The sequence below is a fragment of the Sorghum bicolor genome, chromosome 1 (genome assembly GCF_000003195.3).
Source record: "Sorghum bicolor cultivar BTx623 chromosome 1, Sorghum_bicolor_NCBIv3, whole genome shotgun sequence".
Taxonomy (NCBI): Eukaryota; Viridiplantae; Streptophyta; class Magnoliopsida; order Poales; family Poaceae; genus Sorghum; species Sorghum bicolor.
The window spans coordinates 75,657,607-75,795,180 of record NC_012870.2 but is presented as its reverse complement, the minus strand read 5'-3'; the positions used below and the strand labels follow the sequence as shown (position 1 = coordinate 75,795,180).

At 45.0% G+C, this 137,574-nt stretch overlaps 19 protein-coding genes and 1 non-coding gene across 27 annotated transcripts in view; 11 read left to right on the top strand and 9 right to left on the bottom strand.

Annotated features, from left to right (window-relative positions):
* Window positions 1–304, top strand: part of LOC8082112 — a 534-nt gene extending 230 nt beyond the window's left edge. The window contains exon 1 of the mRNA XM_002468374.2: window positions 1–304. This exon is cut by the window's left edge and continues 230 nt beyond it. Coding sequence (XP_002468419.1) covers window positions 1–155 — 155 coding nt within the window. The 3' untranslated portion in view covers window positions 156–304.
* LOC8059806 (putative MO25-like protein At5g47540) lies at window positions 526–4,277 on the bottom strand. The gene is made up of 11 exons (XM_002465734.2): window positions 3,786–4,277; window positions 2,786–2,953; window positions 2,560–2,678; window positions 2,227–2,301; window positions 2,014–2,107; window positions 1,784–1,843; window positions 1,545–1,616; window positions 1,298–1,396; window positions 1,073–1,117; window positions 891–996; window positions 526–819 (listed from the first exon to the last, which is right to left on the bottom strand). Exons 1-11 carry the CDS (start codon window positions 3,975–3,977, stop codon window positions 746–748), a joined length of 1,104 nt encoding a protein of 367 aa, XP_002465779.1. The 5' UTR covers window positions 3,978–4,277; the 3' UTR covers window positions 526–745.
* On the bottom strand, window positions 24,051–24,659 carry LOC110432682 (ethylene-responsive transcription factor 1-like). Its single transcript, XM_021453464.1, has one exon. The coding sequence runs from the start codon at window positions 24,657–24,659 to the stop codon at window positions 24,051–24,053; it is 609 nt and encodes a 202-aa protein (XP_021309139.1).
* On the bottom strand, window positions 25,184–25,720 carry LOC8082109 (arp2/3 complex-activating protein rickA). Its single transcript, XM_002465732.1, has one exon. It carries the CDS (start codon window positions 25,718–25,720, stop codon window positions 25,184–25,186), a length of 537 nt encoding a protein of 178 aa, XP_002465777.1.
* LOC8082035 (rust resistance kinase Lr10) lies at window positions 33,665–35,161 on the bottom strand. The gene is made up of 2 exons (XM_002465730.2): window positions 35,076–35,161; window positions 33,665–34,988 (listed from the first exon to the last, which is right to left on the bottom strand). Exons 1-2 carry the CDS (start codon window positions 35,092–35,094, stop codon window positions 33,748–33,750), a joined length of 1,260 nt encoding a protein of 419 aa, XP_002465775.1. The 5' UTR covers window positions 35,095–35,161; the 3' UTR covers window positions 33,665–33,747.
* Window positions 36,356–37,010, bottom strand: LOC8082034 (cysteine proteinase inhibitor 5). The gene has a single exon (XM_002465729.2). It carries the CDS (start codon window positions 36,958–36,960, stop codon window positions 36,598–36,600), a length of 363 nt encoding a protein of 120 aa, XP_002465774.1. The 5' UTR covers window positions 36,961–37,010; the 3' UTR covers window positions 36,356–36,597.
* On the bottom strand, window positions 41,712–42,970 carry LOC8082033. Its single transcript, XM_021451848.1, has one exon. It carries the CDS (start codon window positions 42,858–42,860, stop codon window positions 42,477–42,479), a length of 384 nt encoding a protein of 127 aa, XP_021307523.1. The 5' UTR covers window positions 42,861–42,970; the 3' UTR covers window positions 41,712–42,476.
* Window positions 50,667–55,967, top strand: LOC8059804 (E3 ubiquitin ligase BIG BROTHER). Its single transcript, XM_002468372.2, has 8 exons — window positions 50,667–50,912; window positions 51,562–51,723; window positions 51,984–52,218; window positions 53,126–53,163; window positions 53,666–53,710; window positions 54,650–54,777; window positions 55,432–55,540; window positions 55,627–55,967. Exons 2-8 carry the CDS (start codon window positions 51,583–51,585, stop codon window positions 55,678–55,680), a joined length of 750 nt encoding a protein of 249 aa, XP_002468417.2. The 5' UTR covers window positions 50,667–50,912; window positions 51,562–51,582; the 3' UTR covers window positions 55,681–55,967.
* On the top strand, window positions 57,495–61,874 carry LOC8059803 (polyadenylate-binding protein RBP47B'). Its single transcript, XM_002468371.2, has 8 exons — window positions 57,495–57,743; window positions 58,874–59,357; window positions 59,449–59,525; window positions 59,611–59,741; window positions 60,135–60,231; window positions 60,647–60,793; window positions 61,282–61,382; window positions 61,468–61,874. The coding sequence occupies exons 1-8, from the start codon at window positions 57,624–57,626 to the stop codon at window positions 61,556–61,558; spliced, it is 1,248 nt and encodes a 415-aa protein (XP_002468416.1). The 5' UTR covers window positions 57,495–57,623; the 3' UTR covers window positions 61,559–61,874.
* On the top strand, window positions 62,593–65,556 carry LOC8082032. Its single transcript, XM_002468370.2, has 7 exons — window positions 62,593–62,962; window positions 63,220–63,275; window positions 63,361–63,431; window positions 63,522–63,950; window positions 64,034–64,153; window positions 64,255–64,438; window positions 65,146–65,556. Exons 1-7 carry the CDS (start codon window positions 62,800–62,802, stop codon window positions 65,302–65,304), a joined length of 1,182 nt encoding a protein of 393 aa, XP_002468415.2. The 5' UTR covers window positions 62,593–62,799; the 3' UTR covers window positions 65,305–65,556.
* Window positions 67,854–73,100, top strand: LOC110432361. Of its 2 annotated transcripts, XM_021452601.1 has the most exons (14): window positions 67,854–68,540; window positions 68,623–68,716; window positions 69,727–69,913; window positions 70,001–70,259; window positions 70,372–70,584; window positions 70,664–70,750; window positions 70,857–70,991; window positions 71,060–71,173; window positions 71,279–71,526; window positions 71,606–71,686; window positions 71,774–72,005; window positions 72,108–72,206; window positions 72,286–72,474; window positions 72,720–73,100. In XM_021452601.1, exons 1-14 carry the CDS (start codon window positions 68,223–68,225, stop codon window positions 72,813–72,815), a joined length of 2,352 nt encoding a protein of 783 aa, XP_021308276.1. In that variant the 5' UTR covers window positions 67,854–68,222; the 3' UTR covers window positions 72,816–73,100. The 2 variants fall into 2 exon arrangements, with proteins under 2 accessions (XP_021308276.1, XP_021308279.1); XM_021452604.1 differs by lacking the exon at window positions 72,720–73,100 and having other exon boundaries at window positions 72,160–72,206; window positions 72,286–72,427.
* On the top strand, window positions 74,593–75,629 carry LOC110432669 (dehydration-responsive element-binding protein 2E-like). The gene has a single exon (XM_021453453.1). The coding sequence runs from the start codon at window positions 74,679–74,681 to the stop codon at window positions 75,627–75,629; it is 951 nt and encodes a 316-aa protein (XP_021309128.1). The 5' UTR covers window positions 74,593–74,678.
* LOC8059802 (adenylosuccinate synthetase 1, chloroplastic) lies at window positions 75,983–79,195 on the bottom strand. The gene is made up of 4 exons (XM_002465726.2): window positions 78,852–79,195; window positions 77,179–77,871; window positions 76,785–77,096; window positions 75,983–76,558 (listed from the first exon to the last, which is right to left on the bottom strand). Exons 1-4 carry the CDS (start codon window positions 79,146–79,148, stop codon window positions 76,388–76,390), a joined length of 1,473 nt encoding a protein of 490 aa, XP_002465771.2. The 5' UTR covers window positions 79,149–79,195; the 3' UTR covers window positions 75,983–76,387.
* On the top strand, window positions 83,861–87,038 carry LOC8059801 (replication factor C subunit 2). Its single transcript, XM_002468369.2, has 12 exons — window positions 83,861–84,022; window positions 84,130–84,208; window positions 84,317–84,396; window positions 84,747–84,866; window positions 84,951–85,020; window positions 85,101–85,174; window positions 85,255–85,375; window positions 85,518–85,580; window positions 85,664–85,723; window positions 86,093–86,218; window positions 86,316–86,399; window positions 86,679–87,038. Exons 1-12 carry the CDS (start codon window positions 83,979–83,981, stop codon window positions 86,775–86,777), a joined length of 1,020 nt encoding a protein of 339 aa, XP_002468414.1. The 5' UTR covers window positions 83,861–83,978; the 3' UTR covers window positions 86,778–87,038.
* TRNAR-UCG lies at window positions 87,442–87,515 on the bottom strand. The gene has a single exon. It is a non-coding gene; the product is annotated as a tRNA-Arg (tRNA).
* Window positions 88,324–94,355, top strand: LOC8059800 (tRNA-specific 2-thiouridylase MnmA). The gene is made up of 10 exons (XM_002468368.2): window positions 88,324–88,743; window positions 88,840–88,914; window positions 89,042–89,095; window positions 89,236–89,314; window positions 89,422–89,549; window positions 89,737–89,820; window positions 89,911–89,994; window positions 90,080–90,231; window positions 90,442–90,592; window positions 93,717–94,355. Exons 1-10 carry the CDS (start codon window positions 88,402–88,404, stop codon window positions 94,035–94,037), a joined length of 1,470 nt encoding a protein of 489 aa, XP_002468413.1. The 5' UTR covers window positions 88,324–88,401; the 3' UTR covers window positions 94,038–94,355.
* LOC8082031 (phosphatidylinositol/phosphatidylcholine transfer protein SFH13) lies at window positions 97,298–104,842 on the top strand. Of its 6 annotated transcripts, none has more exons than XR_002447510.1 (16): window positions 97,299–97,662; window positions 99,357–99,401; window positions 99,495–99,816; window positions 99,935–100,034; window positions 100,424–100,690; window positions 100,833–100,910; window positions 100,986–101,087; window positions 101,171–101,220; window positions 101,321–101,420; window positions 101,862–101,960; window positions 102,094–102,207; window positions 102,312–102,486; window positions 102,964–103,346; window positions 103,728–103,802; window positions 103,894–104,252; window positions 104,340–104,842. XR_002447510.1 is itself a non-coding variant. In XM_021447393.1 (15 exons), the coding sequence occupies exons 2-15, from the start codon at window positions 99,395–99,397 to the stop codon at window positions 103,912–103,914; spliced, it is 1,887 nt and encodes a 628-aa protein (XP_021303068.1). In that variant the 5' UTR covers window positions 97,298–97,662; window positions 99,357–99,394; the 3' UTR covers window positions 103,915–104,322. The 6 variants fall into 6 exon arrangements, 3 of the variants coding, with proteins under 3 accessions (XP_021303068.1, XP_002468412.2, XP_021303064.1); XR_002447511.1 differs by having other exon boundaries at window positions 103,894–104,263; XR_002447508.1 differs by having other exon boundaries at window positions 103,894–104,274.
* LOC8059799 (nuclear transcription factor Y subunit A-7) lies at window positions 112,340–115,687 on the bottom strand. 2 transcript variants are annotated; one of them, XM_002465725.2, is made up of 7 exons: window positions 115,439–115,687; window positions 114,469–114,512; window positions 114,201–114,338; window positions 113,925–114,037; window positions 113,745–113,813; window positions 113,143–113,313; window positions 112,340–112,939 (listed from the first exon to the last, which is right to left on the bottom strand). In XM_002465725.2, the coding sequence occupies exons 2-7, from the start codon at window positions 114,473–114,475 to the stop codon at window positions 112,706–112,708; spliced, it is 732 nt and encodes a 243-aa protein (XP_002465770.1). In that variant the 5' UTR covers window positions 114,476–114,512; window positions 115,439–115,687; the 3' UTR covers window positions 112,340–112,705. The 2 variants fall into 2 exon arrangements, with proteins under 2 accessions (XP_002465770.1, XP_021307263.1); XM_021451588.1 differs by lacking the exon at window positions 114,469–114,512.
* On the top strand, window positions 121,103–121,868 carry LOC110431802. Its single transcript, XM_021451415.1, has 2 exons — window positions 121,103–121,629; window positions 121,737–121,868. Exons 1-2 carry the CDS (start codon window positions 121,158–121,160, stop codon window positions 121,781–121,783), a joined length of 519 nt encoding a protein of 172 aa, XP_021307090.1. The 5' UTR covers window positions 121,103–121,157; the 3' UTR covers window positions 121,784–121,868.
* Window positions 130,735–132,942, top strand: LOC8059798 (solute carrier family 25 member 44). The gene has a single exon (XM_002468366.2). It carries the CDS (start codon window positions 131,555–131,557, stop codon window positions 132,560–132,562), a length of 1,008 nt encoding a protein of 335 aa, XP_002468411.1. The 5' UTR covers window positions 130,735–131,554; the 3' UTR covers window positions 132,563–132,942.

Below are 137,574 nucleotides of genomic sequence, written 5' to 3'. Positions count from 1 at the left end.
GGAGGAATTTTGGGGCCGTGGCCAAGGTGTGGAGCTCGTGGGTGGAGTCCGCCACCACCGCCGCGTCCGGGGTGAGGGTCAGCGTCGCGGCGGTGCACCTGGAGCCCAAGACCGCGCTCGCCCTGGCCGCCGCCGCCGGCCTCTTCTCCGCCTAGTGCTCTAGTAGTGTCGGCTGCTTCCATTGTCTTTCCTAATCGAGTCCTGCACCGGCACCATACTATGCTGGTGTAATCTGTACAGTCGTCAGTCGCTGCGCCTGCGCCGTAATCTGCAACAGAATTACTATTCATATTTGCTCCAGAAACTCCATGGATCTGCTGCATATCCTCGATTGTTTTCCTCAAAAAACTTATGCACTCGACTGTTTTCTTTGTCGTGGAGACGATTTGTATGCCTAGACGGAAAACAACGAGCGCGTTTGTTTGGTCACGAGTACACGACATGAGACTATGAGAGTATCCATCCACTCCACACACACACACTGACACACACACACACACACACACACACACACAGAGTAGTACATGGCACAGGATACTCGACTGGTAAATGTCGCTACTACGGTAAGAAGACAACAGCCTGTCATCAGCACTGCAGCACGCTGCGCGCTCACTTGTGGCGCGGCGCCGCGGCGGCCCAAATTAAAGAAACCAATGAGCCGGCACCGGCTTATGGAACACAAAAAGAAAAACACACACGGAGACAGACACTTAGCTAGCTACTGCACTTTTTATGTCGACGCCTACTAATTTTCAGCGCCAGCTAGCGCTAGGATCTTCGAGATGACCGTAGCTTTATCGGCCTCGAACTTCTTATCGTCTGAACAGTGAGTATAATTGGAGTTTGGTCTTTGGAATATATATATAGAATAATTTTGGTCAACTTGTTACCTTTCTCCACGGTGGTGAAGTCTTTCAAGAACCTCAGGAGCTTGCTTCTGTTGGTGCGCAGTATGCTGGTGATCTCAGGTGGCTGCTCCTTGTTAGCGACGAACAGCTGCACAGACGACGACATTTTCTCTTTATTATTTCATTCACATATTCAATCAGGCAGGGGACTTTGACTGACGTACCTTGAAGACATGGAAAGCCTCTACCTGAATAGCTATGCTGTCATCCTGAAACGTATGACAGACAAATAAGTATAAGATAAGCGTATATATGAGATTCAAAGTCTGAATACCGGAAGACCGCATTCGACCTGGCACACAAAATTAAAGTACTAATAATGCTAATGGCGGCTGAGCATGATTATAGTTGGGCATTTCAGTTAAAATCTAGGGAAAAAATCATCTTACCCTTAGAAGGTTCATATGAATCATGAGGTGCTCTTTCGAACTAACATAGCGCATCATCACTGCACTGTTTGACCTTTCCAAAAGAATGTCTCGCAAGAGCTGAGAGATCATTTCCACATAGGACAAATAGGATAAGATCAAATGTCATTCGTCAATATGAGTGCTGATTGAATGTACGTGATTGCAAGGAAACTCCAAAGTAAATAGACATAATAATGCTAAACAACGAGAAGGGAAAGGAACGTACTTGAACAGCTTGCCTTCGGATGAAGTAGTTGGAAGCAGATAATATCAGCTTCGAGTTGAATTCTGCAAAGAACTGATACATGCAGAGCTGACAGTTAGAGATTACAATCATCTGTGCCGCAAATAAAGTTACAGAGGTATATATTGATCATTGTAACCTGCAAGTGACATTGTTATACGCCATTTTTTATGTTTATATGCAAACAAATACAAAATCATAAATATTAGTTTTGCACTTGCCCAATCATAATTCTTGGAAAAGAACTCAGCAACAGTTGATTTATGTCGTGTCATGAGCTCCTGTTAAATAAATTAAAGAACAAAAACTATCACCCATCAATGCCAGCAAAATTTAACATAAATATAATAATATATAGGGATATACTTTATAACGGTTCACAATTATCAGTGGAAGCAAAGTATATAACTACAATGTTATCTTTTAACTGTGAAGACATGCATATACTTACCTTAAAAGTTTTAAACACATCGGATTGTATATTGAAGTCTGGAAACTGTATATGATCAAAGAATGTCCTCAAGTGTGGACATTCCAATACGTACCTACAAAACAATCACTGATTACGCTAAACAAAAGATTTTAACATACGAGTTTGATGCAGCAAATATCATTACCCTTTTTTCAATCATGGTAGATGACAAAGATTAATTATTGCACATACCTTGCAGCAACTTGGTGGCGTATGCAGTCTCTCAATAGAGTACTATAATGTATTGCGATGTCCAAGTTTTCGTACCTTCAAGTTGGTGGAACTAATATCATGTTATTCCAAAAAAATGTTACGTACTCACAGATTTCAATCAATTTTCAGATAGTCTCTAAATGAAGAATAGAAACTGTACCCATTTGATATTAGAAGATTATATATTTATTATGGTTTGAATACTATAGTTGTATACCGTATACGTGCACATGCACATAAAAATAACTTAAGGCCATCTATGTGAAATAACTTAAGGCCATAGAGATGATCATGAGTCGACTAGATACTTACCCAGACATCAAAATTTCCAAAAGATCCAAGTTAGCTTCCAAGTAATCAGAGGCAACCAATCTTGAATCAACCTTTTGCCTTTGCAAATTTGCAATCACTTGAGTGACATCCTTTTGTGTCTGAGGAAAAGTTATAGGTATTTTAGAAGTGGTGGTTTTTACTAGAACAAAACGTGATTAGAAGGATTTTCTTTTTTTTTTTTCAAAATGTATACATATTGACGTACATCCAAGTTCACGTATTGAAGGCAAACAATAAATTGACGGAAGGTGTCTGTGTTCTTCTTGAAGAACTCCTTAGTCAATTGCTTGCAAGCTTCTTCACAAGGATCGTCTTCACCATTGCCATAGAGAATGCCTTTCATCTCTTTGATCCCTTTGCTTAGTTCTAACATCTGCAAGCCAATCATGTGGATTTCATTGCTACTTCAACAATTTGAGAATCAAACTAAAGGTCATTTTTTAAAACTTCTATTTCTGCTTATTTAAACTAACAAGAGACAAACCAAAAGCAAAATTAAAGATCCTATTAGTTGCGCTTAAATGTGAGGTTGAACCCCCTACGTACAATCATCCTCGGGCAATTTCAGAAGATGCATTACGACAAATATCTTGCATACAGCATAGATAATTTAGTTATTTGATCTCTATACACGAAGTTATATGCTACTTGATGTATGTCCTTTCATAACATTTTTATAAGTATATACGGTATATGACAAAACATTTATGGTTTTTCACAGCGACAAAAATATTAAAAATAAATATGGACTTTACCATCTATTAATTGTCAGTAACATATTCAGGTTGCTATAGTTCTATAAAGCCAAAGCAACCATGAGGTATATATATACGTCTTGTGCTGAAAAAAAGGTAATAATTGCACCGAAAAATCTCCTCATATGTAATTGCAGGAAGGGAACTGATGCTACAATGCAGTGACACAGACACCGGCGTCAAAAGATCATGCACTATATATAAACGGAAATAAGAACAGAAACGGACAAATCTATTCATAAAGCAAGAACAAATGAAACGATGTGAATACATATCTATCCCTAACAAGCATCAATACAGTTTTAATAAGTTGTATAATAAACGTTGGTTAGCAATAAATCGCTTGACTAGTAAGCAGAAAATTAAATTAAATAACAAAGTATATATGTGTACATACACGGATGTGATAGATAAGCATGCAATCAGCAGGAATTCTCAAAGGCGTGTTACCCTGTGCTCAAGCTTGGCGTCGCGCCTGCCGCCGGCACAGCCGTCCTTGTTGTTGAGGACGTAGGTGACCAGGTACCTGACGTGCTGCACCACCTCCGCGGGGGTCCTGGGCTTGGAGCGGAACAGCCCCCGGTGGCCGGCCCCATCCTCGGCCACCGCCGCTCCCACGCACGGCCACAGGCATCCCGTCATCTCGATCGACCAACAACCACTTGTCTGTCCGATCGAGGATCGCGCTCGCCTGGCCGGCCGGCCGCGCGCTAGACTCTCCGCTCTCCGACGAGACCGCCGCCGCTGGCGACGTACGTGCGTCGTCCAAGACCTAAAAGATGTCTATAATCAATCAGGGGCGCTGACCCAATAAAGGGTAGGTACAATGTGTATACACCCGATAAAAAAATATAGGCATAATACATGTATACACTTGTGATCAGATCCAAATACATATAGGAAAATAGCTTAAATCAGTATTCGATCAGGTGCCAGTTTTTGCACAGCAGAAAGGGACGAGAAGTTTGGCCTATTTTCTAAAAAAAAATTATATTTGGTCTCTTAAATAACGTAAAGTAATCTTTGGATCTAAAGGTTGGCACTAGAACTCATAGCTTTCGAGATAACATATCTCGACGCCACAAATTTGGACTTCGAGATGTTTGACCACGGGGCATTCTATGTGGTAGTGATATTGGTAACCTTGGAGCCACAAATCTTGAGGCCGACCTCAGAGCTAAGATTTGTGGCTCCGACCTCGGAGCCATAGATCCTGAGGCTGAGCTTTGATTCAGAAACCACTACCAAATTTTACTCCCTGAGTCTACTCTCATTTGTTCCTCCTCCCTCTTAGGTTCTTGCCCTTTATAGAAGCAACTACATAATGGCAGTTCAAATACATTGCCTAACTACATCACATAATAAGCTAAGAGCATCTCTAACTGTTTGCTAAAAGTTGTTTGCCATATTTTGAGTTTTGATAACTTGCTAAAAGATTTGACAAGTGAAAAAATTGACCATCTCCAATAGTTTGCCATTTGGTTTTGCCAAATTAAAAAAGGCCAACACCTCAACTACCCACACGCCGCTTATGAAATGTATTTTGTTTGATTATAAAGTGTATTTGCTTGAATTTATTTGCTTCAATATTACTGTCATTTGCTGTCATCTCCTTGTTTACTTGCAAAATATTTTGCAAAATGTGAATAGTACTAATTTCGTTTGTATTTGACAAATATTGTCCAATTATGGACTAACTAGGCTCAAAAGATTCGTCTCGTCAATTCCGACCAAACTGTGTAATTAGTTTTTATTTTCGTCTATATTTAATACTTTATGCATACGTCTAAAGATTCGATATGACGGAGAATTAAAAAATTTTATAAAATTTTTTGGAAACGCCTGAACAAACAAGCACACCGGCAGCACCTCAGCAGCAGCACCGCAGCAGCGAGCCAAACACGGCAGCAGCTCAGGCTCAGCAGCAGCACCGCAACAGCTGTCGCTGTCAGCAGGAGGCAGCAGCTCTGTACCCCAGCAGAGGCAGCGGCTCATACCGCGAACGAATACGCACGTGTAGAAATACGCGCGCGGCACCGAGGGATGGCAAGTGGAGACTTTTGGCAAATATGTTTAGCAAACTGTTGGAGATGATTTTTTTCATTGATTTATCAAATTTTGTGAGATGGCAAGTAATTTACCAAATTGTTGGACAACAGTTTATCAAAATTCATTTGGCAAATACCATGATTTGGCAACTCCGTAAAATATATAGCAAGTAAAAAAATAGACTTTCTCCAATAGTTTATCATTTTAACTTGGTAAAATTAAAAAAAAGTTGGCACACAAACAACAACTTCTTCCTTCCATGCGGCATGATCAGCAAGTATATCATCTTCAGTTCCATAGACAACCCTATTCAGATTAATAGCAGGAAGACATGATCTTCAGATTCACAGACAGGCATGGAGATACGTACAGATACACTATCGATCAGTACCAACAAGAAATACGTACAGGCAGGCATGGAGATCAAGGGGAAGCGGAAGAGGAAGGACGTACTTGATCCTCAAGACGGTGGCTGGCTTCTTGGCAAGCGTCTTCTCGACAACGGCGTGATCGCAATACGTACAGGCAGACATGGAGATCAAGGGGAAGCGGAAGAGGAAGGACGTACTTGATCCTCAAGACGGCGGCTGGCTTCTTGGCATGCGTCTTCTCGACAACGGCGCGATCGCGTGTCTCCTCACGATGCGATCTCGTCTCTCCTCGCGACGGCGCCTGGGTTCTTGGCGTAGAAACTGATCGCGATGAAGAAGGACAGACTTGACATGCGTGGGAGCGAGACAGGGAATTGTCCGCGCGTGCGGGGAGAGACCGGCGGCGAGGTGCATTCTCGCCATGCCAAGTGAGATGCGCACGCGTGCGGAGGGAAGGAATAGCAAGTTGCTAAAAATAGCAATCTATTGCTAAAATTCACTTAGCAAATATTGTGATTTGTCAACTCCCTAAAATATATGGCAAGTGAAAAAACGGACTCTCTCCAATAGTTTGCTATTTTAACTTAAAGAACCTGCATATTATCTAGATTTATATTTTATTCAGTTTCTAGTAGAATAAATGTCCACAATGTTTATTGTCTTATGAAAATTTTGATTTGCATTCAGAAACAGGAAACAAGGAGCATCCGCATTCATAAATAGGCAGCAAAATCAGTGCATCCGCGTCAGGAACAAAGCAGAAACTGCCGGCCACCAGCAGCATCAGCACACCTGACAACGGCGAGGCGTGGTGCATCACCTGACAGCCGACAGCAACATCACAAGGGCGGCAAGGTGCTGTGCATCAACTGACACCTGACAGCAGTACCGACGGTGAGACGCCTGCAGCTCGCGATGCGAAGTGAGATACGCGCGCGTAAAGATGCGCGCGCGGAGGGGTGGAATACAAGTCGTTAAAAATAGCAACCTCATTTAGCAAACTGTTGGAGATAAAATTTTATTGTTTTACCAAATTTTTAAAAATGGCAACCTTATTTGGCAAACTGTTGGAGATGCTTAAACATCTCCATCAACTTGGTATTTCAACATGCTATCCTACCAAATTTGCTAAAAACATAAAAATCATCCTCCAACAACTCCTTATCTCAACTTGCTAAATTTCCCAAGTTGCTATCCAGAGGTTTCTACTGCCGAGATTTGTCAAGTTGCTATCCCGAGCGCAACTTATTGGAGACACATATTCTTTTACCAAGTGAGCGGGTCCCATCTGTCATCCTCTATTTTTACCAAGTGAGATAGCAACTTATTGGAGACACATCCTTTTTTCTTTTGCTAAACAAATTAGCAACTTGCTATAACTCAAGATTTGACAAGTGAATTTTACCAAGTTGTTGGAGATGCTCTAATTTGGCAAACTGTTGGAGATAAAATTTTCTTGTTTTGCTAAATTTTTAAGGATGGCAATACGATTTGCCAAACTGTTGGAGATGCTCTAAGGGGGTGTTTGGCACTGCTCCATAAACTCTGCTCCACAAACTCCACTATGGAGCAGCTCCACAAAAAACTGGAGTTCGTGGAGTACCTCTTTAGGTGCTCTCACAACTCCACCATTTTTTCTCGAACTGAGTGCGTGGAGCTAAAACTGTTTGGCTAAAAAACATGGAGCGGAGCTGAAAAACGTGGAGCAGAGCAGTACCAAACACCCCCTAAATATATATCTAAATTTGTCATCTACCTATATAAAATAAATTTACTAACTACATTGCCTAACTAAATTTAAGAACTAGATAACTATAACTAGATTAGCTATATAAAATTAAATTAGCTAACTATATGATATAACTAGTTACCTAGTTCTACATTTAGATCTGATAGGTAGTTAGGTAGTTAGACAATGTAGTTAGTAAATTTATTTTATATAAGTAGATAGAAAATTTAGATAGATATTTAGTTAGATTACTAGGCGATGTAGTTAGACAATATATTTGGACTATATGAATTTTGCTTTTTGGATGTTTAGAGACTTCGATATTATGAAGTTGTTTCTATGAAGGGGCAAGAACTCAGAGAGAGGAGGAACAAATGAGAGTAGGCTCAGACAGCAAAATTTGGTTGTAATTTCTGAATCTAAGCGGCCCATGAAACTGGCTTCCCTCTTTCTTTTTGTCCATTCTCTTTTTTTTTCCATGACACTTGGTTCTTCTCTTTCCTGTGTTTTTTCTTTTGCTTCCAACTGTTTTCATTATTATAACTCTTGTCATTCATATCTATATATTTTTTTTTGCAAATCCACTAGTGAAGGTCCCCCTTTTCATCACCGCCCTAGGGATAAATTTTGTTATTAGTCTTTCTTAAATTTATGTCCAATTCAGTTTTATAATCTTTTTTGTTTCACATATATGTAATGAGCTTTTTCTCCTAAATCCATAGAACTCCTTTACGTGATGTTGGATAAATTTTTTCTCGTGATGTTGGAACAAACTTTCCCGCGAAGCTGCAAGTTTCTTTTTTGAGGCTAAAACATTTTCCTAGTAAAGCTAGGAAATTTTCTTTATGAATCAAGATTATGTTTTTATTTAACCAGGATTTTTCTTTTTATTAAGTTGGGATGGCGCTAACGCTACGCAGCAGCAGCAGAGGAAAGCTGCGAGAGGCCGACACACAAGCCAAAGATGACCTGCGCGTATGGTGCCAAGTCATCAAGTCTCCAAGGCATCAGCGGTTGATTAATCAATGACAGAGCGTGAACGAGCAACACTACCATTTGACGGGGGGAGAGGTGGAAGAAAATGAATTAAGGGGAGGAGATATTGTGAGAATGAGGTCTTTCTTGATTTTTCATATCGCAGCCCACATTGTGATTGTAGAGATACTTTTATTTAGACGGGATTAAATAATAAATTCTTCAATATTTCGATTGTCGGTTTGATTGGTTTGAACCATTGGCTAATCTAAAGTTAAATAAGCATAAGTTTTATTTCTAATCAAAGCTACATTAACAATTAGGTGGTGAAAATATTTGTTTTCTATAGAAGGTCAATGTATCTCAGGTGCGCGTGAGCTGCTAAGCACCCAAAGTAGCACGTCCGCTCTGCCACACCGTCGTAAATCTCCGTCACGGTCTCATCCAAATTCCAAATACAAGGAGTGGGTGGAAGATGTGTACGTTGCTGACTTGCTGTCATTGGTCAAGGCGCTGAGAACTGCACTAGCTGAGCTATAGGGATTAGATGGAAGATTCCACTAATAGGCCTCGTATTGGCATGAATTTTCTCTGGATTTGAGTACTGGTCATCTTTCTTTCTGCCATGTTTATTCTTTGGATCTGAAGGAAGAAAACTAGCTATGTTTCTATTGACATATGAGAAGTAGTGATGGTTCTTTCTTTGCATTTTGTGAGTCTAAAAATTGATTTGTTTTTGCTGTAGAGCACATTTTGTTGCGGGTTTTCTTGGTTCGATTCACAGACCAGACAGGACCATCCCACGCTCGAGCGAGCGGAACTTGTTCTCCCCACGCTGATGTCGGTTCGGCACGCTGTGCAGCGACGCGACCACGATGGAAGTGCTGCTCGCTCAGTCAGACGTTGACGTGGACGAGCACGATTTGGACGGGTGCTCGCCCAATATAATGGTTGCTGCCAAGATGGGCAACATCACATCGAGGCCTTCCAGCCTCGTATTCGCCGGCGCCAACGTGAAGGTGAAGCTGAGCAACAAGCCAGGCGAGACGGCCATTGGATTGGCGCAGCAGAGCAAGAAGACAGACCTCTTGGAGCTGGTCATGCTCGAGTTCGCGCTGGAGAAGGCCAAGCCTGGAGGCTTCTAGCTACGTGCTTCACTGTGCCTCCCGGCGCGGGGACACCGGCACACCGCGGCGCCACACCTCGCTAGCATGATTTGTCGGAATATATATATATATATATATATATGCAGTAATGGCGGGGGGCTAACAGATTTTTATAATTTGGACGATTAAATAGTTTAAAATAGGCTATTATTAGCTGTACTATAAGTTAGACCATAAGGCTTTACTACGGTACTCCTAAATGAATGTGAGCTGTCCATTTATTTCGATCGGATGGTCACAATCATCTATTATCTTTTAGGAGGTAATAGATGAAATAATTTTTTTATTTTATCTTCTTATTTTTAAAATAGGATAAATAAGAAAAGTTTTAGATATAAAAAATATTCTTTGATTTGATTGATGCATGCATGATCTCATTGATATAGTAAATTCATTTTTTTAGCATATGCATGCATGGTAGTTGAGGGTTCTAGGGTGTGTGTTTGTGTACTGTACGTTGCTAGTAGTGGCTAGTAGTGCATGTTTGATCGGTATGGATAACAACATATCAGTGCAGGTAACATTTTATTATTTGTAACTTGATAACAAGTCTTTTGATCTGATAAGTCAAACTTTCTTAAGTTTAATCAAGTTTATACAAAATAGTATGAATAATTATTTGTTGAAATAGATTTAATATGAAAACATATTTATAGTTATTCTGATGATATTTATTTAACATCATAAACACTAGTACTTGAATTTAATCAAGTTTAAATTTATTTGACTCTCCTCCAAGAAGTGACAATATTTTTTCTTGACCGGGGGAGTAATCTCTTTTAATATTTCTATAGTGCTCATAGACATGGAAGAAACAAAAATTGTTTGACTTGACACTAAGGTCAAATTCCTGCTTAGTATTTGCACAGTGCCACAAATTTTTCCGGCATACAAACGGTTTGAACCTGGTTATCGATCATATAGAAAAAATGAAAACACATCAATATTGAACTATTCCCTCTTCAAACCTTACACGATGTATAATACTATATGCAATAGAAAAATGTCATTTTTGTATGAGGGAACCAACGTAATTAGGGGACAGATGGACATTTTCATCTTGGGCGGCATGCATGATTTCCCCTCCCTTCATTAGAGGCATGTCGAGGAAGTGTTTTTTGTTTGTCTATATTATTTAACTTACTAGTATAGTGCCCGTGCTAACGCTACGGTTTTATTTCTGGGACGCACATGGAAACAGTTAATTCTTATTAGGCCAAAAAAATGCTCTAGTAAACTCTGCACTCAGCATAACAAATGATCAGGTAATTTTTTTGAAATAAACTCTGAACTCGACATAATAAGTAGCAGATTCTTGACATCCATGGAAACAACCAAAGTGGTAGAAAGCTCAGTGCAGCACCAATTTTTTTCATCTAAAATAAAAGAAACATTATAAGGTTGCAATTGCACAATTAGGACAGCTTTCCTAACATCATGAACCATCGTCCAAGAGAAGGATCCAGTGGCACAACTTAGCAGCTTGAGGACTTCAAGATTAGTGGCTAATGCAACGCCAACCCAATGCTTAGTTGATTTCTCAAAGAATTTCTCTTCCGCCCCATTAATCACCACAGACTCGGCGATGGTCTTCCACTTGAGTTGAGTGTATCCTCGTGGACGACCTGGAAAAGATCGACTGTTGGAAATGGATTGGAGACCTTTGACGAAGTGCAGATTTCAGATAACTTGCTGTGGCCAGAAATAATCAAGATATTATCACACCACTTTTCTGCTCAACATATGCACTGGTTTTGTTTTTAGATAGGGAAAACATGTCTCCAAATACCTTATATTCCTGATTACAGATTCCGAGACCAGTGCTTCTTGCAGGGCGCTAGCTCCAACATTTGTCCCTAATCTCCTGAAATTAAGTACAAATTATATTATAAACTCAAGTCAAATCAAGAACACTAAACGGAGACCAAGGCAATAAACTATAATTGCTTACCTTTCTTAGTTTTGAGAGCTTGTCAGGAAGTGCATCCAACTGACTGTTGTCAGTCCGTTTAGGATCGTGAAGTATAATTTTTGGAGTTGTGGTTTTTGCCTTTACAGAGGTAGATTCTATATTCTTACAAGGCTTTGGCCTCTAATCAAAAGATGAATCATTTAGTCGCCTCGACATTGATTCCTGATGATAGAGACAAAGAAGAAATGATTACTGTACAAGTACATAACTTTCTGTTCTACACCATAAGGACACAACTTTATGTTGTACACATGCAAAATGACTTTCCAACCATGCTACCTAGTGATATGCAGAAGAAAAAAAAGCACTCTAAAATTTCTGTGCTCTGTTATCAGCCAAGACAAACATTGAGAATATATTATTGTAAATGAATCATTCAAAAATAGGGTCATTTGAGCACCAAAATAAAAGAGTTATTAGGTCCATCCATGTTCAAAAGGAGTATCTGACAAGTTTTATTTGAACCCTATATCATGTAGGCAAAGGTAAAATAGCTAGCAACCTATGGCATATCATCCATGGTTTGTGTCTCTGTTTTCTTTAGCTCAACAGGCTTAATGATTCATCCATAGTTTGTTTCTTGTAGATGTAAAATAACAACTGACCTTTCGTGTTTAACTGGCTGAATTTTTATTCCTATAAAGATGTACATAGGTATGCTACTGTGCTTCACAGTGCAGAATGCAGATCAGCCCCCACCTAGAGTCCTAGACATGGCCCTCCCATTGACTGCAATTTCTTAAATTATTGTGTGCTTGCCTATAGATTGTGCTTAGGTTACGATGAATTTCTCCTCATCATGATTTTGTAGGTACCTTGTTGACATCAAGTGAGTTGCAGAGGAAAGGATGTGGGGGTATAAACCCCTATACCCTTACGGCTAGACTTCGGCCAGGAGGCTTGGCCCGTTACGAGACGAGTCCAAGGCTTGATCCGACAACCTGGAGTTTCGCGCAAGGAAACAAGATGTGGAGATCAAGCAGGATTCTAGTCGGTTAGAATAGAAATTGATATCGAATTATCCATGACAATTGTAACCGACTAGGATTAGTTTCCGGATCTGTAACCCTGCCCTCCAGACTATATAAGGAGAGGCAAGGGACCCCCCTAGGACATCATATTCTCTCAACACAAATCAATACAACCAGACGCAGGACGTAGGTATTACGCCAACTCGGCGGCCGAACCTGGATAAAAAGCTTGTCCGTGTCTTGCGTCACCATCGAGTTCGTAGTTTGCGCACCGTCTACCGATAAACTACTACCGTGGGTATACCCCAAGGTAGACTGCCGACTAGCTTTCGTCGATAGTGGCGCGCCAGGTAGGGGGTGTGCGTGCAACTTTTCCGGCGAACAAGATGGTCACGATCCCAGCTTCCGCGACCGTGCCCGAAGGCCTCACGTTCACCGTCGGCCAGATCACGTGGACGGCGTGCAGCGGCGGCTTCACGACCACGGTTTCGGAAGAGATCCAGATCCAATCTGAGTTCACGCCGTCTCCGACCACACGCATGACGGCACCAAGCGCCCGACCACCGTTCCCACTCTACAAGGGAAAGGAGATCGACTGCTCGGACCTTCTCCAAGCGCTTGATCGCGCTGACTCCAAGCTACTCGAAGTTTCCCAACTAATAGATGGAGTCCTGCGTCGGCCCGACCAAGCTGCTCCAGCGGATTTTTTCAAATCCCGCCGGCCAACTCGTGTCGCCACACACGAACGGCTGGAAACGTCTCTGACGATAACCTCAACCCCCTCAGGACGATCCGTCCAGCTCAAGAAGGAAGATTATCCTTGCGGCCTGAACAACTCGACCTCTGTTTACTCACGGCACACCCAATCCGTTTTCAGCAAGGCGGGTTGGTCGCCGACAACGAACAATCGTCACCATGTCAACATGGTGACAATCCGAGAACTACGGGACGGCCAGGCTTCCAGCACCAACTCAAGCACCGGCTCCGTCCCCACCGAGGTTATAAACACCGAAGACGAGGACTATGACCTGGATTTCCCTTCATACCCTCCGGGTTTCGACCGATTCCCGATATTCCCCCCCGGCGAGGGGATATTGTGTTCAATGTCAGCGCCGACGAACCGGTCGTTGATGGAGAAACAGATGACCAGAGGCAACTCCGCGAACGGCGTAACGCCGATCGCGCCCGACGACGCGCGGACGAGCAACAACAAATGCCACCAAATAATCTCAACGATGCCTTTGACATGGTCGGGGACCAGCCAGTCTACAAAACGCCAAGCGCCAACGTGGCTGTCGCCATGGCTAACCTGGATCGGCTTCCCGACACCCCCGAATGCCAGGGAGTCCGGACCAGCATCCGAGCACACCTGATCGCCGCAATGGGACAGACGGCCACTCTGCTCAAGAGAGTCCAGGACGTCTCTTATACGGAAGCCGTCTCCGACCAGACTAATCATAGCCGGGCCTCACCCAGCAGGCGTCACCGCAGCCGCTCCCCCGACAACCGTCGAGGGGACTCACGGCGCGACGATGGTGGTCGGGACGCCGATGGCCGCCGCAAGCAGAACCGCGTACGCGGCCAAGAGGAAGATCAATACAGGGATCTCCGCCACAACATCCCTTCCAAAGATGCCCGGGACCACATCAACAGGCGCGCCGCAGAGAGAGCAGTCCACGAAAACCTGCGCCGCATCGAGTACGATGCAACACACGGTCCCCCGGGCCTAAGACAGTTCTCCTCGCACCTCCGCCAGGTCGTGTGGCCCCGCAATTTCAAGCTCGAAAAACTCAAAAAGTACGACGGCAAGGAAAATCCAGAGAACTGGATCACCCTCTATGAGATCGCCGTCCGATCAGCGGCAGGGGACGAGCACGTCATGGCTAACTACTTCCCCGTAGTCCTCGACCAGGCCGGTCATCAGTGGCTTCTCGGCTTGCCCGAGGACTCCTTCGACTCTTGGGAAGAGCTACGCCAGGCTTTCATCGACAACTTCATCGCCACATGCGAGCAGCCTGGAAACAAGTATGACCTTGAAAGGATAAGGGACAGGAAGAACGAACCTCTGCGCGATTACATCCGACGATTCTCGGATATGCGCCTCAAAATCCCGAAGATTTCTCATGACGAGGCCATCTCAGCCTTCATCAAGGGCCTGCGTTTCCACGAAGCGCTGAGGAACAAGCTGTTGCGTAAGCGTCCAACAACGGTAGCAGAGCTCCTCGCCACGACCAAAAATTACGCCGATGCCGATGACGCAGAAAAACTAATCCGAGACGATGCGAGGGGTCCCGACCAGCCTCCCCGGCGAGATGATGGTCGTGGTCGCTACGACAGCAGAAATCACCGCCGCTCCGACAACCGCGATCACCGAGAGGGTTGGGATCGGCGGCGCGACAGCCGCGATGACTTCAGAGGAAAGCGCCCTCGCGACTACGACCACGAAGTAAATACGGTCAAACGACCCAATGGACGACGGGACTACCAAGAAGACTACAACAAAACGTTGAGGGGACCATGCCAACTACACCCAAAGTCCAATCATACCATGGAAGAGTGCCGCGTCCTCAAAAGTATCTATACATGGCGGGCCGCCCAAGACGACTCCGCCAAGAAAAACAACAAGCACGACGGGCACGACCACGAAGATGAGGATGAGGACCAAGATAGGGACCCCCGACACCAATACGTCAGCCCCACTGACGTGGTCCACTCCATTTTCGGGGGCAAGGTCTCCACTGAGTCCAAGCGAGAAAGAAAGCTGTTAAAGAGAGCCTGCCTCAACATAGACAGCACGGACGGGCTGATCGCAGACCCGAAATTTCCCACGTGGTCCCACAGGGAGATCTCGTTCAGCAGGAAGGACCAGTGGGCCGCTATCCCAGAGCCGGGTCGTTTCCCCCTGATTCTTGACCCCTGCATCAACAGCATCAGATTCGAGCGCGTGCTCGTGGACGGGGGAAGCTCCATCGACATCCTCTTCCGCAACAGCCTGCCCGCCCTCAAGATATCCCCGACACAACTAAAACCTTACGACGCCCAATTCTGGGGGGTTTTGCCAGGTCAAAGTTCCGTGCCTCTCGGACAGATAACATTGCCTGTCCAATTCGGCACACCCGACCACTTCCGGACGGAGTTGATCAACTTCGTAGTCGCGGATTTCGACGGGACCTATCACGCCATACTGGGCCGCCCATCGCTGACAAAGTTCATGGCAGTCCCGCACTACTCATACCTAGTCCTTAAGATGCCCACGGAGAAGGGTGTCCTAACCATCAGAGGCAACGTCTACACTGCGTACACCTGCGAAGAAGAAAGCTTTAAGATCACCGAGGCAATTGACCTCTCAATCCGCATGGCGAAAACAGCAAACCAAGCCGCACAGCTGCCTCCCGACCAGCTCCGATTACCCGAACAGGCGACAGCCAGGAAGAACTCAAAATCCAAGGAGTACAAAGAAGTGCAGCTGGTCGAAGGCAACCCCGAGAAGACAGCCCTCATCGGGGCCAACCTGGATCCAAAATAGGAAGACGCGCTCGTCAGGTTTCTAAGGGACAACGTGAGCGTTTTCGCATGGAAACCCGCAGACATGCCCGGTGTCCCACGAAACCTGATCGAGCACTCCTTAAATGTCTCGAAGACCGCAAGACCAATCAAGCAAAAACTGCGACGGTTCGCTCGTGACAAAAAGGAGGCTATTAGGACAGAAATAACACGGCTTCTAGCAGCCGGATTCATAAAAGAAGTGTATCACCCCGATTGGCTCGCCAATCCGGTTCTTGTACGCAAAAAGAATAATGAATGGAGAATGTGCGTTGATTACACTGATCTCAACAAACACTGTCCTAAAGATCCTTTTGGTCTCCCTCGCATCGACGAGGTGGTCGACTCAACGGCCGGATGCGAACTCCTCTCCTTTCTAGACTGCTACTCTGGTTATCACCAGATCTCGCTAAAGGAAGAAGATCAGATCAAAACATCCTTTATCACACCCTTCGGCGCATACTGCTACACGACCATGTCTTTCGGACTCAAAAATGCCGGAGCCACTTATCAAAGGGCCATCCAGCAATGCCTCCACGACGAGATTCGTGATGACCTCGTCGAGGCCTATGTGGACGACGTGGTCGTAAAAACAAGGGACGCGAGCACCCTAATCGACAACTTAGACCGAACCTTCAAGGCACTTAATAGGTACAAGTGGAAGCTCAACCCCAAGAAATGCATTTTCGGCGTTCCTTCCGGTCTACTGCTCGGCAACGTTGTCAGTCGCGACGGCATACGACCAAACCCTTCAAAAGTAAAGGCGGTACTCGACATGCGACCACCGAAGAACGTAAAGGATATCCAAAAGCTAATAGGATGTATGGCCGCCCTCAGTCGCTTCATCTCAAGGCTAGGAGAAAAAGGCCTCCCTTTCTTTAAACTGTTAAAAGCGTCGGAAAAATTTTCTTGGACAGAAGAAGCCGACACCGCATTCAACCAGCTTAAGACCTTCCTCACTTCACCACCTGTCCTTACAGCGCCTCAGCCCAATGAAGACCTACTCCTTTACATTGTTGCAACCGACAGGGTTGTCTCCACGGCAATAGTGGTCGAGCGAGGTGAACCAGGTCACGCCTACAAGGTCCAGAGACCAGTTTACTTCATAAGTGAAGTCTTAAACGAGTCCAAGGCCAGGTATCCACAAATACAGAAGCTCATATACGCCATTCTAATAACGTCAAGAAAGCTGAAGCACTACTTCGACGGCCATCGAGTCCTGGTGACAACCAGTTTCCCTCTCGGGGACATCCTGCGCAATAAAGACGCCAATGGCAGAATCGTGAAATGGGCAATGGAACTATGTCCATTTTCCCTGGAGTTCCAGAGTCGCACCACTGTCAAGTCTCAGGCCCTGGTCGATTTCATTGCCGAATGGACGGATCTCAACGAGCCTTCCGTTCCCGATGTCTCAGACCACTGGTCAATGTTTTTTGACGGGTCCTTAAACATCAACGGTGCCAGCGCTGGGATACTGTTCGTATCACCCAACAAGGACAAACTGCGTTACGTCCTTCGGATCCTTTTTCCGGCGTCAAACAACGTCGCCGAATACGAAGCATGCTTGCATGGCATAAGACTAGCCGTCGAGCTGGGAGTCAAGCGCCTCTATGTTTATGGCGACTTCGCTTTGGTCATTAACCAGCTCAACAAGGAGTGGGACGCAACCCACGAGAAGATGGATCTCTACTGCAAAGAAATTCGCAAATGGGAAACCAACTTCTACGGCATAGAGTACATCCACGTGGTCCGGGATAAGAACCAAGCAGCAGATGCGTTGTCGAAGTTAGGCTCATCTCGGGCCCAGATCCCGCGGGGTATTTTCGTCCAGGACATCCACGAGCCGAGCGTAGGCTCCTCCCTGGTCGACAAGCAGCCCACCGAGGCAATGCTCATAGACGACGCCACTCCGACAACCGGTGGGCATGACTGGCGTACCCCGTTCATCAAATACATATCGGACGGGACAGGCCTTCAGGACAAAACAGAGAACGAGCGCCTCATTCGACGATCAAAGAACTACATCCTGGTCGACGGCAAACTCATGCGGAAAAACGCAAGCTCCGAAGTACTGCTCAAGTGCATACCCCAAGATGATGGCATCAAGCTCTTAGAGGACATACATGCTGGATCCTGCGGCAATCACGCCGCATCCAGAACGCTGGTCGGAAAGGCTTTCCGAGCAGGTTTTTATTGGCCAACCGCGGTCAGCGACGCAGAAAAACTGGTTCGGCATTGTGAAGGATGCCAGTTTTTCGCTAAGAGGACCCACGTACCTGCCCACGAAATTCAAACCATCCCCTCGTCTTGGCCCTTTGCTTGCTGGGGGCTTGACATGATCGGGCCATTTAAACCAGCCCCGGGCAATTTCAAGTTTGTTTTCGTGTTAATCGACAAGTTCTCCAAGTGGATTGAATACATGCCTCTGGTCAAGGCAACCTCCGAGAAAGCTGTGGAGTTCCTCAATCAAATCATACACAGATTCGGCATCCCGAACAGCATAATCACCGACCTGGGCACTCAGTTTACTGGCACCACTTTTTGGGACTTCTGCGATGACAGAGGCATAGTCATAAAATACGTGTCAGTGGCACATCCACGTGCCAATGGTCAAGTGGAACGTGCTAACGGAATGATCGTTGACGCCCTAAAGAAAAGGTTGTACACCGAAAACGACAGAGCACCCGGTCGATGGATGAAAGAATTGCCGGCAGTGGTCTGGGGCCTCCGAACTCAGACCAGTCGAAACACAGGGGTGTCTCCCTACTTCATGGTATACGGCGCAGAGGCGGTCCTGCCGTCTGACATACACTTCGGATCCCCCAGAATCGAACACTTCGACCAGGCGACCGCTGACAACGCCAGAGAACTCGAAATCAATTGCATGGAGGAAAAAAGTGTTTAGATTCGTGTCTCCGAACAGCTAAGTATCTCGCGGCAGTCAGGCGATACCACAACAGGAACGTCAAGGACCGTTCCTTCGTGGTCGGCGATCTGGTACTTCGATGGAAAACAAGCCAGGAGGGAATGCACAAGCTATCCACTCCCTGGGAAGGACCCTTCGTGGTGACCGAGGTCACACGACCTACGTCCTACAGATTGGCATACCCAGACGGAACACGAGTGCCTAACTCTTAGCACATAGACAAACTGCGATGTTTCTATCCATAAAGTTTTAATAACTTTCCTTTGTAAGTATCTCATAATCGTTGATAATGAAATTCTCTATTCTTTGCCTATACCTTGTCAACAGCACTCGGCGACACTCCTGCAATGGATGCTCTTAAAGACTACCAAGATGAATACGGTGACACGTCACTCAGATAATCCTACAGCGCTTAAAACAACAGTCATGACAAAAAGCAAACTTTATTACAGACTTTACATACAAAGTTTACAATAAATCCCCTGACGGGCAGACACTAGTCTATTCCTACAGACTACTCTATTGGCCTAGCTGCTCGGGCTGATCACCCGCCTGGCCCTGCTGCCCGGACGAAGGTGTCGGGGCCACCGGCGCCTGGCTGGTCGAGACCGCAGGCGTCGACCGCCCATCTCCCGCAACGGACGCGCCCGACAACTCCCTGGCCGACCTATCCGAACTCGGCTGGTCGGGGGGAGTGGCCGTTCCGCACAGATTGATGTCGCCGATCACTGTCGACGACAAGTCCAGCAGACTACCCCGAAGCTCGTCCGCTTCCTGTGGGCCGACCTCCTTCGGGTACCCCTTCTCCATCCTGCTCAAGTCGATCAGGGGGTAGTGGGCGCGCACCATGCTGAGGACGTGCGTGCCGGCAAACTCCCCGGCATCCTTCACGAACTGCTGGAGCCAGTCCCACGCCCGTTGCGCCTTCTCGACCGGAGTCAACTGTGGCGCGCGGGGCTGGCTCTCCGGGAGCTCGGGACTGATCAGGTCTAGGACCGGGGACACTCCTTTCCAGATCCTGCAACAGTTGACCTTCCAGGAGTCCCGGTCCTTGATCAGATCATCCAGGTGCTTTTTGGCGTTCACCTTGAGCACTGCAAACGAAACAAAGTGTTATCTTCGGCATACCAAACAAACAAAGGGGCGACAAGCAGCAGCTAGCAAGGCGGCACCCATTACCAGATAATTCCCGGTCTTTCCGACCCAATTCCTCTCCTGCTCGCCGCCCGGACTCCAGCGCACCGGCGAGCTGCTGGCTGAGCTGCTCCTTCTCTTGTCGGAGGCGCGCCACCTCCTCCTCCAAGTCTGCGGGAATCATAAACTGGTCGGTACAGCAAACTACACAAGTACGCAAAGCTTCTCCGAACGTGTGACTAACCTTCTCGCTGCCGGTACTGGTCGGCCAAGCGACGAGTGAGGTCGAGACGACGCTCCTCTTGGGCGCTCATCTCGGCCACCTTCTCCCCGACTTCCGATCGCAGCCGGTCTACCTCCGCGGCCAGGGCCTTGTTCTCGGCCACGACGCCTTCTATCTGGTCAAAGCACCGTTTCCGGTACTTCGCCGTTTTCATTACGCCCTACAAAGCGAACATATAACGACCATGCAAGAAAGGGCATAGAGTGTACAACAGTACGAAAAGTCGCTTACCTTGACTTCGTCGACGAGGCGCTTGGCCGCGCGCTCCACCCTGGCGGCCTCCTCGGTCTCGGCGAGCTCCTCATGCCCGATAAAGTGATCCCCGCGTTGGCGCCACACATATACGTGTTGGCGGCCATCACGGGGACGACCCTCAATCTCTTCCACCTCGTCATCGGAGGCCGCCCGGGTTTTCTCCTCCTGCGCTGCGTCACCCCCGGTGGTGGTCCCGGGCATTACTGGCCCCCAGACCAGACCCGGGGAGCGTGCAGCCGAAGAGGTTCCTGCTCGAGGCGGCGTGGGGACTCCACTCCCCCCGACAGGAGGAGGGGTCGGGGCTCTTCCCTCCTCCTCTGTGGAGCCAGCTGGGGGAGCCTCTTCAGCCCTGGTCGGGCTGCCTGTCGTAGTTGGTGCCGCGGTCGGGAGCCCCTCGGTGCTCCCAAGCGCGGCTGCAGCTGTAGGCTGCTCTGTGGTCCGGGGGGCCGTATCTTCAGCAGCACGGACAGGCTCGCCCGTCCCCTGGCTGGCAGCCTGGCCGGGGTCGACATCCGACGCCGCACTACAGGAACAAAAGTATAAAAAAAAAGCAAAGAAGAGTCCAAAATACGTAAGTTGAACACTTACAGGTCCGATCGACGGTGCGTCGCGGTGAACCTCCTCCTCGCCCGGCCGGTCGGCACCTGCCCCCCCGTCTCGACAACTTGCGGTGCAGGGGGGTCGCCGGCCACTCGATCAGTAGCGGTCGGCGCATTATCCGGGCGGCCCCGAGGCCGTCGGACTAACGATGGTGCAGCCTCCTCGTCGTCGTCATCGTCGTCAACGATCCGCACGAGCCGACGACGCTTCGGCGCTTGGCTACTCTCCGCCGGTAGATCTGCCGGCAACCCCGGTGTCGGCAAGGAATCTGCCGGCAATGGCCTTTTCCCCGCTACCCTCTCTTCGGTGGTCGGGACGGGGCGGGCTTGGTCCTCCTCACTGCTGGTGTAATGAGTACACCGAGCAGCGTCCTCCTCTGGCGGGCCTTCTCCCGCAGGATTTTCCATCCCCGGTGCCAGTGATACATACACTGTGCACCGGTCGACATCGCCGATCTGCAAAAGCAACAGAGATGAGTCAGCTCCAGACGATATACGAATGCTAAAACAAAATAATCTGCTACATACCTTTGGTGCTGGTCGTCCTAATTTGAAGGCTTGCACCCGATCACTGCCACGGATGAAGCCTCCGTCCGCGAAGTTAAACAGCTCGTTCAACAGCTGTTGTACCTCCGCTTTCTCCAAGATCTCCGGCCGCATCCTGGTCGGGTCCACGCTTCCGGCATACTCGTACGCCGAGTGCACCCTCTTCTAGCAGGGCATCACCCGACGACAAATGAAGTTGCCGACCACGCCAAGCCCGTCCAGGCGCGACCAGTCGATCAGCTTCATGAGATCCGCCACTGGACCGTCGAACTCCGGGCGGTCGGTCCAGCTCATCCTCTTCTCAGGAATGTATCCCACGTCACAGAACGTGGAGCTGCCCGGTTCCTCCCTGATGTAGAACCACTTCCTGTACCATTCGGTCAAGGAAGTGTTCCATGGACAGTGCAGGTAGCGATTCTTCATTCCATCACGAAGGTTGAGGTATACTCCACCTGCAACTTTGGAGCCTCCAACTGCTCCCTTCTTCCTCAAGCAGAAAAGATACCGAAAAAGATCGAAGTGCGGCTCTATGCCAACATAGGCCTCGCACAGGTGGATAAAAGTGGAAATGAGGAGAATTGAGTTCGGGTGCAGATTGCAAATACCGATCTCATAATACAAAAGAAGACCTTGAAGAAAAGGATGAACAGGAACACCAAAGCCCCTCTTAATGAAATCTTCAAATACGACGATCTCACCGGCGCGGGGGTCGGGGTAGCTCTCCCCCTCCGGTGCCCTCCAGCCGCCGAGCTCCGGGCTGTGCAGAAGCCCCATATCGACGAGGTCACCAAGAGATTTCGTGGTGCTGCGGGACTTTTTCCACTCCTTGGCCATCAGTTCAGCTCTCTTCCTGGAGTCGCTCTTCGCCATTGGCGGTGCGAAAGTGGGCTTGAGTTGGGAAGATGCAGGTGGTTGAAGGAGGCGAGAGCGGAAGGCTTGAAGGCAATGGCAGGGTAAGCAGTACAGGCGGAACGGTCAGGATCTTATAACCCGCAACTCCACCTCTCCCACTTCCCGTATTCTCGGGAAGTGGGCAGGCCATGCGGCAGATGCGGCGTTTCGGTTTACAATGATTACAGACAATTAATGCGGCGGAGTTTTCGTACCAATTGATGGTTTCCTTTTCTCAAACCATGCAAAGGGCGGCTGTACAGTTGCCAGGCGCAACTTTTCATGCGTCCATCTGACAACCCATCAGGAGGTCTCGTCATGTCAACTTTAACTGAAATGATCGTTTCAATAAAAAGAAGACAAATATGCCACAGAGTCAACAATCTGGGGACTGCACCGACCGCCGAGCAATTGACTGCAATTTCTTAAATTATTGTGTGCTTGCCTATAGATTGTGCTTAGGTTACGATGAATTTCTCCTCATCATGATTTTGTAGGTACCTTGTTGACATCAAGTGAGTTGCAGAGGAAAGGATGCTGCAGAGAGATTCATGAATACTTACAAAGCCTTTTCAAGGATGTAGATTACCTGTCCAAATCAATTTATCTTGTTTTTCTTTTGTCTAAGTTAGAAGGAAGGTAAAATGCTAATGATGGTTTAATGTATATTAAGCTATATTACCTCGCAATTGATGTCATATAAGCAAATAAATGTCAAGTATGACTGGCCTGCATCGGCTGTCTTTTTTCCTTCTAATTAACAATGTTGTGAAGATGGGAATGATCTAATTCAATATTTATTGCATGTCATAAGACTTCACACATGTATTACCCATATATCTGAAGGTCATGAAATTTTATGAATACTCGTAGCAACGCATTGCCTTATATAAATGTCACAAACAAGGCACTCACATGGGTGTACTTCTTTTCGGCATCTGACGTAGCAATCTCGTTTGCTGTAACTATTGCCATTTGTGAGAACCTGCATCTGCTCGATGATGTTATGGTTTCTGAAATGGCAGCGACAACATCCTCGGTACGGTCTGCTCTGCATGAGGTTCCAGCTTCTGAATTAGCTACTGGCGCGCCATCGTGACCTTATCCCACAGCCACTTCAGTCGTGTGCGATGTCCGCGATGCTGACGATTTAGGCACAACCCCTTCACAATTCCTCTCCTCCCCAAACAGTTGCTTCCGGCAACTCATTTTTATAGATTAAACTGAGAAACATTACAGAAACATACGGATCGGATATTTCATAAATAAGTGTTCTACAAGATACATCCTAGTATTTTTTTTAATTCATACTTGGGAGTGTTGCGGCGACGAGATTGCTTCTGCTGGCGAACCAGGACGTCGCCAGACGACAGGGAAGGTCGTCGCGAGTCCGGGGCGTCCGATGAGGCGGTGGTCTCGGGTGTAGACACGGACGACGGCGAGGTTGAGGACACCTGGGTCGACGGCGGCGGCGGCGCCTCGATCTTCACCACCTTGTTCACCACCGCGACCACCTCGACCTCGGGGTCGTCCTGACCACCCTCCATCTGCTGCCGCCTCCGTTTGTTCGTCGTTCGCCGTCGCTGGCGCGGCCCAAAGGTCAGCGCCGCGGGTGCCGACCTCGTTGGGGAAGTTGAGGATGGCCTTGGCGGCGCACATCCGGAACGCGGCGCGGTCGTAGGCGCGCGCGGCCTCGACGGGCGCGTCGTACGTGCCGAGCCACACGCGCGAGCCACACCGCTTCGGGTCGCGGATCTCCGCCGCGTACTTGCCCCAGGGCCGCTGCCGGACGCCGCGGTACTTGCGGTCGCGTGGTGGAGGTTTTGTGCGATACGGAGGTTTTGTCCTCCACGGCCGGGAAGCCCGACGCGGTTCCCTTCCTCCACGGCCGGGAAGCCCGAGCCCTTCCTCCATGGCCGGGAAGCCCGACGCGGTTTTCACGGGGAATTTTTTTTTGCGATACGGAGATGACGCGAGGCGACGCGTGAGGGCGGGGAATTTTTTTTGCGATACGGAGATGACGCGTGAGAGCGCGTGAGGGCGGACGTAAAGGTTGTGATCATACTTTGAATCTGAGCCGTCTAATCTGTAGAACATGTGCTGTGAGTCGTTGATCTTGCAGGTGAGATTTGTCTGGAGAAGATTTCAATTATAGTAGAGATTAAGTAATTCATAAAATTTGAAAAATCAACGGCTTGAATTTATTTGAGATATTACCTCTTGAAAGATAAAGGATGTACCTTAGCATACTTTTTTTTAGCAGCTAGCAACTTATTTTAATCAATCTAAAATATGACGTAAACAGAAAAAAAATAGACCATATTATATATTTTTTTATCTTCTGACAGGTGATGATATTATATGGTTGCATGCATGCAAGGTTTCATAGCTGCATGCATGCAGCTTGTTTGCATATGGTCCACAGGCAGAATTCCAGATCAGTACTTGGGCGTGAAGGACAAGAGCTTCCACGACGTCGTGCCGAGGATGCCCCAGACGAAGGCCTCGTACTGCGTATTCTTGCCACCAGACACCGTGATGAGCAGCCGGTAGTTGTACCCGCCGTTACACGGCTGGGTCTCGCCGCTGACGACGATCTGGAGCTGCATGTTGAGTTCCGTCGAGCTTAGCGCGTGTATGCGCACGGCAAACTGCGCTACCTGCTGGATCTTCGGGTCCTTCACGTTCGCCACGGGCGTCCAGTTGGACGCCGGTGGCGGCGGAGGAGGCGGGGAAGAATATGCCGGCGGTGGAGGTGAAGGAGGAGGCGGGGAAGACGACGCTGCTGGTGGAGGTTGCGAAGCAGGAGGCGGCGCTGTTGATGACGACTCCGGTGGCGGCGGCGGTGGTGGAGGAGTTGGGGTGTCCGGTAGTGGGCTCGGCGTTGGCGCTGTGTAGTCTTGGGCATTGGCAGTGGCAAGCAAGGTGGCGAGCACGATAGGAAGGACGACGACAAGAACCGACGGCCTGGCCATGGCGATGGTTAGACAAGCCGCACAGCCGACCTCTTGGTGTGTAAACGTGTTGTGCGTTCGTGCAAACTGCACAGCGCGCGATACTGAATGCCTTTGAGCTATGGTATGTGGGAAGTGGTGCATAAAAGATGTGCCCCGTATGGCCTACTTATAGTATAGCTAGAGGCAGCTAGCTAGTCCGACTGGTGCCCGGCGCCCCGGCCGTCTGCCAAAGTCAGCTGGGACATTTCACATTGGCTGTTTGGCACGATAATGTGCAGGTCTAGTGTAGGTATAGTAGTACACTCCCAAAGAGAATAGTACATGCATGCAGCTTTGCGTCTACCTGTTGTTATTCGTTTGACTGATAAATTATATAGTCGAAAATATTGTTACCTGATTTGTTATGAGAGAAAAATACTGTTAAATGGCTGGTAGATTCGACTGTTAAGTTCAACGAACAAGTTGATTTACATTCATTGTTTCAATAATATACATTTTTCCATGTCTAAAAGTACATTTGTTTTTGCAGGGATCTGTTCCGAAGGAGAGAAAAAGAGATAACATTAATTTAGAGTTATTGATTATGAAAATGATAACTCGGTTCTAAAGGTGATGATTGTCCTATCCTAAAAAATGCCTTTGCGGACAGCTGAAAGCTCTGATTTTTTTAATATTTTGTGGGGGAGGCGGGGGTCAACGAGAACTTCGTTGACTAGGATGATTTGACACTCGCCAATGGCTTGAGTTCATGGTACGATCAAGCCAATGACATGCGAGATCCTAGCAAAGCCGCAAGCCCAAGATGTAATGTAAGAATAGCTAGGCCGGTCATCGCCCAATAGTATCTCGCTCGATGCACTAAGCTCATGCTGTAACAGTGTCATGCACAGGTTCGAAAATCTACGTGCTACATGCCTGGCCGGTCACATCGCTAGCTGTACGTAGAGACGATTCTGCTGCACGCCATAGACCTTATACATGGTTGATAGTTAACCACGTACTACATGCACGGCCACACATGGCCGATCGAGATCCATGTCAACCTTTTAGAAGCGCTACTATATGTATATATATACAGTATACTTGTTGTCTTAATTATATATGTTTCCGCACAACCGGTATGCACTTCTGCGTAATCTGTTCAACTGCACGCAGTGTGTGGTGCAGGTTGTATTTGAGCATGCAGCTGGCATTGTCGGAAGTCTCCCGCAGCCCGCAGGTCAAAATCGCCCTGTACTCTATATATGTTTAAGGCCTTGTTCAGTTCGAAAAAAATTTTGGATTTCAAAACTGTAGCAATTTTATTTTTATTTAATAAACATTGTCCAATTATAGAGTAACCAGGTTTTTAAAAGATTCGTCTCGCGATTTATAGATGAACTGTGCAATTAGTTTTTGTTTTCATATATATTTAATGCACCATACATATGCCGCAAAATTTGATACAATAGGGAATTTTAAAAATTTCTGAGAACTAAACAAAGGCCTAAGTTCGAGTCGCTAGTTCTCGATAGGATGACGGCAATTGTGCATCGTTGACACTGACGTCATTGCATCGCATGAAAAGGAAGGAAAACAAAAACATACGGTGGTATACAAAGCAAGTATACAACGAACATATGGTTATATTAGTCCCACTAAGAAGGTCATTTAGTCCTCCAACCAGTAACATATATATATATATATATATAGCCACCGTGAGTTATACGGTGTGCATCAGTAACATGGCCACTTGACACACAATCAAGCCAGGGTTTTACCCCACATGATCGATCTGTTGGTCGCTAAATCACAGCTAGATCATAGGTCGTAGGTTGGCCACTTCTGAAATATAGCTAGGTTTGGACCTCACAGGATGATCTACTATGATGTCACAAAATCATCACTGGTTCATGTGGTGACCATTGAATCTCATGTGGAAAGCTTGCTATATTAGTAAAAAAATGATAATATTTTGAGCATCTCCAAGAGTATCCTATAATCCACTCCTCAAATCTTTAGTTTTAGGAAGTCGATAAAAGTTTTAGGAAGTGTAAAATCTTGTTATCTCCAACAGTTCCTTAAAAAGGCTTTCCTAAACTCTAAAACTTGGGCCCACCTCTACCTAATCTTAACCGTACCCGTGAACGGACTCCCATGGCGCCGCGAAGTCGGGATGCAAGCGGGCCTGTCTGCAGACGGCCTGCACGACGCCGCGTCACCTGCCTCAAAAATCTGCTTGCTCTGCAGGACCCGCCAGCTCTTGCTTTGCTAATCGCCAAATCCTGTTAGGCTTTGCAGTAATAAACAAGGAGACCTGCAGCTGCCCGCATGCCAGCCCACAACGCGAGTATACACAAGCATTCCCAGACTATTTCTCCAAGCAACCTAGCGATGAACGACCATACGCGAGCGATGAAGATTACTTCCTGGCGATCTCTTCTCCTCGGAATCTCTCCTACTCGCCGGCCACGATCTCTTCTCCAACCAGGCCGGCGCGCGATCGATCTTGGCGAGATCGGTCCTGGCGAGATCGAGTTCCTCCTCGGTGAGGGCTCCTGGCGAGATCGACGTCCTTCTCGCGACGGTCAAGTGACCCTAAAGCGATCGATCTTGGCGAGATCGGTCCTGGCGAGATCGAGTTCCTCCTCGGTGAGGGCTCCTGGCGAGATCGACGTCCTCCTCGCAACGGACAAGTGACCCTGAACGATCTGGAGTGCTAGATATATATGGCCGGGCTTCGACAAGTTTTTTTCGGCGTGTGAAGAAAAGTCGCGGGAAAGAATTTTCACGTAGCGCGCGAAACAACGACAACAACGACGGCCAAGCGGGAGACGAAATACGCAGCGAGAATTGACGCGTAAATTTCCGCCCTACAGGAGTATTTTACTGCAAGTCCTAAAAATAGGATTGGGTTTTAGGAAACTGTTGGAGATGGATTTTTCATGTTTTATCACAATTTTAAGAATACCAACATGTTTTAGGATACTCTTTATATTTATCAATGGGCAATGACTTGTTTACTTAATACATTAATGGTGTTCATATCCAAAGAGGAATGAAATTGATCAAGGTGATTTTATTTCAAGAAAGGAATAAATAATTGAAACTCGATTGATCTCAAGATTTATAACATAGAAGATTTTAAAGCAAGAATTTTAATGTCTGCTCAAAGTTGGTTAAAATCATTATGTGGTGTGGCACGGTTGAACAGGATTGAGTCTGAAAATGGTCAGGATTGAGATATGCCGACATTCAAAAACGAACAAATATGGACGAAAAGCTAGAAAATTAAATTAGGATTGTACATGTATAAAGTCACACAACATACACGTATGAACTTGGTCTGATATTCATTTGCATGTCATGTGTGTTAACATGTTATTAGCATGCATAATTGGTGATTAGTAAGTGTACTAACCTAGCATATAAGGACATGTAATTGTTAGACATATCACAAATAGATTGGGAACGGGATAAATATGGATTCATCTCGGCTGAAACAGGATCCCGCAAAAACAGAGGGAAAACACCATTCGTAAACACGGAAACAGGATCCCACAAATACGAAAACATGACACCCCAAACAATACACTGAATTACTCGTCACAGTAAATACTCCCTCAGTTCCAAACTGCAAGACATTTTATCCTTTTTAGATACATGGTTTCTACTATGCACGAAGATCTGAGTTGATCTTATCTCATGAGATCCAAATTAAGCACCACTAGGGGTCAACGGAACTGATACTGCAGTGGAGGTGGCTGCTGCCAAGGCGAAGAGGCAGGCAGATCGTAAACTGTCGGAAACGGCTGGCACTGCTGTTGGTTGTTGCCATATCCTAAGTGTGTGTCATAGACAAATGAATCAGGGGCAGGGAGTTGCTGCGAATACCCTTGGTAGCTGGCCACATTGTGCCTGTTAAAGCATGGTTGTGGTGCCTGGATACCAAGCAACAGCATACGGTAAGGGCAAAAGGTCAGAACAAGTACAACATTGAATAGCAAACATAAGTATTTCCAGCTTTCTTTTTTACTTCCTTTGTATTTTTATAAGTGTTATATTTGGTTTGTCTAAGTTAAACGTGTGTATCTTTGACCATTAATTTCAAAATACATATACAATTTCATGTCATAAGATTTATACTTTTATATTTATTATGAGAAATACTATCATAATATATAATTCATATTGTCAAACTATAAAGATTTTAAAAAATGATTGGTTAAAGATTACAATGTTTGACTTAGGACAAACCAATGTGACACTTAAAAGAAGACGGAGGGAGTATATATTAATAATCAAGTTGGTTTGAATGGTTTATTTTTTTTAGACTTCCTACTTGACTACATATTATATTACCATAAACTCAAACAATCAAGTTAATTGAATGGTTCATATTCTTCTAGACTCCCTTCTTAACTACATGGTTTTAATATTGGCGCCCATGTTGGATTCATCATCCATAAAAGCACATGTGACACAATTACTAGTTAAGTAAATGAACTTTTGACAAGAGGAGATGATACAGTCAAGACCTGCAGATCCATAGAGTGGCAGTATATCATAAGCTTCACCAACATTTTTACCTTATGAGGTTCAAACTCACTGATAGGCCGCTCCTGCTTCAATGGTGGTGGCTGGTACCTCAGTTATTGATAGTCGCCATAGCCATGTAAGACATGAGGAGGTGCCAATGGTGCATACCCAGAACCACTTAGTCCACCGGGCATGTTGAAACATTGTTGTGGTGGCTGGAATGGAACATTCTAATTAATCATAGTGTGTATAACAGTCAGAAAAATGGCAACATGTAAAACAGGGCATAAGGAAGACATCATACAAGATAGAGAGGGGGCCACGATGAATGAAGAGGTAAGTTGTGATCCCACTTGTTGAAGCATTGGTGTGGGGGTTGGAAACAACATATTCTAATTAATGTTGCTGAATTATAGTGGGGAAACATACATATAGGAAACAAGCGTGGAATTGAGCATACCGGATTGTTTTGAACAGGATGGACCTGCAGAATCTGGCCATTCTGTACAATACTCCGAGCTTCATTCTGTGGCAGGTAGTTTTTCTCAGTAGATATCCTAACAAACAGCAAGTCCAGTTAAACAAAAAAAATCTCTAATATCAACCAAAACAAATAGTGAATTTTAGCAATCAACAAACGCAATGAATGATAGAAACAATATCACTGGTGCAAACAGGCTTTAACAGAATAGATATTCCAAACTTGCCTTTGGTGTTTCTTGCTTGATTCTAGAAAACTGTTTTGAGCACAGGCCGGTACTGCACAATCATTTTGTATGAAACTTTGAGACTCATCCCGAGCGCGTTTAATATTCTCCTCCTGTACGCGTTTAACATTCTTCATTCTCTCATCCACTAGCCTGACAAACAGAAAGTCCAGTTAAACAAAAGATCTCTGATATCAGGTTAAATAAATTAGCAAATACAGGTACTGTATCAACTATTAAAATACACGGTAAGTTGATCTAAATAGGATCATTAGTCCAAATAAGCCTTAACAGAAGAGTTCCCATAAAAGATGAAGAAACTTGCCTTTGGATCTTGCACCTACATTCCCACGGGAGGAAGTCAGTCACAAACTTGCATGAGGAGGGCTCATCCATAAGGATCTACGCGCAGAAAGGAGAGAAAGTTAGTTGGTAGCAAAGGCTTCCAGGTGAAAAGTGATGCACAATACTTACTGATGTATTGTTTGGATTCTTTGCAGACCTGGCCGTCCGTATGAACTTTTGATATGCTGATACTCCGATACCTACAAAAACTGATAAATGCATAAGCAAGGGCAGTCAGGGATTATGTACAGAAAACGCACAAACAAAACAAAGGTGATGGAGGTGTCAAGTGGCCATCAAATGGCCACAAACAGTACCCATGTTAATTTGCTAAGGCATTCAAAATAACAACACAAGGACTGTAAGCAGTGCATGAGGCGTGTTCAGAATAAGAGAAGGTAACATATATATACCTGGAGTCATGACAAGATGACAGGAGAGTGTACTGGTACGAAAAGCTTGCTCGTAAGGAGTATCTTTCTCGAAGGGAAACCCTCCAAGCGCTTTCACCGTCTTGTTCCCAAGGTGAACGGCGACCACCACCCATCTATTCCGACGATCACTTGGTTCCACACAGGAATTGAGGTAAACATATCACCACTGTCTGCGCTCAGGATGGGGAAAGCACAGTATAGATCCCTGAATGTCAACTTCAGGTCAGATTCACAACTTTGCCCAGATATCAACGACAAATCTGCTGATTCGTCGACTAAAATGTCAGCAACATCAACAACACATCCCTTGGTCCAACAGTTGGAGGAGACCATCCGACTCCATGCCACAGCCCTCCAACCATCCCTTGGCTTGGGCTTGCCGTCCATGTTTTCGCACTCAAGAAACCTGATCAAGTCTGAATCATAGAGGACATCATTTTCCCAAGGGTCACTCGGTCTTTCAGGAACTCTCACGCCATGCTCAATCTCGATGAACTTGAGCACGCCATCAACACAAATGAGATCCCGAAACAAACTTGGCGAAGCATCTGGGAGTCTTAATCTGACCCTGTTCGAAGGCAGCAGCCTGGGCAAGGGAATGAAACGTAAGCTGAGGGGATCCTGAGACAAGTCGCACGCCAGCAAGCCACTTGAAAAATCGACCCAGCCTAGTACACCTTCTCCAAGTGTGATCACCTTCTCTGGAGTAATTGGCTTGGCCCCAGTATTTGGATTGAGCAATGTGCTAGAGCTCCATGTTTTACTCTCAGACGAGTAGATGTAAAGCTGGTAATTCAACGGAGCATCAGGGGCATTGAAGAGAGCAGCCATGAGATAATCCCGGCCTCGTGGCACGATTCCGTACTCCCTGGTTTTACGAAGACCATGGTCAGCAGCACGACGACTACCATCATCGGCATCATCAGGAAGCTGAATCCGTTCCAGTGACGGCGACTCGGTGTCGCCAGCGCCGCCAGCCGTGTACATGAAAAGCTCATCTACGCCGCAGCCGAGGAAGAAGTGAGCGCGAAGGAGGACGAAACGGCCCTGCGCGCCAACCACATGTGGCATGACTTTGAAATTGGACATCCTGTCACTGAGGTGCCGAGGCTTGCAGGCGACCACCGAGAAGAAAGACACGTCAGGTGGATCAGCCACCCAGAAGGAGACTGCAATGGTATGGCCACTCTTCGCTGTGGCTGTGGCCGTGGTCTCGTTGCTGCCCTCGTCGATGGCCGGCTTGTGGCGGATGAGAGAATTGGTACTGTATGTCTTCTGGACGAGCAGAATCGGTCCAATCGGAGCCGGCCGGCGGTAGGCATCGACTGCAGGTGGGTGTAAGATTTGAATCTCACGCTGTTTGCCTCCGCTCGATTCGCCAAAAGATGACGGCGAGATCGTCGATTTGCCAGGCGCCCCGCCGCCGCCGGTCGCCTCTCCGGTCTCCCTCATGTGCCCAGGCGAAGTTATTGGCATGTAGGAACCGGCGTCGCCAGGGACATCGAAGGAATCGATGGATGTGGCTGCCATTAGAGCTAGGGTTCAGGTTTTAGGATTTTGTGGCGCCTGGGGTTGGGGGCGTACAAGGTAGAAGCGGAATTGAGGAGGCGCTCGATGGATTTGGAAACGAAGACGGGGGAAGCCTTCCTTCGCCTCTTGTTTTCTCCCCTGCGATCGAAGCTGCCCAACGCAAGGTTTCCCTTGTGCGACGAAACCGATCTGAGCTGCTCCCGGTGGAGCTACAGCTGCAGCTGCGCCTCCTCTTCCTGTTGCTGCGTCGTGTGCCCCTCTGCGCCGCAGTGCCCAACGGCGCGGAGCACGGCGGCAGAGCGAAGGGCGGCACGAGACGGCGGCGTCCAAGTTATATCGTCGAAGGACATTTGACCGCGAGCTTGGGAGAGCGTGGGCTTATTTTTTGGGCCGTCCGTTGGGCCGGACTAGGAGGCTTATTCTGTTGATTTTTTTCAATATGAAACAGGTCGATGGACTAGATGCTCAAAGCTTTGACTATGTCTTGCCCATTTTCAGGTGCAGGCAATTGTCAAAGGGAGACGATCTCGTTGCTAGTCTCAGAAATTGCAGTTGCTGACACCGCGTCCGCGCTACCTGTCATCGTCGTCGTCCACGGGTTGGCTGTCACCGGCGTCGCCATTAGATGCTGGAACGGGTTCACAGGAGCAGCGACGCTCATCTCGCCCTCTAGCATCTTCACCACCGCACCCATGGGCGGCCTCGCTTCCGGCTGCTGCTGCACGCACCAGAACGCGACCTTGCACATCCTCTCCACTATCTCTTCATCGCGACGCGGCTCATGCTCTTGCTCGTCGTCACGCGGCGCGGCGGCCGCATCGCCAGCCTCCTCGCCGCTGCTGGACGCGACGAGGTCCACGAGCTCGCCGGTCTCGTACTTGGTCCACGCCAGCGTGGGGAACCACTGCTGGCTCTCGGGCGCCGCCTCGTCGAAGTTCCTTCGCCGGCCGACGATCTCGAGCAGGAGCATGCCGAAGCTGTACACGTCGCACTTCTCCGTGACGCCCGACAGCATCCACATCTCCGGCGCCGCGAACCCCGGGGTGCCGCGCACGCAGGACACGGACACGTGCGTGTCCGCGCGGTTCACCAGCCGCGCGAGCCCGAAGTCGGCGACCTTGGGCGTGAGCGCGCCGTCGAGGAGCACGTTCCCGGGCTTGATGTCGTAGTGCACGATCTTCTGCTGGCACTCCTCGTGCAGGTACCGGATGCCCCTGGCGACGCCGACGGCGATGTCGCGCAGCGCCGGGACGCCGACGCCGCGGCCCTGGCCGCCCAGGAGGTAGGCGTCGAGCGCGCCGTTGTCCATGTACTCGTACACCAGCGCGCGCACGACGTCGTCGAAGCAGAAGCCGAAGAGCCTGACGAGGTTGACGTGGTAGGTGCGGCCGATGGTACCCACCTCCGCCATGAACTGCTCCTCCTGGGACCTCTGGGCGAGGCTGCGGTCGAAGACCTTGACCGCGACGGGGAGGCCGTTGGGGAGCACGCCCTTGTACACCGTGCCGAAGCCGCCGGCACCGAGCCGGGTCGTGTAGTTGCGCGTGAACCCGGCGAGCTGCAGCGACGTGAACCTGAAGGGCTTGTCGTGCCTGATCTCCAAGAGGAATTTCTCGATGGTGGCGTGCCGGATCTGTTGGTCCGACACCACCGCGTAGCTGCTCGCGACGCCGCCGGCGCATGCCTCGGCCCGTCTGTAGGCGCACACAATTATCGCGGCGACGATAATGACGAATACGATGGTGCCAATCGCTGAAAGAGAGGCGATCGAAACGAGGTCAGTGGACAGAAGGATTTTTTTAACGTTTGAACGTCGCAGGACAAGCTCTGCTTACTCACCGACGGCAGCGTGTGACATCTTTGCCGGCCGGCGTTTCACCAGCTAGCTCGAGACTCGAGTTCAAAGGACACGGGAATGAGCACGGCAAAGTGTGGTGGTAGGCATTTGAGCATTAGTAGGCTTTGGACAGTCCGTCTCTGTCGTTGACCATGGAGTCTCCGTCGCCGCCGTTTGTTGACGCTGCTACACGGAGACGGGGCCAGAGCCACATCAATTTAACTGAAATAAAATACAGCATTTTTTTTATAAGAGCTGTCCTATATCGATCAACGCGTTCACAGTGTCGCTGACCAAGTCTTTTTCCTTCTTTTCAAGACCACTGGTTTAGCCTAAACCCACGTATTTGAACAGCTAGTTTAAAAAAAACGTATTTGAACAGCTGGTTTGAGGGCGAGGCAGCATGAAGCGTACGGCCTTTTCCTGCAAGGCACTTCCTCCATTTCAAATAGTACAAAATAATTCTAGTTTTATGTTGTATCAAATTAAACTATCGACAGCTAGCAAATTAAACGATATATATTAAGATGCGTATCAATATTGCACTTGAGATGAACTGACTTCAAACAAAACTACAATGTTTTTTTTTTCAGAACAGAAAGAGTACATAGATACCCCTCTTTCTCACGCTCAAAATTGTCAATCTGGATATTCAGGTTGTGATCAAATGAACCTCCGAATTTTGGAGCCGTTAACCCAAGGCATTGGGGTCGGTCGATCACCTCAAGGTGAACTGCTTGGTGAAGCTGAATATCTCTGCTTGATTTTGCTGAGTCTTGAGAGATTCTACACTATTCGCAATTGCTGTCAACCTTCTAGGAACGGTGCACATCGATGTTCTGTCAGTTCTGAAGCGGCCGGAGCCTCACCGCCTGATAGCAGTTGCTAGTTTTCTCATATATTTTTATATATAAAAAAGAATCGTGAAATCAAATATATTTTTATATATAAACTACAGTGGCTTTGTGCAACGAAACATGGGCTGCACTGAGGCTGAACTTTGATACTATATGCCGGCCCACAGGTTACGCACCTCCTGTGATGCACTTGAGCACCACAGCCCTAATGGCATGCGTCGGAAAATGTTTTGGGGTTTTAGCCCAATTGGCATGGGCGCCCGGCCTGATGCCACAGCCAGCTCAGCTGCAGCAAAGATTGGGTTCAGGCACCACATACTCAGAAACAGAACTGGCCGTGCGTTCGTAGATACTGAGACACATTTTCCCTACGAAAGCAGGTAGCACATACGCAGCATGAAGTAGCTAGTGTTACATACGGAATATGTATGTATATAGAGCTTGAACAATGCTTAATTGTTGAGTTACATACTTGGAGTAACACCAACACACAAAATTAAACTCAGATAACCATACATGGCTCCTGCTAAATGAGGAGGACACGACTTACAGTTGATCATTGAAATACTACCTTATTACTGACGCCAAAATGGAACGTATTACACTTTTCAAAAACATGCTTGGGAGTAGACAATTAGCTTGCATTGGCAGCGCCTTCATTCAGCAGCTATCCCTGGACGATCTTCCTGAACCTGCGGAGCTTCCAGGTGTCGGAGCGCGACCCCGGCACGCCCCACACCAGGCAGTCGTACTGCGCGGTGCTCCCGCCGTCGTCGGGCCTGGCGGCGACCACCACGAGGCGGAAGTTGGTGCCGCCGCCGACGGCCTGCTCCGTCTGCCCACGCACCACGCCCACGTACGCCAGGTCCCTGTGGTGGGCGAGGCCGTACACCAGCACCGCGAACTGCGCCACCTGCTTGATCACCAGCTCGTTCACGTCCAGGACGGGCACCCACGCGGCCTGCGCCGACGACGACGCGACGAGGAGCGCGGCGGCGAGCAGGGGCAGCACTACCGGCGACGACCTCATGCTGGTGTGGCTATAGATCGATCGATGTACGTAGCTAGTGACACGAGCTGTGTCGTCCCGGGACGAGTTCTTGTACTGCATCCTGTGGTTATAAAGTGCAGGAAAAGGATGTCGCAAATGCGTCCATCTGACGTGAAATGCGTGGATGCATGAGCGAGGCCATGATGATGATCATCGTCGGACGTAAAATGTTCTTGGTGCGTGCGTGCCTACGTATTGGAACTTGAATTGGTTTTACTTTTACATATATGGCGTAGAGGCTGGAAAGGCACGTTGGGCGGGGAAGCAGTCCAGTTGGGCACTGCTGCCGGGGTAGCTTCGTCTTCCCCTGATCTCCTGCTCCGGCCGCCACGCCGAGAGCTTGATACGGGACCGGATTGGGTACGGCCGGTGCGATAGTGTACCAATATCACACCGCGTTGGCGCGGGATCACGGCCCCCTGCCCCCTTCCACGGTTTCACCGTCTACGTGGAGTGCCACAGTTGCCACCGGCCCCCAAGTCAGCAGCTACAGTAGCATCATTTCGATCGACCTTTCCAAGCTACAGAGTAGCGTGCGCGCACTACACAGCGCTCGTCGGCAGTATCTTGTATAGTGGAGTAGTACCTTAATGATGTTGAAATGCTCAATACATCATGCATCCTGATTTGTCTTTTTAGGGACTTGCTGTTTATTACCCCAAAAACAGCCACGAGTAGATCTAATGGCTAGTGGCGGAGCCTGAATTTAAACATAAGAGGGCCGTTTAAACCGACAATAATCATACGCAAAATACATATACAGTCAAAGTATACATAGCAACCAAATAAATGGTTTGTATTATAATACAAAAGAAAACTAAAAACTAGTAAAAAATAAAATATTTTAGAGAAAAAGGAACAAAATTAATTAGCCCTAGGTCTCTACTCTCTAACCCCATATGACGATCAATCTAATTCTTGGGCTAGGAAAAAGAATCACGATAATAATACGAATACTAATCCCAAATAATATAGGTGTTAATGGAGATCAATTCAAAAGGAGAGTAAACAAGAAAGCACTAGTTATTTTTAACTTGCTAATTAGAGTGTTATTATAGGAACAAAAGGGATAGAGAAAATAACATATAGACTACTCTCAATTATATAACATACTACAAGTAATATGGAAGATGACAAGAAAAACTAAAGTACAAATAACATAATTAACTAGTTAATTAAAGTATCACATATCAAATAAATACATATGTTAATATTTTTACTATATATTTATTATAATATAAATAAGGAATAAAAAATGTTGTGTTGTTAGGGGGAGCCATGGCCCTTGCTAGCCTCCCTTGGCTCTGTCAGTGCTAATGGGTACAATTTTACTTTTCTGGATATACAAGCTCTGAGAGAGAGAGAGAGAGAGAGAGAGGTGCACAAACTGTCGTTGGAGGGGAGTGTCATGCAATGATGTTGTTGGAGGGGAGTGTCGTGCAATGATGTTGGATACAGAGGCGGCCATGTCTTTGGTGGTGATCCTCTGTGCTAAGGCATCAACGGTCGGAGAAGAGAGTGATACAGTGGTGACTGATGAGGACGATGGTGGAGTAGAGTGCGATCCAATGACTACGGTGAACACGAGTGGAGCTTCCCATCGCTCACAGCGTGACCCTCATAATCGGATTAGGGTTGTTAGTTGCCTAGGGAGTGGCGGCCCAAAGGAACCTCATGACCTGAGCCTTGGCTCTTCCACCTTCTCTTTATAGCATTGTGCGACGGGGGGGGGCACCAGCCATGAATCGGGCTGGGCACCCCCGATCAGGGCGCGGATCAAGGCCCAGCCTGTCCGTTGGGCCAGTATGGTGAGAGATCAGTCTAACACTTGCTATTTCCTATGGCTTACGTTCCAAAATACTCGTCGGCGGTATCCCACTTAGGGACCTAACCTTATTTCAATTGAATCAAATAAGTCCAAGGATCATAATAAATACTAGGTGTAATAAAGAATTAATCTCATGATGAAAAATTAACTAGAGATTGGTTCAACTTAAATGGATGTCTATGATGTGTGTGTGAGAGAGAAAGGATTGGAGAGGGAGTGGGACGTATAAAAAAGATACAACCTATATTTTAAAATAGACTGAGGAAGTAAAAGCTAAAGTTGAAACCTTCTTTCATACAACTATTAGGATTGGAATAGGCCGACCTAGCCCCCTTGAATATAGCTCTGTGGCTCCAAGGTGAATTTTAAAGACCATAGGTCTACACATCTTACCTTGAGGCTATGCCCTTGCCGGCTCATTAGGTAGCACAGATCGACCCAAATATTTTTTTGTTGTTGTCATGGGTCATGGATAATATTATCAACACTTCTAGAAATATGTGATACAAGATTGAAAATATTATAATAACACATTTAGATTATTATTATGTCATGCATCAAATAAAATAAGTTCCAAAGTAAACAGTGATTCCAATTTTATCTAATTTCACCTCCAAAATATGACATTTCATGATTTTACTTCCAAGCATGGACATGCTTAACAAGTACCATCAATCATGCTTGTTCAGAAAAAATAAGAAAAATCAACAGATAAGAAAAAAAGATTGTTATGTGATGATTGGATCGACCCATCGTACACGTTGGGCCAGTAGGTCCCAACTCTATCGTTGGCCTTGCTATCATGAGTCGAGTGAACTGCCTAACGGGTTGACCTGAACCATTCTCATCCATAGCAACTACCATTCCGTTTGACTAATGGCTACACGCCATCATCTTCGAGCTTTATTTTCTCTCATGCCTAAGCATCCCAACCGTTTTGTATAGTTCGTTTGGCAAATGAGGGAGTTTGGCAAGTCTTCAATGGTTTGACATTAATTACTTGGCAAAAAAGAAAATCTAGCGGCGGGAGAAGGGAGTAGTCGCACGACCACACGCAGGAGCGACGAATTTCGCGCAAGGGACACGATGCCAAGTGGGAGGGGCTTGGCATATATGCGAGTCATTCTCCCTCTATTTGTCAAGTTAACAAAATTGCAAAGCCCAATTGTCAAACTGTTGGATAGGTGTTTTTTAGACTTTTTTGCAAATACATGAATGCAAAGCTTATTTGCCAAACAGTTGGGATACTCTATTTGCGGTATTTTACCTTTGTCATATTTATTTGGTACTTAGCAAACTTCCTCATTTGCCAAACGAACCATGCAAAACGGTTGGAGATGCTCTAACAAAATAAGCTATTTTCACTCTCCTCTCTCAGCATGTCTTGCTTACTTGTGTCATCAACCCCCACCCCTCTTATTATGGAGCGAGAATGCCACATGAACTACCATTACTTGACCCACTAGCCATCTATAGCCTCTAGTAGCCAATGCTCCCCACTTTTTCCCACTCCATAACCTTGCTCTTGCCTCCACCGTCGGGCCATTTGTTCCCCGATGTTTCCCCTGCAACTCTCCACTTTAAGGGCTCAAGACCCAATCTACAAAAAAGACTAACCGTGGCCTTTCGAAAACAAGCTCGAAGGCGGGCAAGATTTTAAACCGCCTCGGTTAATGTCTCAGATTAATCGAGATGGTCATTTTTTTATTAACCAAGGCGGTTAGAATAACCGCCTCGCAAAATTGATTTACAAAGACGGTTAAAAATTAACCGCATCCTAAAATCTATTAACCAAGACGGGCCTTATAAGTGGCGCGCCTCAGGCAGATCCTCCTAAAAGGCCCATCTCGGATAAAATAGCGGAGGCCTAAACGGCCCAGACAAGGCTCGATAAACAAGAGCATGTATAAAAACAAGAGTTAGGTTTCCACTCCCATCTCATCCCACTTCTCTCTCCCACTCAGGCGCAGTCACCCTCACTCCTAGCGCGACTCTCTCCTTTCTCTCTCTCTCGCGACCCCTTTCCTCTATCTAGCGCCTGCCCGCCCTAACCTCCAGCGCCGGCGACGAATCGGGCCTGGGCCCCTCCTCCAGCGGATGAGCCGACGGTGCCCACCCTCTCCCAATGGTGCGGCCCTTTCCTCTGGCGGCGGCACCCGTCCCATGTGGATCTGGCGGTGGCGAAGTCGGATCCGAGCGTGGCTGATGCAGCGGTGGTGTGAGCGACACAAACGACGGTCGTGTGGGTGATGCGTTCGCAGCGGGCGACGTCACTTCCTCCTCCACCTCTTCTCCGTCAGCTCCCTCCTAGGCGTTCACAGCGGGCGGCGGTCGCGCCACCTAGCTCCCGGCGGCGGATGTAGTGCAAGCTTGTCCCTAGGTGGCGAATCCAGGCGGTGGCGCGTGGATCCCGGCGGCCAGAGGTCAGAACCGGCTCTAGGGCAACCACATCGGGAGGCCGGCGAGCGGCGGTGTTGGCGGTGCGCGGACGGGCTTGGCGGGCCCGTGGATGGGCTTGCCAGGCCTGTCCATGGATTTATTTTTTATTTTTTATATATTATTAACCAAGGCGGGCATCAAACCGCATCGGAAAAGATCTCATTAACCGTGACCTTTCATCCAAGACGGTTGGCCAAAACGCCTCGGTTAAGCGTTTTTTGCCCGCCTCTGTTAAAATTGTTATAGTAGTGGATCCATCTGCGGTACAACAGGTGTGTCGTCGTCTTTTATTTACTATTTGGCAGTTTTATTCTTCTATAAACAAAAAAAATCAACAATAGATTATAGATATAGTTTGAAAATTTTACATAGTTATATGATACCACCTCACCTATATTGTTATTATTTTTTATTTTTAGTATGTTTAAGTAAAACATCTACAAATGTTTTGAGTTGATTTCATGACTCGATAAAATTGAAGGGCTTCACATTGTATTTTCCTTTTAATTACGTATGCTCTCTGTATTGCAAATATAGAAATCATATTTTATTTAAATAAATATTACGTTCCGGTCTCCAACATTCGCAAACGAATGAGTGTAGCCATTTAGAGCAGACTCATGGTGCTTAGACCACACTTCACTATACGGTGACAAAAAGCTAAGACATACAAAGTAACGAGACATAAAAATCATATATGCAGATTTACCGCCCTACCGTAGAGTTGACTGAGCTTTGAATGCTACTCCTAATCATATACAGTACTCCATATTTTTAGAATGCAATGGGGGACACGAACAGTCCCACACCTAATTTACCACAGATCGATCCCAGGAAATCTTGGTGTGTGGAGGAGCAAACGCCCCAAATGTTTGGCTTTGGCGCCACAATTACAAGGGAATCACAGAGATGGGGAGGAGCAACTACATCAGACGGATGAAACTCCAGATGATTAGACATAAATTACGTTATATATTGGTCCGTTGGTATATGCACCGGCATGCGCGTACGCATATACGCCGCCTGCGCGGGTTGTTTGTCTCGACGATGTGATGCTTGGCTGAAGTACATATATTTGTGGTTAAACATAAGAAAAAGGCAACTTAATTGTTGTTAACTTTTTATATATGTGTTGATGAACACGCTAGCTAGCTTGTAGTAGCACGCAGAAGAAGAGGATGCCTGGACCGATGATAGATTGATGGACGATGAGCTAGCTAGCAGCTAGCTATGGCGCCTGCGTGTATGGCACGAAGCTGAGCAGCACCCATGTCGTGGAGCGCGACCCGGGCTTGCCCCGCACGACGCACTGGTACAGCGCTGTGCTCCCGGTGTCCGTGTTCTTCACATTCAGCACGAGCCGGTAGTCGCTAATGCCGTTGCCTACGGCGGCCGGCTGGGTCTCGCCTCGCACCACGATCACCAGCTGCAGGGGCAGGTGCCTGCGGCGGTCGGAGTTGCTGTAGACGATCACGCAGAAGTTTCCCACCTGCTTGACCAGGGTCGTCCCCGGGTTGGCGATCGGCGTCCAGCTGACCGCGTCGGCCCCGTCGGGGAACGCGACGACGACGGCGACGAGCGCTGTCACGAGCAGTGCGAGCAGCGACCTCATGGCTTTCGCTAGCTCTAGCTAGCTGGTGTGTAGCCTAGCTAGCACTAGGAACTAGCCGCGCTTGGGCGCCGCCGGCTTGGTTGTTTTCTCTCGTGCGACTTGACCGACGTTGCCATGCATGGCGAGGAACGCAGTGGTCTTTATAGGCACGTAAAGCGCAAAGCGACGACACGTCCGTGTGAAGCGAAGGCCGACGCCGACGCGCGATCGAGGCCTACAGGGAAAAGACAGGGTTGCAGACTTGCAGGCGCGCCGGGGTCATGTGAACTCCAATGTGTTGTCAGTTTGTGCGAGAGCGTTGTTTATCATTGCCCATGCAAATGCATATATGCATGCGTGCTTCAGCTTGCAAAGCATTGACGTCTTGACGCGGCCTCGAGATCGCGAGGGGCGGTGAGATCCAATATATAATTTGCTTCAGGGAACTGGTTCTTATTAGGCGCACGTTTGAAGCTTGAGGTGCTCGTCAGTCGTCCTCGATCAGTTTGGCTCGATTTCTTTACTTGTCTGCCCCCTGGTTTTGTAGGGGCTCAGAACCGAGCAAAGTCCACTCTTCGTGGCAGCCGGCAAATTAAATCAAAGTCAATTTGGAGTCAGCATGCGTACGTGTTGCCGACTTGGTGTACTAGAAACTCATTTCCTAGTGGCTGCCTCGATGCCACTACTGCACATCTACCTGGAAAAAGGGGGCCAATGAGACTTTGCTTGTCGTTTGTAAAATTGTAGTACAGTACGAGGGAGAAGACAGCTGTTTATATACCCCAAATCTTTGGTACGCTGATCGTGGCTACCATTAGAAGTACGTTTAATTACAACCGCCAAGGCAAATGCATACAAGTTGTTAATAGAAATTAGAGTAGCATTCAAAGCTCAGTCAACTCTACGGTGGTGTCTTGTTGTTATTTAATTGGTTAGACTTTACTTGTGCTTTTCTCAACCATATATTATGTATATATATCTCCATTGCTTTGCTCAAAAATGGTCAAATGGACTAAAGAAGAGTGCTAGTTGTCCAAAAATTACGGGCTTGATATCTCCCATGAAGATCATGTGTGATCTTTGTAGCTTCCGATCCGTTTGCATTGCATCTTGATTCTTGAAAAATAAACGTGTACTCCCCCTTTTCTTTTCCCTTTGTGTATTTTCCGGTCATGGGTGGATCCATAGTCAAAAGATTGGGTGCGGCCGCACTCAGAGAAAAATAAAAAACAATAGTAAGTGCTAAATTTTCACTATATTTTGCACGTAGATGTCACAGAGTCTTGCACCCACAAAGGCAAGTGCACTCTCTTAGATTTGCTCTGACTCCGTCACTGTTTCCGGTGAAGAAAGCTATAGCTAGCTAGTTTTGAGATTTATCTTCCATGCTGAACGTACGTAGTGATCATGAAACTTCACTGCTCAGTGCTTACTATACCTTCGTGTCGGTAAAAGCTTTTCATGGACAGACTATGGTCAACATGAAGAGTGCGCCAATTGTATATGTACGTGCTCAGTGTATAGACATGGACTTAGTGGTTTTGGTGATTACAATGACAAACCCAATCATTTGGACTAAAATGTGTGTTTGATATGTTTACATCTTTTCTTAGGTCCTAGTGGTGCAAGAAAAATCAAAAACAAGGGAATGCATTCAAGCCATGAAAAAAGAGTGGATTGAATTGGATTCGATGACTTCATTCAATTTGGTACGATATCATGATCAAGTTGTAGAGAATTTCACAAATTTTCCAATGAATCCAAGATCACAAGTTGTAGAGATTTGTCTCATGAGTTTGCACCACCTTTCTTGAGCTATTTACTAACCACATTTATGTTTCTTGAGCTCCTTAATGTCAGAGAGCTTTGTGTACCACCTTTCTTACTACCTCTTCAACGCAATTTTCAAGCTCCATGACGACGATTGAAGGAATAATAGCACCAGCTTGGTCTTTGAGGCATACTTAATTTTTTTAAGGTTGTTTTGTGTCGAATTGTCCATTCTCTATATTAGTTATTGTTTCTTTATCCAAAAGAAGTAGACAATATAAATAAACACACAAAACCGTAAATCATTTTTTTCTTATTAATTGGCCTCTCTTCTTGTGGCATACACGTTTTATTATTCAGACATTAAGGTAGTCCTTCCTCTCCAAGTACGTAGGCCCTTTTCCACTCTTCTATATAGGAGCATACATATATGACTTGCAAGCATGCATGCACGACGCATGCACACTACACTGCTGGGTCAGTTGATTTTCTTGAACTCCAGCAGCATCCACTGGTAAGTCCCAGGGATGCCCCAAGCCAGCACCTGGTACTGCGCGGTGGCGCCGCTGGCGTCCGCCGCTGTGACCACCATCTTGTACCTCACGCCGCCCCGGTGAGGGTGTCGTTCGCTGTTGGACACGCCGGCGTACTTGAGCTTGGCGCCCCGGTTCAGGTTGTACACCAGCACGGCGAAGCGCCCGATCTGAGGCGGGCGGGTTCCGGCCGGCACGTCGGAGTCCGGCGGATCCACGAACTTCGCGGACGCCGCGCCTGCGACGACGACGAGGACGACAGCGAGGGCGATGAGTGACCTCATTTTTTTCCCCCAGCAGCTAGCTAGGCTTAGTAGCTAGCTGCAAAAATTTTCTCGCGAGCGCGAGCGGTTCGTGTCTAAGTTTACGCCTGAGGTGATTTGTTGGCCTAGGGAGATGGCAATTTATACAGCTCCGAAGACATTTTGAGGGAAAAAAAAATACAGCTCCCGAAGAGTGAAATGCTGGTAAGGAAGGTTTTGTGACTTTGTGTGCAGTGGTAAACCTTAGTTTCTCAGGAAAACGGGGGTTTCGTCGGCGTACTTTGCTTGACACTATATAAAGACACATTTTTGGCGTGAAATAGTTGCAACAAGGTGATATCGACTGCCTCCATTTTTTGGCGTTTGTCTTTGGGCGTTTTTTGTTTCCTCGCTCTTCCGCCGTGCGAGTGTGTGAGCAAAACCATATTCACTCGCCTATGAAAACAAGCAAGAAAAACTTGATAGAATAAATAGGGCCTTTGCCCACCCACTAAACACATGTGGCTCTCTACTTGCTCGCTTGGTAAGGTAACACAGTGGCTGGCAAAACATCAAAGCAACCCCTCTATCTCTGATCAGAAAAAGAGAGCACATTAAATAGCAATATATATAATATAATGATGACTAATGCCAAGAGATGTGTCTTGTACTCTTGTTGGGCCTACTCTGGTTGTCCCATCGCGACCCGCGAGCTAACAGCGCATTGGGCTTTTATGTGGCCTTTCAGCAGTGGATCTGCGGGCCGGGCTCGTTCCTAATTCCCTTTTTTCTGTATTTCTCATCTGAGAAATGAGAACACAACATGTTCTGATTGGCTGCCGCGGCGTTGCCTATATCCTCGTGAAGCCAAGCCAGCAGAAGGAGCAAGCATGTGTAACAGTACTACAGCACGACTGCAGTGTCTCGAAACAGAAGAGTCCCTCCCAAGTGTAGCACGACAATTTTATACAGCGAGAGAATCGAAGCCAGACACGGACCAATGTATAGTAGGGTATGTGGAGCGCGGATGAACAGGACGGGCTGCTGCTGCGCTAGCACGTACCATTCGGGATGGACAGGACGGGCACCCACTACAGGCAACTGCTCCCACGTTCTCTACTTCGCTTTCTCGGCCGCGTGACCAGTGGTGAGCTGTGCATCTCTATAGAGTGTACGTGGACGGTACGTACGTAGACGGCAATGCAATGCAACCAAGGCCTCCTTTAGTTCTGATTTTTTTTGTTTTTGTTATTGTAGCAATTTCATTTTTATTTGACAAATATTATCTATTTATAAACTAAATAGATTTAAAATATTCATCTCACGATTTATAGATAAACTGTGTAATTAGTTTTTTATTTTCATTTATATTTAGTGCTTCATGTATGTGCCGCAAGATTCGATTTGACGGAAAATTTTGAAATTTTTTTGATTTTTGGGTGAAGTAAACAAGCCCCAAGGATATATATTCCTTCCAGCTACTCGATCGATCGCGTAGCTCTCACAAGCGGACAATGCCGCTTGAGAACAAAGGTACCTACGGTACTCGAGAGAGCAGCATATACATATACATATATATAGTGTGTGTATCTCTTGAGAAATAGTAGTAGTAGTAGTAGTGTAAAAAGGAACTGGCCGCCGTTGGGAGAGGCTTTGATACGGCGCCATTTTGCCATGCACGCCGACTGCCCTGCCACTGCCACTGCCAGTGCCAGCCTCGTCGTCCCCGACCCCGCAAGTGGCCACCTGGCACAAAAAGACCTTCCATGCATGGCGCCGGCCGGACGGGCAAGTACCTTCCAGAACCAGAACCAGAACCAGAAGGCCGCAGCAGGCCAGGGCCAGCAGGAGCGCAGAGAAAGACGTGTCGTCTGATCAAATCCCTCCAACGCCGACGCCCTATCCCTGCCGGCCGCCGCTCCTCATGGACCTAGCTGGACCCGTTCCAGCGTAGACCACCATAAGCAAGCTGCCACCGACAGGCGACAGTTCTTTGCATATTGCCTACTCCTCAATCCGCATCCGGCATCCGTGGACGTGGACGTGGACGAGGACGATGAATTGCATGTGAGATCTGATGCTTTATTACACGACATAAAAAAACCCTAGACAGTTCAGCCAACAAATATGCACTGCACGGCAGGATCCGAATTCCAAACCCATTCAGGACGCCAGCGGCGCCTATAGACCGGGTGTACGTGACACGGATCGCTGCCTGGCTCCGTCATCTTCTCCCTCGACTCCCTCCCCCATCCCGTGCCCCTCTTCTTTTCAGCGCGAAAGCGGGAAAAAGCAGCAGCGGGGGCCGGAGCCCGGAGGGGACAAAAGCGACGGAGAAACAGTGCTGGATCACAGGGCCCACCCGCCTCCCGTCCTGGGCCCCGCGTGTCATGCTCCCCTCCCCGCCCCACGGCCCGCCGGATGGGGGGTGGGGCCAGGCCTTGCCGTGGCCCGTGGGGAAAGAGGAACCCCAAGCGTCACGCCTGCGAGCAGGGGCCCGCCCTCCTCACCCTTGCGTACACCGCAAGCGTACTTCTCCCACCTGTCGGAGACCGCCACGCACTCACCGGCGCGCGGGCCCGGGATCCTGTGGACCCTACAGACAGGGAGACCGGATCGGGGTGGCCGCTGTGGAGGAACAGAAACTCCCCCGCTGTTGCTGCGGAATCACCTCCCTTTTTCCGCTTTATCCGAATCTAACGCTTGTCGGTTAAACAATCGGTATATAAAAAAAAAATTTTGCTGCGGCGGCCAGTACGAGTTGGTTAATCCCGTTGCTTTCGGGTCTTGTTTACTTAAAAAAAATTTATAAAATAGAAATAGTAGCACTTTCGTTTGTATTTGATAAATATTGTCCAATTATGGACTAACTAGGGCCTTGTTTAGTTCACCCCGAAAACCAAAAAGTTTTCAAGATTCCCCGTCACATCGAATCTTGTGGCACATGCATGAAACATTAAATATAGACGAAAACAAAAACTAATTACACAGTTTAGCTGTAAATCACGAGACGAATTTTTTGATCCTAGTTAGTCCATAATTGGATAATATTTGTCACAAACAAACGAAAGTGCTACAGTACCGAAATCTTTTCACTTTCCAGAACTAAACAAGGCCTAGGCTCAAAAGATTCGTCTCGTCAATTTCGACCAAATTGTATAATTAGTTTTTATTTTCATCTATATTTAATACTCCATAAATACGTCTAAATATTCGATGTGACAAGAAATCTGAAAAATTTTGCAAAATTTTTGAAGAACTAAACAAAGCCTCAGAGGGGAACGGAGATCCTCCAACCAGTACGCGCCACGTGGCGGCACGCCGTGCGACTGGACGTCACGGTCGATCCGGACCCGGCCGGCCGTCGGGACGATGACGAGTCATGAGTCGCGCCGCGGGAACAGGAAAAGCCTTCGACCGGTTCGACGACGAGCTCTGCCACGTCGGCGATCAACGTGCCAACTCAACTCACTGGCGTTCAAGTTCCAGCACTGTACTGGTAATGGGGGCACACCACTTGTAACGCGTGACAGCGCTGGATGAGACATGACATGCATGAGAGAGAAGCGCAGGTGAGCACACTCATGCATTTGTAGTACTAACTTGCAAGCTAAGATGGGTTACGCATGCACCTCAAAGAAGAATCCACGCATGTTGTTGCTTGCAAGCAATCTACACACAAACATGCCAAGAATGCAGCTGAAAAAACGAGTGCGATCCCCTCTTGCCATTTCGCATGAACAAAACCGCTTTCAGCCTGTGAACCCCAGCCCATCAACTTTGCCTGAAACGCAGCAGAGCGGAAGTGGTTCGACGCACTGCTCCGCAGCACTTCAGATGCCAAAGGCAACCCACAGGCGCACGCCATCTCTATACGACTTGTTAACATCTTGTCAACAATAGATTAATTAGGTTCAAAAAATTAGTCTCGAAAATTATAAACAAATTATATAATTACTTAATTTTTTATTTATATTTAATGTTCCATGTATGTGTTGTAAGATTCAATGTGACGAGAATTTTTGAAAAGTTTTTAGATTTTGGTGTAACTAAAGGCCTTCTTTCGCAAAATCTCGTGTTTGGTTAGGGTGTTAAAGTTTAACAGTACTATAACATTTTCGTTTTATTTTGCAATTATTATCCAATCATAGGCTAATTAGGTTTAAAAGATTTGTCTCGTAAATTATTTTTTAGTTGTGTTCTTAGTTTCGTATATAATCCATATTTAGTACTTTATGCATGTGTCTAAATATTTAATGGAATGGGAGTTAAAGTTTAACTCAAACCAAACAGGCCGTAGTACCCTACCTCTGGCCTCTGGGAATCACGGCCAGTGTACTTGAGAAGCATAAAGTTTTGTACTACGCCGGTGTTGTCATGGTGGTTATGACTACCATGGTAATAAGTCATGATTTGGTACTGATAAGGAGCAGTATTAACCATGCTCTTTTGGGTACTGCAGTGCAGTGCGCCGCAGTAAAAAAAACTACTGTACTCCCTTGCATTCCTTCTCGTACTTGCCAGCAGGCGGCAGAAAACTACTGCGGCGGTGTAGCTATGCACCTGCTCCTCCTAATCAAGGTTGCTCCCGTAATTCAATTCGTTTGATTGACTATTTGGTGTCATCGCATGTGGAGGAATTTTTGTCTTTAAATTCCTGCACGGTCAATAGCCACGCTATCCACCACAGGACCGATCGAAATAAACGTTCCAGCTGACATCTTGCATCGGACTTTTTTTTATAAACAAACGAGAAATATCACCAAGACACCATTGGTGCATTTGTGGATGGGTTTTGCTTAGCTGAATTACCCCTGCATTAATTGCAGTGAAAGTTTAGCGAGCCCTACATTTTGACATCTTCGAACAACCCATTATTTCTATATCTTGTACTGATTTTTTTTTCAACATAAATATTGGATGAACAAAATAGTTTAGCTGATCTATGATCCATCGGTATACAAGTATATGTAACAGGGTATTTTTGGCATGAGCCTGAAATCGTCCAGATTTATCTTTAGAATCATATAACTTATTATTTTTGCATATTTGTTATTGGAAAAATATAGATGGCTGAACCAGAAAAAAAAAATGGTCAACAGAGCTTTGCAGAAATCAGCAAACTGATAAAGAAATGGCAAAAAAATGTACTATCTGGATTCTTTATCTTTTGGTGATACTAGTAGTAGCATACTATAGTAAACCGAAACAAAATACGTATAGAAAAAAAAAACACTTCTCATCTCTCAAAAACCAGTCCCCACTATGGCACCATCTGCCTGCCATTCCCACTCCTGGTATCCTATGATATCAGCCAAAGCTCTGAACTCCTCCATTCCAGTCGCATCATACACTTCCTCGCAGCGCCGACGCTCTCCTTCCCCTACTCGCGCTCAGCGGCGCTCAGGCTCGGGCCCTCAGCGACGGAGGGGAAGTCCCAGGCTCGGCGGCGGCGTCAGCGGCTCCGCCTCTCGCCAGTCGCCTCGCGCCCTCGCCTCCGTCCTCCGCGCACCGGCCGGCGACCCTGCGTACGCACCTACCTCTCCCCTCCCGCCTCTGCTGTACCGTGGGAGCCCGGCCAGCTGCCCAGGGTGGCCGGGCCTTGGCTCCGCCGGTGCTGCTAATGGAGTATCAATGGCAGTCTGTTTTTATTTTATTTTTTGGCGGTTCAGGTTAACCGTCATGCCCCCTCCTTTTGTGGGTTGCCTATTCATTCGTGCAGTGTGTTCGTAGTCCTCCGCTTTGGCGAATGCGCATTGTACCAGTGGTGCCCAAATGGGCCACCTTTGTTAGATCATTTTGCGGTACGATGATAATTTGGCTGCTGTCTTATTCATCAGTGCTAATGTCAGGTTGCAAAATAATACATCTATGATGTATCCTTTATCATGATTCAGTAAGCAAGATCTGTAGTATTGCTGACCATCTTTGCTGCACAAGTGCACATCTGGTTCAGTTTAGAGGTTTCAGCGTGAAAAATTTACATTCCGTACAATCACTATACTGTCTTGTAACCTATTCCTGCTTTGATTTCATCAAACTGAAATGTTATAGAGCAATGCCAGCACTTGATACGAATCGGATTTTTTCTGATTTCTACTTTTTTTTGCGGTTTTTCTGATTTCTACTTTGATGGGACGAAGTTTAACACAACTTTGATTGGTTGATTTCTGTTAGGTTCATGTTTCATCATAAGGAATGAACAGCTGTCGACAAATGGAACTCCACTACATAAACACTGGATTTCCATACACAATCACAGAGAGTTTCATGGATTTCTTTGAGGGTCTCACTTATGCTCATGCTGACTTTGCTCTTATGGATGGCTTTCAGGATCAGGTATGCAAAACATTACTGCCATGTTTCTCAAAATAATCTTGTACAGCAGACGTCGACCCCAACATTACTGTAATTTTTTAATTTTGTTACCCTGTGTTTTGCCACACCTATGCAATTACTTTTGGCATAGCACTGAACTCTCATGAAGGGAAAAAAAAAGAGGCTAAATCCAGATGGTTGTAATTGACTGCCTCAGCTTACAATCTTATTTCCTTATCATTGTCTGTTTTGATTCACAATGATTTATCACTACTGTGCAGGGTAATCCTTACTGGGCAATGATGCATACAAATTCATACAAGTATGGATACTCTGGTCCTGGGAACTATTACACCTATGCTCATGTCTATGACATAGACGACTACATGCATAGAGCTGATGGTGGGCGCAGAGTATGGGATAACACTACACCTGCAAACAATGTGGACTCTGCCAATGTTGTCCTGCAGGGCAGTGAAGCTCCCCGCACAACTGCAAATACTACCACCGAGGAATGTAAGTCTGAAAACACAAAAACACAAGTCCTGAAAATTACATAGTTTTGGGAACTATTGCTAATCTCTGGTTAAATTGCTAAGAATGTACTGTGATACACTCAGTTTTATCACTTTGCTATTAATGTACTTTGGGCTTAAATAGTGAAAATGTTATTTTTTAGGGTTTCATGTCAGATGGTGGGCGAAGAATATGGGATAACACCACACATTCTTTCACCTGAGAATTAAACTTTACTCTCATTAATTTGCATTTCTGTTACAACTGGACACATATGTGAAGTAGACTTGTCATGAGTAATGTTTGTGATCAAGGTAGTTTTACATCTAAATTGCATTATGAGAAAATAATACTCCCATTGAAGTTTCCTTTCTAAGAGGAACGGTGAACAGATATGTATGGTTGTATAACCTTGCAACTCTAATGTCTCTGTCTATATGAACTATGAAGGCATTCTTCGTTCGCTCCCAGGGTGTCTGACAAGAAAAGTTTTGTAGTGTATTGCCATCAGTTACTGCTGTTATCTGATTAGGCTCCATTTGTTGTCTCTTTGTTAGATTTTTGGTTGTAAAATAGACAACCTTGGACATTATACTGATAAGAGAGCAGACGCCCCAATTGTTTGAAGTTTCAACCATATCTGATAATTTGATTTTTGGTTTTTTTCAAGTTATGAGTTATGACAAGCTTAGGGAAATGCAAGGCATGCATAGAGCAAGACCTGTTTGTGAATTTGATTGTTGCATTAACATTCACTAACAAGTCACAAGATTAGATCCTTTTTCCTTGAAGTCAGGCAGTCCAACTTTCAACTTCTCATAATCATCTTTGGTTTTGCACATCCTTTTTGACAATGTAATTTACTAATCCATCTTTACCTGGCACTCTGATGTTGTTCTTTTTACAGGCATCCAACAGGTACACCAAAGTCCGGGTAGTCCTCAGGTAAATGATTATTTTGAGCTTGGTTATCTTTGACCTAATAAGCCCTTCTCCTGCAACGAATGCCGTATTTCAACCCCCCCCCCCCCCCCCCCCCCCCCCCCGTTCAGCATGAATTCCTCTTCTCCTTTTGTTGTTATTCATATATCCAATTCAAAGTCAATTTATATGTCCGGCATGCCTAAAAATGGGTGTTTATATTTTTCGGGTATAGATACCATAAAAGTTGTCTCCAGTAGCTAATAAATCTGACAATTTAACATGCCTATTGTGTTGCTTGTTGCTTCTATTAATTTTATGTTCCACATTGTATATATTACAATTATGCGTTCAACTCAACATTTCATGTGATGTTCAGTTATTGTTCATTCATAAGCACTAGAACATGCTTGCTGCAGTTTCTTCTCCTGTTCTCCATATGTTATGTGAGATCACATTTATGTTGTCCGCTGTGGATGGACATGCTTTCCAGTTGCTTCACTGAAAATCGTTATTATGTTTGTAGGTTGTTTGGCAAGACAACATTGACCCTGACAACATGACATATGAGGTTAGTGACTTCCCTGCAGAAATCTTTTATCCATGGTATTGTGATGGTTATGTAAGGTAAAATAGACACTTCAAATATGTATTGTTGTACTTATTGCTTGTACTTTAGACCTAGACTCTTAGCTACATAGGCAAGAGACTGAATAGATTATACCATGCATTATTATATTAGTCCAAGAGTGTACCATGGGCAAGTTATAATCAAAGTTACTTTAGCTCACTGCATTGCCAGCCACTTTGTTTTCTTAATTGCTTACGGATTTTGCCTTTTGACAAAGTTATTTTAGCCATTGCAAATCACATCATATATACCCCTTGCTAGCTAATGTCACTGTTAGCTATTTTCAGGTTCAGTGGGATCACCAGTTTATGAACTTTTTTCTTTTTGGATGAAGTTTTTGCTTGATCTAGAGTAGGTGTTGATTGTGCCAATAAACAATAATTTCCTTTGCGTATCCATTGCATTGGGTTTTCTCCTTTATAACTCAAATTAAGAGTGGAGGGGAGTTATATGGTTGGTTATGAACCAGTAGTTGCAAATCTGTTATTTATATGTGGAAATATGAAACGAAGCAATGTTAGTAGCCTGGCTGTACGTGACATGATCCCTGGCTGGTCTATATTGATAGACTTCTCCAAACCCTCTTCATTGCTTAAACTTTAAGGTGAAAAAAAACATTTTTAGTTTTTACTTGAACAATGTCTTTTTTGGTTCGTTTATCTGAAAAACTCCTTGTCAGGATTGCCTAAATGTTGCTTTTCTTTGTTCATGCAATGGAACAGTTGATATAACAGTATGGTTTCAATGGTTGAGTTATATTTCTGTTAACCGTTCTTTTGCTAAGTTCTTCAAGTATTTCATTTCTAGTGTACATATATCAATTTTGTTCTCTCATTTGGTTACATAAAAAACTCCATTACTAACAAGTTTTGTTGACAGGAACTGTTGGATTTGGGTGAGGTAGTTGGAACCCAGAGCCGTGGTCTCTCTCAAGAACGCATTTCATCGCTTCCTGTCACGAAGTACAAGTGTGGTTTCTTTTCGAGGAAGAAAACACGCCGTGAAAGGTCAGATTATAATCTTTGTGTTTGGTAGGGATTCGGATTATCCTAGAAACATTTCAGATCCAGATTCTCTCTAGAAAAGTTTCTTGCTGAATTAGAATCACTTTTTGAAACCATTTGGCTAGCTAGATTCTTGAAAACTAGAACTAGAATCAGGAGAAACCAGGATTAGGTATTTCTTTGGACTCGTATAAAAACGAGAATCATTTCCAACTGATTCTCTCTGAAACATTGTACCATTTGGCAGCGATTCTTTTGATTCTACTGAGAATATGAAATGTTTCTTGCTGCCAAACACACCCTAATTATGCTGCATCGATATATGTTTGATGTAACATTAGGGCACCCACAATGGTTAGAGCTAGTTATTAGCTCTAAGTCAACTTCTCCAATAGTGATATGATAACTTTTGGCACGTAGCTTTTAGCATGGATAGCCCCACATGACATCCTTCAAAATGTGTGCAAGAGCTTAGCTCTTGATCAAGAGCTAGCTTTTCTCTGTCCTCTATTAAAATATGAGAAAAATGCTTAGAGCTAGCTTAAAAGTCGATTGTTGGAGCTGCCCTTATGATCTTTGCTTATCATAGTGGATCAGCGTTGTACGTTTTCTTGAATGGTCATGAAGTTAACTGCAGGACTTTCCTTTGGGTGACAGGTGTGTGATTTGCCAAATGGAGTACAGGAGAGGAAATTTGCAGATGACCCTTCCATGCAAACATGTATACCATGCCAGCTGCGTGACAAGATGGCTTAGCATAAACAAGGTCAGCAACCAAATATTGGCGAGACTCCTGCTTTTAGTTTCTTTCCTGTTCTTCTTTCGCTTAATGAAAGTGCATTCCTTTCGCAGGTATGCCCTGTTTGCTTTGCTGAAGTTCCTGGCGACGAACCTAAGAGGCAATGAGTCATCAGTTGTGAGGCCGCTATGAAGTTGTTGCGCTTTGAAGCTGAGTACTGCCCGCAATGTATGCATGATTTCTGCTTGAAGGCAGCTTATTGTCCCTTCTTTAGAATTGTGTATTAGCACCATATTACCAAATATAGGTTATTATCAGATGTATTTAGTGTTTGCTTCAGCGTTTTGTAACGTAATCAAATCAGTGGGGAAAGAGGTACTGTCACATGTTTGGTTGGACAAGGCCCATAATGCAACCTTTACAGCTAATTATAGAGGCTCAACCTCACGTTATTAAAATCCTATAAATCCTCAAGTGATGCTTTAGAAAAAGGTAAATTTAAAAATTAATTATATTATATTATTATGACTCGTAAATTTGGACAAATTTAAAGTTAACTTGTCTTGTTTCAAGTTATAAATTTGAATAAAGCTCATTTAGATTGATTATAAATTTAGAGTTTGTTTAGAGGGGCTCCTTCTGGCTCCGTCTTCATCTTCAGTAAGAGCAACTCCAGTAGGGTCCCTACTCAAGCCCCAATAGCTAAATATGGTTGCCCAGCCTAAAAACATTACTCCAGCAGGGCCTCTACCTCAGACATCATATTTGGTTGGGCACTCATATTTCTCTCCTAGACCTCATTCCTGTTGGCCCAACAGGATAGTCCCTATTCTCCATCACGTGTCCTAGCCCCAGTGCACGCTCCCTCTCTCTCTTCCCTTGTATGTGTATGACACCGTACGGTAACCGGCTCGATGCTCTAATTGTATCCCTACCCAAAGGAAGAAGAAAGAGAGAATAAAAAGACAATGACGAGTAGGTCCCTTCTGTCATTCTCTTTGGGGGTCCAAATTTAGGTGCTACTGTTGGAGTTAAAGCAAAAAAGTTAAGTCCTAAGAAGTAGGAGGAGCACCCAAATTAAAATTAGGAGCTTAGATTTAGAGCCTAGTGTTGGAGTTGTTCTTATCGGGAGCCAGCCCAGAGCCCCCAAATTGTAGCTCCTTCGATTCTTCCCTTTCACAGTTATTTTTTTTGCTAGTCGGAGCCATTTTCCCCACTACTACAGTACTATGTAGTACTAAACAGTTTAGGAGCTGGAGCCGGAGCGGGAACGCAACCAATCGGGCCTTAAATTTGAATTATGGTGATGTGATACAAATGATATACATGAAAAAATATATTAAACTTAGACAAAATGAAATAGAGATTTTTGTTGGAGTTGGATGCTAAAAATAGAACCTGAGAATGTAGGGCACTGTGTGTATCTCTAACAGTTTGGCAAATGATTTTTTCATCTATAATTTTTAGCAAAATAAGAAAAAACTCTCTCAAACGGACATCTTAATTCTCCATCTTTTCCAACTTAGCATATCTCCCTGTCTAGCGCGTAAATATACACGTGTGCTCTGTGCTTGGCTTCGGTTTTTCTCCTCATGCTTAGTGGGGCTTTTCGTTTTGTTAGCGGGTTTTTGAAAACAAAATTTGCCAAAATGTTGGAGATGAATTTTTTTCTGCTCATATTATTTTGGGAGTTGGCAAAAACAACAAGATTTGGAAAACGAATTTTGTCAAATGGTTGGAGATGATCTTAGATTTTTTTTGGGGGGAGGGGGGGCACTGTTAAAAGATGGTATAAAGTTTTGAGAGAGAGATTTCCTATCTTTTTTTAGCGAATTGAGGGAGAGATTTCCTCTATCTTTAAAAACAGGAATCAGGATAGGGCCAAATGCATCCTGCCCACTAGTAGGATCGTTAACTGGCGACTAGCCCACCCAAACATGGGCCGAAAAAGGCCTCAAAACACGTGAGCTCCACAAGCTGGCCGTCGAACACAGGTCGAAGGGACGAAGACGAATGAGCACTCTCAACTCTCAAGCGGCCGCAGCCCCAACCCGCCCTCCGCCTTCGTCCCCGCCGCGCCTCCGACCCCCAACCAGCCTCTCGCCGCTCGATGGCGGCGCCGTATCACCAGCCGACAAGCCTGGAGGAGGTCCGCACGCTGTGGATCGGCGACCTCCAGTACTGGACCGACGAGAACTACCTCTACAGCTGCTTCGCCCACACCGGGGAGGTAGGCGACGTCCTTAGACCTGTGCCCCCAAGACCGTGCGTTCCGCGCCGATTAGGAAGATGTTTCTCCTAGGGTTCGTTTGGTTTCCGTCCTAATTCGGTGATTGTAAGCTGGGTGTTAGTCTCGATGTCTGATTGAGCGGTTGTGTTGCTGCGGATTGGGTGAATTCAGACGAGTTAATACTTCAAAGTAACTCTCGGATGCATCAAGGGTCGACTTGCCCACTTGCGTGGGCTAGTGGCTGCTGTTCTTTCGGCTTTAGAGTAGATACATAGATTGACAACGGTGCCCTTATGCGTTTTTTTTTTCCTGAGCAATACAAGGGTTTCATGGTCCTAGGGTTGTGTCTTGTGGAGCCAGCCTCTTGGTTCTGAAATTGACCCGAACAATTGTGAATTGAATCTGTCACATGCTTCGTGTTGCATCAATGGATGGGCCTCTGGTGAAAGTAGCAACGCGTTTGTTCATGAATATTGTCCAGGCATATCTGGGCGTAAAATACTTCACCCACTTGAAGTAAAAGTGTGTGCTATTGTTCGACAGATAAAATTACCTGAGAAAGTGAAGGTATCCAGATAGGTCTTTTGAAATATGTCGTCGCGATACCAATTGTAGCTTGTTTTTTTGCATGTAGGTGAATTTAATGTTCAAGGCCCATTTTATCTATACCAATGGGTCTTTTAGGGATATTGTCGTGAACCATTGCATTGTTTTGGGCTTGTTTGAAGCAGCATTGGTAGGATGCTATGGAGAACTAACATTAGTCACAGTTTGATAGTTTCTGAAAATTAAGAACAATTTATTTAAGTATCGGATACTTCAGTACAGAAAAAGTTGTATGAAAAATATTCCCTGACAGCTGTTTGAGTTTATACAGCAACCATTTTGTAGCTGCATGTCTGATCTGTGATTGGGTTGCCTCATTGCCTTTTTTTGGGGGGCACTAAGCTGATGATAGAAGTATGTTTTTGAGAATATAACATTTTCAACGTTATCTGAACATCAAAACTACTACTATAATTTTAAGCATAGTTTGTTTTGCAGAGTTTTCTTTTTCTTGTTGAGCGGTGAGCACTGGAGAGTACATTTTGAACTCATTGTGTTAAGACCTTTATTTCCTGGAAGTGCAGGTACAATCTGTTAAAATAATACGCAACAAAGTAACAAGCCTTCCAGAGGGTTATGGGTTTATAGAGTTTGTTTCGCATGAAGCTGCTGAGAAAATTCTCCAGACTTACAATGGCACACAGATGCCTGGAACTGAACACACATTCAGATTGAATTGGGCCTCTTTCAGCTCCGGTGAGAGGCGTCCTGATCCAGGATCTGATCATTCGATTTTCGTAGGGGACTTGGCACCTGACGTCACAGATTACTTACTACAGGAGACATTCCGAGTGAACTATCCATCTGTTAGAGGGGCTAAGGTTGTCACAGATCCAAATACTGGGAGATCTAAAGGATATGGATTTGTAAAGTTCGCAGATGAAAATGAAAAGAACCGTGCAATGACAGAAATGAATGGTGTGTACTGTTCAACAAGACCTATGCGGATAAGTGCAGCAATACCTAAGAAATCCACTGGCTCTCAGCTTCAGTATTCAGCTGCTAAAGGTAATATTAGATGATCTGTAATGTGGATTCTTCATTTTCTTGATGTTTCTTTTCGTGGATTTATTATAGTTGTCTTATGTTAAATGTGTAGCGGTGTATCCAGCAACAGCTTATGCAATGCCTCAGCTCCAGGCAGTTCTCCCTGACAGTGATCCTACAAACACTACAGTATGGACCCCTACCATATTTCTGTCAGTTACTCTGTTTAGTGTTGACTATGCCACTTACCTTGGGATATATCACACATTTACAGATATTTATTGGGAACTTGGACCCAAATGTGACAGAAGATGAGCTGAGGCAGATATGTGTACAATTTGGAGAGCTTATATATGTGAAAATTCCTGTTGGCAAAGGATGTGGATTTGTACAGTATGCATCTAGGTAAGTGCTATAGGAAAATTTCATTGAAGTGTAATAGTTGCCCGATGCTTTATGGTGTCTAGTTTAGTTTGTATCCATATCAGGACTTGCCCAAAATTCAAATGTCATAACATCCTGAAAAAAGTATGCCTGTAGTTGGATGATAGGTATGCTTTACAAGAAGAACTAAGAACATTTCAAAGCAGTTTCCTTTCCATTGAAATTTCAACAGACAAGAAGAGAATTTTTACAATCAATGTCACATGGATATGTCTATTGTATTCTTTTTCATATATTGCCCCTCCTGCAAAGTTAGATGTATTTATTGATGACACATCTCTTTACTAGCATCTAAGTTTTCTTTAAGTAATGAAAAGGTAGGGTGTTTACCATTGCCGATTGTAACCATTACAGGGCCTCAGCTGAAGAGGCAGTACAACGTCTTCATGGCACAATGATTGGCCAACAAGCTGTTCGGCTTTCATGGGGCCGAAGTCCTGCGAGTAAACAGGTATATCTTTTGAAATTTTAATGCATAAACCTAGTACCTATCGCATTCAATAAATCTCTTTGGCCTTATACCTGGTGAAATCAAGCGGATGCCGGTATGTTGATGTGGGGCTGTTTTGCACCAATAAGCATGTTAAAGAAGATTTCACTTGGTGCTAACACTTGGAATTGAGAATTAATGGGAGCTCCACATGATAGTATTTTTATACTGTCTTGGGTAGATAACCTGATAGGAGATTGCTTGTTTGATATAGTATTAGTTTCTCAACAGTATTTGTTCATTTTTCTAATAATTCAACCTGAATTTTCATTTGTTTTCTTGTTATTGTATCTTCTTTATTTTTTTTACCTACTGGAATCTCTTCGAATGGAAGCTAATGTTTGTTATTTATTATCACATAAAACCATATATGCAGGACCCATCAGCTGTGTGGAGTCAGCAAGCAGATCCAAATCAGTGGGCAAACACTTACTATGGCTATGGATATGATGCATATGGATATGCTCAGGATCCGTCATACGCGTATGGTGCCTATGCAGGATATAGCCAATATCCCCAACAGGTAAGGATGTCCATCCACATTACAATTTACATTATTATATATATTCATTCTGAGTGTCTGTGCTGTACACTTGCATGTTCATCAGTAAGTTGTGGATGTGGGCACCTGAAGCTTGTTATAATTTCTTAAATTCCTGCGGAGTTATGTTACCATACAATGCACCCTTTCGTTAAACCAGATGTAGAAAATTGCATCCTTGTGAATTATGTAATCCACCCTATTGAATTGCTGAAGGATAGATTTTGGGCCTGTAGGATGTCCATTTACTGAATTATTCTGTCATGTTCTATTTCCTTCTAAGATATCTTGGAAGTTTGTATGGGCCTTGTACGTGCACCTTTTTTTTACATAAGTACATGCTCCCATTGCAAGGAAGTGATTTGTGGTGCATGCCTCTCCCATGATTTTTCATGTTCCATAGTGAGATGATGCTATTTGTGTCTGGTAAAATCTGTTCGCCATATTTGACAAATCTCACAATCTTGCAGATTGAGGGAGGTGTTGATGCCACTTCTGTTGCTGGTAGCCATCCGGGCATGGAACAAAAAGAGGAGCCATATGATCCAATGAACATACCTGATGTCGACAAGTATGACCAGTCACTTTGCTCTTCACACTGTTGTTTCTGTAGAGATGTTTTCTAACCCATGGTCCTCTTTCTCCTGCAATCTTAGGCTGAATGCTTCATACATGGCTGTTCATGGTAGAGCCATGCTAGGGCGGTCATTGTGGTTGAAGACCAACCCGCTGCCCCAACCAACATAAGCACACAGCCAACATTGCCTAATTTCCCCCCAAAGACTGCGGTGCTGGTGGGTGCAGCTGGGTTTCGTTGCAGATGATTTTGCCCTTCCCACTGGGCACATTATGGCAATTGATCATCAAACTCTGAAATTGCTGTAGGCTGACCAACAGCTTCGTCTATGTTGACAACATCCCATGTATGATAGGCATGACCCTTTTATGTTTCTTAGGCTGCTGCTTAATATTATCGTATCTGGACAATATTGTGGGAACGGTGAAAGTCATCTGTCTATCTAGTCGCCTTTTCCAATTGATAATTCTGCTGTTCGATACTCAACTGCCGTTCACTTGACTGCACAATGACATATCTGGTTCCTAAAAAGAAAAAACTTAATATTCTGGTTCCTCAAAAAAAAAATTAATATCTGGTTCCTCAAAAAAAAAACCCTAATATCTGGTGGCCTTGATATCTTTGAGTACACATTTCTGCCTGCTGTAGATCCTCTAAATCACATCTCAGGTGACTGCGTGATGCCTCGGCTCGCTTGACACATTTCTAAGATGCTTGTGAAGCGGTAAACTATTTCCTGGATAGTTGTGAAGCGGAACGTTCCATAGAAACGGAATCCTATGCTTTGACCCTTCTGTGCCCTGTGCTGCCAGTGAGTACGTTACGCTCATGTGCCAGTGAGTGAGTACTGAGGGCCCCCTTCCAGTGAGCCACTGCGGCCTTGTTTAGTTCACCTTGAAAATCAAAAAGTTTTCAAGATTTTCCGTCACATCGAATCTTGTAGCACATGCATGAAACATTAAATATAGATGAAAACAAAAACTAATTACACAGTTTAGCTGTAAATCACGAGATAAATCTTTTGATCATAGTTAGTTCATGATTAGATAATATTTGTCACAAACAAACGAAATTGCTACAGTACCGAAAAGTTTTCACTTTTTAGAACTAAACAAGGCCGTAGTATCGGTGAACTCCAACGGTCGAAAAATTGGCCGGGAACCAACGGGCCGGGTCGGCGGGTAGTCTTCTCTTCCCCTTCCCTCGGCTCTGCTCATAACACGCGCAACGGCTCGCCTCGCCACTGCCCCCCGCACATCTCACGCGACTCCTCACGAGCGCGACAAAAGAGGAGCCGCGACGACGCGATCAAGCAACCGGAACCCAGCCGTTCCCCCTCCCTTCTCCCTCACTTTCTGTCGCTCGGGGCTTCTCCTCCGCCGCGCCGCGCGGGAGGGAAGGGGAGGGCGGGATGGAGTTCATGGAGCCCAAGGACATCGACTGGAGCAGGGTGGTGTCGCGGTACGTGCGCGACGAGACATACGAGGGCATCCAGGCCCCGCACTGGGCCGACCTCACCGACCCCAACGCCGGCCGCGCCGACGTCGACGACGAGGCCTGGTTCTGCCGCCCCGGTACGCCTCTCTCTTCCCTTCCGCTCTCTTCTTGGCCTCCCCTCGCTCGCAGGCGCGCGGGCGGGCGGTGCTCCTGTTGCCTGTTGGTTGGCCCCGTTCGATTAGACTGGCAGGAGATCAAATCAAAGCAGTGCGCGCTGATCGGCGGGTCGCCCGGCCCGGTTCTTGCTTTCTTCCTTGGGGATGGATTCTCTTGCGACATTGGAACTTTGCTTCTAAACGAGCGGGTGCTGATCTATTGATTTGCGGCGCTGCAGATTGCCGGCATCCGAAGACGGCCGAGGATTTCCTCAAGCTGAGCCCCAGCCCCAAGGTCTGCCTTGCTTCGCCGGTCCCCTTTTTCTTCCACGGGTTAGCTGAACCCTCATCTCACTCACGCTTCTTCTTCATCGGAACAGGGCAAGCTGCTGCGATCGGTTTCGGCCATGCTGCCCTTCGCCGAAAGGGACGCCAACGCCACTAACCTCAGGTGACCAGTCAAATCCAATCCAGGTGTTCTTTACGGGCCGCGCCCGCCTCGATCGAATCCCGTTCTCACCCCCCTTCGTGCGTTGCTCAGGGACGGCAGTAGCAATCTCAAGTGGCGGGGCGGCGGCGCCGTTACCTCCTCCACGCCGCCGAAGCCAAAGGCAGCGCCCAAGAAGAGGTTCCAGGAAGACAGCGAGAACCAGGACCCTGCGCTGGCCACGCCGCCCCCACGGCAGGCGCCGAGTAGGCCGCCCTTCGGTGCCCCTCGATGGAACAAGAATGCCAAGGAGGCCATTAAGTCCAGTGCGGAGAAGCGGCCGGATAACGCTGAGAAGGAGGCGCTGCTCAACAAGTACGCCCCGCCGAGGCAGCTCAAGAGCACCCTCTCAGCTAGGAATCTCTTCGCTGGGAAGGATATACTTGGCCAGATTTCGGAGTTCTACGATGAGCTGAAGCGGATGGTTGGCGGCGGCGGCCGGCCTGTCACAGACACACAGGAGGAGCACAGCTCAAATCCAATGTAAACCTCTCCTCATCGAAGGAATGCAGGGATTCAATTGTCAGATTGTCGTTTTGAGGCCCTTGACAGTTTCATTCGTGCAGGAATCCGAGCGATTTGATGGAGAATGTAGCTCCTGATGCCAGCGTCAGCAATCCAGTTTCTGCAGAGACTGTGAAGGAAGTGGCGAGACAAGAAACAGTGAAAAAGAGTCCAAGCCCAATGTAATTTGCATTTTGCAAATAGTCATCACAGTGCAAACTTATGTGTACATAATATAGGTTGTACTGATTGTTGCTTACGGCGGTGGTGTTGGTTTCTGCAGGAAGGGAAAGAAAGTGGGGCTGAAGGTGGAAGCATGGAAGCAAAGGTCTCCCTCTGTGCTGAAGGAGGTGAAGGCAACACCGCCCACTCCGCAGCGATTTCCATCCCCATCGCCAAACCGCATTAAGAATGTTAAACCTGGAGGGTTGGCCACAGCAGCATCACCACTCAAGAAGCCACTGAAGGTGAATCCAGCATGGCTATAGTATTTGCTTATTCAGTGTCCGTGGCTTTGAATCATGGTGTTTACTTGGTGGATTCACTGTCTTCATTTCTGGGACTTCAGATTCTTAGGGCATGTAATGTTCACAAAAAGCGTGGTCGACTTCTGTAGATCTTATCATGGAAGAATACATTAAAGTGACTTCTGCTCTAAAATAAATAATTGGAATAAATCCTATGATGAGCTAAATTGGCATCGCCCCAGTTCACCATACTTCACAAACTAAACTTGTTGAACCATGTGAAAGATTAAAGGTCATGTGTTTTTTTTTTCCAACCAATTTCATTAAGTCTGATCATGCATCTGAGATGTTTTTCAATAGAAGTAGTGTCCTTTCATATTTAGCATCATTTAAAACTGGTCATGAGGAGATGTTACCAAATGTACTAATGGCAAGGCATATTTTCTATAAATCCTAGGTATTCATTGTAAGCCTCAGAGTGGATAGTCTCAAATAGGTTTTTCAACTTATGTTCATTGTGGATGATCATATCAAGATGCTTGTGCAGCTCATAGTTGAACTTATCTTTTTGTACTGTACAAAAGGCAAACACAGTGATTGTATAGTTTTAGGGCTGTTGTTCCCAAGTCCCAACAATTACCAATGAGGTATTTATCTGAAGTTGATCATGGAGTTATCTAATTATACTCTAATTTTCTTTTCTTTAGGAGAAGGGGACCCCTAGTAAGGATCTGGAGAGCAAAAAAGATGTTGTGAGGCAACCCTTTGGGGTTAAGGATATGAACAATACAAGAGCATGTGATGTAGAAGGGAGCTCCAGCAGCATGTTTTGGTTCTTGAAGCCCTGCACTTTTCTTGTGGAGTAGCATCATAACATTCCAAAGCTTTAACGAGCAACACTTGATGTAGCTAGAATCCGTTACTTCATTCATTTCCAAATATTCTGAGTTCCTATTTGATTGATTCATTTGATGGGTACCTTATCTGGGAAGTTTAAAAAATCATGTATAGTCATACAGGTTGAAAGAGTCATTTCCATATGTATAATTCGAGATATAGCAAAACACTTTTGCCTCTTGAAGTGATATACTAAGGTTATACAATTCAATGATTTGTTTGAATGTTGTTTCCCTCAACTACTACCTAGCAGTTCAAAACTACAAAATGACCAAAAATATTTGAAGTGCAATCTATACATTCCATGAGGTGATGAGTACCCTATCTGGGAAGTTAAAAAAAATCATGTATAGTCATACAGGTTGAAAGAGTCATTTCATATGTATAATTCGAGATATAGCAAAATACTTTTCTCTCTTGAAGTGATATACTAAGGTTATACAATTCAATGATTTGTTTAAATGTTGTTTCCCTCAACTACTACCTAGCAGTTCAAAACTACAAACTGACCAAAAATATTTGAAGTGCAATCTATACATTCCATGAGGTGATATAAGGCGATGGTCTATTTCTTAATTCATGAAGGTTTACTATTCTTAATTATATTGGCTTGTGCTTGCCGAACTGGTGATGTTGATTCTATTATTTCAATTGCAATTTCACAATTTTCTGCACAAGGATTGTAGCCCTAAGTTATAACAATGTGGGATTCACTGGTCTGTAAGGAAATGCCACAAGCAAGAATTCTGAATCCCTTCTAGAACTTACAATTTTTTATTAGTCCAGCTAGTATGTGACAGACTTGATTTGCATTTAAAGGTTTGACAGTCCTAATTTCTAAGTTACTTCTCTTAAGATCACTCTCCCAAGCACATAATCTGGGTTGCATTGAGCGGTTCCTTGATCCTTCATGACGTTATTCGACAAGACCAAGAACTCAATTTTTCATCAACATGGTGAAATAGTTCATAAATCTATATATGTATATCTACTCAATAAGCTGATAAAGCTACAACCATGTTGAGCCCATCATCTCAATTTAACAGCCATACAATCATATGCTCCAAGTTAAATCTGGCCATTCATCTAAACCTCCACGCCAAGCCACAACACATATAACCACATCATAAGTGATCAATGTTGAGTGGCACTCTGGTTGGATGTGATAAGTAGTTGAAATCAATTCATCATGAATTTTTAGGGCATTGCAAGAGTCGTTGTCAATTCTATCTGAATGTAGGCAAAACACCTAACTATGTTTAGTCCTTAGCCACTAGCAATTAATCGATCTATGTTGCTTACTTTCTTGACACAGGGTTGTACCATGCTTCACTATAGGGTTATCAATCATGACTTTCATCCTTAAAAGCATATGCCAATCCATCTAGTGCACAACACGTGTCGTTTTGCCACCATGAGCATCCTACGGTTTCCTCATGTTTTTCCAAGGGTGGTTTCTCTACCTTCTCCGGCTTTGCATGCAAACACTCTCGGGGTGCACGGCTCATACCATCCATATGTCAATGCTTGTTCTCAAGATTTAAATGAATTGTCAAAAGTGAATTCGATTATGCATATTGAGCATCAATTGTGAATTTGATTAGAAATTACTATGTCAATTTTGCCATATTTGAAAGCTATGCGTGTAATCAAGATGATGTTGAGGTGCTAAGGGGGAAGTACCAACGCTTTGATCCACTTTTGTGTTGTTGTTGTTCCTTAAGACATAAGTAGATTGAAGACAAGCATGCACATTAAGAGGCTTTGGTAATGATCTTGTGGTGCATCTATTGTTAGCACATAGCTCTAGTTAATTTCATTGATATGATGAATTTTGTTTGTGAAAGAATGGTTATGATGTACTTGTCTTTAGGACGACACTTTATTTTATATTTTAGTTGTGATTGTCATGTTTGAATTTGTGAATTTCAACATTTACCATTTGTATGAACTAATATTTAGTTCGAATTTGTATAGTATCATAAAAAGAGAATAATAGTATTTCTAGATACATTGTTTTTTTACTATTACTATCCCCTACACTCCAAATTCTAAACCTTTTTGACTTTGAATTTTCCTATATATAATGTAGTATAACAAAAGTTATGCATCTAAAAAAACTAAACCGACTTATAATTTAGAATGTAGAGAATAATATCTAAAAATAGTGTGCATCTTAGTGCATAATGAAAGCCAAAATGTCATGTAATTTGGAATGGAGGGAGTATGTGTGAAAAGGAGGAGAAAAATAAATAATAACCCTGATTTAAGGATCTTTGTTGGTGTTAAGTCTAAAATATATAGTCATGAAAGGAGGAGGTCCTCAAATATAATCCTAATTTGAGGTCCACTGGTGGAGGTACTCTTATTAATAAGATTACAAACATTAGGTCAAACCTCATTTTAGCGCTTGACTGGATGACATATGGGACCGGGCCCACCTGTCATCAAAGAGAGGCTCTTATACAAAAGATCAAAGGCAAAATCCGTTATTTAATGATGGAGCATCCTACTGTTCTCCGTTTACAAGAGAGATGTCCGCACTCGAATCCTTCTATTTCTTGGGTTCTTTGTCGGACCCCAACACCGTTTCTCCAAGATCCACTCTGACCTTGAATGAACACCATTTCCAACGATTGCGACGCCTCGCGCCTCCATCGAATAGTTGATCCTTGTCAGGCCTGTGAGCCGCCGGCGCCTCTGCCTGATCCTGCTCAGCTCCCGCCGGCCGCCGCTTCGGCGGAGGCCTCACGCCCCTCACCGCGTCCGCGCAGCCGTGCTTGCCCTGATCCAACCCCCGCCTGGCTCCCTCGACCTACGGCGTCATCATCGACGCCGGCAGCACGGGGAGGCATTCTCTGCCTGATGCCCGGATGATAGTTTGACCATGCTCGCAATCCGTTCGACGAAATGCCCTGTGGCATTTGTGGGCGTAGCCGGCGCCCTGGTGGTGCTTGTCACCGCTGTTCATGTGTTCATGGTGCCAATCCTTCCTGCCTCCTTGGATTACTTCGGTGCTCGCAGCAGTATAAGCCGCCCAAATAATGTTCTTCCGGCCGTCGGGGTGGTGGACTCTCGTCTCAGGGGGCGCTTCCCTTCTGATTCATATGGCGCCGTGGCATTTCGTGGCGCGCCATGGAAGGCTGAGATTGGTAGATGGCTTGCTGGGTGTCATGCCAACTCTTCGTCTGTTGATGTTACTGAGGTTTGCACCCACCCTTATCACTGGTTGGTGCGCTTTGACTTAGCTTTTTATGGGGTTAATTGAGGTTGCTCTTTTGGGACAGGCTATAGGTGCAAAGCGCTGTGAGAAAGACTGCAGTGGTCGTGGTGTTTGCAACTATAATCTGGGAGAGTGCAGATGCTTTCATGGATATTCCGGTTGGTCTTCTCAGTATTCACTTTCTATTAATAAGAGCCCGTGCACTAATAATTCAATAGTTCTTAGGCCCTCAAAAGACTGGCTTTTAAGAACTTATGACTAGAGCTAAACAAAAAAAAATAGTAATGATATCATTTGATAGAGTTAGGTACCACAAAAGACTAATCGTGGATTCTTATATTGGATACAGCAATGCAACCTACAAATGTCTCCCTAACCATGTAGACAGCATTTTCTTCTTCACAGAGTATATCTCCTTTCATCTGTAGCATACTCTGTTTAGATCACTTTGCATTCCTGAAAGAACATAGAACTTGTAGTTTGTATGTCTGAAAGAATATAGACCATTCAGTTTATTGTATATGGATTCATGGATTAAGAATTGCAGCATTGAAGTCTCATATATTTTTTTACTACAAGGACTTGTTGTTGGATTTGATCTCAGTATTTCCCGTTTCATGAGGATAGACAAAAGTTTTTTTAGCCCCAAAGGGAGTAACTAAAGGATCCTATCTTATTTCTTGTATTAGCAGGAATTTTGGGTGTATTTTGTTAAAAAAAGAAACTCCACTCTTCATTGTTGATAAAACAAAATCCCTATTGAGTCCTTTGGATATACTTTTTGCCCATAAGGATATTGAATACAGCAAACCTTCTTTAGTACTACTCTAATTTTGAAAATGAACACACAAATATAGGCAAAATGGGAACTGAACTACTGCATTAAACAGATACTGGTTGTTGTCACTTATGTGATTATAACCTTGTCTATGGACATATATTTCTGCAAGTGATGAACTGTTCTTTCTATTGTTTTGGGTTTACTAAAAAAACAACTATTTCATTTAAGAATGAAAGAACATGAGTGTACGGACTGTAGAAAGGTGGCATATATATTGTTTCCTTGCTAACGCTGATATATTTTGCTTTTCTAGATTCCAATAACATTTAAATTTGCAGTGATTTATTCCTAATCGAGACTCCTCACAATATGGCTTCACTGATACAGGGAAAGGATGTGAGGAGGTTCTGAAATTGGAATGCAACCTCCCAAGTTCCCCGGAATGGCCTGTAGGTCTATGGATAGTTTCCACCTGTGCAGCTCACTGTGATAAAACAAGGGCAATGTGCTTTTGTGGGCCTGGAACAAAGTACCCAGATCGTCCTGTGGCAGAAGCTTGTGGTTTTAAAACAATGTAAGACCATCACTGATACTCAATCTGATTATTTTTTTTTGAGTTACTGTAATATTACTACTAAGCTTCTCATATCCATCTTTATAGTTTACCTGCAAAACCTGATGATCCAAAGCTTACCGATTGGAAAACACCTGACCTGGAAAACATATTCACAACAAACAGCAGTGAGTTAGGATGGTGTAATGTGGTACCTGAGGATGCGTATTCATCCAAAGTGAAGTTTAAAGAAGAATGTGATTGCAAATATGATGGTCTCTGGGGGCAGTTCTGTGAGACACGTGTTGAATGCAGCTGCATCAACCAGTGCTCTGGACATGGACATTGCCATGGTGGTTTCTGTCAGGTGTGTCTCAGAGAAAACAATTTAGTTATTGAAATGAAATTGCTTTGGTTAAATTTAATGTGGTGCATTGTTTACTTTTGTAAGCTGTAGTCTCATTGAGTATCTCCTTCAGTGTGACAGTGGATATTTTGGGATTGATTGCAGTATCCCATCAGCATATTCGCTTACACATGATTGGCCCTCGTGGCTCCAGACACCAGTGAATTCACCAGATCTGAAAATTTTAAACAGTACCACCATTGATGTTAAGGCCGTTGTTCAGAAAAAAAGACCACTCATATATGTTTATGATTTGCCAGCTGAGTTTGACAGTCATCTTCTTGAAGTAAGTCTATGTCATAAATATTCCTTTTTGTGTTCATGAAGCTCTACTGCAGCATTGAGATTAATATTTTTTCTCTCAGGGACGACATTACAGATTCCAGTGTGTAAACAGAATATATGATGACAAGAACAGAACTGTATGGACCCAGCAATTGTATGGTGCTCAGGTTTGCTAATTTTAGCTGCTAGCAGATAGCTTAATGTTTGTTGATCCATGGCTACATGCTTATGAGGACAAGCAAATCTGACTAATGTTTTATTTTCTATATGTAGATAGCACTCTACGAGAGCATTCTTGCTAGCCCTCACCGCACTCTTAATGGGGATGAAGCTGATTATTTCTATGTGCCAGTGCTTGACTCATGTCTAATAACTAGATCTGATGATGCTCCACATCTGCTATTGCCGGTAAGAATTGTGTCCATATGTTCTTCGATGGTCTTGATGTTCTCCAGTAATTTGAGTTTAAATTTTAGAGGGACCTGCGCCGAAGGAGCTACCATGCACTTGAGTACTATAGAATGGCGTATGATCACATAGCTCAGCAGTATCCTTACTGGAATCGCACTTCGGGAAGAGACCATATCTGGGTGGGTTTCATATTTGAATGACTTGTGTTATAACTGTATAATGATTCTTTGGTTCTTATACAATAGTGGCAATCACTGATTGCCTTTCAATTTACATAAATGCAGTTCTTTTCATGGGATGAAGGTGCCTGCTATGCTCCAAAAGAGATCTGGAACAGCATGATGCTTGTCCACTGGGGAAACACTAATACAAAACATAAGAATTCAACGACTGCTTATTGGGCAGACAACTGGGATGATATTCCTTTGGATAAGAGAGGCAACCATCCATGTTTTGATCCAAGAAAGGATCTAGTGCTTCCGGCGTGGAAGGAACCAAACCCTGGGGCAATATGGTTAAAACTGTGGGCAAGGTATCCGTAAAGTTAACTATATATCCTATCAACTGTTATGTTCCTTAGAACCTTATACCAGGGAACACAACTTTTGCAGGCCTAGGAAGAACCGTACAACACTCTTTTATTTCAACGGTAATCTAGGTTCAGCATACGAAGGAGGCCGCCCAGAAGACACGTATGTATCTATGTATTTGTGAATGTGAATGTGAATGTGAATGTTTTGCATAATTGTTTGTCAATTTTTTTCGATTGTATAATGCAGGTATAGCATGGGGATTCGGCAAAAGCTAGCAGCTGAATTTGGTTCTACACCAAACAAGCAGGGAAGCCTTGGACGACAGCATGCAGCCGATGTGACAGTTACCTATTTACGAACTGAGAAATATTATGAAGAACTAGCAAGCTCTGTTTTTTGTGGTGTCCTGCCAGGGGATGGCTGGAGTGGGCGTATGGAAGACAGCATGCTTCAAGGATGCATTCCTGTAATAATTCAGGTGATACACTATCATTTTCCTTGTGCTGCATATAGATGGGAGAGAGGGACCATCATGCGATGTCTTACTTGAACCTATCTGCTCTCTTGGCTTAAATTGTAGGATGGAATTTTTCTACCATATGAGAATGCACTCAACTATAATAGTTTTGCAGTGCGCATACAAGAAGATGACATCCCAGGCCTCATAAGTACACTTCGAGTATGTTATTCTGTTTCTGCTTTTTCTTTATCTTTTGGACATACCGCCTGCAGAATGCTTACTGTTTCCATATCACCAGGGAATAAACAATACACAAGTGGAGTTTATGCTGGGAAATGTCCGCCAGATATGGCAGAGGTTTTTCTATCGAGACTCTATATTGTTAGAGGCGCAGAGACAGAAAGGACTGTTCTCTGAAGAGGCACCCTGGTCTGTTGAGGTCTCAAAACTACCTCACGATGACGATGCCTTTGCGACATTTATACAGGTAGACTTGCTCCTCAACCTATTGTGTGGTGTGGATGTTATTATACTTACTACTTAGCATCTTCTGTTCGCTAGAAATGAAATAATATTTGCATTCCCAGTAGAAAGCTTTGGTGAATTATTAAAAAAAAAGTGTTACCAGAATTGTACTTGGCCACATGTCGCTGTCTCTGATATACCCCATTTCAACCCTAGAACTTCCGCTCCTCTGTGTTCATATTTGCTGAGAAAGAATGCTTGTGACAGGTATTGCATTATAAGCTGTACAATGACCCTTGGCGTCAAGGTCTCCTGCAAACAAAGGAAACTCGGCTGCCGAACATCTGCTCAAGAACATCCTGAAGTGTTTAGTCAGGCAGAATTACAACTGTAAAGAATAGGCATACATACTCCTGCTCCCTCTCAAGAAAAAGGATAGATCTGACATACTCTTAGGAAGGAATTTACAGATATATCTTACATTCTGGGTAATGTTCTTTTGACTGATACTCAATTTAGATCATTTCCTGAAAAAAGAAAAGGGAAATGCACCATTTTCATCTACCAAAAACATCGATAGCATGGATCGTAATGTCAAGCTACGTTGGCTTTCACTGAGAAAGAATCAGATTTTGTTGTTCAGTGTTATTTTCGTTTGTCGAGCAAATTAACCCTAATCGAGCAGATGATGTACGTTGTTATGAATCAGTTGCCACTCTACATGGTTAACGTATACTCACTCCGGTCCAAATTATAAGTTGGTTTAACTTTTTTGGTATATCAATTTTGCTATGTATTTAGATGTAATGTATGTGTAGATACGTAACAAAATCTATACATAAAAAAAATCAAAGTGGCTTATAATTTGGGACATAGAGAGTACCATGTATATTTTGCAGCAAACTACAAGATGTCGGCCTGCATTCCGGAGGGACAGCTGAATGTGATATGTTGTGAACTTGTGATATACATTAGCACGGAGCACGCAGATGGTGTCACACATGGACATGCTTATCCGCGTTTGCCCTAGGCTGCACGGTAGTAGAGCCGGTCAAACAAGCAGATCAATCGCACAAGACAGACAACAGGAGGAGGGCTCATCAGGGATCGCATGCCTCTGTACATCTGACGTGGAGGAGAGCATGTGAAGAGCACGCTCGTGAGAGCCAAGAATGCTGTGAGGTGGATCTTTACACCTCGCATTCATGCCGCTCTTATTACCATGACGACGATCGAATCAACGTGCTCGCCTTAGCTTGTTTCGGCCCGTACGTCGTCCTCTCGATTCCTCGGTGCATATCCACCAAAACTTAGCGCGATCGGCAATTCCACCACAATTAATTTGTTCATTTCACGGAAATAAATCTAAATCAAGTTTCGAAAGTTGATCTACGCTGGCTGTCATCAAAAGACAGCTAGAAAGAAAGAACTGTTTAATTCAAACAAATAAGATAAATGATAAATGTTATTCCTCTAAATCAATATATTTATTTAGTAAAAAAAGTTGTCAGTATGTAATGTTCTAGGAGGTAGAAGAATTACTTGTTCCATGTGTATAGGAACCAAAATATTTCTCAGTTGAACCAAAATATTTCTCACTTGAAATTACATCCAAGAGTGTGGAAATTAAAATCACACTGAAAAAGGGGGAGAAGATGGTGAATGAATTCCATTCAAACGCGCTTATAATCAGAAAGTGGATGAATTGGGTTTTTGGAAATCCAATACATATATAGTGATATAGATAGATAGATAGATAGATAGATAATAAATAGACAAATAAAGCCTAATAAAACTAAACCGAACAACAAGCACTTCTTCGTTCGTCAGAATTGGACAGCAGGGGACGGTAGATGATTTTCTTTGGTTTGGTTTCTCGATCGATCGGTCTTATTGGACATGCATTCCTAGAGATGCCTAACGGTCACATGTGGCGCCTCCGACGGGAGTTCACGCTCACAGGTCTGCAAAAGGCGCGACACCACCGTACATACGCCGAGCATGCATGCATTCCCGGCCGTGACAACATTTAAACCCACGCCCCATGCCGGCCTTGCCGATCCCCGCGCGCGATAGCGCCGGCCACTCTACCCTACTAAACCCCCGCGCCTCGTCACACTCTCCTCACCCCACTTCACTACACTCCCCCTCCGACTTTGCATGCATTGGAGTTCAAAATAAACCCTCCCTCTCCCCACGCTCCGCTCCACGGTGATCCCAATTCCCATGGAGAGCCACGGCGGCCGGAAGCGCGCGTGGAAGAAGGGCCCGACGCGGGGGAAGGGCGGCCCGCAGAACGCGGCGTGCGAGTACCGCGGCGTGCGCCAGCGGACGTGGGGCAAGTGGGTGGCCGAGATCCGCGAGCCCAACAAGCGCACCCGCCTCTGGCTCGGCTCCTTCGCCACCGCCGAGGAGGCCGCGCTCGCCTACGACGAGGCCGCGCGCAGGCTCTACGGGCCCGACGCCTTCCTCAACCTGCCGCACCTACGCGCCTCCGTCTCCGCCGCCGCCGCGCACCAGAGGCTCAGGTGGCTCCCGGCCTCCGCCGCCAGGGGCGCCGCGGCAGCCGCCGTCCCGGCCTACGGCCTGCTCAACCTCAACGCGCAGCACAACGTGCACGTCATCCACCAGAGGCTGCAGGAGCTCAAGAACGGCGGCTCGACCGCCAAGCCGCCGCCTGCCCGCCAGGTCGTCGCCCCGGTCGATCATCTCCCTGCGGCGGCCTCCACGTCTCCCTGCTCCACCGTCACCACCCACGCGGCTCTGCCGCCGCCCATGTCCTGCTTCCACGCCCTGGAGCAGGCGGTGGCCACGGCCGCCATGACGACGGTCGACGACGACGCCGAGCCGTGCGAGGCCGGCGGCGCCTGCCCGCCCGGCGCCGACAAGCCCCAGCTCGACCTCAGGGAGTTCTTGCAGCAGATCGGAGTGCTCAAGACCGACGACGACGACGGCACGGCCACTGCTAAAGCCAGCTTTCACGGTGATGCCGCCGACGCTGCTGGCTGCTTCGGCGGCAACGGCGAGTTCGACTGGGACGCGCTGGCAGCGGACCTCAACGACATCGCGGGAGCCCACGGCGGCGCCGTCGGCGTCAACGGAGGTTTTCAGATGGACGATCTGCATGAGGTCGACCAGTTCGGCACCTGCCTGCCCATCCCTGTCTGGGACGTCTAGTTTGTGTAATCCGAGTCCATGCAACGTTGAATATCCCGCGCCATCTGCATGCTGCACGTGGCACCTTTCACTAGCGCACAAGCTTTAGCTCCCACAAGTTAAATGTAATCGATTCTGATAATCTGATGATGGGTGGTAATGAGTTTGGCATAATGGATCTGTGACCGATTGAGCCTACTATTCTTTAGTTCTTTTTAACCAAAGAAAATAGAAACATGCATCTTCCCCTATCTATGTAGCCTGCGCTACTTCACTCTCCGTATCAGAATTTTTTTTTTCGGTGGCTTCATCAGTGAGTTGGCAAGGTTAACTGGAGCCGAGAAACAAACATGCAGTAGACAAGAATGCGCAGATTTTGATCAGGTATCACATTTCTCCAAACATATAAAAATAAACCCAAAGGCATGCATCAGCAAGGTATACAGTTGAGATTCATAGCACATTAGTCTCACAATTATTAGTACAAAATATATGAACCACCTAAAAATTGGTGGAGTCAAACACGGTGCAAGATATATGATGAACCACCGAACAATTGGTGTCAGACATAGTGCAAATGACTCATCCTTCCCTTATTCGCCTTAGCTGATGTCGCAGTGGCTGTTTTAGGACAAGGTTCTGATTATTGCGCACATTACATCACTCAACCAGTCAGTGACTTCACCGTATCACAGCTACGATGGCAACGAAGTGCAAATGCTCAAGGCCTGGTTAGGGCTAGATTTTTCTGCCCAATGAAGGACCAAATGAAGTTGCTTTTACTTGTATATGAGAGCATCTCTGCCAGGTCCAACACCAATGTAGTGCACGGGAACACCAACAAGCTCTTCTATCCTCTCCACATAGAGGCGGGCAGCTTGGGGAAGTTCATTGTAACTTCGAACAGACGAAATGTCAGTTTGCCACCCAGGCAGAACCTCATAGTTGACCTGAAACACAAGGCAAGGCATATAAGAGATGGAGTATATGCATCCTCAGTCTCTTATACCTGTTTAAACTGTCACTACTAACACCACAAGCTTTTGAGACAGGGATATTATGTTGCATCTTAAAACAGAGAAAATAATGTACATTCTCGAAACAATGGTATGTTTCTACTCAAAGGGGACTTTACGTTGTGAAAAAATACAGTGAGAAGTGCATGCCAAAGCTTACCTGTACTTGCTCAAGGGTATCAAGATCCCCAGGGAAGGATTGCAGCTTCTGTCCATCAGGTCGGCTATAAGAAACACCCACCTTAATTTCTGACAACCCGGACAGAACATCAAGTTTGGTCAGATTAAGTGACGAGAACCCATTGATTTGGCAGCAGTACTTAAGTGCAACAATGTCAAGCCAGCCGCATCGCCTTGGGCGACCCGTTGTTGTGCCAAATTCCATTCCAGCTTTCCTAAGGCGATCGCCTTCCTCTCCAAATAGTTCAGTTGGGAAAGGGCCAGAGCCAACTCTTGATGTGTAAGCTTTGACCTGCACGTAAAGCATACATAATATGTAAGCCGTAGAGCATGAAAGAGGACTGTAATAATGAATAACAGTGGGTTTAACTTACCACTCCAATCAGGTCACCAATCACCCTTGGAGCAATCCCTAGGCCTGTGCATATCCCACCAGCTGAAGGGCTAGAAGAAGTCACAAATGGATAAGTACCAAAATCAATATCCAGCATAGTTGCTTGTCCACCTTCAACCAGGATTTTCTTCTTCTGCTGAATAGATTCATTTAGCACATGCACGGTATCAGCAATAAAGGGCTCCAAGCGATCTGCGAACTTCTTGTACCTCTCAACCTCTTCCTTGAGCATGCTTTTGCTGTATTGAAAACCTTGAAATCTCGAAGCAGCATCTTTGAACAAGACATCAAGCTTATCCCCAAAAGTGTCCATGTGCCTTAGATCACAAACCCGCAGTCCATTTCGAGTTACCTTGCTGGAGTAACAAGGACCAATGCCTCTCTTAGTTGTCCCAATAAATGAATTCTCAAGCTCAGCTTCCCTAAGTCCATCCACAACCTGGTGCAGATCAAATAGCAGATGTGCCCGGTCGGATACCAGTATTCTTCCATCACAGCGGACTCCATTGGACTCAAGACCATCAATTTCTCCAAAGAACCCTGGAACATGGATCACTGCTCCATTGCCAACAACACAAAGTGTCCCTTCATGGAGAATACCAGATGGAACAAGATGAAGGGCAAATTTCTTGCCTTCTGCGTTGTAGATTGTATGTCCAGCATTTGCTCCCCCCTGATAAAAATATGGTTGAAACTCAGATAAGGCTACTAAACTAAGGAGAAGTAGCTAACTGATACTGACTGACTTGCTGTGCTCGAAGACCATTATGTTAAGTATATAAATATTAAGAGTGGAAAGTGCAATTACACAAACAGAGAGAAGTCCTGACAGACTAGAAACATTCACCACAGAAATCAAGCAAAAAGCAAATAAGTAAGGGACATGATGTGACACCCAGGAGCACTAGTAATAGTAAATGTTACTGAAATATAGATTACTCATTACTCTAAGATGCAAAACATGGTGAAATCTCAAGCTTGAATTAGTTTAGGAACTCACAAGTATTTCCTTTAAGAGCAAAAGCATCTTGCAGTACCAAGCCTTAGCATAACATTAGTTTAGGAACTCACAAGTATTTGCTTTAAGAGCAAAGGCATCTTGCAGTAACAAGCCTTAGCATAACATAGAAGCTTTGCATTTTATAAGTCTCTCCATAGTATAAGTACATAGCCAACCACACAGGACAAATTCTTATGTGACCAAATAAAAAGAACATTCTCTTGCTTGAATTAACCAATCTATCCACTTGAACCATTTATCTACACTGTGTATGAACATTCTAGCATGGTACAAAGGAAATTATCACAGGTGCATGTCTTTTAGTCATATACTAAGTGTTTATTAGTCAAGATTAAACATCTAACACTCCTGAAAGAAACCAAAGGTGACATCGATAAGATTTAAAAACCCATCATCTCCAAAACGACTATAAGGCTGGAGCTTTACTCAGCAAATTTCGCGTAAATTATGGTTATCAGCAAGGTGAAATCTAAACACAGATCGCTCTTTCAGCAATCATCATCAAGCTCAATCCACAAAAATAGCACCAAATTCCAACGATTGGCTTCGTGAACAACCAAATAGCAGAAGCACGGCTGCGCCACAGAACTCAACTCCTCTAAGCATGGATTAGCACAATCAAGACCCCTCACCTGGCAACGCGCAACTATGTCGAAGCGGGGGGCGAGCACATCGACGAGCTTGCCCTTTCCCTCGTCGCCCCACTGCGACCCCAGCACGCCGGAGACTTGGCTCAGCGACGAAACCCTATCCTCCGCGGGATCCGCGTGGACAGCCGCGGAAGCGGCGGAGACGGCTGCGGGGACAGGGGGGCGTGCCTTGGGGAAACGTACGGACTGCGCCGCCGGGGCAGTCCGGAAATGGGATTTTCCGCTCCCGGTGGCGGCGGCGGCGGCGGCGGCCGGGTGGCTCAGTGTGGAGAGCGACATGATGGTTCGAGGGTTTTAGGGGTATGTGTCCTCTTCTCCGTTGTTTATACGCGAGGGGGGAATTGGGTACTGCTTCTTTTGAAAGTGGGAATATAGGACTTGTTTAGATACACCTAAAAATCCAAACTTTACAAGATTCCCCGTCACATCGAATCTTACATCACATGCATGAAGTATTAAATATAGATCAAAAGAATATCTAATTACATAGTTTACTTGTAAATCACGAGATGAATCTTTTAAGCCTAGTTACTCCATAATTAGACAATATTTGTCAAATAAAAACGAAAATGCTACAGTGTCAAAATCCCAAAACTTTTTGCATCTAAACAAGGCCATACTTTTGTTACTCAGGCCTTGTTTAGTTCACCCTGAAAACCAAAAAGTTTTCAAGATTCCCCATCACATCGAATCTTGTGGCACATGCATGAAACATTAAATATAGACGAAAACAAAAACTAATTACACAGTTTAGCTGTAAATCACAAGACGAATCTTTTTATCCTAGTTAGTCCATGATTAGATAATATTTGTCACAAACAAACGAAAGTGCTACAGTACCGAAAACTTTTCACTTTTCGGAACTAAACAAGGCCGTATAGAGCTGACATAAACCACGTTTCACGTGCAGCAAATCTTCTACTAAGGGGGTGTTTAGTTAAAAAAATATAAAATATAAAATGCCAACTACTTTGGAATAATTAAATACAAAATACCAAAAAATTTAGAGATATACTTAGTTCTATCTAAAATGTAGAATTTATTGTCCCTGTTAGGATCTCGTGAGGCTCTTTTGAGTTTTTTTTTGTGTCTCTTGAGCCCAAAATCTAAAATAGAGAATAACCACCTTTTTGCAAAAAATTATACATAGTGTTTAGTTTCATTTTATAAAATAATAAAACCAAAACCCTTTTTTTTGGAATAAGAGGGGAACTAAACACCCCCTAAACCCTCGTTTGTTCACCGATAAAGCCACTTTTTCAGCTTTAAGTATGTGAACCGCTTTGTCTATAGAGCTAGAGGTGTTTTTCAACTTTGTCGGTAGAGCTAGAGCTATGCTTTTATCTCTGTTTGATACTCCATCCGTCCCTAAATACTGCTATTTCTAGCAGATTTCAGATAGATTAGTGTGGCAAACAAAAGACCATTCTACCCTCAATTAATTTGGGTTCCACCATTTAATCATGCATGTTAAGCCATGGTTCTCTGGTTCCAACGAGCTGTATTTAATGCCAACTAAACAGACTCAAACAATTATCATGCGTCAAAGTACTACTCCCTAAAAGAAATTAAATGGGCTAGTGGACCACGAACATTCCGAGGAGAATTAAATGGGCCAGTGGACTGAGTATGCTAGTAGAAATATCAATATTTGTGGATAAATTTTTTCCTAGAAATAGCAGTATTTAGGGACGGAGGGAGTACAAATTTCCATTGAGGTCAGCCATAGGAGGCTGGTGTACATGTGTGCCATTGATGTCCTCTCCTGTGAATTGTGATTGTGCTGCTTCTAGCTTCTCTTTAGAAAGCTGGAGCTACACGTCAGACGTTTTCTCCGCGGTTGAAGCTCATATGGCCTGCGTTTCATAATACTCCCTCCATCTCGAGTTTGACCACTCGTCTTATTAAAAAAATTATTTAAATACAAAAAAAAGTTATTTTTAAGAATTTTAATTTTATTAATAAACCAAACCACGATAAAAAAAAGTGATATTTTTTATAAATTTTTAAATAAAACAAGTAGTCAAACTTAATATTAGAAAAGTCAAACGTATGGATTGAGTATATTTGAAGATCATCGTGCGACAAATAACAATCAGGCATGGCTGCTTTTGCTTTCGCGGCCTTTGTCCCCAATGGACGAGTTTCTCATGCAATTTCTAAAATCAATTGTGTCTTTCTTTTTTTTCTTACAATCTATTTGTTTGAGCTTATATGCTGAATTTGCTAGTCATTTATTGTTTTTCTTTCACAATAATTTAGTGAATAATACTTTTAGTCATGACTTTTTAACAAATCCTTGTAATAGTTTCTGTTTCACTTTGGTTGCTCTCGCACCTTTCCACCAATACTTAAACTTATTTGTTGTTTGTACAGGGCATTGGCATTCTCCTTGATCTGGTCATCTGATTGGCCACTCTCAATGTGCATCTCTCAGCCGACACCAAATTCCATTAAATAAAGCAACCTTATTATTTGATTTACCTCAATGGTCTTTGCAATGCTTGGGTTGCATTCTTCTGTTGGGGGGACTGGTGCAGTTGAACTTTTCAGTAAACAAGTACACATCGCCCTTCTTAGGCCTTGTTTAGTTCATCCAAAAACCAAAAAAAATTTCAACGAATCTTGCGGCACATGCATATAGCATTAAATATAGATGATAACAAAAACTAATTGCACAGTTTAATTGTAAATCACGAGACAAATCTTTTAAGTCTAGTTACTTCATTATTGAATAATGTTTGTCAAATAAAAATGAAAATGCTACAGTATCGAAATAAAAAAATAGATCTAAACAAAACCTTACACTTGCCATCTAGACGATCGACTGAGTTCTTGATCCAAACATTATATTACAAACAAATGGCAACTAAAAAAGGTAACACATACCAATCAGATGTTGTCTGCTTCTGTCCAGGACAAGCGTCGGTTTCTATTTTCCTCTTCTTCGTTGTTTTGTTCATCGTCGTCGTCCTGGATATGTATTGGATAGTGTTTGCTGGTGCTATTATAACATTCCAATCGTGTGGGCTTCGCTATAATAGGATTTGTAACATCGGCTTTGTAAAAATATCTCCCGAAACATTGACAGTTTGCTATAATGACATTTGATCATTGAATTCAACGTATTCTAATCAAATCTTGAACCAAATTTAAATACTTTCAGATATTGGTCATAATTCCCTGCCCAACCGGTTACGTCGCCTGTTTCACGTAACCCTCCATCGCGACTCCTCACACGCCGCCCTCCATCGCGACTCCTGACGCGCCGGCCGTAGACCGAGCCTCTGCCCACCGGCCGCCGTCCACGGCCCGCCGGCCGCCGGCCTCTGCCCTCCTTCCCTTCTTCCCGCGTTTCATCATGGATGAAGACCCTCTGGAAGCCCTAGACGGAGCCCTAGTTGTGGTGGCGCCCGGTCCGGTTGCTGGGCTTTGCAAAAATAGCACAGCTTTATCTCAACTTTAATTATGATCTGGTGATTATTTCGCTCCACACCCGCAGAACGGCACCCAGAGTCTCGCGAACACGGCAGCCTTCGTCCCAGACGTAGCACGTAGCAGCTTTGTCTCAACGGTAATTATGGTCTGGTTGCGAGAAGTCGTCGTCCCAGACGTAGCACGTAGCAGCTTGCCGGCCGGGTAGCGAGCAGCAAGAAGTGTCGGAGTGTTTCGATCTCTTTCGGATGCATGAACAAGAAAAGACGGCAGCAGCTGGCCAGGCGCAGCAGGCGAGGCTCTGTTAATTAGCCCCTAGGGGCAATATGGCCATTAATTAAAAATATTTCGAGTTTGGAAGAGATTTAAGTACAAAATGTTCAAATTAAGTCTCAAATGTTATAATAGCAAAGCATTAACGATTCAGAAGTCATTTTAGCTAAGCAAATGTTTAGAGTCATATTATAGCGAAACCCATATGATTGGAGTCCTATAATCACAAATTCCTCCAGCAAGAACAGGCGCGGTTGAAGGCAGTTTGGAGAGCTGTCTCGACTCTCGACCGCCCGGCTCCTGGGGATCGCGCAGGAGTCGCTCCTAGCGCCGCCGCCTCGCGAAGCGGCGCATCCTCCCGCGAGCGCCCCAGACCGGATACGCTGGAGCTTAGTCACCGGGATCGCGGGTCGACGCGGCGATCCTCGTTCCCGGGAACGTCGTCCCAAATCGCGGAACGGGAACACGCCGGGACGGCTGCCGGAACGCCGGCGGAACTCGACCCCGCTGCCCGCAGGAACTCGGCCGCGCCGCCGTGGGAACTCGGCCGCGCCGCCGTGGGAACTCAACCGCGCCGCCACGGGAACGAAGCCCAAGCGCCGCATCGGGAACGGAAGGCCAAGCGTCTGCTGCTGTGCTGCATCGGGGCAAGGTGAGAGAGGCGAAGCGCAAGCGGTCAGCACTCAGCAGCCCCCATTAATCCCAAGCGGTCAGTCTGTTGCACTTCTCTGTCTCCCTCGTGCCTCGTCCCTCTCTCTTCTCTGGAGTTCATCAGGAGTTCAAGTCACTAAGGAGTCCATCGGGAGTTCAGTCTTCAGTCATGGCTCATGGATCATGCTGCTATTTTTTTTCTAGCTTTGAGTATTAGACAATTAAGTCAGTTAATTACGTATGTTATGTATGAACTAAGAGTATGTCGTTGTGACCTGTGAGCTAAGATATTTGGTTAATTTTCATTTGAAGTATCGTTTCAAACAGTATCGATCCATACAATATGGGTTCGCATCCCTCGTTCCTTCTCGTCGTTCCGGAAACGTTGTCCCAAATTAACTTGGATCACGGTCCATGTTAATTTGGAACGTGCTGAAGCTGTATAGTCATCGTTCCGAACAGTATTGAAAATTGGCGTACCACGTTCCTCGTCCCCATTCCTCGACCCGGTCGACCTAGGAACGCGGTGACTAAGCGCTGGAGTCCACCGTGGAAGGGAAACGGAATACCGGCCCAAAACGGCCCATAGGACCTTAGCCCGTGCCAACAACAGGCGAGACCGAGGCCCAAAAATCCTTGTGGGAAGAGGAGACCGAGAATCGCAGCGCGCGAAAACGTAGGAGCAACCCGCCGACTCGCCACCACTGCCCGCGCGCAACGGCGGCGACCGTTGCGGCAGAGGAGTAGCAGATGGCGCCGCTCGTGCCGATGTCGCAGCCATGGGTGGAGAAATAGTAAGCCCGCACCCTTTCCCTCTCTTCCCCCGCAATTTCCCCCCCGGAATTTGGAATGGAGCACTGGCGGTTCTCTCTAACCGCGCCCGTTCTTACTGGGGTTGCAGCCGGCCGAGGCAGGTCAAGGATGTGGCTCACCAGGAGGAGGTGATTCGGGTGCTCACCAACACCCTCCAGACCGCCGACGTGAGCAAGCGCTAAACCCTAACCCCTCTTCCGCCCCCACAAAATTTCTTCTTATTATTCGCGGAACCCCCTTGGAGATTTTCTTATTTGTTGTTTGGTCGCTTGCAGCTGCCGCACATGCTGTTCTACGGCCCGCCGGGGACGGGAAAGACCACCACCGCACTCGCCATTGCCTACCAGCTCTACGGGTATACCCTCGTGCTGGACCGTCTTTTAGTGTACGATTTTTAATTTGGTTGTGCTAGTATGAGAAGTGTGCTATGTAATCTTGGATTGCCTGAGACTTGCCAGCATGAGTAGTTGCTACCGCAATGGAGCAATTGATGGCGAGTACAGATAACCAGTGTTGCCTCTGTTATCTGTTTTATGCATGTGGTTGTGGTGGTTAATTCCTCGAATTTATTCATGAAATTTCCGTATCCATGCTAGTAAGTATGGAAATGACCTTAGAAACTGTCTTGTTTTTGAAAAAAAAAATACAACACTACTCTCAGATGGTTTGGGGACTCAGTTTTCTTCTCCTCTTTGGATGTTTCAGTCCAGAGCTATATAAGTCGAGAGTTTTGGAGCTCAATGCTAGTGATGATCGTGGAATTAATGTGGTGAGGACGAAAATCAAGGACTTTGCTGCTGTTGCTGTTGGTACTGCACGGAAAGCGTAAGCCCATCAAAATTAGATAGCTTTTCAATTCCATCCAATTTTTGTATTCCTTACTAACTTTCTTGCTGTGATGGTCTTCAGTGGTTATCCCTGCCCACCTTACAAGATTATTATACTTGATGAAGCAGATTCAATGACAGAAGATGCCCAGGTACACAGCATTCTTCTATATGTAATAAATGCTTCAGACCTAATACATATGTTAAGTTGATATTTTATATCCTTCTGTAGAATGCTTTGAGGCGTACCATGGAGACTTACTCCAAAGTGACCCGATTCTTTTTTATATGCAACTATATCAGCAGGTATTTTGTCAACGTGATCTCATTATTTTTCTATGGTACAAATATTGAACTTTTGTGATTCATGATTGTTAATGTTACAGGATAATAGAACCACTTGCATCGAGATGTGCCAAGTTTAGGTTCAAGCCTCTTTCAGAAGAAGTGATGAGCAGCCGCATTATGCATATATGCAATGAAGAAGGTCTCAATCTTGATGCTCAGGTATTTAAATTAGCCTTATTTGTGATGAATCAGATGATGTTTATATGCATCATACATTATTATGATAATATCTGGTCAGTTGTTTGGAGCATTCTTTCATTTAATAATTACTTGGTTGAGATGCTTTGAATTCTCTAATTAGGCGCTGTCCACGCTGAGTGCCATTTCTCAAGGTGACCTTCGTCGTGCTATAACCTATCTTCAGGTATGAATTTTCTCCAAATCTACTATTTGGCATTAATCTGTGTTCAGCTGATCGTAGTTCCATATACTTTTGGTTTGTTGCAGAGTGCAGCTCGCTTATTTGGATCTTCTCTCTCTTCCAGTGACTTGATCAGTGTTTCAGGGGTACATAACTATGCACTTTTCTTCTCTTTTGTTTGTGAATAGGTTAATTTATCACAGTACGAATTTACTAATTCCTGTATAGTGCGCTGATGAATTAATTATTATTATTTTGCTTTATGCTTGAGGTTATATTGTTATAAAAAGTTCATGCTTGATGATGTTGTTCCCCCAGAACTTAGCGTAGTTCTAGCCTTCAACAAAGTTTTACACACATAGCACTAAAATTGTTTATGCTTAAAGAAAATTAATTGTGCTTTTCCTTGGAAAAAATATCTTATATCATGAGAAATTTTACCATGCAAGTAATTGGTGACCTGAACAGAGGGAAATCAAACTCGTCCATTCATCATGTTTGTCTCCCTGTGTCAGGTTATCCCTGAAGATGTTGTCAAGTCACTGCTTGCAGCCTGCAAATCTGGTGAATTTGACGTGGCGAACAAGGAAGTTAGCAACATTATTGCAGATGGATATCCAGTCTCACAGCTGATGGCGCAGGTCATCTGTTTATTTTGTTTCTAGATGTCATATTCCAGTTAATTACTATTCCTGTCGTTTTCATCTGTCACTGCTGCTAACTGAAGTACTTGTGCAGTTTCTAGATGTGATTGTTAGCGCGGATGATATTCAAGATGATCAAAAGGCAAGGATATGTAAAAAGCTTGGGGAAACTGACAAGGTTTGTCCGACTAAAATTACAGTACTACAGTTATCTCATGTTCATCCTTTTCTTGCTTCCCATGACTTGTACTCTTCTGAAGGGAAACCTAGATTTTTTTTCTTCCACATGACTTGTTCAGAAATAATAATGATGTTTCAGCCTGCCATACTAGAGTTGCATGTTTTTATCTTGTAGCAAGTCTCTGAAACTGTATCCACACATGTATCACATACTGAAACTTCCATAGTATCTGTAATGTTACATTTCTCACCTTTCCCCTCTTGGATGATTTTACAGTGCTTGGTTGATGGGGCAGATGAGTATCTACAGCTGTTGGATGTCGCCAGTGAGACTATTCGTGCTCTTTTCAACATGCCACAAACGCTGGTCTTCTAATTAAGTTCATAAAGAGGAACAGTGGTTGCGATCCCTGGCGAAAGCTTTTTCCTGCCTCTTAGATGCATGCTGCCCAAGGCTAATCTGCCTCGCCATGCTTTTCCAATGTTGGTAGATTTGTTATGGGTTGAAAAGTGATGAACTCACCTTAAAATCCTGCTGAACTATGTGCCTGTGGATGCCCATTATGACAATGAACATTTCGCCAACTTTACATCTTGAGTGTTATATTTCCTCTTCTACTCCCAGGTGATGCTATGATGACCGAGAGCAGCTACCCTGATGCTTGAAACTTATTGTGTCGTATTATAGTAAATCCTACGACCCTTATCATCCTACTCGATACCGGTCATAATGTAAACTCATATTAGTTTAGCCTAGATAAAAACATTTGTACTATAGTGCTATCTATATTGCAATCCTGACATCGTTTAGTTCTAGACATTTTTTCTCACTTGTGTGGTCGCCTTACCAAATCCATAACGACAATTCTGCTGGTCTCCGATAGGCGATAGGTACTGTCATTTTCTTGATTTTTGATACTAATTGCCTAGCAAAACAAGATTTTACACATCGACGCCCTACAAAGGTAAGATTAGGGCGAGACACCGGGGAACAAAATGGTCGAATTTTTGGAACTAAACAAGGCCTAAAACAAAATGGTCGACCACAGTGGGAGTCGAACCCACGACCTTCTGATCCGAAGTCAGACGCGCTAATCCACTGCGCTATGCGGTCGGTGCGTGAATAGCTTTCTGAGACCATCTTCTCCTTGTCTGGTCTTCCCCATCTCTGAAGTCTAAACCAAAGCTGAATCGCTGAAGTCTGAAACGCTCGACTGTCCCGAAGAAGAGTACCCAATCCAGGCCGCTTAGATGTAAAAAGTTTAGATTTTAATATCATAGTATTTTTATTTTTATTTGATAAATATTGTTTAATTATAGAATAACTAAGCTTAAAAACTTTGTCATGTGATTTAAAAATAAATTGTATAATGTACCGTAAGATTTGATGACGAAGAATTTTTGAGTAAACTAAGGCCCTGTTTAGTTCCTTGCTGAAATGTTTTCGCGACACTGTAGCACTTTCGTTTGTTTGTGATAATTATTGTCTAATTATGGACTAACTAGGTTCAAAAGATTCGTCTCGTAAATTTCGACCAAACTGTGTAATTAGTTTTTATTTTCGTTTATATTTAATACTTCATGCATGCAGTACCCTGTCTTTTAGTGTACGATTTTTTTAATTTGGTTGTGCTAGTATGAGGAGTGTGCTATGTAATCTTGGATTGCCTGAGACTTGCCAGCATGAGTAGTTGCTACCGCAATGGAGCAATTGATGGCGAGTACAGATAACCAGTGTTGCCTCTGTTATCTGTTTTATGCATGTGGTTGTTGTGGTTAATTCCTCGAATTTATTCATGAAATTTCCGTATCCATGCTAGTAAGTATGGAAATGACCTTAGAAACTGTCTTGTTTTTGAAAAAAAAAATACAACACTACTCTCAGATGGTTTGGGGACTCAGTTTTCTTCTCCTCTTTGGATGTTTCAGTCCAGAGCTATATAAGTCAAGAAGGCAGTATCGGCCGGCGAGAGCTCCAGGCGCTCCCCACCTATGCGGCTATGCTGCGCGTCGTCGTCTCCACCCTCCCCACTCTCCGCCCGCTCCTCCGGCGTGGGCCTCTGCTAAACCATAAACCCCTGCTCCGCTCGCGGCTTCAGCCGTGGCCGTTCCGCGCGCTCTCGTCGCCTGCCGCCGCCGCCGCCGCTAGCGCGCCCAGCGCCTCAGTGAAGGGGGAGGACGTTGCGTTGGAGGAGCACCTTACGCGGTGCGCGGCGGCAGGCAGGGCACCGTTGCGGGTGGCGGTGCTGGTGAGCGGCGGGGTGGACAGCAGCGTCGCGCTCCGCCTCCTCCACGCCGCGGGCCATCACTGCACCGCGTTCTACCTGAAGATTTGGTTCCAGGTATGCGGTTCAGGAAAAATCACTTGTTTACCGTTAAGCTGCTCCTGGAATGCTATGCTTCAGGATGCCTCATAAACTTGCTCCTCTGATTTGTAGGAAGATTTCAGGAACTTTTGGTCCGAGTGCCCATGGGACGAGGATTTAAAATATGCGCAAGCTGTTTGTGACAAGGTGTAGTTCAAATTTCTGATGGAACATGGCATGTTATTGAATAGCTAGTCTTCAGCATATGTACATGGACTGATTTTGGTTCTTTGGACTGAGGGCCTAATTGATGTCTCATGTTTGGTTTTTGTAGATTGATGTGCCATTGGAGGTGGTCCATCTATCCGACGAATACTGGAACTATGTGGTGAGTAACGTTTCATTTGAGCCTTCCCTCCCCCCCCCCCCCCCCACACACACACACCACCACCACCACACACACCATTTGTACACTACACTTTTTAGGGCCTTTGTTTTGAGAAGAAATATTGTGAACTTGATATCTAGGTGTCACATATGATCAATGAGTATCGCTGTGGTCGTACACCAAATCCTGATGTTCTGTGCAACACGAGAATAAAGTTTGGTATGAAGTTTGTATTCGTATGGCGATATGTTCTACTATGGAAATCCAAATTTGTATTGAGGTGCCGTTTTCTAACTATGATGTCTTGCTTATTTGTGTTTGGGCAGGGGCTTTCTTAGAAGCTATTGAAAATTTGGGATTTGACTACATAGCTTCAGGGCATTATGCACACGTAGTACATCCTTCCACTGAAAATACTGAAGCGCCATCCATACTGCAATTATCAAAGGACAAGGTACTTTGCACATTTCCTCTCAGATAGATCATTTTATTTCTTCAGAGTCATCGGCAGTACAAGTTTACCTTTTCCTTCTCCAAACTAATCAGGAATTCAGATTAGAAATAGTTACATAGTTGAATTGCTAATTTGCTTTGGTACTGTCATATAAATAATCTTTTATGTTGTTTAATTGCTATTCCAGGTCAAAGATCAAACCTATTTCCTCTCACATCTATCTCAACCTCAGCTTAGAAGGCTTCTTTTCCCACTAGGATGTATTACAAAGGTTTGGTTGATTTTCAGCAAACATAGCTAGTATAATTCATAGGCCGAATGCCACAAGTTGACTTTACTAAATTTTTCCTGTATCATGCAGGACGAGGTTCGCAGACTGGCTACTCAAATGGGCCTTCCTAACCAAGGTAGGAAGGACTCACAGGGGATATGCTTTCTTGGAAAGGTATATACTGTACCTTTTTTTTCTTAGGGATCAATGTTTTTAACAAATCATATCATTGTGGAGCTATACAAGTATCTCTTTCTAGGTCAAGTTTAGTGAGTTTGTTGAAAGACATATAGGAGAAATGGAAGGAATCATACTGGAAGCCGAGTCTGGAGATTACTTAGGGAAACACCGTGGGTTTTGGTTCTATACAATTGGTCAGCGGCAAGGATTACGGCTTCCTGGAGGACCTTGGTATGTACCCATCTTTTGATGCATCCTCAATATCTGTGTGTTTCCATGTTACCACCTAATTATGCTACAATCTCTTGTCCAGTGAAAATCATTGTTTTGCCCTACGGTTTGCTGTTGCAGTGGGGCAAAGTTTTTCCTCCGTCATACAAATATGTATGCTTTATTCGTCCTAAAACTCATCTGACTAAAGGCCTTTCATATCTCGTGCAGGTATGTTGTAGAGAAAGATGTTCAAAACAATGTGGTTTTTGTATCAAGGAATTACTATTCATTGGATAAGCGGAGGCGCACATTTCGTGTTGGATCACTAAACTGGTTTGACAGTTCTGGGCCTGGAAACAACGAGCAACTTAAATGCAAGGTAACAGGGTACTACGTACAGTAGCCTCAAGGGCACTATTGTACAAGCTTATTTGGCTTTCCTATCTGGTATACTTCTGTTATGACCATCTGCTATTTACAAGCTACAAAAATGGTTTTGCATAAATAGGGCTTCAATACGGTGATAAGAGTTTTAGTTGACTGATCAATTTTGATTGTTCAAAAGATTGCTATCCTAGGTTTACATGCTAGCATCAAATAGGGCCTTGTCGTGGATCAAACGTATACATGGTTAAACGGTTTATCTTGCTGCTACAATTGTGCATTTGCCACGTGCAGATGTGCTTGCTATCCTTTGTTTTAACAATTTATGGCTTCCAATTCTTTTATTTTCCTCAAACATGCAGGAGAGCTGCTTATCTTTATATTAAAGAGAGAGAAAAGGGGGAAAGGAACCCCATACAAGGCAACTATCTTACCTCATCTAGGAAGTAAGAAGTTGTTGCAAGAGAAAACATGTAAGCTAAACACCTACTTTAAAACAATAGCATGACCCGACCAGAAAACCCCTACACCATACCCTCCTCCCGACCAAAAAATAATGTCTGGAGCTTGGCAGAGAAGGAGAAACTCCATCAAATACACATCTGTTCCTGTGATTCCACAGACCAAGCTCTCAAACAGCACTGCTGAACCCTTTTCGTTGAGTTTTCTGAACCCTCACATTGGCTTTCCTCCACCAATCAGCAAAGCAGTTATCTCTGCGCCTAGGCACAACAGGATCCAGAACAATAGGGGCCAATAAGCTGCACTACCACAATTGCTGAGCAATAACACAATTAGTGAGAATATGTTGCACTATCTCTTCCTCTTGATCACATAGCACACACTTCTCTGGATGAGGGATATCCTTTTTAGCTAATGTGTCAGCAGTGCAGCACTTGTTTTCATGTGCAAGCCCTAATAATACCTTGCACTTGGATGGCGCCCAAGGTTTCCAAAGCTCCAAGGCTCTAGCACCATAGAAGAATGCCTTGTAAGTGGATTTAGAAGAGAAAACATCACTTCCTTCAGGCCGGCAGTAGAGCTGATCTCATATTCAGAAAGAGTCACCTCTTCTAATGAGTCCCAAGCCTTCCACCTGTGAGGGAAAGACCACCCCCGTGGCATTGCATTAAGAAGAAACCTCTTGCGCGCAGGTCGACGAACACCCTGAAGGCCAGCTGCCCTAGACATGCCACTGAGCATCTAGGACACATGTCTGCGGCCATTGCATCTCGCTGAAAGCGACTCAGGTAGTTACACATATAACTCAGTAACACAACCGAGAAGGGGTGTCTTTTAACCCAGGCCTGTTTAACAGACCCATTTACATCCACCTTAAATATCCTTACCCAGGTTCTGTTTACAAGAGTTTGAGTGACCATCATCTTCTTGGCACACAAGCAACCAAATCAGGGGCTAAATCGGACAGAGCATCCAAGTAGCCATTTATCAGGCCAAAAGAGTGTTCTAGCCATTGCCAACCTGAGTAACAACTGAGATAGCGAACATTGCTCGGACTTGAGCTTGGATTGGGAAGTCAAGACCAGCCCATGGGCAATTGCCAGAGGAATTTTGTAGTGAAAGCCACCTCAATTGTAAAGCCCAATCCATTACTTGTAGATTGTGAAAGCCAATACCCCCCCAAGGTCAAATGGTCAAATAGCTTTCTCCCAAGCCACTAGACAGCATCCCCCATTGATGGCAATTAGCAAATATGCTGGGATTTCCTATAAAACAAAGTGGACCATAGTAGCCCTTCCTACCAAATTCATGAGACTTGCCTTCCAACCAGTGAGTCGATCAGCAATCATTTCAATCCATGACAGCAAATCACTCCTGTGCAAATTTTTATTGGAAATGGACAGTCCCAAATAAGTACTAGAGAATTCTGGAGGACACTCGAGAGTATTTTTCACCAGTTCTCACACAGTCCCCTCACATCGGGAAAGCACAGCTTTTCGGAAAGTTAGTTTGCAAACCAGAGACATTACTAAAACAATCAAATACTTTTGTGATCTGCAGCTCAACTGGGCGTATGAACAAAGCCACATCGTCAGCATTTAGCAACACACGCTGATTAGCAGAACGATTAGCAGCAGGTTGCAGCAAGCCGTCATCACCAGCCTTAATGAACAAGCTATTCAACACATCCATGTTTAGAATAAAAAAACATTGGGGATAGAGGATCCCCTTGACGGAGACCACGCTGATGCCTACTCCATTAAGGAGGACTTGAGTTGAGGAAGTGGTCAACAAATTAGAGATGAGATTGAACTAAGATCAACCAAAAAACAAAAGCTTTATATGTGTCCAATTTAGAATGGTCCTTGCGTTCTTCTTCTTCTTTGTGTTGGGTTGTGGGGCTGGATAGACGGGGTTGAACAATCTGCTGGAGAATGATTGGAGCAGGTATCCCCTCTCCCCTGGTGTTAACAACACAGCAACACAGCGGTCCTTGCCACGTCCAGCAAATGCCTGATCTATCTCCATCTCCCACTTATGGTATTGTTTGGATAAACTCAATCCCTCTTAATCCATATGGATTGGGGTGGAAAGTGAACTAATTTTCCACCTCAATCACTTTCAATAAGCATGGATTGAAGGGGCCTGCTATGTTTCCAAACAAAAACAGGGCTTGGGGTCTTCATAACCGACTCTCAGGTCCACCATCCCACACAGTTTATATCTCTGCCAGAGTGAAAATCAGCTCAGTCCTTAAGGCCGAAGCTGGAGCCCTCTCCTGCGGCAAAGTTGGCGCACACACCACACACTACGACTATCAGAGAGCAATTTTCTCTCAGACAACCAGACGATGGTTTCCCTCCTTCATTAGATGTAGAACCGGACAGTACCTCACTGGAGGCTCTTACCATCTATTGATGAATTCAAAGTTCAAACACTGGTCCAGTTCAGCAGGCTCTCTCTTGTGTATCCTGGGTCCCCTTATACCTAATCCATGTAACATGCTCCAAATAATTTTTCTTAAGTCCTTATAAAAAAACTAAACATGTTGTGTTTCATTCAAGACTTTAATTTTATATGTTGAGATTTGTAATTTTTTCCTGTGTGAAATTACTGCCTTTTTCTTTCTGTGCTAATATGAAATTTCTGAACATCAGGTGCGACATAGCCCTGAATTTCACGACTGCACTTTGATAAAAGAGCATACTGAAGAAAATGAGGATGCTTTGGTGGTGCATCTGTCCGAAGATGACCAGGGCTTAGCAGCTGGTCAGTTTGCAGCGTTCTATAGTGAACATTCATGCCTGGGATCAGGCATCATTTTGGATTCATGGGACAAGATGAGCTTCCCTGTCTGCTCAAGGGCACTCGAAATTGCTAAATTGGAGGACAAATCGAGCTTAGGGAAGCCAGTAAGAATCCTGAACTTGGAACATGTCGTGAAGCCAGAAAAACAGGAGGAAATCAAAGTTGCCTGACAAATTGGTGCCGTATAATTCAACCCCGCCCTCTTAGGTGTCACTGTCCTTTCATGGACAAGGTGGGCACTTCACTCGATTTCTTACAAGAAATCTACTGGTTATAGATGAGTAGCTTTTGAGTAGTGTTAGAATTTAGAATTTATAGATGTACAAATTATTTCGCTTTTCTAAAGAAATTCTTGATTTTTTTGTTATAATTGTATTTTCTAGATGTGATTATTTGAGTAAGTTGGTATCGATATGTGGTTACTACGCGAAGAATAGTGTATATTTAGGTGTATAACAAAAACTATATATATAAGTTTTAACGATATATATTTTGGAATAGAGAGAGTATCTATGGTTGCTTAATAACGAGTACGAGCAGATGCAGGCATTCAACTAGGCTCCTAGTAATTTTATGCGAATTATACATGATTTTCATAGAAATTAGTTCATTTTTAAAAATAAACCAGCATAAAACGGAGGGGGGGGGGGGGATCCTCCAATCGAAAGGAAACTGCGAATGAGCTGCCAATTGATAACCACCGAATGAGCTGTCAAACGAAAACCCACCGGTTGTTAAACAAAACAACTGTCGATAGGTTTAAGGCCTTGTTTAGTTCCCAAAAAGTTTTGCAAAATTTTTCAGATTTTCCGTCACATCGAATCTTTAGACGTATGCATGAAGTATTAAATATAGACGAAAATAAAAACTAATTGCATAGTTTGGTCGGAATTGACGAGATGAATCTTTTGATCCTAGTTAGTCCATGATTAGACAATATTTGTCAAATACAAACGAAAGTGCTACAGTATCTATTTTGCAAAAATTTTTGGAACTAAACAAGGCCTAAGTAGGCAAAGAAAACGAGCCCCCAAATCAAGGAACCAACGGGAAATCAAATCAAACCAAACCAAACTAAGGTCTTATTTAGTTCCAAAAACTTTTTAGTTTTCGGGACTGTAGCACTTTCGTTTTTATTTGACAAACATTGTCCAATCATAGAATAACTAGACTTAAAAGATTCATCTCGCGATTTACAGGTAAATTGTACAATTAGTTTTTATTTTCATCTATATTTAGTGCCCGATGCATATACCGCAAAATTCGATGTGACGGAGAATCCTGAAAAGATTTTGGTTTTGGGTGAACTAAACAAGGCCTAGTCCCAAAAAATTTTAGAAAAACGACACAGTAGAACTTTCGTTTTTATTTGAGTCCAATCATGAAGTAATTAGACTTAAAAAATTCGTCTCATGATTTATAGACAAATCGTGTAATTAACTTTTATTTTCATCTATATTTAATATTTTATATATGTGCCGCAAGATTCAATGTGACTGAGAATTTTGAGTTTTTAGGTGAACTAAACAAAGCCTAAACTAAAGCAGAGGAGAGCAGGGGACCAGGCCAGCATGCTGCGGCGGCCTTTATTCCGGTCGGAGGGGGTGGGCCCACGACGTCAGCTGCTACTGGCTACTAGGGATAGGCCGGATAGGAACATGGATTTGGAAATGCAAATTAAATGCTAATCCAACGTTTGGAAGCAACAAGGTTTCTGTTTGGGTTAAATGAAAAATAAAAAGAGCACCGGTCATCTCCTACCCACAGCACAGAGGCACCACCGCACCAAGCACACACGCACACGAGAGCACCGCCAGCGAGTAACAAGCATCGCCCCCTCAGGGGGATGAGCATCGGGCGCCCGACGACGACGACGAGCTGCAGGCTGCACGGGCAAGCCTCCCTGGCAACCGGTGGGGACCACCTTCATATGCATGCACGGACCTGTGGACTGTGGTTCCATGGATTGACCATGGGAGGACGGAGGCGGGAGCTCGCCTACTCGCGGCCGTTGCCGGATCGAATCCATCTTCACCCCGCACCCGCAAGAATCGAGCTGCTCGCCTGTGGTTCAAGGGCTCCATTCGCTGCTCCAATCTTGTCACTACAGTGCTATCCCTTTCCTAACCCACCTTCCTTCACTGGGATAGATTTGGTGGGATGAGAGGACATTCTATCGCAAACCCAAACCCAACATCAGTTTTGAGTTTTTTTTTCTCCGAATCGTAGGCCCCCTCCCCCTCTGCCCAGAACTGGAAGACCACCAACAACCAGAACTGCTGTTGTAAAAAAAAGGCAAAATTGGTCCCTGGACACCGTTAAACTGTGGCCTTTGCTGTGAGCCACTAAAAAAACATGTCACTGCTGGGAGACACTAATAAACTGTGTACATTTGCTTTAGGACACTCGATGCACTATTCTATCCTATTTAATTGGAGAACCAGGAAAAAGGCTAATTTGCCCTGCTGCTTTATCCTTCACTGCAAGGCCAATCCCTTTCCCCAAAATCTATCGCACGGGAATATCAGTGGTGCGGTGGTGACTTTGGGCTAAATCAATTGGATGAGCATGAAGATCGGATTGGAGGTGAGGATTGAACTACTGGAACGGGAAAAGGGAAAAAATATAGACAGTCTGCCCAGCTTATCTCCGGAGCTGCAGCAAAAAGGTGGAAGTGAGCAGCTCTGAGGGCTTGTTTGGCACAGCTCAACTTCACTAGTAAAACTGTTTTTTTAGAAAATAGCTTCATGAGTGACTTTCTAGATGAAGTTAATCTGTTTTGGAAAAAGTGTTTGGCAAAATAGCTTCACCAACTACTTCATGCATAGTTGAGAGAGAGAAATGAGGGAGAAGCTACAATAAGCTACTTTTTTTTCCAGCTTCATCCAACTTATGTTTTTGTGAGAGGAGGGAAAAAACAGCTTCACCCATGAAGCTGTTTTGGAAATAAGTGTTTGGCAAAAAAACAGCTCACAACAGCTCATGAAGCTGTTGTGAGCTGTACCAAACAGGCCCTGAATTTGGATCGTGCTTAGGATGTGTGGGGATGAGGATTGGGAGGGAGGGGTGGGTAGAAGGAAGGGGATGAACCGGCGTACAACCTACTCCATTACGAAACTCTGAGCAGCGACTTGAATTAAAGAGCAGTGGCATTTTTGTGACCTGTTTGAGGTGGAAATAATATTATATGAGACATGATGTCTTCCAGCAAATGGCCATAGAATTGTAATGGTTTGCGGCAAAGACACATTTTTTTAGTGGCCTGTGGCAAAGACCAGCTTTTAACGGTGTCCATGAGCAAATTTTGCCGTAAAAAAAAAACAAACAACAACAACCACAACCAAATGCCGGCAGGCGGGGCTTTTGCACAAACCCCCTCCGGACAGCTGCGTAATCTTACAGCCGGGCTACGCCAAGGCCCAAGGGGCAGAGAAGCTTCTCCTGCCTGCCCGGACCCGATTGCCCGCCGTCGTCGCAACGTTGAGCTGCGTATAATTAGCAGGCGCAGCGCGACGGGGCAACAGCCGACACCGAGGAATAGACAAGAGGACACGCTGTCGTCCTCTTCCCCCCCTCCCTTCCATTCCATGCCTTCGGCCATCATCAGCGACCCCGACCCAAGGATATAGGCCCTCCCCTCGTCGCGTTGCGTGCTCCGCTCGGTTTCTGGGTTTTTGGCCGGAGGCTGGGGGGATCTTGATTCCTTCCGAGCTGCGTCGCCGTTGCTGGGAGCTGCGTCAAGGAATCGGGGGTCGCCCCGCCCCCGCCGCGGCGTGGAACTCGATCCCCGAGGAGGTGAGCTTCCACCTGTCCTGTTGCCTCCCCTGCAACTTGTCTTTGTCCCCGCTGGCCTTTGTTTTGTTTTGTTGCCTCTAATTTCTATTTGTGCCCCTGTGTGCATGCATGGTTCTTCAATTTCTTCTTTCTTTTAATCAGTCAAGAACTGGATAGGTAATCCCTTTGTGGTAGGTGCTGAATTTGGCCTCGAGCCAGCGGTGTATCTGCGTTTCCGTCCTTTCTTACCGGCGGCTGCTCTGCTGGTGCTCGGTGTTGCGATTTCATGCTGGCCCGTCCAGTCGACAGCTGAAATAAAGCGCGTTCAATTCTAATTTCTATTGCCATAATATCAAATTTGACGCAACGGTGATCTTGGATTGTCCCTTCTTCGCCTGGCCTCATGTCGTGTCTCAAGCCATGGCCTAATTCTGGTTTGTTCATGGTCAATCCTGCAGCCTGTTTTTTCATCTGTTTGTTTTTAAGTGTCAGGAATTACATAGCCCAGTTTAAGCACGGGAATTATTTAAAACAATCTTCTTTTTCTTTCTTTCTTTTTTAAAAGAATCTTCTTTTTCTTTTTTAAACAACTACTTGGCCTCCTGCAATTGTTGGTAGGAGTATTTTACAGCGCATTCACACCATTTAGTCTAATTTAATCACACCATTTCACTCCATTGGCCCTGCCCTAAAAAAAAAAAGAAGAAGACAACTTTCGGTAAAGCAACAGCGAATTGATTCCGGTGGTGATGATACCAACATGTCCTGAAAACAAGTGGTTGACCTGCACTCGCTACCAGCAGAGCAGTGCAAGTCATCTTCGTTGAAATCCAGTCCGTATTTCTAGCTCTCTTTTAGCTTCAGCGATCGGCTACCAAATCGCGTCCGGCCTTCAAGGTCACGCAAACATGCGTTGCTCGTCAGTTATTACCAGCATAACGTGGGTTATTATTATTTAGTCTCGTCTGAATAATGGCTGGCTCTGATCAACTCTGGCCTGGTCAAAGCCCGTCTGTTGACCACGCTCCTTTTTCTGCAACTGCAACCTGGCAGGCCGGCCACCACAGTTTCCTTCTCGTAGTACACTACACGAACAAAGTGTGTTTTCACGCGTGCTGTCTGATTGCTCTGTCTTCAAAATTAACACTAATAATAAAAGCCTGATTGATCAGCTAAGGATAATTGTTAATTAGAAATCTCCCTTTTCATTGTCTCTTGGGACTAAATTCCCGCTTTGCTCCCTACTTTAGGTTTTCTATTTGCATTGTCACCCACTGACAGCTTTTACTTTTTTTTTTGAGTTCTAGCTTTTACTTTTTTTGACCCACCTTTTTCTGCATCCGGGGGCTGATACAGTACAGGAGTTGTCTGCCCTTTTGCTGAGCACGTATTTTTATGGGCTCTTTATTCTTTATTATAAGCTGTAGTTACTCAGCTGATGGGTTACCAAACCACGGCAATCCGGAGCGTTTTTCCCTTAATTCTTTAGTGGGGGGAATTCATCTTGTCTGCAACGCTCTGGTAACTGCAAACCAAATGCAGTGCCTTTAAATTCTCCTTCCCAATTCCACTAGAGAGACCAAGAACATCGCATTAGCTTTATCCAAGGCCAAAAAAGGTCATCTTCTCGCAAGGAAACTGCATGCTTGTTTTGTACTCTGAAGTTTGGCTGGCATATTCTCATGATTCTTTGCCCAATCTCTACTTCATTCCAGCTGTACCTGGAGACTTCCAGTCCTGTGCTACCTACAAAATGTCAGGTACATTTCACACTATCTCATTTATCTTTGTGACAATATAGCTGCTAGTGTTCATCCAAATGACTAGCTTTCATTCTCTCGTTCTTTCTGAAGTGCGCCGTCGGTCAGCAAGCATGGAAGGGCTGCTCACGCTTGATGACAGGAAAGAACGGAGATCAGATGTGGACAACTCAGAGGACGAGCGAAGGCGGCTATCTATCGGGTCGCTGAAGAAAAAGGCACTGAATGCATCAAACAAGCTCACACATTCACTCAAGAAGAGGGGAAAAAGAAAGGTGGAGCATCGGGCATCATCCTTCACAATTGAAGATGTCAGGGATGAGCAAGAGGAGCGAGCCGTCTTTACCTTCCAGCAAGAACTTCTGAACAGGAACTTGCTGCCTGACAAGCATAATGATTATCACTTGTTGCTGAGGTTTGTGCACTATGAATACTTTACACACCGAAAGCTACAAAAGCAGATATAGCTCCTATCAATTTGCAGCATAAGAATCTGACAATTGGAATTCCACATTTTTGTTGAATCCCTGCAGGTTTTTGAAGGCTAGAAAATTTGACACTGAGAAAGCGATCCATATGTGGGCTGAGATGCTCCAGTGGAGGAAAGAGTTTGGAGCAGATACAATACTAGAGGTGAGCTTCTAGTAGCTTTTTGTTGTTAGCTTTGTATTTGTTTTGATGGTTGTCATTGCTCGATGCTCTGAGGTCTCATTGCTTCTGTTTGTTTCATAATCATAAGAAAACAAAAATACTAGAGATGAGGCTAATGCTTTTGGGTTAGTTGGTACAATAACATTATGACCATACGGCTGCGATTTTTTATTGGTTCATAGGTTGCATAGTGTTAGTGTAGGAAATGCCTGTCACCATCTTCAACTAGCTGTTTTTGACATGCAAGTGATAAATGGTGCTAATATGTCTTTATTTGCAAACCTGCATCTCTAATCTCAAATGCACCCTTTATGTTTCATGAATCGTGAAAAGCTATAACTGATGCTTATCATTGCAACTGAATCCTGCAGGACTTCAGTTTTGAAGAGCTAGATGATGTGCTATGCTATTATCCTCAGGGCTACCATGGAGTTGACAGGCAGGGAAGACCAGTATACATTGAGAGATTAGGGAAAGTGGAACCAAATAAATTGATGCACATTACTACGGTTGATCGCTACATGAAGTATCATGTGCAAGAGTTTGAGAGAGCCTTCAGGGACAAGTTTCCTGCATGCTCTATTGCAGCAAAAAGACATATCGATTCTACAACTACTATACTAGATGTCGATGGTGTGGTATGAGATTTTTCTCATATTTGATGGGTTTTATCTCTTTGTGGATGATTAGCTTACTAACCTCTTATTTTGCATCCAAACACATTAAGTAAATTTTGGATTCCTGCAATATTACTGCTGCTGATTATGAATCATGCTGCAGGGTCTCAAGAACTTCAGCAAAACAGCAAGAGATATGTTAAGTAGAATGCAGAAGATTGACAGTGACTATTATCCAGAGGTATGTGTACTCTTGTTGCTTTTCCTGATCAACACTTGACCGCCAGACTGGGTAACAATTTATTCGTATGCTCAGACTCTGCATCAGATGTTCGTTGTGAATGCTGGTAGCGGTTTCAAGCTCCTATGGAATTCTGTGAAAGGCTTTCTTGACCCTAAAACTGCTTCGAAGATACATGTGAGCATAAATGATCTCTGGAACTACATTATTTCATTCTTTTGTCCAAATAAGTATAAATTTTCATGGAGTCTCAATTATAGGTTTTGGGAACAAAGTTTCAGAACAAACTTCTGGAAGTAATAGATGCAAGGTATGTTCTCTATTATAACCATATTAAGCATAATTTCTCGATCATAATGATTATGTCCCATTAGCTTAGACTGTGTGTGTTTTCTTTTTGATGTCTATAGCCAACTTCCTGAATTCTTGGGGGGGACATGCACTTGTGCTACTGTGGGAGGATGCCTGAGGTCTAACAAAGGTCCATGGAATGACCCAGATATTATGAAGGTAACTTCATTGATTTATCTCATAACCATATAGCCATATAGCCACGTCTGGATGAGTTTCTGTTTTACAATGAGTTATGATTTAAGGTAATTTTTGAAATAGGAAACATATAGTATGTTATATATTCTCATAAAATACAAAGCCACTTTGAAACCAGCCAGATGGCTAAATTTGTCGGGTTTTCATTGTGCGGTGGTCAGTGATATCTGGTTTTTGAGTTGGGGTGCCAAAATTGAACTCTGGCTATTGTTTGATGGCCAAAAATGATCTTTATCCTTTATTATATGTTCGTCAAGCAAACAAATCTTTATTTAGATTAAATTAAAACGAAATACATGTGATTCCTAACTGAACATAAGAATTAGATTGGTACATGTTGTCATACCTTGTCTTTTCCATGCACCATCTGACAACTATAGTACTTTGTGTGTTTGATTGTAGCTTGCACATAACAAGGAAGCAAAATTTACAAGGCATACCAGGCGTTTATCCGAGATTGAGCAAAGGAGGAGTTCATTTGCTAGGTTACATCTTTTGAAGGTAAACTCTTCACTGCCCTACTCAGAATCATGCTAAATTCTTTAATATGGATGAAACCTTCTGCTCCATCAATCACAGTTATTCTAGCAACTAATTACTGTTGTGTTTTCTTTTTTTCTCTCTCGAATGACAGGGTAGAAACAGTGACACGTCAACTGTGGAGTCGGGATCTGAAATTGAAGATCTTGGTTCTCCAATGATGAGAAGCACAGTGGGGTGTAGTCGATTGGCCCCAGTTCATGAAGAGGTGATATTTTAAGCTCTAACAATGTAGCCAAGTAGCTTAACCTTGTTGGATTGTCCTACTTTTAAGTCTTTTCTTGTCTGTACTGAACCTTATGTTTTACATAGATGCAGATGAGAGCTCGAGACTCTGCAGCTTATTACAGCTGTGACGATCACTTTGTTGTGGTGGACAAAACAGTTGACTATGGTCGAGGAGGATCAATGTCACATAAAACCAGTGCTTCAGAAGTAAAAACTCAAGTTCGACCACTGGATGCTAGCACAGCAGCACATATGGCTGGTATGCTCATTGATTTTTCTGAAATATAAATTTCTGTAATATTATGAATGTGCAATTTATTCTTTTCCCAGGTATTTCTATTTACTTAACTATTTTTTAAAGAAGGAAATGTTAGCTTTACATTTCTTGCATGCTATGGTATATGTCGAACTATAAAGAAACCTCAGCGACCAGCTCAACAGTAATAGTTCAAGTGACTAAGGTTCAGTAACCTAGGATAGCACGCTGTTCAAGTGTTTTATGCAAAGTATCAAGTCGTCCAACTAATCATGACTAGTCAGGCTTATCAATGGCATGGCGATTGGTTATGCACTACTATTGGTCAAAATTAGTTGCGATTAGTCTGGCCGATCAGTGGCATGGTGACTAGGGTCGATTCAATGATTTGAAAACATTTTTTATATTTATAAATATAGAACAAACTGTTGCATTTGTTCTGTTGAGTTTATCTACTGACCATATCTTTACTCTATCTAGGTCCCTCAAGTAACAGACGAGGTACAGTAGTACCTAAAGAGGTTTCAGATGAAGGAGCATTCCATCGCTTTATCAGGCTACTTCTGGCTTTTATTGTGAAAGTCTTCGCCTTCTTTCACATAGTATATAGTCAGCAGGAGACGAGGGTCAACAACCCACTACCTCTAGCCGAACCAGAACCGATTTCTGACGAGCATCCGGCAGTAGAGACTTTCAATGTAGACCACATCAGTCCTGTCATAGAGCGCCTTCAGAGACTTGAAGGGAAGGTCGATGAGCTTGGCAGCAAGCCCCCAGCGATTCCTATGGAGAAAGAACGATCCCTCTTGGATTCATGGAATAGGATAAAATGTATTGAATCTGACCTGGAGCGAACAAAGAAGGTAAGTCGCCATTACGTATGTCAGTGTATCTCCATTTCTAACTGCTGAAGGCATTAGTAATTAGAACCCATACAATAATTAGAGAATATTCGCATTCCCTAATTAAATGTAAATGGTGGTAGCATCAATTTTAGATTGTTAAACATGGTACAAGCGGAAATGGAGGCATTTTAAATGTTGAACACAAGTGTTGAAACATTTTTTAGCACAAGGCAACTAAAACTCTTCTTGGTTTTGAATAAATGATAAAAAGAAGTGGAGGAATGTAGCATTCTCATGCATCCGTGAGAACAGATGGTTGAAGACTGTTCAGAGAAATAGCTATCTAAACTTGCTGCCAGTGTCAAATGAAAATAAGAGAACCCCCCTTCTTTTTGTCAGGTGCTGCAAGCCACGGTGATGAAGCAATTGGAAATCGCCGAGTCGCTAGAGGAAGTGATTAGATCAAACCTACGTGTAAGATCAGCTACTAGGCTCTTTTTCTGTCTTCAAACCTGGATTGCAATGTAGTTACACTGTTGGTCTCACTATCTTGTCCATCATGCAGAGACGAAGATTCTGTGCGTAATAAGGAATCAGCACTGCTGAAGTAACAACATACTTTATCATGGGGTTGATTGAAGTCAAGGGTACATGTGGCGGAGAAAAGTATGCACAAGAGATTTCGATGGGTGATGTTAAGGCCGTCCAGTCAGTTTTCACATTACTGGCACAATAGATGGTGACCACGGATAGTGAAAAAATCGGTCCCCTTTTTCATATTGTTCCCTTGTGACCCTAAGAAACCCATGCATTTTTCATGCTAACAGATGATGTTAGGATGGATGGCAAGGGCTAGAAAAAATAGAAGAGATAGAAATGTGGAAAGATGGTGGTACAGATATGAGGCACAGCGTGCCTGAACAAGTGCGCATCTGGTGATATAAACGTGCGCATTTATGTGACCTTTGCAAAAAAATTGTGCGATATCATATTATTCCTTATGAATCATAGGAAGGGACGTGTCAGGGCGACTCAATCTGGAGAAGCGCGGGAACGATGAAGCGGAGCGCGCGAAGGAGCGTTATCAGGATGGGCTCGGAAGCAATTGTAGGCCCAGGTCCAAGAACCCTAACGCCACTGTATTTCGGCTAAAACTGAAGGAGCTGTCCTCCCTATACTCCTCTCTTGTGGACACGGCACCTCCTATCGCTCGCTTGTGCACGCGAGGTGGTGCTATTGTGCTGCAGTTTTATTGATCACTGTGGGCTGCAGTGGGCCGCTGGTCAGCAGCTCCACAACGCGCACAACAGGAAAAGGCCTATGCTCTGTGCGCCCAGGCTGGCCATGCATGCTAGGAATGCTAGCCTGTGCTCCATAAATATTGTACGTTTCATATTATTCTTCTCATTTTTATTCCCCTTGTTGATGTGCGATGATGTGTACAAAGTTATGATTAAACCGGGTTTAAAAAGTTTGTGGAAACATTTGAGAGCTACTCAGCTCGCTGGAAAGGATGCCCTTTGAGTGCTCTCGATCTAGTTGTTTAGCGTGCACCGGTCGTGTCTGATATGACACCGGTAACTACATTGGTGTAGGCATCCAAAGAGGTTGTAAATTACGCGCTGAACTTGATCGAGCACTGGTCGTCTCCGCTGCCATCATCGGTGGTCCAATAGCGCTAATGGTCGATTTTTTTGGACGTTTGTCCAATGTGGCAACCGGTGCTATATGGTCCACATGACCGGTGCCCCCGTACTCAGCCCAAAAAATGCATAACGGTTGGCTTCTCAAGTGGGGTTATAAATAGAGGCGGTGGCCGGTCTTGGCCTCACCCTCTTGGACCTCCATTCAGTTTTACAAACCTTTTGAGAGATGAGGAACACAATTCACTCACTTTGCATCACTTTGGATCACATTTGGAGTGAAATTGAGAGCCTCTAGTGCATGTCCTTAGTGACATTGCATTTTGTGGAACTAGTTGGGTGAGTTGGGTGGGTGCTGCTCTTGTTACTTTTGGTGATTGTCGTCACCTAACCAACCCAGAGTTTATGGGATCGTTGAGCGGCTTTGGTGATTGTTGTCGGCTCCTATCGATCGATTGTGAGAGGATCTGTGCTTGTTCCCCATGGGAGATTTGCAAAAAGCAACTATAGAGAAATCGTGGTGCGAAACGTGCTCTCTAGTGTGGTTCTTACTACGTCCTAGTGAGAGCTTGATGTGTAATGTCCATTAGCGTGTGAACCATCTATTTTGGACTTGCCACAACGTGAACATAGGTTGCCGGCAAGCAATCAAACCACGAAGATAAATCTTAGTGTTCATATTTTCTCTTACCCCTGATCGGTATAAAGCTCTATTCTTGTAACTCAATTCATTAGTATACTTATGTAGTGCTTGTGTAGCTCTAGAGTAGCTCTAGAGTAGCTTGTAGTTGTAACTAGCTCTCTAGTTAGCTTTATAGCTTATTGTATAGTTGCAAGCGTGTGATTGTGTGAAATCAATCTAGATGTCATAACAACTCGAATTGTATAGGAGGCTTACTTGTGGTAAAAGCCCTCCCTGTAAACCTATTCATCAGCAGTATCACGGGCCCAGGAAATCGAATAATCAAGGTGTTCTAGAATCGACGGATATGCACCCCCAGTTAAAAACTCTAGCAGGTTTTTGAAGGACGACATAGTGGCATGGCATGTGTTGGCATCTTGGTGAGCTGGCGTTGCAGAGGAACGATGAAGCTTCGTGCCTGGATATGGTTGACCTGAATTAACTGTTGACAGTGATTTTACGATCTCGTGGGGGAAAACACACAATAATTTGGGCACGTCTTCTCCTGAGTGGAATGATCTGGATTCGAACATTCATAGTAGTCTGCGGCACTGCAGTAAACTAATACAGGGAAATGTTACGTTGTATGATAGTGGTATGACGTTGTATTATAAATTTTGATGATAGTTTTGTTTACTTGCGTCGGTGCGACGTGTAGTACATGTCAGCACAGTACCGCCCGCCAGATGTATGATACTGACTACTCGTACTGCATCTGAATCTGATTCAGGTGTTGCTTGGGACAGATTTGGTAAAACTTGTGATCACGCATTCTGTTCCAAATCCTGATTAGAGGAGCTCGTGACACACGTGAGGCAGACCTTTTTCTAGTACTAGTAGCATCTTGCTCGTGCCTTCTGGAATTCTTGAAGTACGAGTACTGGAGGACCATTCAGTGCAAGTGGCACTGAAAGAGGTGGTGGATAATGAGCCAGCTGGATTTTCCTTTTTTTTTTGAATCGATATACTCCGTACTTTACTTTTACCTACTGTAGTCACCCAAATTTCAAACTGTGTTTAAACAGCTGAGCCAAAACCAAAATTCATTTGGAATCAATTCATCTGGATTCTAAGGCCTTGTTTAGTTCGCAAAAATTTTCAAGATTCTCCGTCACATCGAATCTTTGGTCGCATGTATGGAGTATTAAATATAGACGAAAATAAAAACTAATTGTACAGTTTATCTGTAATTTGTGAGATGAATCTTTTGAGCCTAGTTACTCCATAATTGAACAATGTTTGTCAAATAAAAACGAAAGTGCTACAGTAGCCAAAACTCAAAAATTTTACAAACTAAACAAGGCCTAAAAGAAAAAAAGCGCCAACTGAAGCAGCTTCGCGACGCCACTGGCGAAGCTGCTTCGTGCGCTCGCCACTGGAAGTCAACGGGTCCATCTGATCATCTGGGTCCCTTAAATCCTGGAACCATAAATAATGAACTTGAGGTCGCGCGCGGTACACAAATGGAACAAGAAAATGATTTGGTGATGTGAGAGTTCTAGAAGACCAAGCAGTAGAAACTTTCGCTGATGCTGAAGACAACTATCGCTTGGTTTGCTTTTTTTGTTACATGTAAAAATACTGTGGAGCGCCCGGTACTCCGGTAGTGATGGGCTGATGATGGCTGCAACTGTAGCAATCATGCCTGGTTTTTTTTTCCGCGACCGGTGGATTTGTGCCCGTTTTTCATTAAAAGGAAAAGAAACAAAGATACACGAGCCTGTCATGCCTGGTTTTATCCGGATGGAATAGTATAATCTATGATCAGCCTATTCACTTGGCTTAAAAACCACCACTGGAAATAAGGTTGGCTGATTTTTTAGATAGAAAAATATTGTTTAAGCGAAACTCTGATCTCCCTGTTGTTCTGGGCTTATCACTGCCAGTCTGCCATTGCGTGGGAACCGGAAACGGTCGCCTTCTGACCATCTGATCTGACTGACACTTGTTAGTTCCCGTGCGAACGGCGGCACGCTGGAGCTGAACGCTGGACCTGGACGCACAGTTCCAACTCCAATTCTCTAAGGCCCTGTTTAGTTCCCCACCCAAAAATTTTTCACCCATCCCATCGAATCTTTGGACACATGCATGAAACATTAAATGTAGATAAAAAAATAAAATAATTACACAGTTTAGTTGAGAATCGCGAGACGAATCTTTTAAGCCTAGTTACTCCATGATTAGCCTTAAGTGCTACAGTAACCTACATATGCTAATGACAGATTAATTATGCTTAATAAATTTGTCTTGCAGTTTTCTGACGAGCTATGTAATTTGTTTTTTTATTAGTTTCTAAAAACCCCTCCCGACATCCTTCCGACACATCCGATGTGACACCCAAAAAATTTTCGTTCCCAATCTAAACACGCCCTAATGCAAGTGATGGTTACAGAAAATACTAGAATTATGCTACTGTTGTTCCTCGTCGGCGAAAGGTCGCCATCACTTACATTGCGTTATTAGAGAACTGGAGCTGTGTCTGGCTGCCTGCCTGCCAATTCTTGAAACCTACTCTAGTACTAATGCCGTGACTAATCAGTCGCAGCAACTGTTTTGTAAAGTTCGTTCCCCGGTGAGCGTCTCTTCTTCCTCGACTCTGGCTGTGTTTTCGCGAGGAGCTTCGGAGAAAGAGCGTCGCGTCGGTCGTTCCGTTGCATTTGATTTGTCAGCTTGCAGTTAGAAACCGCACAAAAGAACTTTTGACACGTACGGAGGTTGCACGCTTGGCTTGGATTGCACCAAACAATTCGATCCCAACTTGTTTTCTTGAAAAGATGATCCATCCCAACTTGTCACTCGAAGGAAGCATTGGAAAGGAAGACGAATCAAACCGCAAATCCTCAACTGGAACTGAAGGATTGCCAATATACAGACCAAGGAATATTCACATCACATGGAATTCCTAAGGGAGTAACCTTCCCATCACAAGCAAACACACACACGCACACTAGATTTCCTCAGCATCTCGTCTTGCAAAATCTCCCCTTTGAACAGATTATTAACCTTTTCTCCACTCTACATGCTACACCCAATCCTCAAAAAAACGGAAAAGAGAGACAACAAAACGGGAGAAAGAAAGCAGAAAGATTTGGGGAACTGAATTAACTGCTAGTCCTGCATATAGACTGCTGTGCTAGAAACCACCTGTTGGCTAGGAGTAGAAAGGACAGAGAAAGAATGGAGCAAGAACCAAGAAGGTCACCATACGTGCGTGTGCGTGTGTATGTATGGGCAGGAGGATCGGAGGAACCCGGAGGCGGCGATGGGGGCCCGCCGGCCGCCTAGCGGAGGGCGCGCGCGAGGCCGGCGAGGATGCGGGAGAGTCCGAGGCGGAAGCGGAGGACGGCGCCGTGGGAGTAGGGCGCGCAGTCGCGGCAGACGGCCTCCATGGCCTCGACGAAGAGGCTGAGGCTGCGCACCGGCGGCACGTACAGCGTCAGCGGCGCCGCCGAGAAGGCCAGCGCCATGAGCAGCTGCAGCATCTCTTGCTGATGGTGTTCTTGGACGAACAACGCCTGCTAGCTGGTGCTGGTTCTTCCTCGTTGGACCTTGGTTCCCTTCGGCCCCCCGGTGACAAGAGCCAATCCAATCAGATAGATGATCAGATAGATCCAGGCGGCTGGCAGCTTATGGCTTGGGCGGCACGGGACACGGGGGACGGGGGGGGTGTTATGGAGGGAAAGGCCAGTGTCTGGTGAGCGGTGGCTGGTGGGTTTGGTGGTGGAGGAGAACTGGAGATGCGGGGTGGGGGAGGCAAAAGGCAGCTTTGCTCTGCTCGTCAGGGTGGGATGGTGTGGTGTTCGGCAGCGGATCCACGCGGTGCAAGGGGGGTTTCGTCGCGTTTCGTTTTCGGCGGCTGTCGGTTTTTTTTGGCTGTGCGAGCGCGAGTGGGGGTTGTTCGTGTTCCATTCCATCTGGCCTTTTTATAGCCTACCCTGCGGGGGCCGAACCCAAGGGGGGATAACGGATAAAGATAAGCACGGCAAGGAACGCGACTCTGGCGTTTTCTGGAGCGGCGGCTAGTCGTACCTTAGGCCTGTTTAGATTAAAAATGAAAATTTTTTGAATGTCACATCGAATGTGTCGGAAGAATGTCGGGAGAGGTTCTTAGAAACTAATAAAAAAACAAATTACATAACTCGTCCGGAAACTGCAAGACAAATCTATTAAGCATAATTAATCTATCATTAGCACATGTGGGTTACTGTAGCACTTAAGGCTAATCATGGAGTAACTAGACTTAAAAGATTCGTCTCGTGATTTTCAACCAAAGTGTGTAATTAGTTTATTTTTTATGTACATTTAATGTTCCATACATGTGTCCAAAGATTCGATGAGATGGATGAAAAAATTTTTGGTGAGGAACTAAACAGAGCCTAAAAAATAACTGTACATTCATTACAACAAAAAAAGCTGTAGTAAATTCATTCTTCTGGCAAGAAACAGACTTTAAATTTGATGAAATATATAAGGAGGTGTTTGGTGGGGATGTTAAAGTTTAACGGTTAGTGTAGCATTTTATTTAATTAAGGACTAATTAGTCTTAAAATATTCGTCTTGAGTTGTGTTCTTAGCTTCGTAAATGATCTATATTTAGTACTCCATGCTCTCAAAACTAAATAGGGCCTAAGATAGCAGTGTTTACAATACGTAAACAAGTACTCCCTCAGTCCTAAAGAAAATGATGTTCTCGAATTTTTACACATATTAGTGGAGAAGAGAAATATCTTCCCTAGTATGTCACACATGATTCCCTTAAAAGAATAGATGCCACATGGTTTACTTCCTAATTAAGACATGCAAGCATGCAGAGCGCATCTCAATCGGTAATTTGACGCCAGATTTGTGGGCCAACAGTGTCTAGAACTCATAATATCATTCTTTGGGATAAATTTTAAATCATAGAACATCAGTTTTTTGGAGACGGATGACGTAATACTAAAACAGTAATTTTCTTAATAAATAAATTTTGAGATATAAATAGTAGAAACCTATTTAAATTTGAAAAGGAATTGAGAGATAAGACGTGCAGTTATTTGATTTTGATATGGAGGCAGCGTGGATCCAAAGCAGTCTGCGCGAGAGCTCACTACTTTGACGTCCGCACCTCACTTGGACCCGGTCACGGCGCGGCGGAATTCAGCGTGCCGGACTCCCGGGTTTTCCTCCCAAACAAACGAAAGAAATTTGCGATTTCCAGCGGCCGTCCGGGCCCGGGAGAATAGGTGTCGGCCATGTACGTGAGCAGTACTATTTATTTGTTACAAAACTTTTGGTGACGAAATCGCTGCTCGCGTGTACCGCCGTAGTACGTGAGCAGGTGGAATTCCAAGCTGAGAGATTACCTGGGCGGGACAGCGAGCGATCGGCGTGGCGTTGTCCAATCCTCCACTCGACGCCGTCACGACGACGCGACGTGAGAGAAAAGGCCTGTTTGGAGGCGTTTCCGGTTCGTGAATCGTGAGCATGCAGTGCAGGCGAAATGACAATTAGGCGGGAATCACTAGGGCCATGCACCATCCAAACTCGTTTAGTTAATGTTTAGACATATATATATATATATATATATATATATATATATATATAGCATTAAATATAAATAAAAATAACTAATTATACAGTTTATATGTATTTTATGAAATAAATTTTTTAAATCTAATTAATTTATAATTAGACATTAATTACTATAGTTACAACCCGTGAGACGGGGATATGTATTTACCTTATCTTTTAATGTTTAGACACTAATTACTATAGCTATTACAAGCGATCGTCTCACAAGTTATACTATAGACACTAATTATAGTTTATATTTAGTTATATGGAACACTAAATATAACTAAATATAAGGTAAATAATACCTTGTGAGACGAGTCTTGCGGCACCCCCTAAACAAGGCCTGATCCATCTCTCTACAGTACTGCCTGGTTGACCCACAGATGGACGGGATGCGTGCATCGCTCAGGATTCGATGAGGTTGACCGTCAGCTGATGAGTTGAGCAGCGCTGCCCCGTCCCCGTGACGACGCACTAGTGCCGTGATCTCGCCGCGTTGTTCGGGTCCGGTTTTTCCATCTCATGCTGCATTCCAACCAGACGAGGGCTGAAAGGAACGGTTGAGCTTCCGATCACCAAAGCAATCCGTCAGCTCGACACAGGTCCCACCTAGTCTCTCTCCGCTGGTTTTCCTTCTCCACCAAAACGAGTCCAGACGCGTCGCGGCGCGCCGCCGGAGAAGAGGAAGAAGAGGAAGCTTCCACTGCCTACTGGATTCCCGCTCGTACGGAGGAGCGCTCTCGAGACTAACTGGCAGCGAACCGACGTCGACAGGGGAGACGACGCAGACCGCCACGGCCGTGCCGGCCCAAATGCATGGCATGGGCCGCGGGGAGGGAAGCTGGCTTTTCCGCGGCCGGCTCACACGGTCACGCGGATCACGGGCGGCCTGCGCCTCCCAATCCGGCCTGCTTCCCTTGCCGCTGTGCCGTGTGCCGGTGTGCGTGGCCGCCTGGCCGGCCGCCACCATGAAGTCCGTAACACACACACACACACACACACACACACACAGTCACACAGATCTGAGCGAGACCACACGATGATTGATGCAGGCTGCTAGGTGCCCAGGTTCACTGCACTCAAAGTAGTTTCACCAATCACAGATGGCGCAAGGAAGGGAAGGCAAGGCATGACAGAGAAAATGGTTATTACTGCTACTTATTATACCAGTCATCGTCCTGGAGCAAAGGTTACATGAAACAGGCGCCAGTTTGGCAGTTTCGCCCTAGTCACACTCACACACACACACACACACACAACGTAAGTCCAGCTTACGTCACCAAAGAACAGCATTCTTTCCGCACCCGCATCACCTCCACTCTCTAGTGCGCGTCCCAGGTACTAGTACAACAGAGCGACCCGCCAATTCGGACACACCTACTAGTTTAGTTACAGATGCAGAGACAGAAACCCCGAGTTCAGTTCAGTTTAGACAAGAGCCGAGTGGAAATCGCTGATAAGCCAAGGATGAGTTGCCAGTTGGGGGGGCTGGCTCCCTACGCGCCGCCCCCTCCTCTCGCGTGATAGTGGTGGCGATCGCCGGGAGGCAAGCTGTGCTCGTGCTTCGTGAACAGGCCACCACCGTTCATGGGCATGCGTTGCGCGTCCGAGGAGCCGCCGCCGCTTCCGCTGCCGGGGGACTCTGGCTGCTGCTTTGTGTTCAGGAACCGCCCGCCTGTTCCCCGAGCTCTCTTCATCGCGTGCAGATGCCGAGACTCGTGCAGGTACGGCTGCACGCAAAACAGAATGTTATTTTTCAGAGTGTACTTCTGAAGTTCTGTTTATGCTGGGAAAGAAGGCACTAGTAGAGATGAAAATGAGTCTGATACTGAGTCCAAATGCATCGGTGCCATTGTTTGAAAAGGAACTCTTAATGACAATAAATAAAAATTCGTACAAAGCCGTCAAGTGTGGCGAGAGAGAGAGACAGTACCTTGCGACTTTTCACAAGCTTGTTTTCAGCCTCTAGCTTTGCACGGAGCTGTCTCCTTCGGAGAATCGCGTGGTATTGCTTCGCGTTGACATAAATGGGCTCTTCAGCGGCCGGCTCAATTGGTAATGGCACTCGAGAGGATGAAACCATGCCCACCAGCTGAGGGTGCATCTGATTGATTGTTTATAAGACCAAATATGAGACTATAATTCTAACTACCAATGGCAACACATAAGTACTGGACCTACAAAAAAGAACAAGCCGCTGTACCCAGGAGGATGACAATGATGTACTTATGCAGGAGTGAAATGTAAAAACGACTGCAGGAATGCTTCAATAACACAGTAAAATCTGACAAGAGGAATGTTGAATACAGCGGTAAATCAATAGCAATGTTGCTGGGTGCTGTCTCAATAGATAAGCATGTGAGCCAATGCAGAATGCTAAACGCACGCATGCACAGAAAAACAGACCTAAAAAAGTACCGGTACTGAACAGCATTGTCCAGCAAAGTGTCCATAGTGGATAAAGGACATCTAGCACCAGCAACAGAAAGGAGAAAGTAATGAATGAACAGGCTGGACAGCATAAAGATCACTTACAATAGCATGAGAGCCATAAGCTGCCACTGCACCACCATAGTATGGATCAGCATATGGGTATGATATAGCCTGAAAAGGTGCATAATGAGTAATTCACATTACTGCCCATTGGAGAACAAGTAAACAATTGGAACTAAAAAAAAACCGTCGAGACTAAAGGCTGCAAGCATTGAAACTTACAAAGGACTGAGTACGGTCAGGCTTTGGATGTGCATAAGCTGTTTCTGGATTGCCCAGGGATAAAGCTGACATCATCTTGTTTTCGTCACTCTTTGAGTAACCATCAAGATTACCTAATATTAGTACAAGGAGAAAATAGTGTCACATAACTATGATTGTACATATGCGTACAAGGTTTCAAACTAACAAAATCCTCTCTTCTCTTTTCCCTTTTAACACCCTTTCTATTTTCAAGAGATATGATATGAATACAGTAGAAATGAAAATGGAGCAAACCTGAATGGTCATTATGCTCGTTGAGGCTTCCTTCGCTCATTCCAGACACTTCTTGATGGCTCTCACTGGTTGATTGGGTAGCTGGGGAGTCGTAATCAGGCATTTGATGACCAAATTGAATCATTACCGTGCCATTCTCTGCACAAGGATACAAGAGGTGTTAGAATTCTAGCTGCATGTAACTAAACTTTACTAAAGAATAAAAAAAGGACAAACTACTCGCGAAAAAAAAAAACAATTTGAGCAACATCTTGGAGATTATCCTTACGTCTCATCGCATGGAAATTCTTTATTCTTGTTTTTCAGTTCATACTGTCCAAATACAAACACAGGTCAGTTCCCAAAAATAAACATGTGAGATTCGAAACAAATACGGTCTGTCTTAAGGAGCAGCTGATGCATGAAAACACAACAGAATCGACCTTTCCACCATATTCATGAAGAAGGAAAGCTATTAGTAGGCCCTTAAATTGATCATGCGAGATGCGTAACTTGGGCATGCACATGCTCTAAGGAAGTAAGCTAGCTAGTACTAGCGCTGTATCAGTACCATGCATCAACTCGGTAGCTCCCTCTGAATTTTTGTTCTTCATGCAACCAAAATATGTGATGAGGGCCTCAGACATGACTAGTTAGTTCTGCCAATAGGCTGTCGCTAGCGAAACAGTGCTGAATGTCGTCAGTAGGTCACTAGTTCTTCCCACTCCCCACCTCCAGTTTCTTTACAAAGTTGCAACTCTAAGACAAATTGTTTTCCTGAAATTAGTCGTGACCCATTACTAACCTGCATGCAAACCTCTGCTACGTGAATTTTACTTAAATCCAACAAAGTTTCAGCGTTGCAAGCTCCCTGCTCAAATTACCTTCTTTTCCCCCCCTAAACCACTAACAAACAGAAGAGAACTGACGCCCTTGAATTCACAACGATTACACAGGCAGGAACACAAATCCGGCATATAGTCTGCTGTAAGGCCTTAGCACAGAGCACATGCTGGAGCCATCACCTCACCTCCACCCAGAAATGTGCCCACAAATCCCAGCACCGTATCAACTCCAAAACCAGCCGAGCAACCAAGAAACCAGTCAGATCCACCGCAAATCGGCCAGAAGAGCCAAGAAACGGTCCGGAAAAACAAAACTAGCTCGGATGGGAGCAGAGCTCCGGCCACACCACGGGGAATAGACAGACCACAGATCAGAGAGGGGTGGAGAGAGGCAAGTCAGCGAGGAAGGAAGACCTGTGAGATGAGGAGGGAGCATGTTCCCCTTCCGGCAGCCCGCCGCCCTTGCTGCCTCTTTCCCACCTTGCTTGCTTCGCTCCTCTGCAAGGTCTCCTCCCTCCCTCCCTCTCTCCCCCTCCCTCTCTCTTGCACTCGCAAACAGAGGGCCTTCCAGTCTGCAGCAGCCTTGCTTGGCTTTTCTGTTGGAGCTGTTGGCCCTTATCTCTCCTCGCCCCTCCGCCTGCTCACCAACTACTTTAGTCTAATGACAATAATGAATAAAGCAGATGGGTGTTGTTACTAGTTAAAAGAGGTCAGAGGGCTACATACTACTGTAGTATAGTACTTATATATGTGCAAAATTCGTCTCTTTATTATTATTAGCTATAAAAACCAGCGGCAACAAGTTGTACTATCCTATTTTTGCTTCTGAGGCTGAGCAATTAGCATCTTGATATAGATTTGCAAATTGTCAAATCATGTCTGCAATAGCTTTGAGTAAGCTGTCGTACTGCCAGTTCTTGATGAATCACATCCACGAGCACATCACTCGCTTTTAACATAGGCACGGCAAAGCCACAGAGCCGGGTTAGCGTGCTGCTACGCATGTTACCGTGTGAATCTAGGAACCGGGACTTCCATTCCAAATTGCTTTCCAAATTCCTACTCCATCATCAGACATCACCAATGAAAGATCAACTAAACTGACACAAACTCTTTTTAAATAGTGAAAGATACAGGCCGGTTAGATGCTGATTGGAAGACTTGCATTGACAGGGTACTAAATACAGTAATTTCCATGAGGGCGGGTAGATTAAACTAAACCCAACTTGGAGAGACTTTGAATTTTCTCCGGCGCAATATTTTACTCTCTAGCTCTGCAGAGATCTTTTCTTTCCCCTTGCTTGCCGTCGCATTCGCATCACGTAGTAGGGACCTGTCCTGCTGGCTACTCTGCAGTCTGCACTGAAGAAGTAGTCGTTGTTGTCGCCATCCGCTCTTAAAAAAAAAAACATTACGGTATGCCTCTGTAGCTTTCAGATCAGTAGCCGGGGCAGCATCGGCCATCGCGGCATGTCGCACAGGCGCCACTTGTGGCAACGCGTGGTGACTCATCCGATGCCGCGCGGCCTTTTTCTACTTTTTTTTTTTTATTTTCCGTCACATCGAATTTTTAGATGTATGTATGAAATATTAAATATAGATGAAAATAAAAACTAATTACATAGTTTGGTCGGAATTGATGAGACAAATCTTTTAAGCCTAGTTAGTTAGTCTATAATTGGACAATATTTGTCAAATACAAACGAAAGTATTAATATTCATATTTTATAAAATTTTTTGGAAGTAAACAAGGTCTGCTTGCTTGCATGGCCTGATTGGTGGGCCCATATCCAAAGGTTTTTTTTTGCACAAAGAAAATTTGTGTGTGTGTTCGTGTGTTTGTCTCGTATCGACATGCTATTTTTCACAGGAAATGTGGAAAATTATTCAATTCCAAGTGCAATTAAGAGTGGTTCAGTCAGAATCTGTGACACGAGATTCCTAGCTAGCCAAGCTTTGGACATGTACGTCATCGCCCATCTGTCATTGTTTAATGTAGTTAAAGATTCGTCACAGTATTATTTTTCAAATGAGCGTTGATAAGATATTCTGCAATTGTTTTCAGTTGTAAACATAGTGGGGATCATGACGTGTACCATGTTGTACATCAACTTCAATTCGCACCAAAAATATCCGCACTACTTTTGCTAGCTAGCTAGCTTAGATACATATAACATATATGAACGAGATTCTTAAGGCATGACTTCTGTGATAAACTCGAGGCATGAAAAAAGTATGTGTGTTTTAAATAAAAAAATGTGGATGTTTTATTGAACTGTCTAGCTAACACTCTGAGTACCTCTGGGATGTATGGAATGACAAATCAAAAGACATAGCTCAAAATATGAATATGTAGGCCAACAATTGTTATTCATTTTAGACAAAAGACATAGCCCAAAATGAATTCGCAGCACTGTAGCTACTAATCCGTGTAGTTGCAGGTTGCAGCTGCGGCTTCAAGCACGCAGAAGCGAGCAGAGGCGCTGGATCAAGAAGAAAAAAGTTTGAGAAAGAATGGGTTCCTATATATAATTAGCTTAAGCGATAATATACCAATAATAATGCACCAAGCCACCAAGTCAACTGGCCGGGCTTCATGCAGTTCGGATAAGCACATCATTCATTGTATGATTAAGTCGTAATCACGCATTACAAGTTTATTATGGCAAAACCAAAGGACACGCGATGCCACGGCACTAGCTAGCTACACAAAAGCAACGGGCTCTTGAACTTTCAAAGCCTATATTGCTTTGGGCCAATTAGAACATTCTAGAAGGTGTATATTATATAATTGAAAAGGCTCGATCGGTGCATGGCCCCCTCTTGCGACCCTTATCCACTAATCGTACCATCAACCAAAGCTAGTGCTATGTTGCATAGGATTAGGTATTTTATGGGTACGACAAAATGTAATATATGATCCCCTCAATCCCCTACCTTTACGCTAGACACTATCCCAAACGGCCGGCTAATCTTATCCATGCATGTTCTCAACTGACAACCTAACAGTACTATATTTAATTTGCGTGTGTGTTGGTAATGCTAATCTACTCGTAAATTGTACCGGCGCCACGTGATTAAGCTTAGCGAAAAAAGATGGCGGCAAAGAAGTGGAGTGCACAAGATGAAGAGGATGCAAGAATAAAAGAGAGCAAAAAATGTTTCCGGATATGTTAGTAGATCAGATCTATTAGCACATCGGCAAAGTCAAAAAGGATGATCGCACATCGATCGGATGAGAGATTTGGAGGTGTTAGAAGTTTCAAATTAAACCCGTCCTCCTCTTCATGTGTATGCACGTGATGTCAGCAATAGGCATAAGCAAAGGCATCACAGTGCAAATTTTTACTAAGGCCTTGTTTAGTTCGCAAAATTTTTCAAGATTCCCCGTCACATCGAATCTTGCGGCACATGTATGGAGCATTAAATATATATGAAAACAAAAACTATTTGCACAGTTCATCTGTAAACCGCGGGATGAATCTTTTGAGCCTAGTTACTCTATAATTGGACAATGTTTGTCAAATAAAAACGAAAGTGCTACAGTGTCGTTTTTCACCGGTTTTTGCCAACTGAACAAGGCCTAATACTATATCCGATTGAGGTGACCATTGGGAGACAACTAAAGAATTAAATACTAGTATGTCACAGTAATGCATTAAACTCAAAGATTTGGGCGGAGAACAATTCAAAGGGATTATAGCGACTAGCGAGGCATGCTATGGCAGGGGAACATGCGAATGCATCCGAGGAAAATCCAGAGATTGGTAATGTGAGTTCAGTGAGTTTCCTTGTACATATGTTCCTGCCACGGATCATCATTCCACACAGGAAAGTCTAGATGAAATGTCGTATGCTATGTGATAATGTGAAACCATGTGTACTAAAATGCTCCTAACACTCATTGTTAGGTTGATCTCAGGCCCAGCCCAACGGCTGGGGCCTCTTACCCCCTGGATCGCGCCCTGATCGGGGGCGCCCAACCGATCCATGGTTGGTGGGCCCCCGACGCGCTGCGCTATATAAACAGGAGTGGGGGCCGCAGGCACAAAACCCTAAGTTGGTCGTGCATACACCCCACTCGACAAACCCTAGGCCATCCGATCGGCAGTGCGCAGTGGCATCGGGAAGCTAAACCGCGCCGTCACTCTTCTACTCCTACCCCGCCGTCGTCGGTCAGTGCCGGTGAAGGCCCGAAGGACGACGGGATCTACTCCGTCACCACGTCAACGCCCTCGCCATGGACCCCACTGGATCTGCACCCGCCGCCAACGATGGTCGAAAACCTTACACTCTAGATCTATATGTTCTACATCATTGTAATAGATCTAGCCTGCATATGTATATCACTGTCTTTATTATTTTGTACCCCGAATCCCCGTTTTTGCTAGTAGTAGATCCTGTTAGATCTATCAATGGTATCGGCCGATCTACTAGTAGATCGGGCTCGGGGACTAGCACAGCAAGCACAGCAAGTAGAAGGAAGGGATTTTCGAAATCCTAAACCTAACTCAGTCAAAACCGAGACCACCCTAACCCTAACGCCCAGATCCAAACGCATAAGAACGTACAAGCACAGATCGGGGAAAGGGAAACCTAACCCCAGCAAGAACGAGAAACATAGCAGAGAAATCCAGATAAAAAAAAAGAGCACAGTCTCGGCGAGAAAGAACCCCGCATGGGGGTCAAGCACAGGGCACCCTCGCGACTCCCATCGACGGCGGCGCGCTCAACCATCACGGGGAGCGCGCACTCCGGCGATAGAGCCCGCGGGGCGCCACCTTCTCTGGCCACAAAGGCCGAGTTGCTGCTGCGGCGGACCGGCGGTCTTGCTGCTGGTAACGGCATGGGCTGGAGAAGAAAGCTAGAAGGAGACAGGCAGCGCGCAGTGAGAGAGCAAGCAAGAGAAATGGGGCTAGGGTTTCACTGCCTACCGGCCAAGGCCCTTTTTTGTCCACCCGAGATCAAAGGAGAGCCACTGGATCAAGATCAACGGCCAGAATTCGTTTGGACCAAATTGAGCCCAGGCGGGTTTCAGCGCTGGGCCGAATGCGCGCCGCCGGCCCAGGTTGCGGCCTGTTCAGCGCCGTGCTGACGCGAGCCTCGGCCGTGGGCTGATTTTCCCTGCTGGGCCGAATGAAGCAAGAAGAAAAAAAAACATAGGCATGCCCTGGGCACTGCACGCTGCTGGGCTGCAACTGGCCGTGGGCCGAATGGCTGGCCGCGGCTTGTTTAAGCATAGTGATTCCTTTTATATTTTATTTTATTTTCAGAAGCATTTAAATAATTATTTTGCTCAGTTTTAAATTCTATTTAATTTGCACCAACGTGTATATTATTTAGAAAGAACAGTCAGCTAGTTATGCTTCTGAAAATTGCAAGTAAATTAATGTTTTTCCGCTGCGCAAGTTAATTTTCGTTCTCATATTAAATTGAACCAACGGGATATTTAATTTGAGAAACGAGTTTTTTAAAGCCCAGTATTTTTGTGATATTGTTATTTTTTGACCAACGTTAATAATAACAATATTACAAAATTCCAAGTTCTAATTTTATGCATATATTCTATTCTGCCCAACGGTGATTAGAATTTATGTAGAGAGTTAATTTTTTGTATATCTTGATTTTGACCAACGTTAAATTAAGATATACAATTATTTTGCCTAGATTTAATGTTGATGTTCTCACTATTTTCTCATGTTTAATTTCAGACCAAGCGCTGAATGCGATGCACTTCATTAGTGCAATTCCAAAGCTGACGGGACAGAACTATGTTCTGTGGCGCGAGGAACTTGATGCTGCTCTAGCACTTGCTGAGATAGATTTGGCTCTTCAGGAGCCAAAGCCCACTGAGCCAGAGGAGCCCGAAAGGGCTCAGAATGAGACCGATGAAGCTTTTGCTAATCGGAAGCGAGACTTTGCTCCCATCAGAGCAAAGTATGATCTTGAGAAGTACAAGTGGGAAAAGTCAAACCGCAAGTGCAAGATTGTCATCAAGAAAACCATCACAGAGGGCCTAAGTGGTGCCATCCCAGAATGTGAGACAGCAAAAGAATACCTTGAGAAAGTGAAGAATCAGTTTACTGGTTCCACCAAAGCCCATGCTTCCACCCTGATCCAGAAACTCACTAACATGAGGTTCACAGGGGGGAGTGTGAGAGAGCACATTCTGAGCATGAGCACCATGGCAGCCAAGTTAGAGAAGCTAAAGATGCCCCTCGCTGATGGTTTCCTCATTCACCTAGCTCTAAACTCACTTCCCAAAGAGTATGAGACTTTTGTTGTTAACTACAACACACAGCCAGAGGAGTGGGATTTAGAGAAGGTGATTGCTATGTGTGTGCAAGAGGAAGAAAGGCTCAAGAATGCAAATGGTGGTTCCGTGAACTTTGTGAAAGGAAAGAACAAGAAGCCATTCTACAACAAGAAAGCTCCAGATGCCTCCACCTCCCAGAACAAGGGAGGAAGCACTTCACAGCCTAAAGCACAGCCAAAGCAAGACAACCAGCACAGGCAGGAGGACCCGGATCGCTGTAGATGGTGTAATGAGACAGGGCATTGGAAGCATGACTGCCCTAAGTTCATGAAACATTGCCTAGTGAAAGGTGAGGACATTATAACTTTTGTTGATGAATCCTTATATCTAAGTTATGCTAGATCCACATGGTGGATTGACTCAGGTGCAACTGTTCATGTTGCAAACTCTTTGCAGGGATTCAGTGGAGGGAGAACCCTTCAAAGAGGAGAAAGACAGATTAAGGTGGCCACTGGTGTTGAAGCTGAAGTTCAAGCTATAGGAAATTTATCTCTAGATTTAGCTAGTGGCTTCACCCTTGAGTTGCATAATGTTCTTTATGTTCCCTCTTTAGCTAGAAATTTAATTTCAGTTTCATGTTTGTCAGACTATGGTTTTGATTGCCACTTCAGCAAGAATGATTGTAAGCTACAGTTAAATAATAAATGTGTGGGTCTTGCCTTCCGACAAGACAAACTTTATTTATTATCTTTGTCTGAGAATGTGAATGCTGAATGTAATAATGCTGAGAATGCAATACCCGCAGATGCTAGCAAGAAAAGAAAGAGAATTGATTCCTCATCGAAATTATGGCACTGTCGTTTAGGCCATATTTCGAGGGGGAGAATAGAACGCTTAGTCAAAGAATCAATCCTCCCACCATTAGAACTCTCAGAGTTAGAGCAATGCGTTGATTGCATTAAAGGCAAGTTAGTAAAGAACATAAAGAAAGGCGCTAAGCGAAGCATGGGAGTACTAGAATTGATCCACACAGACATCTGTGGACCTTTTCCAGTGACATCTGTGGATGGTTTTGATTCCTTCATCACATTCACAGATGACTACTCTCGTTTTGGATACATCTATCCAATCAAAGAACGCTCAGAAGCTTTAGACAAATTTAAGATATTCAAGGCTGAGGTTGAAAACCAACTAGACAGAAAAATCAAAGTAGTAAGATCTGACCGTGGTGGGGAGTACTACGGTCGACATACCCCTTATGGACAAGTTCCTGGACCTTTTGCAAGGTTCTTACAGGAAAATGGCATAGTAGCCCAGTATTCAATGCCAGGGGACCCTCAGCAGAATGGAGTAGCAGAAAGGCGTAACCGTACTCTAATGGATATGGTGCGCAGCATGATGAGCTATTCCACTCTGCCACTGAGTTTGTGGATGGAGGCCTTAAAAACCGCCATTCATATTCTCAACAGAGTTCCAAGCAAGTCAGTACTTAAAACCCCGTATGAGTTGTGGACCGGCAGGAAACCCTCAGTAAACCATCTGCGTGTCTGGGGGAGCCCCGCTGAAGCAAAAGTGTTTAACCCAAACATAGGAAAGCTAGACCCCAAAACAGTAAGTTGTCATTTTATTGGCTATCCAGAAAAGTCGAAAGGTTATCGTTTCTACTGCCCTGGTAGACATACCAAGTTTGTGGAAACGAGACACGCTAGTTTTCTAGAAGATCAGATGATCAGGGGGAGCAAGGCAGCGCGAGAAATTAACCTTGAAGAGAAGCGGGTGTTCGTGCCCATTCCCATGGTGCAAGAACCCTACTTTACGCTGCCCGTTGTTGTTGGATCTACACCAGTAGTGACAACACCTGCTGCTTTTTCGCCTATGGCTAATTTGGAACCTGTCCCTCAGGAGCCGAATGAACCCATAGTCGAAGAACAACAGCCCCAACAAGAGCAACCTCAAGAAGAAATGCCAGTAGCAGAAACTTCTGGCAGACCTCAAAGAGCGAGAAAGTCTCCTATTCCAGATGACTATATAGTCTATGAATGCGAAGAAGTTCAGATGGAGGATGAACCCACTTCATTTGAAGAAGCCATGAGGAGCACCGAAGCATCTAAGTGGCAAGAAGCCATGGAAGATGAATTAAAGTCTATGAGTACCAATAAAGTTTGGGACCTAGAGGAAATTCCTGAAGGAGCCAAAACAGTAGGCTGCAAATGGGTCTACAAGGTGAAACGTGACTCCAAAGGGAACATAGAAAGGTACAAAGCAAGACTGGTAGCCAAGGGTTTCACTCAGCGAGAAGGGATAGATTATAATGAAACATTCTCTCCTGTCTCGAGCAAGGACTCTTTTAGAATCATAATGGCCCTAGTGGCACATTTTGATCTAGAATTGCATCAAATGGATGTGAAGACAGCTTTTCTCAATGGGGATCTAGAAGAAAGAGTATACATGGCACAACCGAAAGGTTTTGTTGTGACAGGCAAAGAAAGAATGGGCTGTCGCCTGAAGAAATCCATTTATGGATTAAAGCAAGCATCCAGGCAGTGGTATTTAAAGTTTGATAAGACAATCAGAAAGTTTGGGTTTAAAGACAACGTTGAGGACAATTGCGTATATGCAAAGTTTAAGAATGGGAAATACATTTTCCTAGTACTGTATGTAGATGACATTCTACTAGCCAGTAGTGATGTCACTCTACTGCAGGAAACCAAGAGATTTTTGTCCTCAAATTTCGATATGAAAGATTTAGGTGAAGCTTCTTTTGTCTTGGGCATAAAGATTCACCGAGATAGAAGTCGAGGGGTATTGGGATTGTCCCAAGAGGCATATGTAGAGAAAATATTGAAGAAATTCAATATGCATAAGTGTAGACCTTCACCTGCTCCTATTGTAAAAGGTGACAAGTATGGGGAACATCAATGTCCCAAGAGCAAGTTCGAGCGCGATCGCATGCAAGCCGTTCCATACGCTTCAGCTGTCGGAAGCTTACAGTATGCTCAAGTGTGCACACGCCCAGACCTGGCTTTTGTGACCGGGTTACTTGGTAGATATCAAAGTAATCCAGGTATGGAACACTGGAATCTAGTAAAGAAGTCTTAAGGTACTTGCAAGGCACGAAAGGGCTCATGTTAACCTATAGAAGATCTGATGACCTACAAATAGTAGGGTATTCAGATTCTGATTACGCGGGAGATGATAGAAAGTCTACCTCAGGGTATATATTCACTCTCGCGCAAGGAGCCATATCATGGAAGAGCTCAAAACAAACAATAGTCACTGCATCGTCCACAATGTATGCTGAGTTTATTGCTTGTTATGAGGCATCAGGACAGGTGAATTGGCTTAAGAAATTTATACCCAGTTTAAAGGTGGTCGACAGCATCGATAAACCACTAAAGTTGTATTGTGACAACGAGCCAGCAGTGTTGTATGCTCACAACAATAAGTCAAGCAATGCAGCCAAGCACATTGACATAAAATATTATGTTGTCAAGGATAAAATCCGGGATCACGTCATAAGTCTTGAACATATAAGCACAGAAAAGATGCTAGCGGATCCGCTTACCAAAGGCTTACCGCCCAACGTGTTCAGAGAACATGTAGCCGGCATGGGTTTAAGGGAAAGCCTGTGATTCCTGGATAGTAAGGGGCCCAAGGCGAGAATTCATCTCTAAATAGAAAAGTGTTTGTGGCTATCTAATCTAGCAGTGATAACTGTCAAGATGAAGCATGCTCAATACACTGATTTGTGATGGGGTGAGTTGACAAAGCGAGATAGCACAGTTGAGATCAAGGGGGAGAATGTTAGGTTGATCTCAGGCCCAGCCCAACGGCTGGGGCCTCTTACCCCCTGGATCGCGCCCTGATCGGGGGCGCCCAACCGATCCATGGTTGGTGGGCCCCCGACGCGCTGCGCTATATAAACAGGAGTGGGGGCCGCAGGCACAAAACCCTAAGTTGGTCGTGCATACACCCCACTCGACAAACCCTAGGCCATCCGATCGGCAGTGCGCAGTGGCGTCGGGAAGCTCCACCGCGCCGTCACTCTTCTACTCCTACCCCGCCGTCGTCGGTCAGTGCCGGTGAAGGCCCGAAGGACGACGGGATCTACTCCGTCACCACGTCAACGCCCTCGCCATGGACCCCACTGGATCTGCACCCGCCGCCAACGACGGTCGAAAACCTTACACTCTAGATCTATATGTTCTACATCATTGTAATAGATCTAGCCTGCATATGTATATCACTGTCTTTATTATTTTGTACCCCGAATCCCCGTTTTTGCTAGTAGTAGATCCTGTTAGATCTATCACTCATGTCAATGTCATAGCTCGGTTTGACATTCCAGGCCGAAAGAACTAGGCAAAGAGATGATAAGTTATGGCTGAAAGTTCAGTTGGCTGATTTGTTGTGAGACAAAAATACTGTTGAATAGCTACTAGATTTTACTGATAAGCTTCAGCGAACAATGATAATGCGTATTTACAGACAATTGAGCAAAATCTCGTGAAACCAATCATGTGGACAAATTGGTACAAACATACACCACTCGCAAGTCGGCCCTCTTTTGGAGAAGAAAACCAAATTGACCATAGATAGGGACACATTCGAACTCGCACGACTTGCAAGTCAGTTTCATCAGCGGGTCAATTACCTTTGCAATAGGAGCATCCTGCCGCACCGCTACTCCCCGCGGCGGCGCGGCCACCTTCCCGGCGACGTAGCTCAGGCGTATTCCAAAGGCGGAGAGCTCCCCGCGAGAGCAACTCCTCTCGGCAGTTCCTGATAGGACGGCCCCAGCCCCAGGCCAGGCCCCTGCCCCAGTGGATCAGTTCGCCGCACCGGAGAACAATGAACGCAAGGACGACGAACAGCAGCAGAGTCGGCTGGCCTAGCTTTCTGGGCTCTTTCCTCCCCCCCCCCCTGCCGGCCCCCGTCCGTCCGTCCGACGAGCTTACGGAGAGGCCCAATAATGGCAACCCCTACGTGCTGGCCCAGTAAGGGCAATACTGAAGGCCCTATCTTCGGATCGAAACCTTCAAGCCCAATGGCCATGCAAAACGATCTCATTTCTATTAAAAAAAATTGCAAAACGATCTCCAAAGGCACGAGCAGATGATTGTTGTTCTAAAAAAGGTTACTGTTGCTCTTTTTCCTTTTTTTTAACACCCTTCTCTTTTTTTTGTACTACCTCTAGTCTAGTCTAAAAAAAAAGACACGGATAATTTAGCAAGATAACGAAAAGACGCCAGCGATCATTCTTTATGATTGATCTCTTGACTAGATAAGGACTTGTTGATCGAGTCATTAGGGTGACTAATAAAGTAAGATCTTAAAATCAAGCTTGAGTTCCAACAGTTAAAGATATTTTGCTTCCTCGATTCTTTGTTCGTCACGCTGACAGCTTTACTTTTGCTGCATTTTTGTACTGACGAGAAATAAAACATTACGCTCTCGCGACTCTACGGTTCATGGGAGGGCACGTCGAGTGGGACGGTGTGAGGGTCAGAGAAGGAAGCATGACAGCATTTCAACTGCAACAGGGCGGAATTAGGCTTCCAGCGAGATATACAAGTACACAACCCTCTCAGAACAGATGGCTGCTGCCAATATATCACACGGCAATAAGTGTTTCTCCAAACAGACGGATTTCTCTTTCGTTTATGTTGTCATGTTGTGACTGCAGAGCATTTTTCTAAATCTTTTCCGTCTGCTTTTCAGTCATTTTGCAGGCATGGAAAGTGGTATCACAGCCATTGATGTTCAGGTTAACCATCAAAGTCAGTTAAGTTGGTCATCAGATTTGGCATTGGTGATTATGAATCCAATTCCTTGAGCTCGGTGAAGCCTCCATCCTATCTAGGCTCAATAATACTTACCGTCGAAGACACAAGATGATCAAACAACCAAGGGGAGAGCCGGCTATGCTATCAAAGTGCGAGAACAAGCACTCTCGGTGCTTCTATCATGGCCCCTTCTCGTGAGCCTTGTGGCCCCAACGGGCCCTGCACCCTTGACGGAAGCATTACCTATGTCTTTAGAAGTAGATCACCAGTAGCTTTTACTTGTCTATGTTCTGTAATATGGGAATTCCTTTCCCACCACACTAGGGGACTGTGCTTATATATATTAAAGTTTGTTGTTGTAAAAAAAAGCTTTCTCTCCATCGCAACCGCAATTTACCTAGCTACGAAACTGCTTCACACGATCAGTCAAACGCAGACGGGGTTTCCATGTATATATGGTTTACTTGAGCCCTACTCATTTTATTTCTTTTTAACCATCGTTCTCACTTCGAGATTTTAAACATATATACTTAACTTTAACTAAATATATAGAAATTTTTAATAGTACAGTACATAATTAGTACCATTAGATATATCTTTCCTTATAAATTTATTTGAAGATGTAAACGTTGCTAATATTTTTTTAAAAAAAAACAATTATGTTTAAAAAGTTGACCAGCATAAATACCAAAGCGATATTAAAAAAGGTCGTCGACTGAACAGTGAACAACAAACCCCCCCCCCCCCCCCTCTCTTCTCCAATTACGTACTTGCTCTGTTATTTAGTCTTTTATTAAGTTATTATAATCTCGAGACCTTGACCACTGGATTGGTACAATCAGCAGTACTTGCACATGTAACTAGTCAAATTTCGATGCCCTCGATAGTTGTATATACTATATATATTTAAATAATCGAAGATGAGACAACGATTTAATGGTTTACATCCCTCGTTTTCGGGTTTGGTTCTGAGCATTAGAACACTCTGATGCCGCCTTCTGCCCAAATCCATGTGCTCGTAGCGAGCACTAGGTCTTAGAAACTGTCATTAAACTTTTTCATTGAAACTGATCTTGCAAAAAAAAAAGTAAGAATATGCACTAGGAGTAACAATTTTTGCTCCAATATATAATTTCTTATCATGCTGCTAGTATGTTCCCATTGAACAATAAACATTATTATGACAAACAACTTTGTACACCCACTTCTCATTCTTCGAATAGCCAGGCCAATTTGTCTATTCTATGCTAACACTTTTGCTCCAACTTATTGCACGTCTTCTACTCCTATCTCTCCTCCTTGCACCTTCCTAGTACACACATTATTAGAGCTCTCCAATGGTCTTATAGCCAAGCTACTCATAGAAGCACTAAACTAGGCACTAGTTGTGGGTCCCGGTAACAAGTGCTTGTGAGGAGGTATGAAAGAGAACATGACACATTTTACTACATAATAAAAGAAATGCTTTTGTAGGCAAATAGAAGACAACTATCACACAAAAATGGGTCTTTTATAACTTAATTTATAGTTAAACACTTTGCTCTGTTATAAGCATTGCTCTAATACATTTTTACTTGTATCTCTTATTCTTGTTGTCTATGCACCATACATTTTTTTAATTCCACTTAATTTTCATACCCAAAATTAAAATGACAAATAAATATGGTAGGAGGCAAAACACTACAGAGGGATTTTTCTAGAAGGACTACAGAGAGATTTGGAGCCATAGATTTTTTTTTGTTTTTTTATAATAATAACTTGGAGCCATAGATTGGAGGGTGAAGGAAAGGATCCTGCCAAGCGACGACGTAACCGTAATAGCACGTCATTGTTGTGCAACAGACGCGTCCCCCTGGCAACTGCCTGCCCAAGGGCTCGGTGGCCGTCCAAGCCCACACGGCCGGGCGCGCCGCGCGTGGCCCCTCGAGAATCCAACGGCCGGCCACGTTGGGCCCGCCCACAAGATGTGCGCGTAGCCCATGGATCCTCCAACTCTACGGGCGCCCAACAAACCGCATCGCGTCCCTCTCACGCCTGCACCGCACGCACCCCAGATCGGAACAAAGCTGCTGACCCAACCGGTGCTGCACGTACAATACGTGGGCCCCGTGAGCAGGACCCACTGAGTGGAGCAGTGTAGTGAAGGGCTAAGCTCCCGGAGGCCGGAGCCCACAGGAAACGGACAAACGGTGCCGCGCGTCGTCTGGACCGCAACGTTTCAGAAACAGAAAAAATAAAATAAAAATAAGAACGGCACATTACTGGCACCGTACTAGACTCTCTACTTCCATGTTTGGCGCATGACTCCCATATCTCTGTCCCACCTATGTGGATTCTTCTTGACATTTTTTTTTGAGTTTTTCTTCTTGAGAATTGTTCGGCCTTGTTTAGTTTTCAAAAAATTTCAAGATTTTCCGTCACATCGAATCTTGCGGCACATGTATGGTGCATTAAATATATATATGAAAATAAAAACGAATTATACAATTTATTTGTAAATCGCAAGACGAATTTTTTAAACCTAGTTACTCAATTATTGGACAATATTTGTCAAATAAAAACGAAAGTATTACAGTATCGAAATCCAAAAAAAATTACGAACTCAACAAGGCCTTAGGCAATTGTTTGGTTCGGCTATGACCTTCTAAATTTAGTCTTATTTAGTTATTTTTTATCCAAATACTATGATTAAATAGGATTAAATAGGTTTTAGTTTTCTCTAGCAACTTTAGAGTGACAAAATAGAACTAAACTATTTATGAGAGGCTAAAGTTTAGCTGCCGAAATCAAACACCCTCTCTAATACGGAACAAGTTGGGGGTTGCTTGTTCCCAAACCAAGTTTCTAAGGCCCTGTTTAGTTCCCCATCAAAAAATATTTTATCCATTACATCGAATCTTAGGACACATGCATGGAACATTAAATGTAAATAAAAAATAAATTAATTATACAGTTTGGTTGAGAATCGCGAGATGAATCTTTTAAGCCTAGTTAGTCCATGATTAGCTTTAAGTGCTACAGTAACCGACATGTGCTAATGATAGATTAATTATGCTTAATAGATTTGTCTTACAGTTTCCAGACGAACTATGTAATTTGTTTTTTATTAGTTTCTAAAAACCTCTTCCGACATCTCTCCGACACATCCGATATGACATCCAAAAAATTTTCATCTTAAATCTAAACAGGGCCTAAAACCAGCTAGGCAGCTGGGAACCTGTTTTCCTGTTTTTTTTTGTTTTCAGCCGTATTTTTTCTGCTAACCAACAATGATTTTTTTCTCATAATAAATCATCTAACAATGATTTCAGCTATGATTTTTCAGATCAGCGAACATAAGAGTGATTTTTTTTTTGCCAACTCCTTTGCATGATGGATTTCTCGATGCTTTTAGCTTTTGCCTCTTGTAGTTCAGCATGCATTTGTCGAGCATTCTAACAAATGGGATTGCTCGCACGCCCTTCACGCCCTAAACGTTTGCTTGGCCCTTTCAAAGCACGAATTCCTTTTTAGCACCTTGTTCTACCCTAGGTAGAGCATTTTACACGCAAATGTAAAACTCAATTTTATCCAAAAGCGAATAGGCAAGTGCCATGACCTTTTAATAATGTGTAAAAGCCGTACGGTACGATCTTCCACAATAGCGTGTGGAGAGCATATCTAACAACTCATCACTTCTAGCGTTCCTTTTTCTGTTGAATCCGTGACCTCGGCGTCAAGCTCGTGCACTTCTGAATCTGTGCACTACACTACACGTACTCTAATCCAGCTGCTTCCAATAATGCAAAAAAGAGAGAGGAAAAAACCGTATATTTGGAACAGCCCGCGAATGATAGCACACGGAAATGTTTGGGCCAGCGTGTCCGCGACCCATCATCTCCTTTGGTTTTTATTGTGGGCGAGGTCCGTGTGTCTCTGTGTGCGCAACACTCCAACCCCGCGCATTGAAAACTCTCTCCCGCGAGATCCAGCCAATGGGCGACGCCCACCGTTCCCCACCGGCGGTCTCCGGTCGTCCCGGGCCCCCTCGTGCAATAGTAACCGATAAAGCCCAGCGTCCCGACACGCACCTCCGCCGGCACGTGCCGGTCCATCTCGCTCCCGATAAGGCAGTGCGGGTGTGGCCACGCCACCAACCTTCTGTATAAATATTTCACTTACCCCCTCGGGATCCCGAAGAATCGCATTCTCCGCGCTGCTTCACACTACTACCGTTCTTTTTTTTCGTTTCACAAGGATCCGGAGCGATCCGCTTTTCTGCACTCGGTTCCGGTTGAGAGGGTTTCTGCAGTTCTGCTCATCGGAGTCGGAGGAGGAGGAGCTTCTGTCGCGTCGGGGGCCGGAGTAGGATCTCTGCAGGGCCGAGATGGTGGTGCATCTCTGAGTTACTGCCTGCCTCGCGAGGTTCGTTTGGGTTCTGGTAGGCGAGAGTTGCTGGCTGGTACCTGCGGCTAGTAATTGTAAAAGGAAGCAGTACTGGAGGAAACGATGAGCTTCGGCGCTGTGGACATGGAGGAGGAGAGCGGCGCGGCGGCGGCGGCGGCCGCAGCGGCGGAGGAGATCCGCCGTCTGCCGGCCGAGGTGAACTGGGAGATGCTCGACAAGTCGCGGTTCTTCGTCCTGGGCGCCGCGCTCTTCTCGGGCGTGTCCGCGGCGCTGTACCCGGCCGTGGTGGTGAAGACGCACCTGCAGGTGGCGCCGCCGCCGCAGGCGGCCATGGCGACGGCCGCCTCCATCCTCCGGCGGGACGGCCTCCGTGGGTTCTACCGCGGGTTCGGCGCGTCGCTGGCCGGCACGGTGCCCGCGCGCGCGCTCTACATGGCGGCGCTCGAGGCCACCAAGAGCTCCGTGGGCTCGGCCGCAGTCCGGCTGGGCGTGTCCGAGCCCGCCGCGTCGGCCGCCGCCTCCGCCGCGGCGGGCGTGTCCGCGGCCGTCGCGGCGCAGGTGGTGTGGACGCCCGTGGACGTCATCAGCCAGCGGCTGATGGTCCAGACCCCGGCCTCCTGCCGCTACCGCGGCGGCGCGGACGCCTTCCGGAAGATCCTCCTGGCCGACGGCGTCCGCGGCCTGTACCGCGGCTTCGGCCTCTCCATCCTCACGTACGCGCCGTCCAACGCGGTGTGGTGGTCGACCTACGCCGTGGCGCAGCGGTGCATGTGGCGCGCCGTGGGGACCGAGCGCTCCGAGAGCTGCGCCTCGCTGATGGCCGTGCAGGGCGCCAGCGCGGCCGTGGCCGGGGCCGCCTCGGCGCTGGTGACCATGCCGCTCGACACCGTGAAGACGCGGCTGCAGGTGATGGAGGCCGACGCGGCGGCGGCGGCGGGGAGGCCCACGCTGGCGAGCACCGTCCGCGGGCTGCTCAAGGAGGGCGGCTGGGCGGCGTGCTACCGTGGGCTGGGGCCGAGGTGGGGGTCCATGTCGCTGTCCGCGGCCACCATGGTGACCACCTACGAGTTCCTCAAACGGCTCTCCGCCAAGGACGGCTCCTTGGGCTAGATCCATCCTTCCTTCGCCGTCCTTGTTAATTAACCGTAACGATCGTCAAGCGACTGCGTGTCCCCGCCGTCGTCCTCGAAGTCGAAGAACGAAGCGATCGATCCATGGGGATGGGGGGGTTAATTAGGTGTCCTCTCTTCTCTCTTGTACATATTGCTCATCAGGTTATTTGCCGTCCTTCTTGTTTTCTTGATCCGGCGCTATAGAGGGTGGGCAGGAAGAAGACGAAGAACTAGAAGGGGTTTTAGGATGCAAAAATTTTGCTGTGGGCTGTGGCCAAGGCGCCATGCTGCTGCTTTTGATGATGATGATGAAAACTTGTGTGAAATGAAGAACTTCTATCCAAAAACTTGCGTCGATTTCCCTGCCCCTGTACAGTACCCCGATTGTCAGCATTGATGAGAATCCTGTTGTTTTGCCTAGTGCCAGTGCTGTTGCTCTAGCTGCGTCGCTGTCATGGCGTTGCTTCATGGAATGGAAGACTCGATGCCCGTCTGCTGTCGCGTCGTTTCTTTCCGCCATTTTTCTTCGCTTCGTTCTGCGTAGTACCCGGGACAGCGAGGGCGAAGATGTCCTTCCGGATTCTTCCACCGGCTTTGCTTCGATGAACCTCTCCTTCCGGATTCCCGGAACCTGGGACAAGAGAAGGAAAAGAAGAAAAAAAAAAGTGCCGGAGACGCGAGAAAAGTTAGGTCGCACGATAGATCAGTCCACTCCACTGGTGAAGTGGCGACGGGTTTCGAATTCGGTTCCTTGAGAAGGCGGGGTGCTTTGACATTGGAGGATTAAAAAAAAAAGAGCGCTAGGAATTTGGTGGATGATTTTTAAATTTTAAAAGGCTCTAGAAATTCCCGAGCATGACACCAATGACAGCGAAAGAAATGCGGATATGAACACCTGTATGATCAGGCGGCAGGTGGTGATGTTTGCTAGGGCTGCGTATCATAAGCTGTGTGCTCCCCGGTTCTCACACACACGCCGTGGCGCTTCTTTGACTTTAGATCGACCGGAGAAGTCTCGAGAAACCTGGCCGTCGTCTAAACTCGTCACGTAGAAAAAGCAGCAGCAGCTGCAGATCACCGGAGAGCACGGATAAAATAAGCAGGTGGATTTATCGCGTGGGCCGCTACAGCCGTCTCGGTCCAGTCCAGCCACAGTCCTCGCCGGATCGGGTCCGGTGACGGGTGGGTCTGGGACTGGCCGTGCCGTGGCGCGTCATGACGCCTCACGGCCGGGCCCCGGTGCGCGCGCGTCGCTCTCTGGCCACTGGCAAGATCCGAATGCGCGCGGTTTTGTTGGGCCTGGGCACCGGTATGGGCGTGTATGGCCGGCGGGTGCGATGCAGTGAATGGTTGGCTAGGTTGGATTCTCCTCGTCGCTTTGCCTCGGCTCGATTGATAGGCTACGAACTCTAGTAGGTAACGACAGATCACTTGTCGCGTGCTCCGATTCCGAATCAGGAGGCTGCACCCGGTCCTGGATTTGGCTGCCATCTGGTCCCTCTCCTGCCTCTAATGATCTCATCCACAAATGGCCTCGTTGGCATCCTAGGATCTGGATTAGGTACTGTTTTAGCTTGGCATGATGATCTACTGAAATTCTAAAATTATAGGATTCAGATTGATTGAAACACTGAAAACAAAATGTTGCTTCTAACGCTTTCATAGCTCCGCTCCCTGGTGATTTTTTTTTATTTTAGCTAAAATTCAAAACATATTTCAAATCCGACCTGGTTTCGATTTTTTTTTTAAAACTAACCCATTTGGCCCCGCCACCATACATGGCGGGCAAATACACTATACCCCGCCATGCATGGCGGCGGGGCTACTTACGTGTACCCCGCCATGGATCATGGCGGAGTATGACCAGACAGCCTACTCGTGCCAACAGTTCAGTTGTGTCTATGTGCCAACTTCTCTTGTCCAATCCTACCTGGCTGCCAACGTCCACCGTGGAGAGTTGGGTGTGGTCAAGGGGAGCTAAACGAGGCATGCGTCGAGGTCGTTGGTTGAGTAACCGTCTGCCAATTTCCTCCTGTTTTCCTTGGAGCGAAGGGCAACGCGAGCGGGTAGCCCGAAAAGACATGAATAACAAAGCATTTGTCGCTGCCACTCAGGCCTTGTTTACTTGCAAAATATGAATAGTACCAATTTCGTTTGTATTTGACAAATATTGTCCAATTATGGACTAACTAGGCTCAAAAGATTCGTCTCGTCAATTCCGACCAAACTGTGTAATTAGTTTTTATTTTCATCTATATTTAATACTTCATGCATACGTCTAAAGATTCGATGTGACGGAAAATCTGAAATTTTTGCAAAATTTGTTGGGAACTAAGGCCCTGTTTAGTTCCCCACCAAAAAATTTTTCATCCATCCCATCGAATCTTTGGACACATGCATGGAACATTAAATGTAGATAAAAAAATAAACTAATTACACAGTTTAGTTGAGAATCACGAGACGAATCTTTTAAGCCTAGTTACTCCATGATTAGCCTTAAGTGCTACAGTAACCCACATATGCTAATGATAGATTAATTATGCTTAATAAATTTGTCTTGCAGTTTTCTGACGAGCTATGTAATTTGTTTTTTTATTAGTTTCTAAAAACCCCTCCCGACATCCTTCCGACACATCTGATGTGACACCCAAAAAATTTTCATCCCCAATCTAAACAAACAAGGCCTCACTGAAGGTTTACGGTGACATGCAGTGAAAACGTGCCACTGCCGCGGATCGTGTCAAACATCGCACTTAAATTCCATGGTGCACTTTCTTTTAATGGTTGGAAAATTGTGCGGTAATCAAGGCTAAGACTTACGTTCTACTGAGTTATTGTAATAAGCGTGCAGTGTGGAACATCTAAAGTCATTCTTTCGAGTGCCTCGTCCAGACGGAAGGTGAGGCTTGTTTTAGTTCACTCCGAAATCCAAAAAGTTTTCAAAATTCCCTGTCACATCGAATCTTACGGCACATGCATGAAGCATTAGATATAGATAAAAAAAACTAATTACACAGTTTGTCTGTAAATCACGAGATAAATCTTTTGAGTCTAGTTAGTCCATGATTAGATAATATTTGTCAAATAACAACGAAAATACTAAAGTATCGAAATCTGAAATCTTTTCAGAACTAAACAAGGCCTGACCTGCCCGGCGACGGTACGTCGATACCAGACTAATTAATGTGTAGTGTCCTTGCCCTGGCTTGTAGCGTCTTTGACGTTAAAGCTGTGCTAATCTCATCAGTCATCACTCATCACTAATGTGTGATGTACTGCTGTACATATCAGTGACGAAGTCACGGCATGACAGATTGACAGTTACCTCAAACCAACTGCTTCCCCTGCCACGTCTCACGTTACATCCTCTCTTGAACCTCTGCGCCTCCACCTGCTACTGCCTACTGGTACACCTCGTTTGAATTTATCAACAATTATTTTTTTAACAAAATAATAATATTTTTTATAATAAATTAACATCAATATCAACAGCAATTAAATTTCAACGAGCCAAACATACCATGCTTAGCCACTATTGTTGTCCATCCATCAACTTTTGAGTCTTGATAAGGTACGGTGTACCACATACTCCCTCTGATCTTTTTTAATTGTCGTTGTTAGTCTGCGTGCCATAAGTTTGACTCGATTTGTAAAAAATACGTGCAACATTTGTATCTCTAAATAAATTTGTTAAAAAACTAGATTCAAAGATCTTTCTAATGATACTAATTATATATTATAAATATTAATATTTTTTAATATATAATTGCCGGCAGTTGTTTTCCGAGAAGCACAAGTGACAATTAAAAAGAGACGGAGGGAGTAGCTTGTTAAGGCATTCTCTTTTTCTTCAGCGTGCGTGACACCCCTAAAAGGCCAACAACAACCGCAGGCAGTTCCTGATTGAATAATGCAAGTACTCTCTCCATCAAAAAATATAAGATGTTTGACTTTTTTATCCTGAGTTTGACCACTTGCCTCATTCAAAAATTTATGCCAATATAGTCAAATTTAAGTTGTTATTGAAGAACTTTTATTAATGAACCATGCTACGACAAAATAAGTGATATTTTACATAAATTTTTGAATAAGTTGAGTGGTCAAACTTAATATTAAAAAGTCAAACATCTTATAATTTGAGATATATTGAGTACTATACTTCCGTTTTAAACAGGTTTACAATAAACATATATTCCATAAAATTCTAATGATACTTATTATAATCATAAATATATTTCACATATTTCATAAATAATTTATCGATTTACGATTTTTGAAGAGGGGTTTAGTATTTTTGTACTTATTTTTGAGCAACTTGTACCTTTTCTTTTGGGCTGGAACCTGCGAAAGAGGCCAGTTCGGCTTAATTTCATGGAGGCCCATTGTGACCAGCGATCAACTCGTCATGCTGCCCACGGACATGTGCGGCCAAGAAAACTGATTCACACCCATTTTTCCATTGTGATTTTGCAAGAGCAGTTTGGTAGGCCTTGTTTAGTTCCTAAAAATTTTAGATTCTCTGTCACATCGAATCTTTAGACACATGCATAGAGTATTAAATATAGATAAAAATAAAAATTATTTACACAGTTTGGTCGGAATTGACGAGACGAATCTTTTAAGCTTAGTTAGTCCATGATTGCACGATATTTGTCAAATACAAACGAAAGTGTTACAATGTCGATTTCCCAAAATTTTTGAAACTAAACAAGGCCTTGCGGCATCTCCCCCCATAAAGACAGATCTCCTTTGTAGATCAGCAAGTGGTGCAAGACTTTGTAAATTTCATTCTTCACCCTCACATTTCAGGTGAACTGTTTCAAACAATACTCACGACTTGTGGTTTATTTGGAGAGCAAGATGGGCAAAGATTTTAAACAAAAGACATGGACTGTAAGGCAAGTGCACCATGCAACTACAGCTGAAATACAAGGTACAAAACTTGTAAATTTTGCAGGTGATGATCAAAACCCAACGACCACCACTCAACTTGAGGAGTTGGATGAACAG

What these genes read in the sequence shown, in the direction of transcription:
- LOC8059806 (XM_002465734.2), bottom strand. Translation starts at nt 3,977, where the DNA reads ATGACGGGATGCCTGTGGCCGTGCGTGGGAGCGGCGGTGGCCGAGGAT. An exon ending in ATGTGTTTAAAACTTTTAAG is followed by an intron (nt 1,844 to 2,013) that starts GTAAGTATATGC and finishes TTTATTTAACAG; the next exon opens with GAGCTCATGACACGACATAA. An exon ending in TTCATATGAACCTTCTAAGG is followed by an intron (nt 1,118 to 1,297) that starts GTAAGATGATTT and finishes CATACGTTTCAG; the next exon opens with GATGACAGCATAGCTATTCA.
- LOC110432682 (XM_021453464.1), bottom strand. Translation starts at nt 24,659, where the DNA reads ATGGAGGAAGGGCTCGGGCTTCCCGGCCGTGGAGGAAGGGAACCGCGT.
- LOC8082109 (XM_002465732.1), bottom strand. Translation starts at nt 25,720, where the DNA reads ATGGCCAGGCCGTCGGTTCTTGTCGTCGTCCTTCCTATCGTGCTCGCC.
- LOC8082034 (XM_002465729.2), bottom strand. Translation starts at nt 36,960, where the DNA reads ATGAGGTCGTCGCCGGTAGTGCTGCCCCTGCTCGCCGCCGCGCTCCTC.
- LOC8082033 (XM_021451848.1), bottom strand. Translation starts at nt 42,860, where the DNA reads ATGAGGTCGCTGCTCGCACTGCTCGTGACAGCGCTCGTCGCCGTCGTC.
- LOC8059804 (XM_002468372.2), top strand. Translation starts at nt 51,583, where the DNA reads ATGAACAGCTGTCGACAAATGGAACTCCACTACATAAACACTGGATTT. An exon ending in AAATACTACCACCGAGGAAT is followed by an intron (nt 52,219 to 53,125) that starts GTAAGTCTGAAA and finishes TTCTTTTTACAG; the next exon opens with GCATCCAACAGGTACACCAA. An exon ending in AAGAAAACACGCCGTGAAAG is followed by an intron (nt 54,778 to 55,431) that starts GTCAGATTATAA and finishes TTTGGGTGACAG; the next exon opens with GTGTGTGATTTGCCAAATGG.
- LOC8059803 (XM_002468371.2), top strand. Translation starts at nt 57,624, where the DNA reads ATGGCGGCGCCGTATCACCAGCCGACAAGCCTGGAGGAGGTCCGCACG. An exon ending in GCTTCGCCCACACCGGGGAG is followed by an intron (nt 57,744 to 58,873) that starts GTAGGCGACGTC and finishes CTGGAAGTGCAG; the next exon opens with GTACAATCTGTTAAAATAAT. An exon ending in GAAGTCCTGCGAGTAAACAG is followed by an intron (nt 60,232 to 60,646) that starts GTATATCTTTTG and finishes CCATATATGCAG; the next exon opens with GACCCATCAGCTGTGTGGAG.
- LOC8082032 (XM_002468370.2), top strand. Translation starts at nt 62,800, where the DNA reads ATGGAGTTCATGGAGCCCAAGGACATCGACTGGAGCAGGGTGGTGTCG. An exon ending in GAGCACAGCTCAAATCCAAT is followed by an intron (nt 63,951 to 64,033) that starts GTAAACCTCTCC and finishes TCATTCGTGCAG; the next exon opens with GAATCCGAGCGATTTGATGG. An exon ending in CACTCAAGAAGCCACTGAAG is followed by an intron (nt 64,439 to 65,145) that starts GTGAATCCAGCA and finishes TCTTTTCTTTAG; the next exon opens with GAGAAGGGGACCCCTAGTAA.
- LOC110432361 (XM_021452601.1), top strand. Translation starts at nt 68,223, where the DNA reads ATGCTCGCAATCCGTTCGACGAAATGCCCTGTGGCATTTGTGGGCGTA. An exon ending in CGTCTGTTGATGTTACTGAG is followed by an intron (nt 68,541 to 68,622) that starts GTTTGCACCCAC and finishes CTTTTGGGACAG; the next exon opens with GCTATAGGTGCAAAGCGCTG. An exon ending in TTGACAGTCATCTTCTTGAA is followed by an intron (nt 70,585 to 70,663) that starts GTAAGTCTATGT and finishes TTTTTCTCTCAG; the next exon opens with GGACGACATTACAGATTCCA.
- LOC110432669 (XM_021453453.1), top strand. Translation starts at nt 74,679, where the DNA reads ATGGAGAGCCACGGCGGCCGGAAGCGCGCGTGGAAGAAGGGCCCGACG.
- LOC8059802 (XM_002465726.2), bottom strand. Translation starts at nt 79,148, where the DNA reads ATGTCGCTCTCCACACTGAGCCACCCGGCCGCCGCCGCCGCCGCCGCC. An exon ending in ACATAGTTGCGCGTTGCCAG is followed by an intron (nt 77,872 to 78,851) that starts GTGAGGGGTCTT and finishes TATTTTTATCAG; the next exon opens with GGGGGAGCAAATGCTGGACA. An exon ending in ATACCCTTGAGCAAGTACAG is followed by an intron (nt 76,559 to 76,784) that starts GTAAGCTTTGGC and finishes CTTGTGTTTCAG; the next exon opens with GTCAACTATGAGGTTCTGCC.
- LOC8059801 (XM_002468369.2), top strand. Translation starts at nt 83,979, where the DNA reads ATGGCGCCGCTCGTGCCGATGTCGCAGCCATGGGTGGAGAAATA. An exon ending in ATTGCCTACCAGCTCTACGG is followed by an intron (nt 84,397 to 84,746) that starts GTATACCCTCGT and finishes TGGATGTTTCAG; the next exon opens with TCCAGAGCTATATAAGTCGA. An exon ending in TCTCACAGCTGATGGCGCAG is followed by an intron (nt 86,219 to 86,315) that starts GTCATCTGTTTA and finishes GTACTTGTGCAG; the next exon opens with TTTCTAGATGTGATTGTTAG.
- LOC8059800 (XM_002468368.2), top strand. Translation starts at nt 88,402, where the DNA reads ATGCTGCGCGTCGTCGTCTCCACCCTCCCCACTCTCCGCCCGCTCCTC. An exon ending in CAACACGAGAATAAAGTTTG is followed by an intron (nt 89,315 to 89,421) that starts GTATGAAGTTTG and finishes GTGTTTGGGCAG; the next exon opens with GGGCTTTCTTAGAAGCTATT. An exon ending in CACTAGGATGTATTACAAAG is followed by an intron (nt 89,821 to 89,910) that starts GTTTGGTTGATT and finishes TGTATCATGCAG; the next exon opens with GACGAGGTTCGCAGACTGGC.
- LOC8082031 (XM_002468367.2), top strand. An exon ending in GAGCAGATACAATACTAGAG is followed by an intron (nt 100,035 to 100,423) that starts GTGAGCTTCTAG and finishes TGAATCCTGCAG; the next exon opens with GACTTCAGTTTTGAAGAGCT. An exon ending in TACTAGATGTCGATGGTGTG is followed by an intron (nt 100,691 to 100,832) that starts GTATGAGATTTT and finishes ATCATGCTGCAG; the next exon opens with GGTCTCAAGAACTTCAGCAA.
- LOC8059799 (XM_021451588.1), bottom strand. Translation starts at nt 115,460, where the DNA reads ATGCTCCCTCCTCATCTCACAG. An exon ending in CTGACCGTACTCAGTCCTTT is followed by an intron (nt 113,814 to 113,924) that starts GTAAGTTTCAAT and finishes GCACCTTTTCAG; the next exon opens with GCTATATCATACCCATATGC. An exon ending in AGCTTGTGAAAAGTCGCAAG is followed by an intron (nt 112,940 to 113,142) that starts GTACTGTCTCTC and finishes TTTTGCGTGCAG; the next exon opens with CCGTACCTGCACGAGTCTCG.
- LOC110431802 (XM_021451415.1), top strand. Translation starts at nt 121,158, where the DNA reads ATGAGGTTCACAGGGGGGAGTGTGAGAGAGCACATTCTGAGCATGAGC. An exon ending in GAAACATTGCCTAGTGAAAG is followed by an intron (nt 121,630 to 121,736) that starts GTGAGGACATTA and finishes AACTCTTTGCAG; the next exon opens with GGATTCAGTGGAGGGAGAAC.
- LOC8059798 (XM_002468366.2), top strand. Translation starts at nt 131,555, where the DNA reads ATGAGCTTCGGCGCTGTGGACATGGAGGAGGAGAGCGGCGCGGCGGCG.